General features: G+C 44.9%; 1 long non-coding RNA gene across 1 annotated transcript; it reads left to right on the forward strand.

The window, feature by feature from the left end:
* The first annotated feature begins 57,171 nt into the window (after nucleotides 1-57,171).
* On the forward strand, nucleotides 57,172-57,869 carry LOC143441218 (uncharacterized). The gene is made up of 2 exons (XR_013108446.1): nucleotides 57,172-57,384; nucleotides 57,473-57,869. It is a non-coding gene; the product is annotated as an uncharacterized LOC143441218 (long non-coding RNA).
* The last annotated feature ends 86,310 nt before the right edge of the window (nucleotides 57,870-144,179 follow it).

The following is a 144,179-nucleotide window of genomic DNA, read 5'->3' on the forward strand; positions in this document are numbered from 1 at the left end:
AGGGTAGCTCGGTGTTAGGTTTGTAAATATATCCCAGAAAACGGAAAAGCTATAAACATCCACATAAAGAATGAGGAGCCGGATTAAGAAGTGAGCGTTTATATTTTTACTAGGTTTTACTTTTAACATAAAACATCTTGAAAAAAGTTTTATGATTTAGCATTTATGAATGACTAGATTTTAAGAGAATTGTAATATTTTTTTAGGGTATTTCAGCGCCATGAGTTATTTCTTATAGATTCAGATAATGACATTATAAATCTTTCTGTGGAGACAATCACTAAGGCAGAAATGGCCTAGTCCCCATTGGCTTTCGGGTTCAGCTCCCTGACATATTACAAGCAGGCTTACTGTGGTCATTAAAACCCAATCCGGGATTTATTGCACCTCTTTAAAGTCTCAGTACTTTGAGAAGTATCGAACAGGAAGGAATACAAAGTGAAGTTCCAAAGGGGGGCTGCCAGGCAACCACAGAAGAAGCAGAACTAATTTCTCCACCCAAGACCACTGCAAGTATCATCAGAGTACCTGAAACTGGAGCTGGAGGGTTTTTAACAGGGGCGAAGTTACGCTGGCTCAGGCATTCCACAGGGCCAAGATCCAAGTGGGCATAGCAAGTTAAAGGGAGACTGGCATGAGACACCCCACCAAAGGCAAGGTGTGTTTGAAAGCTTTCCTGGGGAGTGGTCCACACTGGAGCGGCGTTCTCATCTTCTGTTTCAGCAGTACACCCATATTCTTTATTCAGAGGGCTTTATGCTTTGTGTGGATACCAACAAGAGTTTTCTCCGGGGAAGAGAGTATTGCCTGCCCTGTCATTTTCTTTGATCGATCCCTCTGTTCTTCAAATGGTATCTGCCATGTTTTTAAAGAAAAAGATAGCTTAGCCATATTCACGTGTTGACTTAGCACAAAGGCATTAAACGAGAGAAGGGACCGGGTGCTAACCCATCACCAAGGAGGGTAATTGTGTCACAGGCAGGCCAATGACAGCCCTTCCTGGAGGAGGAGTGTGGCTTTCACCCCTGACCAGGAACATAGAGTGGAGTCTAGGACCACACCACGCAATCTTTCTTTGTCATGTTGTTTATTGAACAGAGCAGAGCTCACCCCGCCCATCTGCCCAACGAGAATACAAACAAGGTTCAAAAATGCTTTTAGCACCTTGCACAAGGAACAAGATGAAAGTTTGGGGGCTGTTTCCTTCACTGTTTGAAGTTTCCTTCACGTAATAGCCCAGCAGCTTGTTCCTTATGCCTAAAAAGCATTTTTGTTTTTTTTACTATAAACAAATAGAACCTAGCAGAATTATCACATTGTTCTGTTTTTCTAAAGCACTTTGTTCTCCGTGCCTGGTTCCTGAGTACATGGCTTTTAGAGTGAATGGGGCCGTTGCACGAGTCCTTCTGTGGCTACACATTCAGGTCTCCAGCACACTTCAGTATGGTTACATTGTTACTTTATAAAGGTCAACAGGCATTCTGATAAATGCCACACAGAAGATGGTTTAGGCTTTTGGGTCTGCATGATGTCTCTTGAAACATGTTAAAGCCCCAGAGCAGCTATAGATGATGTGTAAACAAATATGTATGGAGGTGGACTAATAAAACTTTATTGATAAAGGATTATTGGTCACAGTTTACCAATCTCTTCTTTTTAAGAGAACTGAATGTTTGGAATTTTGGTATACACCCTTCTTCCCTTTCTTCCTCCCTTCTTTTCTTTATTTTTCTCAGTGTTCTAGATTTTTTTGGTCTCTTTCTAGTAGAATTTGAGATTTGTGAGAAATGTAATCTATACAGTGATGTCCCACTGGGAATAGCTGGTGTAGCCTGCTAGTGTATCTAGCATGCAGAAACAACTCAATTAATGCTCTGTCTGTAGTTACTATTTTGAATAACTAAAAAAGCCCCTGGTTTCTAAGGAAACTTTGAGAAATACCATCAAGCAATTTAATTTAAAAAGTAAAGAACCAACAGTCACGTGTACTGGTCTGGCTGGAGATGTTCCTCACAGTCTCAGGATTTGAAGAACTGGTCCCCAGTTGGTGGTACTGTTTGTGATGTTTAGTTAAGGGTGGCTTTGCTGGGGGAAGTGTGTCACTGGAGTTGGGCTTTCGTCCTGCATCTGCTGCTGGTTGCCAGGCCCCTTCTCTACCATCATGGACTCTTACTCCTCTGGAAGCATAAGCTCCAGACGCCTCTTCCTTCCATAGGGCGGCTGCTCTAACCATGGTGCTTTGTTACAGTGACAGAGACGTAACTAATACATCAAGTGCAACCTCTAGAAGTCTAGACGTGAAAGATGGCTGAGACAGGAGGATCGAGAATTTGAGGCCAGCCTGAGCTACATAGCCAAACGCTGTCTGGGAAAATATAAAACAAATAAAGAAATAAAACATTTTGTGGATTATTTTGAATATATGTGGATTTTGATGGCTTGGTTTCTGGGGAGCGGATGTACCCCTTTATAAATTAATATCCAGGATAGGAAAACAGCCAAATGGAGGCTACTAATGACTTAGACACATGGGAATGGTAAGGCCTTCCCTGAGGCAGGCTCAGGAAATGACAGAGTACAGAAGTTAATACAAGGTTGACCCTTAGCTAAAACCAGAATGTGGAGAAAGTACCTAAAGCAGCTTCCTTATCCCAGGTGACAGCAACCTGAGACTGCTCCTGCAGAGACCTGCTACTGAGATCAGCTGACCCATATAAATGAAGGAGCTGGCTTCTCACTGTCCCCACAGAGCATACAACCCACTTGGTACCAGGGTGTGTGTGTGTGTGTGTGTGTGTGTGTGTGTGTGTGTCTGTCTGTCTGTCTGTCTGTCTGTCTTTCTGTCTGCCTGTCAGTTTTTCACTCCCCATCACCCTGTCCGGTCGGTCCCAAAGCCACAGAGGTCACAGGCAAGGGAGGCCAGAAGAACAGGGACTGACTCTGTGGAAGTGACATCAGGCAGACCTAGGATGCCCGATGTGAAGTGCACAAAGAATTACAGGGAGTTTACTTGTATTGGGCAGGGGTAAATCAGGCAAATTGGGTCCTAGAAGAAAGGACTTGTCCCTGGCTTCCCAAAGAGGGGTTATAAACTAAGTATCTCAGATAAAATTTAAGAAAGGGTGTGAAGGCAGGGCACACGGGTGCACACGCACGCACACACATGCTCACACACATATACACACACGGACACACATATAGATATACACACACACTTTGGGGTTGTAGTGGATGATCTGAGGTTACCTAGATCACCATCCTATTCATAAGAAAAAGCATAATTCCTCTGCTTCAGAATCTGTTCTTAGGGCTCAGTGCTCTGGGCACTGAAGAATCTGAGAGATGAAAGTCTGAGTTAGAATTGCATCCAAGGTGGGGGGGGGGGAGATACATGCCCTTCTGTGACACTTTGTGAGACTCACACAAAACATGTCAGCTTGAGCAGGCTGGTCTGACACTGATCCTGGAGCCCTGAGTGTGAGGCTGCATTGGTGAAAACTAATCCAGAAGCTACTACCCGAGGTCCTTTCAAACACGGAAAACGTGTGTTAGCAACAAATCCTTTGCAAGCAGCCTTCGAAGAGATGCAGTGTGTGTGTGTGTGTGTGTGTGTGTGTGTGTGTGTGTGTGTGTGTGTGTTGAGGAAAGGAGGCTCCTGGTTCTGGAGTTTTCTGGTTTTGTTGGGTTTTGTGTTTGGTTTTTGGTTTTCGGTTTTTGTTTTGACTGGTTGGTTTTTGTTTTGTTTGGTTGGTTTTTGTTTTGTTTTGCTTTGTTTTGTTTGTTTGCTTGCTTGTTTGTTTTTAGCAGGATGATCCAGATAAGCCAGGCCAGGGACTGCACTGCTTTTCTTTCTCCTCTCAGTTGGGATTCCGAGGCCATGCAGAGTCACTGCTGTCCTAAGAGTCATGCTGCATTGGGGACAATTAAGAAACCAAATTGGGGGGGGGGGTGTGGAGAGAGAGAGATGTCCTCCAGTGAGCATCTATGACCTGGGTGAGCACAGCCATGTCAAGAACCCCAGTGCTTCACACCCACGGGAATGAATGCCAAGCCCTTTCCCAGGTCAGACTCAGGGTATGGCAAATCTTAACCCCATGCAAACAGCTACATTTACAGGAAGGCTGCTGTTCCCTAAGGGTCCTCTGGAGTCAAGCTTCACCAGTGAGTTCTCTTGGCACACTGTACTTCAAGTTCCCCCCTCCACCGTGCACCGGAAACCCAAGGAGAAGAGCACACAGTAAGGGCCTCAAATGCATCCTGATGGGAGGAGAAATCGTTCTTAAACTGAGTGGAATTTTAAACTCTCAAAACAGGAAACAAAGCCATACCCTAGGACTAACCTCATCAGGCATTAAGGTCCGAATTGCGGACTGACCAGCAGGCTATAACCATGAATAGCATTGTATTGACTAAGCCTGTAAGTATCCAGAGCATCCTTCAGGGCCTAATACATCACAGCTTAGAGTTTGGCTAAGATGAGATACATTCTAGTTCTAAGGCCAGGGGTATTTGAATGAATTTTATTAAGAAAGGATGCCGTTAGAGTGATTTGAAATCTGCCTCTACTGTGCTTGACTGACACGGGATTGAGAGGCTTGAACCGATGCTGCAACCTCCACAGCTTTGGATCTGACCTCTTCCACTCTGGGGCTACAACACATACCACCCCATCAGCTTCTCTACATGGGTTCCGGGGACCAAACTCAAGCCTTTGTGCTTACACAAAGGGAAGCACTTTATTGCCTGTGTCACCTTCCTGGCCCTACATGGTGATCTTTTTCTGTCACCTCTTAGCAGAATTGAGGCAGGGGGTATTCATGCCACTCTCTGAAATGTGACTCTGAATGAGGTTCTCAGGATAGCAACCATCGCCCTCTCCCTGTGATTGCTTGAGACATGAACTGCTGACTGACGGTTTAGAACTGTTTCTGACACTGAAGAGAAGGCATCTTCTTCCCCTGGGGTTGATGAGCTTCATTGGTGATCTTGTCGGGGAGGGGTGTGATGGTTAGAATTAATTATCAACGTGACAGAATCTGGAATCACCTTGGAGACAGTGGTCTAAGCATGCCTACTCTGGATTATCTTTGTATTAGTTGATGTGGGAAGACTCTTCTAAACGGTGGGCAGGACTCTTCCCTGGGCAGGATTTTCTCAACTGTAGAGTGTAGAGAGAGTGAGCTAAGAACCACGATGCGAGCATTCATCTCTCTCTGCTTCCTGGTTGAGGACACTGTATGACCAGCTGCTTCAAGCTCTTTCGGCCTTGAGCTCACCACCGTGACAGATAGTACTCCTGAACTGTGAGCTAAAATAAAACCTTTCTCTCATAAGTTGCTTTTGCCAAATACCTTATCACATCTATAGGAAAAGACACAGAGACAAGGGGTATGGATTATCATGGTAAAGGACACAAGAGTGCTCAGATACTGCAGGGAATGGGAGCCTCTCAAGATGTCCTCCAAGGAATGAGGACAACTGAGATTTTGGAACAAATGTACCCCTAGTCTGAGACAAAAAAAGTGGGGGAGAAAATGACACAAGTAGTTGGCAGTGGAATTAGCAGATCACAGCGTAGCTTCTGGCTAAAGTTTTAAGATCTAGGGTTTTGTTCCTGTTTGTCTGGTTGGTTGATACTCTTTTTGCATGCACAAGAGAATAATATATATTCTTGTGAAGACATTTTATCTGGTCAATGCTTGAGTATTTAGAAAGAGTCATTGCCATCAAAGTTGTTTAAAATATGTTTACAATGTGTCTACCATTGTTCTTTCGTGTCCAGCATACATTTGTAATGATATTCCAGTATGCGATAGGTACGTGTGATACTCTACCCCCACTTGATTGACAAGAGGGAGGTAGCAAGGCCAAATTAGATCACGAGGTCTTCCAAAGCCTGGGAACACAGGGCAAGATGCTGGGCATCTCCTCTGGATGCTTCCTCTCATCTCACCTGCGCCATCTTTCCTCTGCCCTCTCTACCTGATAGATATTTCCTCCTGGGACCCACCTACTCTGTCTTTAGAATATTAAAGACTCAGGGCTCCTCCCTTCACCATGTCTCAGACCAGAAAAGCTTCCTAGTGTGGGTTTTCTCTAAGCACTCAACAGTCCCCATTCCTTGAAGGACATCTTGACGCTGTCCCACCCCCTGCATCAGTACCTGGTCATTACATGCAGGAGAAGATGTAGGAGAAGCCTGAAATGAAGTAGAGTGTAGGGAGAGCAACATGGAGCTGAGACCTGGACCATGCTTTGTGTGTGTGTGTGTGTGTGTGTGTGTGTGTGTTGTATGTGTGTGTGAGTATGTGTATGTGGGCGAATGTGTGTACAAGTACATACATGCCTCTCTCAGTGTGTTTGTGTGCATGTGTCTGTGTATGTGTTGTATGTGTGGAAAAGCCAGAGGTCAACCTCAGGTATTATTCTTCATGCTGGCCACTTTATTTATGAGACAGAGTTTCTCACTAGGACCTGGGTCTCCCTGGGTAGGACAGACCGGCTGATCAGTGAGTCCCAGGGATCAGAGGTCTCTGATTCTACAGGGTTAGGTTATGCCCAGCTTTTCTACATGAACTTTGGAGATTGAACATGGGTTCTAGTGCTTGTGAGGAAGGCACTTTATCCACGGAGTTAGCTCTGCAGCTTCGTGATCCTCGAGTTTAGTAGGACTCTTGCTTTTTGTTGAGTTAAAAGATTCTAAGGCACCGGACCAGTGCTCAGTGTCTCTACTCCATGGGTCATGTTTCCAAGGCTGTCGTCTTATGCCTTTATTGCATAGATACTGCAATTGATAATACTGCACAAGAACACAGCCTCTCTGCTCTCCTGGAGCTTACCATCTTGGTGGGGATGCCTACCAAAACCCGATCAGGAATAATCAGTCAATGAGATGACGTGGCCATGACCCTGAAGGAGATGAACAGGATGCTGAGAAAATCTAGGGACAGAACAGAAGGGAGTGGTTAGGGAAGCGGCGTAGTGGAATTGGACTCTCCATAGGCAAAGAAATGTGTTGTAGGAATCCAATACCCACGTGAAACACAACTACTCAAGTGACAGCCAGAGAAAGCTACAGTCCCCAAACATTTATGCCACAGCTGGCACAGCTGTGACTTGCTTAGAGACAGAGCAGCAAGAGGACTGAAAACATCCCAGTAGCTTCATGCTGACAGAACGTGTGTGTGTGTGTATGTGTGTATGTGCATGCACATACATGTTCATGTATGTGTGCACACATGTATAGATGTGTAACTGTGTGTATGCACACACGTGTTCGCACATGCACACATGCACAGAGACAGTTTTGTTTTCCCTGGTCCTCACTCTCCCAATGTCTTCAGACAGCTGTCTCACCTGAATGCCATTCACTAAATGAGGCAGCAGCTTTGGATTCAGGGAAACAAAGGGGATGGTTGTCATAGTAACAGAGGCCACCAGGAACCATGGCAAGCATCTTCTCTTGTTCTCCTGAATTCCTCTCTCTGGGGAAGGCTCTGAGATCCCCTCAGCCATAGGAGGATCCTGCCAGTGGTAGTGCCCTGTGAGGGGCATTTGTCACGCTCTGAGCTCCTTTACCCATCCTCCTACAGCTCAGGAAAGCTACTCCCATCCTTGGTCACTGAGGACAGAAGTCATCTATGAGACAGGTTCACAGCTCCAGACCAGACACTCCTTTGGAAATATTTTGCCTCTCTTCCTTGCCTGTTAGTCCCTTGACAATCTCGGGAATATAAAACATGCATCAGGATGCAGTTGAAACACAGTGCTTGACTCTGTTTACCAGGAAAATTTGTAGTGTTCCCTGCACGCTGTCATAGGAACCTGAAATTATACTGAGTACTTGCTCTTCCCTCTCTTAGGAAGAGTGATATTTTTTTTGAAATATTCATCATGTTCTGATCAATTTGAACAGATCAGGGTATCTGTAAAAAGACAATGCTTGACAGCAAATGAATTGAAGCTCTTTTAATTGGAATGAAGTTCCCTTGTGAGAATTTAATTTTTTTATTGACATTTCCAGGAATCCATCCCAGATAATTCGAGACTTCCTTATGAAATGACAGCCTCTCCTATCTTTTCATACTTAGAAATGATTCCTATTTTGGGGTGGTATGAAAGCATTTCTTAACTTATACCGTTCCAGCCATCTTGACTGCTGTTCTGGAGTCGTGTGCTCTCTGACCCGTTGTTATTTATTTTCTCAATCGTGTTTGGGACAGAAGAAAGGGGTTTCAGTTGAGTAAAGAATCCAGAGGCCTTGAAACTGGGTTCTGATCCTAGTCACACCCACTCCTGTTTCTCATTGTCTGGGTCGCATCTTAGGCCACCAGGGTCCTTAATGAACCAGTGGCCTCAATCTATAAGTGGAGACTATTTCTCACTATTATGGTGGTGTATGAGTCAGGGAATCCAAAGAGCATACCTCTGACCAGGCATTACCCATTCTGCAATGATGGTGGGCAGGAGCCCATCTTACCCGCCCCGCGGGGTTAAAGACTCCTGGAGAGCAGCGGCCAGTAACTCTTTATTTTTTTTCTCTCCACTCCTGAGCACATGACAACACCAGACGCAGCTGACATTAAAAAGAATCTTTCACAAAATTACATTAACTTCATTAGTTTAAGCGATTTCTTTCTTCTTGGGCAATGAAATCTTAGGACGCTCTATCTAAGGATGCTGGCTCACTGCAGCTCGAAACTTGAAGGGCCCACGTTGATGGGATGGCTCAGCAGGCGAAAGCTCTTGCCACACGGAGCCTGTCTGCCTGAACCCACCCCTGCAATGGACTCCAGAAGGCCATCCTCTGACCTCCACAGGCTGTTGTGCTACAGAGAGAGAGAGAGAGAGAGAGAGAGAGAGAGAGAGAGAGAGAGAGAGAGAGAGAGAGAGAGAGAGAGAGAGAGAGAAGCCATAATAACCAAAGCAGGGAACCTCGGGGTTTGGATGGGTTTGTGGAAGCCAAGCTCCACCCTCCCTCTGAGCTCCCCTTAAGAAGATGCTGAGATGCTGTACACCTTTCACTCCCACTAGCACCTGAGCTGGGAACCTGAGAACTTTCTGGGCTGCACGAGCTCTCTTCAGTCTCCATCTCACTCCTACCTTGCTCTGAGGCTGAAGGGCTGATTCCCTAGCGTTCCTCAGTGTGGATGCAAAGGGAAACAAATGCATCTGTAAGCAAAGTGGGGGGTGGGGCGAGTGTGTGTTTGTGTAAGGTGGCTGTGGTTTGAACACTTAGTCCCCAACCGCTGGAGCTGTTTTAGAAGGTTGTAGAACCTGGAGGAGGAGGAGAAGGAAGAGGAGGAGGGGGGAGGAGGAGGGGAAGAGAGGGAGGGGAGGGAGAGGGGGAGGGAGGAGGAAGGGGAGAAGGGGAGGATAATGGGGAGGGTAGTGAGAGGGGAGAGGGAGGACAAAGGAGAGAAGGGAGAGGAGGATGCAGAGGGGGATGGGGGAAGGGAGAGGAGGAGGGGGAGGAGGGGGAAGGAGGGAGGAGGAGCCTATCCAGAGGAAGTAGGTTTCTGGGGGCAGGTCTTGAGAATTTGTCGATGTGCCTCACTTCCTGTCTGCTCTGCTTTCCATCTGCTGTCTGCTACCTGAATTGCAGGTTCTGTGCTACCAGGCAGATTCCTTCCCCACCAAGGTCCCTTAGACTGTGAGGCGGTGTAAACGTCCGTCCCTGCCTTTAAGAGGCTTCATGTCAGAGTGTTGGTCACAGTAATGGAAAAAAAAAAAACTAACTAAGGTAGAGCTGGGGAGAAATCCTCAATACAGCACCTCAGCCTCTGCAAATGTTACAAATTGTTAAGTAACTAGTTGGAAGACCTGAAACATTATCAGTTTCCCATCAACACTGACTGCTGGTAGGAACTGTGGTCCCCAGGGAAACGAGAAACTTAATCAATGGCACTGTATTATCTTGTGGAAGCAGAGCTGGCTCTTGTACACAGTGACATGGTCTGGTATAGATGCTGTCTATTTCTCTGAGTGCTGCTCCAAGCCCCTGGAACTTTGAGATTGTCCCCTCTGCATTGGAGTGTTTGCAGGCTTGTGATACTGTCATAGTAAATGAAAATTTCTTTTTTTGTGGGAAGGGAGTGAACTATGTGGGTAGATTTTAATGGGGGGTGAGTGAACCAGACAGGAGATCTCTCTCTCTATATATATATATATATATGTGTGTGTATATATATATATATATATATATATATATATATATATATACACAAATTTGGTTATGTGCAACAATGATAATTTTTTGTTATAATTACAAATAAATAAGCAGGCCATTTATGTGAAGGTAAAACTATGTTAGCCAACATTTATAGGATCAGTAAGTTGACCTAGCTATTCCTTGGGTTTTCAAGACTAATGCAGAAGTCACAGTCTGAGGCATAGTGTTCAGTAAGTTTTGGGAGAAATGGACATCTGTATATGGGTAGCACAACATCCAAGCACAGAACAGAAAGCTGGTACCTACAGGCCAACTGAAGCCTTCAAATGAGTTGAGGGTGGGATCTGTGAAAGAGAAAGGGTCAGATCGTTTTTACCAGGTTGTTTGAAGGGAAAAAGAAAAAAAATACACCCTAGAGCTTGTGGCTCTCAGAGACTTAGCATCTGGTAACTCTTTTCTAATTAGATAATAACTCTGTTCTGATGCTTTCATCTTTGTTTTGACATTCGTAGAAACAGAACTGTAAGATGCCCTCTTCCAGAGTTTGAACCTTCGGCCAAACAAACACAGTGTTTTCAAATGCACTTGCACTGGTTTGCACATGTTTGTATCATTTTTCATTGCTGAGTACTATTCCCCTTTATGAACAAACCCCTGATACCTACTAGCAATGATGAGAACCTGGGTTCTTTCCACTTCTTTTTCCTTTGTGTGAATAAAGCTCCCAGGAATCTTCTTGTACAGTGACTTTCTAAATATGTTTTAATTTCTTCTGGATAAAGATTATAAGATATGGGGTTGCTGAATCACAAGATAGGTGGGGTTTTAGGTTCTAAGAAACTTCTGGATGGATGTCTGTAGTGAAGACATGGTATGTTGACATGTCAGGTTAAGTGTGAAGAATCACTCAGTGGAGAGTCTTAGTAGTGCTGTCTGTCCCAACCTTAATTCCCACAGATCTACACAGCACTTCTCTTCATATGGTTTGAACTAGTTAGCCTGATTCCCCGCTTCCTTTGCATGTAGACATTTTCAAATCTTCAGCATTCCCAGCCTGGATATCTAAAACTCCCAGAGCTCCCACACCAGAAAGCGAGTAATCAACAGGACACCAGCTCTTGGCACTGCTACATTGTAAGACTTTGTTTCCACCCCAAATGACTAATAATACTGTATTAAACTGCCATCTAGATATTATGTATGCAGGGGGCAAGTGAGAAATGTGAATGGATTGTTTAAAAGTGGGCACCATCTTTATTATGTCGACACACATAAAGTCTGAACTCAAACATTGTTGACTACATGCATTTAGGGTAAGGGATGCCCAGACAACATCCATGTTCTAGAAGCACAGAGACTGTTGTGCCCAGGGATTAAGGAGTTGCCCGTGTTATATAGCTGGTTACAGACCCTGTGTGTGTTCCATGCTGAGTTCACACTTCCTGAGAAGATGTAGACAGGTCAATCAACCCAAAGTGGGCAGTGACAACAGACCAAAGAAATGATTCTGCCTAAGTCTGGTTTAGTGAACTAGAGGGTGTTTTGGGGTTGCCTACAGGAGTATGGGCAACTTTAACGCAGTGGATCACCAAAAGCCCAGCCTAGCATGATCGATGGCTCACAAAACTCGCATTCCCAGAGGCTCTCGTCCAAGTTGCAGGCAGCTCTGTTGAAGAGTCTCCTCCAGCCAGGAATGGTTCACTGCTGATATATCCTCATGGGGTTTGCATGGGCGTCTTGTAATTTTCTGAATTTTCTAAGTCTATACGTCATGAGTTTCTTTCCTCCCTCTTGGAGAGAACGTGTCAATTCGTGGGACTTGGCCCCACAACTGTTAACACTGGTGTGGCCAAGCCTATAGGTGTATTAGTTTACACGCCTGTTTTCTGTGCTGTTGGGTGTTTATCCATGTTTATCAGTGGTTTTGAAGCTGCAGTCAGTGGAGGAAAAAAAAGGACTCCTTGGATCCGAGATAGCGATGTCTTCAGAAAGCTCTCAGATTTTACCTTCTGTGTATTTTCTTTACACAAAATGGAACACTCTCCTTGTGGTTCCTGTGAAGAAACTCGACTGAGGATTTGCTTATCTATGTGGGGGAGAACTGACCAATAGTATAGATCAAAGCCCAGAGAAGCCTGCAGTCATATGCTAAATAAAAACGCACTGATGGACAAACAGAGTCAGAAGGCTTCTTTCTGCAGTTAATGTTTCTATGCTTTGCTGGGTGTTTTCTCCTGGCACCACGGGGTCAAGTGTGCCTTCTTTCTATCTTAGGATGCCAGTGACTCAGTCACAGCTGAATTTATGAAAAGAAGTACGCAGCATTGAAGAGATGTATGTCCCAAAGATTGCTTTATGGATTGCTCATCTAATATGCAAATTTAACCGGGTATCTTGCATTCCTATTGGTTCTAGCTGCCTATCCCGAGAGGGTCGGCCTCCGCTTGACTTGCAGGAGACAATCCAGGTGAGGCAGCTTTGCTAACTCATTTTCCTGGGAAAGAACCATTTCTCCTTTTATATAAATAATGTAGAATTTTAGCGATAAAGTATGTGAGGGATGGAGAAGGTGAAACGGAGACTCTACCATCTAAAGCACTTTCTCCCTGGCCCAAGTTCATTAGCAAAATCTAGTGACTTAAATTACCCAGCTAACCTCTTCCGCCGCTGTTAGATTATAAATCAAGTAGGTGGCTAGCACTGAAGGAGCTGTAGGGCTTTGGGAAAGGTTCTCATCAAGCTAAGAGGGGCAGAAAATTTCCTATTACCATGTCGTGCATAAATGGAAATGCTCAAAGCCCCACTTACAGCGCATTACCTCCGTGCAATTCACTTGCTAAAATCAAAGAAACAAAATGGGAACAAATTCACCACTTTGCATAATGGAGGAACACACAAAAAAGAAAAAAAAAAAAATAGTAAGGACTCTGTTCAAACAAAGACCACAGGTAACCAGGTAACCAGAGGCAGACAGTATCATTCCAACAAGGAGCTGAAGTACCGAAGGTGCTTTGCTGTCTGTCTTTCTTCCTTTATTTTTGTCTGTCTCCATGACTTTTTATTTTGTGTGAAATTTTGAGAGATGAATTCTATTTTCTGTTAATTCAATGGTTGTCACGCCGCATTTCGTCATGTGCCTCGGATCATCACGATGAGATGTTAGGTTTAAATGACGTGTTATTGCATATCTCTTAATAATGTGGTGTGCTCAATCCTGTCTGGATGGCCCAGGTAGCCAGACCAGCGAGGCGCCTGGAATCTGCAAACTGCAGTGGAATGACCCAAGTTTAATTGCAAACAACTTATAATTGTGAGCCGAGTATTTACTGGAGCTTCATGGTGGAAAGCACTGATTTAATATGCTGCTGGGATAGAAGTTGCTTGCATTTCTTTTTTCAATAAAACAGTTGGGTGAATGAAGAGCAGGGACTTTGAGATTTGTATGTAGCATCTTCTACTCCTAGAAACCTCATCCTTACCCACACTGTAGTAAGCTGTTGTATGTGCAGTCTCTTTGTAAGTTCTACAAGAGGTAAGGCAAGGTCAGTGGGACAAGGGGCAAGGGACCATGGGTGAGAGAAAAGCCTCTGAGGAAACTAGATTTGGCAAACTATTGAGACATTAATCTGAGAGCACTGTGGGGAAGAGATTGAAACTGTCCCATACTTGAAAGATGGTAAAAATCACATGCCTGAGGAGGGTGCACCAGAAGTATTTCCACCCAAAGCAGGTTCATCTTTCTGAGGGATTATTTCTTTTAGGTGTGTTTTTTTCCTAAGCAGACAAAACAAAGAATTGCTATTTATTTAAAATATTCTTTTAAGAATTTATTACCATTAATTATTATTATTAGTGTGTGTGTGTGTGTGTGTGTGTGTGTGTGTGTTTGTGCACACATATACAGGAGTGTCTCACCATTCAGCATTCACAGTGCATGCAGGAAGTCAGAAGACATCTTGGAGGAGCCAGTTCTCTCCTCCCTCATGGGCATCTCAGGTCCCAGGGATGGAACTCAGGTCTTCAGACTTGGCCGCAAGTGATCCATCTCATAAGCCAAGTACATTCGTTTTAGGAGCTAAGAGATGTTCACAGCATCCCTAGACTGTGTACTAATTGCTTACAGTGGGTCCTCAGAAACTGAATGCCCCTCAGAGTCTCTGCCTGCTTCCTTCTCTCCAGAGACAGCACAGCATCTTGTGTGGTTTCCATGCTTATCCACGCCCAGAATGGAGCAAATTGGGTTTGTATGGGGACCTTCCCTGAGGTGGGTTGACTCTGTCAGACCACATTCACTTTCCAGTCAGCTGGGTGTGAATGCAGATCGGCCACCTGAGGTGCAGTCCCATTTGCGGGTATAGATCTCTGCTTGAGGGTTCTGAAGAAACTGTCTTTGCAGCTCCCCCACCCCTGCTCTGCTCCCTGAGTCCCTATGGCTCCCTGGTTCCCTGCATTCATCTTGATCTTTGTGTTCCCAACACCAAGGTAGGTCATTTCAGGTGACTTAGAAGCGAGATACCATCAGGAAGAATTTGGAAATAAAGTCTTTGTCGTGTCACATTAAGGCAGCCCTATCAAGTGGCAGTTTATCAAGAGCCACCTCACAAGGTTTTAATGAGCACGCTGCCTGTTCTTGTACAATACTAATTAATCCCATTTTTTCACACTGCTGTGACTGCTCAAGAAACCCACATTGTTTTATACGCGGTAGCAAAGCGACTCTTACTGATTAAATCTCCTTGCCTGCGATGGAGCTTGACAACTGAATTATACCTTGCTCAAAATAATAATGGGTATCAGCTAATAAATACGGTTTAACACACACAAAACTATGCAGCCAAAATCACACCACAAAATAGTGGTTTGACTTATAGGCTCAGCAGTGTTTCATTAAACATCTGTATTATAATTCACCGGTTTCCCAACTGATGTAATAACCTAATTGATGAGAACAAAGACAAGCTTTATTTATCCACCCAATTGCTTGCATCTTGACTCACGCTTTTCTCCCCCCTGGGTGTTATTGTGAAAATAAATATGCAGTATTCTTTTTATAGAAGTCTAATTTAGGTCCCCCTTCTCCCTCTATTGAGAAGTCAGCACCACTGCCACCATGTGTATTTGACAAGTTCCAGATCTTTTGTCACGGGGGTATTTGGATTGGATGGGTGGGGCTATGGCTAACAGAGATTCTGGGATTTCTGATGGAACTGGGGGATGGTTCACCTCTTCCCCAAGGAGGAAATTGTTTTCTAATATAACCCCCCCCATCTCTTTTGATGTTCTAAGTCAATTCCAACAGAGCTGATATGACAATACACCCCTCCCAAATGACATATGTACCCTCAGATTCATCAGGTCTCCACCTAAGTGGTACCACAAATGTTGTGTAGAAGTACAAAGGAAAGAGAAAGCACACCCAGTATCTCCATCTCTTTCTTTGCATAAGGTGGGTGTTTTGTAGGTATGGCGGTGTGCACCTTCAATCCCACACTTGAAAGGCTGAGGCAGGAGGATTATCCCAGTTTGAGACTATAAAACACACCACAACAGCCGGAGCTATACAGTAAGACCTCTCAACAAACAATTAAACAGGTGTATGTTTACTGGAGATTGAAGTAAAAAGTGGTGAAACTTGTTGACCCTGTTGCTTGGACTTGTGTGCCTGTTGACACAAGATGTTTAATAAATAGATCTTCAAAGACAATTTTTGAATCTTACGACTCGACAGTAGCTCTTCTTTGAGGTGAAAGTTCCTGGCTTTGTCTTGACTTTCCTGCTCTCATAAATAACTCACTAGATGACCTGTTCATGTAATTGCCTGTTTCACTCCTGGTTTCTGCCTCTACCCTTCAGCCTAAAATCTAAGCAAGGACAAGCACTTTATTGAGAACATAGTTTGTCTCAAGAACTCTTCTAAGCCTTGAGGAGACCACACATAGCCAAGGAGGAAAGATACACTCTCTAGAGAGCTTCCTCTGTGATGGGGGAGGCAGAAGGAATCACATTAGGAAGCAAATGGCAGTGTCACAGGGGGGAAACCCAAGCATCAGCAGAGCTATCTCTCCTGTGTGGTTATTCACTGTGCATTCACAGGAGACCAGTGAAGTCAATGCAATGCTCCAGTATTGGCTATGAACCTGCTTTGAACATCACTTCTTCCCTTGCCCTGCCTTCCCAACTCCTTTACACATGTGTCGTGCTCCTCTCAGTGGTCATCTGCCTCTTTCCCCTGATCATGGTAACGTTTCTGAGTGGAGAGCCAGCTGATCTTGTTTGGAGAACTGAATGGTTTTTATACCATCTGCATTTCTTGGCTCCTGCACAAACCTTGGCTCCTTCCACACGTCTGTGAGTTAGCAATACAGCAAGATGGCGAACCGAACCGCTGCGTAAGTCACTCAAGTATTTTTCCAGCCTAAGCTCTCATATCAACCTCTTGGTAAAAATCTGGCAAAGCCAACTCTTACCTTCCTTCATTTCTGATGAGTCCAGTGTGACAAAGATCCCACACTGAGCTCTCATTCATGTTGCAGAGTCCCTTTGACTCTGTTCATCCTTCCTTCTTAATTTTGTTTGTCACACAGTCTTGCTGCCCCATCTCCTCATGGGCATTATCACTTTCTTTCTATGATAGTTTGGAGAAGAATTGGCCCCCTAGGCTTACATGTTTGAATACTTGGTCACCAGTTGGTAGAACTGTTTGGGAAGGATGAGGAGGTGTGGCCTTGTTAGAGGAGGTGTGTCACTGGGGGCAGGTTTGAGATTTCAAAAGTCCATGCTATTCCCCTTCTTCCCTCCCTCCCTTTTTCCCGTTTCTTCCTCTCTCCTACCCTCTACCCCACTCCTTCTCTTGTAAATCAAATGTGAGCTCTTAGCCATTAGTCATGTCATGCTTGACTGACTGCTGCCATGTTCCCCACCATGATGGGCGTGGATTCTACCATCCTCTGTAACTATGAGCCCTAAATTAAATGGTTTTTTTTATAAGTTGCCTTGGTCACGGTGTCTCTTCACAGTAATAGAGAAGTAACTAAGACACTTCCTATTCCTCCAACATTTAAGTTGGCCAAGAGTTCACAATGCCATGCCATGTTTTAGAAGCACTTCAGACCCTCTTGTCCTGCCCCCTTTTTCTCCATGATTTTCTATAAGTAAAGCACTACTCAGTACATCTTTCTCCAGTACAGGAGCTTTGGGCACCATTGATCATTACAATAAGACAAACATAACTAATTTATATTTGAAGTTTGCCTGTTCTATACATGCATGTGCCATGGCATTCTCATCACCCTCTCTCATTTCCTCTTCTCTTGCACTCACTCTCTCCTACCTCCAAATCAGTGTTCTACTTCCGTGTCTTCTGGTACAGGTCTGGCTCAGGGTCGCCATCACTTTGGTGCATTCAGGAGGGGAGCAGTCGCATCACATTCAGGAATCAACATTTCTCAGCACTCCTCCCTGTCACTGGGCTCTTACTGTCTTTCTGCCCCACTTCTGTGATGTTCCTGGGGGCTTGGAAGAAGTAGTACAGATGTCCTTCTTAGGGCTGAGCACTCAACAGCCACTTTCCCCAACACTTCTATCTAGTAAGAGTCTCTGAATATCACCAAGTTTCTTTAGGGCACAAAGAAAGAAGGGCCTTCAGAATACAAGACGACTGTATGGGAGTCAAAAGTCTAGATTGCATTGCAGAGGAGAGCTCCCTTGGTTCTGACAGCAAGGATGAATCCATTCCATTCAATGATGAAACAAGAACCCTTAACCACCACTGTCTAGATTCCACAAATAATGTTTTTGCCACAGGTGTTCCTGTGTTTTGTGTGTCTGGAGCTTTCTTTCAAAGGCGTTACAGGGTGATTTTCATCCACATGACACAGCCATTGAGCAGGATTACAGGCACCGTTTGTGAGATGCTCAAATCAGAGCAACTGGCATTCCAGCCCCTTAAACATTTATTGTTTGTGTTAGGAACTTTTGACCACTGTGTTCTATGTCTTTATAAAACGTGCAATGAATTGTTCTTAGCCACAGTAACTTACTGTGAAAGAGAATTGCAGAATCTATTCTTCCTATTTAACTGCATTTGATCATCTGCTACAAATTAAAACTAGGACAACTCCCAAGAGACCATGTTCTGAAAGGCTTGACCATAGTCACAGGCCTCTGGCATCTGTATGAGACAGGGTTCAGTAGAGTGCAGTTAGATAATTAGGGGTGTGCCCTTGAAAGAGATAGTGGGACCTAGCCCCTCCCTCTTTTTTTTTCCTGCTTTCTTGTACTCATAAGGTGAATGGCTGACTAGCCAGGTTCCTTAAAGTAGCAGAATCATAGAATGAATATATGCTAAAAATGGGAATATTAGACAGGCTTACAGCATACTGTCCAGGTAGGCCAACAATGGCTCTTTCACAACAGGAAAAAAAAAAAAAAAAAGGTCTGGTGTCTCAGCACCCCAAATCTTATACTAGGGTCCAAGAGGACTCCTGGGGAGCTGCTGGCCTTCGTTCTACTTTGGAATCCCAAAGAAATTGTATTTAGTACTGGCTGCATCGACAGAATAGATGGACTTGCTAGCAAGAGCAGAAGAAAGTAGGCAAAACCCAAACTTTTCTTCCTCCATTTCTCCGCTGTCCTTTTATGTGGGCTGCCACCAGAAGGTGTGACCTGAGCTGCCACCGGAAGGTGTGACCTGAGCTGCCACCAGAAGGTGTGACCTGGATTTGAGATGGACCTTTTGCTTCAGATAATCTGATTAAGAACTTCCTTCGAGGGTGTGCCCAACATCTTGGTTTCTAGTTGATTCCAGATGCAGTCAAACTGACAATCCAGATTAGCTATCACAGCAGTTGACGCTTTTGTGACTCCCCAGACCACCATGGCCAGCTCACCACAATAGAAAACTTGGGCCTGGCAGTGGTGGCGCACACCTTTAATCCCAGCACTTGGGAGGCCGAGGCAGGCAGATTTCTGAGTTCGAGGCCAGCCTGGTCTACAGCGTGAGTTCCAGGACAGCCAGGGCTACAGAGCAAAACCCTGTCTCAAAAAAAAAAAAAAAAAAAAAAGAAAAGAAAAGAAAACTTTGAAATGGCAAGTGAAGATAGCCTGCCCTTTTCCCATGAATGTTAACGGCATCAAATTCAGTAAGCAAAAATGTAACAACCAAATCTGAGTCTGTCCTCAACAAATGAGGCCTTGATGTCAAGAGTACACATGGAATAAAGCTTTAGACTTCCATACATGGCTGTGTTTCAACAATCATGAAAGATAATTCACCTATTCATTGAGTGATATAATAAGGTAATTGGTGAGACTAAAGGTGAGGTTTTTTTTTTAAAAAAACTCATTTGATCATCTACTTTTCTACACATTTATGGAAGAAATTAATCCGTACTCACATCTAGGATTTATATTTAGAGAATGGATTGACTCCTGCGAAGGAATCTGAAGTGGCCGCTAAAGACATGAACGACAACTGAATCGTGAAGTAATGGAGATGTGGGGTCATTTTGTCCAGCCCTCTGCCTCCAAGGAGTGCCATTTGTCTTTGATCGCTCAAGACTGGAGAACTGCACTCATTAATCTGAAAATACATATATTATATTTCTGTTGCCGTGAACCCTGGAAAAGAAGAGTGTGTTCACCTAAATTTGCACTTAACCAAGTCAAAAAACGTTAGAGAAATATGTGACAACATTTGATGAACTTCGGGGAGGCTGCCGTGAGCCCCCCTTTTCCCCATGGATATTCTTCTCATTTTTCAATTTAGGTATTCGAGTTATCTGCGCACTTAAGAAATCAGACTGAGAAGTCTTAAAGGCAGCAGAGCTTTTTGCACCACCCCCCAAGGCAGTCGGACCTGTTCAAAACTGCTTCGAAATGTTAAAGAACTACCTCGAGATCACCCAAGTCACTCGTTTGAATTATTACAGGCTTTCATCGCACAATGTCACACTGGTGTTAAGGGAAGAAAGTACTGTTTCATTGTTCAGAGTTTCTTCCTTGAGTTTCGTTCATTGATTATAATTAGGATGTGTGAAGTGATGCGTTTCTACATAATGGCAAGACAAGAAGCTGATTTATTGTTTGGGAAGATTTTTTTTGCAGAGAAAAAAGACATAGACAACAGGTTGCTGAGTCTCAGGATGTAATCTAGTAGATGCTCGGGGGATGTGGGCCTTTTGCTCTGACAACACGTTGGCTGCCTCCTGAATGATGGGTTGGTTGAGGTGTGCTAAATCTCAGAAGTGCATGCAGAAGGCTTCACGCTTACACGTGCTTTTCTGGCTTAAGCACCAGGGGCGGTTTTAGAATTTGTGAATTGTGAGAGGGCCGAATCAAGGTCTGGGGAGGCAAGTGACCAAGATGCTAAACCCACCGTCTCGGTTTCACGTAAATATATCGCCGTGATTATTTTTCTATCTTAGGAAGTATTGTCTGCTGAGTACCTGCATAGACGGTGGGGGACAGCCCAGCCAGTATGAATTTCCCTACTTTTCCTTATCAAGACTGACTGGCTTTTAGTTCATAGGTGAGTGTCCATGTTCTGATCGGAGAATACAACTGGGAATCCTGGATAGAATGGAGGGACCAGGAAGAATGCACGTCCCAGGCTCAGCGGAAACCTTTGTATGTCATCAAAGCAGGTCTGATGATATCTTCCACCGACCTCCTCTGTATACACTTGAAAAGATTACAAAGGGCTCCAACCATTAGCTGGAGAGATGGCTCAGAAGTTAGGAATCTCTGCTGCTATTCCAGAGGATCTGAGTTCAGTTGCCAGCATCAACATCAAGTGGCTTAAGACTGCCTCTAAGTAACCCCAGGCGACCTATGCCATCCTATGGCCTCCACAGACACCTGCCCTTATACACACAGAGCTCCATACAGGAACACACACACACACACACACACACACACACACACAACTAAAAAACAAAATAGACCTCTTCTTTGGTCAAGATTTTTTTTTTTTTTTTTTTTTTTAGTTTTTTGGTTTTATGAGATTCCTATATGTACAAGTGAAAGCAGGTGTCTCTGTCTATCTGGGGGTCCTATGTGTTTTCTTCTGTTTGTTTTGTCTTATCCTGGTTTGCTTGGTTTTGGTTTTTTTTCTTAACTTATTTTAGTATTATTCTTTAAATGTCCATTTGTTTTCTAACAAGAGACAGAAAGGGTGTGAATTCTGATGGGAGGGGAGGTGGGGGAAGATCTCAGAGGAGTTGGGGGAGGGGAAACTAATCAGAATATATTGTATGAAAAAATTATTTCTAATAAAGAAAAACAGAAAAAAAAAACCGACCTCCATTTGTGTTCGGCAACAAGATAAAAACAATGACATTTGGTTTCATCATCAAGTAGACTTGCCCTTGCTTGGTGACCTGTGACCCCGGTGGGGGGCATTTGCTGAACTTCCCTTGGTATTCTGTCCCTACTAACATCCATCTCATAACACGTTAATCATGAAGTCTTATTCCAAACCACACCACAGAAGATAACATTCTCTTCTCTGTGCCCAGGGCTGCAGTCAGCACTCACCTTCAGTGGACTGCAGCTTCCCTTCCCTCTTGGCAATCTACCTGAGGCACAGAACAGGGAAACAGATGATGTCTTACCATCTCTTATCCAAATCAAAGATAAGGTAGGCCAGTTTTGGATTCAGCACACTCTTAACAGCTTTCTTTTTCAGGTACAGTAAAGTCCAACCCCCTGTCTGTGACATCCAAGGCCCCACGATGTCTCCATTCTGCCTCTTGTCTCTCATTCTCTAATTCCCTTGATTCATCTGCACCAGCTAAACTGGTTTATTCCTGTCCGTCCAACACCCAAGCTCTTCTTGCTTTGGAGACGTTACATGTGTTAGACACTTTGATTAAACTGTCTTTCCAGCTGCTTCTCCACACTTGCTTTGAGCCTCTTTGGAGACCTATTTTCTGTTCTATCAATACAGAATCCCTCTCCTCCTAGACTCCCATCCCATGCATCTGACCACATTCTCCAGACCTTAGCCATCAAAAGCCTGGATCTCTTGTTTTCCTGCAAATCTTCTCTTCCCCCCAGGGTTGGGGAGACATCTGTTACATGCTAGGAGCTCTAGCAAGAAGGAAATGTGTATCTAGTAACTGCCATCCTGGGTCTATTCTGGGGCATAGTGGTCTAGTTATGGATAGGAGAAAGTGTCTCTTTGTAAGACTCATATGTGAGATGGCCTGTCCTTAGTGGATGAGGCTGTTTTAGAGGGTTTTGGAATGTTTAGGAGGTAGGATCCAGCTGGAGAGAGTAGTCATTAAAAGCAAGTCCCTGGCGAGTAGGATCCTTGACAGTCTCCCAACTTCATCTCTCTTTGCTGTCCATCATTGGAGAATTTCCTCCTCTTGCCATCTGCCCCTGCCACCTGCCTCTGCCACCTGCCACCTGCCCCTGCCACCTGCCCCTGCCACCTGCCTCTGCCACCTGCTCCACCACCTGCACCTGCCACCTGCTTTACCATGGTACTTCCTTTGCCTAATGGACTAGCACTGTCCACTGCAGATGGAGGAACCATACCATTGGATTGTGGAACTGTCACGTTGTCACCAGGGGATGGTGCATGGGAGACCAGATGAAATCCACTTAGCACGAAGAACATCTTCAGTCCACACAAGCTGTTCTGCAAGTCTCTGAAATTAACTGGTAACATTTTCTCAAGTTAAAAATCTGCATGTTCCTTCTGCTCTGATGTGCCCATGTAGTCTAATGTCATTTGCACAACACATCTGGGGTTGATCCAGTCAGATGCAGGAGAAAGGGGACTCTGGGTCAATTATATTATTTAATGATTCTTTCTTGAGGTAAGTAAGGTGGAAAGCCAAAGTGGAAAAGAGATTTAAAATAGAGGTCATGGCAAGGTGTCAATGCAGGTGTCATGGCAGGTGTCAATGCAGGTGTCATGGCAGGTGTCAATGCAGGTGTCATGGCAGGTGTCAATGCAGGTGTCATGGCAGGTGTCAATGCAGGTGTCATGGTAGGTGTCATAGCAGGTGTCATGGCAGCTGTCGTGGCAGATACCTTTAATCACAGCAGAAGGAGGTGTATCTCTGCTAGTTCCAGGACAGTTAAGGCTACATAATGAGATCCCTTCTCAAAATAAAAATACAAATCAGGGTTAGGTAAAACCAACAATGGCTTCTGCGTAAGTACTCATGCAATGCCTGCAGCCACACCGGCCCATTGTATACATCCCTTAATGATTGACATTGTCTCTAGCTTTTAGAGAGCACTAGAGTTCACAACATAATTTGAAGTTCCCATCAGTCCTTTGTACATTATCTCTTAGCTAGGATGTGAGTGGGGAGCTGGTCTTGGCTGATGCTGTGTCTGCTCAGACAGCACCTATCCTGAACCTGGCCCACTGAGAAGACAAATAACCAATACAGAGGGACTGCTTCAGAGCCAGTAACTGTGGCATCAATTTTCAGTAAAATGGAAGCCCAAAGATAGACGTTCAGGCCCAACTGCCAAGAAGATTTTGGAGTCTTTCAAGGAAGGATTGAGCATTCAGAAACTTAATGACCTATGGCTATGTATTTATGAATTCACTTTGAACTTAGAGTGCTCTGCACACCCTGTGCTTCAGCCACACAACAACTTGGTGAGCAACCATTGTGATCTCATGATCAGATGAAGATAGCCAGGGCTGCAAAAGTTACGTTTCCTGCCTGAGTCAACACAGTTTTTGGCACGAGACACTGGTGATCTAAATCCAGCCTTGAGGAGAAGAAGCCTTGCCCTGAAAAGTGCTCACCCGAGAGAAGAGGACTGTGCAGAGAGATTGAGAAAGCATTGCAGGTTGTGCGTGTGTTTGTGTGTGTGTGTGTGGTGTGCGTATGCGTGTGTGTGTGTGTGGTGTCTGTGGTGTGTGTGTGTATATGTGTGTGTGTGTATGTATATGTGTGGTGTGTGTGCATGTGTGTGTGGTGTGGTGTGTGTGTGTGTGTGTACATGATTAAGGGTCTAGATCTGTACATTATGGAGGACTCTGTAGAGTCCTAAGCAGCAGAGATTTAGATGATGTAGACTTGAGAGTGCGGGATGCCTGGCACTGGACATTTGCTCTCATTGTTCATTCACCCCTTACTTCCTGTTTATCTTAAACTAGTAGTAGGTTTGCTCTCTTGAGAACCACAATCTTTTTTCTGGGAGCCATTGGCCTGGCCAATCAGAGCCCTCAACCTTCTAAGATATGGTTATGAGTTGACAGAGGCCTTAACTCAATCAACCTAAAGCATATAGAAATTGAACAGTATGGGGCACAGGTTTAGAGAGACTGGCAGCCACTTTGGCATCATGAAGAACCTGGGAGTTATGCCAGCCTGGAGACTAGGGGTAAGGGGTGGGTGACGGATGGCAGGAATAGCATCCTGGGTACATTTTTCCAAGTTCACGGTAAACCCAAATCGAACTGGGTCCTGCCTGTAAACTTTTCAGTTTCGTCACTCAATCGTGGCTCATTAACAATCGGCCAGTCCAAATGAAAGCTTCCTGTTGCCGGGTACAGAAAAGCAATCCTGGTGCAGGAAATTACAGTTTTGAAAATTATTCACTTGGGACAAACCTCGTCAAATAGTGACTTCCATGTTTAACTAAAACAAGCTGGGTGTATGTATCAGGAGGAACAGGGGAATGACAGAATAGTAAAACCCTGTCCTCGAGGGCCTTCGTCCAGTGTTCTGAGCTTATGACTCTTGTACTTTGTCATCAGTTGATACGGTTCTTGTCGGTCAGGTCTTTGTTGACTATTGTTTGTACGTTAAGATCTCATTGTACTCCAACAGACGGAGCTGTATGATTTGGGCAACATTACTCCCCTTCTCTAAGCTATGATTCATTCATCTGTAAAAGAACTGTGACCCCTGTATCAATGGACAGTTGTATTTTGAGTCCCATTTTGTCTTTTGCAGTTGTAAGAAGAAAGGCAATCAGCTATGTGATTGGAGAGCAGACATACACAGGCCCTAAATTGAAACCACCCATGTCTACCAAGGTCTTCTCGGATGGAATCTGCAAGTCATTTCCAAGGCTCACCATTGGATGGGACAGTCAGACAAAGCATCACTTGACCTTTCCTTCCCAGCAGCCCACGGGGCTGCAACTCAAAGTAACAAGGGTGTGGCTTTACCTTGTTGCTTCCTGCCACCCGTATGGTCTACTCTCTCTTATGAGCTGTAACAAACCTATCTTACAATCAAAGAACGCCGGAGTGACTATGCCTAAATCATCACCCTTGAAAAGAAAGGGGGAAAAAAAGGAGGAGAACCCCGCCCCCTTTCCCACTAAGGCATGTTGGAGAATTTGGAAACTTCCACTCTTCTTCCAGGACCCCATTAGATGGAGCCTATTAGATGGTTACATGGTCACACCAAGGCCCAAGGAACCCTGGGAGGTGTAGTTTTTACTTAATGACCTGTGCTGTTGAAGAAGGGGAGGTATCCTGTTGTATCTATGATCCCATATGTGAAGGAAGCTACTGAATGTTCCTATTCATTTGCTCCCAAACTCTTGGTTTTGGGTTTCCGCAGTGCCTTGGGCAGCCAAATGGGTGCTCTTCCATCTGGCCTCTCTGAAATTCCTCTCAGCAACGGGCACTTCAAACACAGAGACAGTGTCTCCTCTGTGGGTTGTGGCAGAACTTCTAGTGTGATCACACACTCTTGGGGCCAAAGTCCTTCCCCAGCGGAAGGCTACCTCTGCAACTCAGGGGCCCACTCCCGATTTATGTTCGCTTCTGCCTTGTTTCATAATTTTTTTTTTTTTTAAGGAAACTCTTTTCCTCTCATGCAGGAAAATCTAATTATGCAGTGACAGCAGTTGGCTGACTTGGGCACAACAGAACATGTCAATTTTCAGTTGCTTACACGGGCTCGCAGAAACTGTTAGGGATTGTTTTGAAGTCTGGCATACACTTCAGTCATGTTAATGCCTACAACTGTGCCAAACTTGATGAAGTTTGGCTCCTTCATACTCCAGGGAAGGTGGGGGATTGGGAAAGGCAAGCTTTTTTTTTTTTTTTTTTTTTTTTTTCCTGGCAGTGACATCATCTCCCCCTCCCCCACCACGCACAGTGTCCTCAAAGAAGCCAAGAAAATAACTTTGTATTCACAAGACTGTGTGACAAAATGACTTCAAGAGACCAGAGCCACACTGCAAAACGACTGAGGAAATACAGATGGCATAATACTTCCCCCCCTCTCCTTCCAACAGATTTGTACCAGATGTGTGAATATTGATAATTTCTCTGGGGCTCATCTCAAGGCACAATATAGATTTCTGTTTGATGGGGAGGATGAGAGAGGGCAGATCGGTCCCAGGGATGGTATTTACGGGAAATGTTTGCCTCTCCTCTCAAATCTGTCAAAGCAAAGCCAGAAACCCCAAATTTCCAAATGAGCCTCTGATTCACCCTTTGTTCTGGACCTAGTTTTTATCTCCCCAGTAATTGACAGACTAGAAAATTCATCAGGAAGGCACGTGGTGTGATTCCGAAAATGGCTCCTCTCCAGTGACAGAAGGAACCTGGCCGTCAGCTTGGAGAAGGAAGGATGGAGACTCGTAGGAAGGCATCTCAGAGGTGTGCTCCATGTATTCTCTTTGTACACTTAATAAAAGTTCTTAAAAAATGAACATTTCTGGTTTCAAGGGAATGCATCAAATAGTAAACCTACTATTTCCAAAGGATTATGGATTTCTTCCTTCCCTCCCTCCCTCCCTCCCTCCCTCCCTCCCTCCCTCTCTCCTTTTCTCCTTCTCTCCCTCTCCCCTCCCTCCCTCCATCTCTCCTTTTCTCCTTCTCTCCTTTTCCTTTCTCTTTCTTCTCTGTCTCTCCATCTCTCTCCCTTGCTCTCTGAGACAGGGTCTTACCTACCCTAGGCCCTAAGCCCATCTCTGCTCCCTCAGCAGCTGAGAAGAGTTGTGAACTCACTGGTCTTTTGTTTCATTCACCCAGGCTACCTACTGTGTCTGCACTCATTTTTAACACGTGATTCCTGAAAACTAGGAAATCTCAGTGAAGTTCAGTTCCTTAATTCAACTTTCATGTTTTTTAACATCAGAGGGAATCATTGAAAAGAGTTAAAAAGAAACAGGAAGACTTAACATTTCTTGAGAGGTTCAGCTTTGATCAAATAATTATGTTTGAAGTCAACTTTAAAACCAGTATAAAATGTTTATACCTGGCTTCCTGCATGAAATATTTCAAATGGTTTTTAATAGAGGGAGACATACTATGCAGGGGACATAGAAGTGGAGAAAAAAGAGGGGTGGGTGGGGAAAATGTACAACCTGGATAAAACAATGACGGATGGGTTTGGAGGTGTTTCTCAGTGGGTAGAGCTCACTTAGCATGCAGGAAGCCCTGGTTTTGAGCTTCAGTGTGGCATGGACTAGTAACGGAGGTGACATGTATGATCCCAGCACTGGGAGGTGGAGGCCCAAGGATCAGAAGTTCAAAGTCTTTCTTGGATTCATAGTGAGTTTTAAACCAGCTTAGGCTATATGAGACCTTGTTTTAAAAAAGAAAGGCAAGAAGGGAGGAAAAGGAAGAAAGGAAGGAAGGAAGGAAGGAAGGAAGGAAGGAAGGAAGGAAGGAGAGAGGAAGGAAGGAAGGAAAAAAGAACTGGGCGTACCTGTTTGTTGTAGGTGAAAGGTAAACTTGTTTTTGAGTTCTGTGACAGCCACAGTAAAAGTGGAGACCCAATCCCTTATGTCAGAAAACAGTAAACAAAGGTTGCTGAGCTTCTATGGGAGATACCGTTTATTCCTAACTTTAGAGTATAATTTTGACTTTCACTAAAGGTGGTATTTCCCATGAAAACATCTGGAAATGGCTGGAGATGTGTCTGGTTGTGAAAGTGACAAGAATGGACAGGTTACTGGTACCCAGAGGCCTGGCATGCTGCTCAGCTCCCCACTGAACATGAGATGGCCCCTCACAACATCTAAACATTGTGTCCGAATGTCAGTCAGGGTTATCCAACCCATGCATGTTTCATGTGGCAGTTCTGTTATAGCCCAGGCTATGCCCCGCCCCCTAAGTATAAAGCTTTACAGTGAAGTGAGTTCATGTGTGTTCTCATGCCTCCACATACCCACTGTATTAACCTTTCCAGTCTGAGCTTCCTGGTGACAAGTATGTAAATCCTACAGGATTAGCAGGCACCATGTTGTATGAACATGTTGCATAGTTCTCGGCACAAACTACAAGTTCCATTAAGAGTCTTCCACAGGGGAGAGAGTAACACTGAGAGAGGGTGTGCTTGTGATTGGAGGGGGCTGTAGGGCACAACTTTGTTGTAAGATTTTAACCTATAGTAAATATGTAAGAAAATCCAGAAAAAGAGATAGATAGATGGATGAGTGGATGGATGGATGGGTGGATATGAATGGATAAGAAGATGGGTAGATTGATGGATGGCTGGACAGATAGATGAGTGGGTAGTTAAATGGATGTATAGATGACTAGATGGATGGATGGACAAGACAGATGGATAAATAAACAGGTAGGTAGATGGATTAGTTGGTGGGTAGATACATACATACATACATACATACATACATACATACATACATACATTATAGACAAATGATGGACAGACAAACTGGCAAACTGACCTTCCATTAGTAGCAGCAATGTGGCAGCTTGAACTGAGGCTCTCAGAGAGGATGTCAGAGCACTTCACACACAGTAGTTGGATGAGCCCTGCACCATGTTCTCCAGCTGTCAGACAAGCAGATGACAGAAAGATGACTGGAACACTTACCTCCCTGATGCCTTGTCAGTGGTCCAGGTGTTCCTACCATCTCCGAGAGATTTACTGTCTAATGAGCCGCTCGGAGCCATGGCATCCTCTGTCTTTGGGAGAGACGCTCAGTGCATGGTCACAGCCTGCACTCAACATTTAAGGGATGTCCCAAAACAACAAGAGCAAGCAAGCAGCAAGCAAGCAAACACAACTGGTGTCCCGAGGGCTTAGGAAAAAACAGTGTTTGGCTGTAATCTAGGTGTGGATGGCTCTCTGCGTGGAGTGTTGTCACGAGCTGAGATCAGTATGTGATAATGGCTTAACTGGGTGGATATGCAATTTCAGACATGCCAAGCAGGCCGGTGCGGCTTTCATGGTCAGCGCCAAGCTGGCTTTACTTGAGAAAACAGCACAGTATCCCAGAGCTGCCCTAGGGCTCCGCCAGTCCACATTCAGATGCTGTGGTTTTCAACTAGAAAATGAGAAAAGAGACATGGCAGAAGAGACACATGACCCTGGATGTGACCATGTTGTGTCTGCTTAGATGTCACTGATCAGTCGTCTCCTGGCTTTTCCTGGATGCATAGCTTGGGAGGTGAGTTCTACTGGCCAGGTGCCACGGCATGGAGGGGAAGGGTACTGTTGCATGCCAACACTGGTGTGGCCTTGTAAAACACCTTCTGCGGAGAGTACTACTGTCCTGAAAGCAGAGATAAAAATACCCTTGAGACCATCTGCAAGATCTAGCTTAGACCCCTTCCTCTTCACCAGTAGGAAAAAATGGAAAAAAGGAAAGAAAAAAAAAAAGGCGGAGAAGCGACAAGCCTGATAGACTGGTAACACTCTAAAAAGGCCATTATTCAAATATTTATGGATCCTTGTAGCTAATGGATTCAAATTTACAATGCTGCAGTTGTCAACAAGATAATTTTGCAAAAAAAAAAAAAGAAAAAAAAAAAAAAAAAAAAAAAGAAACCATTAAAGCCTGAGCAGTTCGGTCCTTTCTAACCCCGAGGCCTCTCTTTTTCCCAGTAAATGAGCAGCTGTTCTCAGTGAAAATGGAACGCCTGCTCTCAGGGTGTTCTGCGGAGAGCCCTGCAGTGTGGCATGCCAGGCCCTAAGCCGAGCTACCCACGATGATCTGGAGGCATCTGTTTTATCAAAAGAAGAAAGGAAGGTGCCTTGGCAGTGCTGCAGATACCTTGAACAAGATGTGTTTTTAATCAAACTTAGGATTTTAAATTCTAGGCAGCCAGGTATGGTGGCTCACACTAATAACCCCCAGCAATTCAGGAGGCTGAGGCAAGAGGATTGCTCTGTGTGTTGGAATCCAATCTGGGAGAGTGTGAGAGAGAGTCAGTTTCAAATAGTAAGAAGGAAGCAAGGAAAATATCAGATCATAAGCCACCATGCATGACATATGACGCCTCAGGACCCTGGGACTGCCTGGGTGATAGTGCTACCCTCTTTTAAAATGGGGGTTCACAGCATCATGTGTGGTGATGGTTATGAAACTGCCAGTAAAATTAAACAATATTTGTGGAAAAATACTTTGTAGAGTGTAGTAAAGCATGCAGGGTTGCTAACATTTTATAGCTGACTTAAATTAAATCTATACAATCAATAAAATTCAATAAGATGGTCTTTGTAAACATGCTATTTGGGGGCAAAAAAAAGGGCAATAAGTGGGAGAGACTCTATAGTGTGATATTCTGGTGGTTTCCAGAAACAAGGAAAACAATGGAGAAGAGCTTGTTAGGAGAATACACAATAAAACCTGTAAACCTGTATGCTGTTTATTTCAGGGTCTTTAGAAATGTTCCACTAGAGTATTCTGGAGACATGGCATCGGATTACCATCCCTAGAAGAACAAATGGCTCAGCACCCTGCAACACTGTGGATGAAGCCCATGTGGAGAGTTCCCTCCTTCTATAGACGCCCATGAGTGAACCCGGATGACTGGACACTTGGCTCGGATTCTGTGTTTCCTGACTGCAGTTTCATATCCTAAATATCTCATGAGTCAAAGGCTTGGTGGAAGCTCTGGGGAGCTGGGGCTTAGTGGAAATTAGGAAGCTGGGTCGCTGCGTTCGGTTCTTGGAGGAGATCTTGAGGTCCTCCCTGCCTCTGCTCCATGGCTGCAGGGTTTTCTTCCATTACCCTCCTCACCCTTATGTTCTGCCCAACTCAGGTCCCAAAGCAGTGGGACTGAGCGATGCTTCTAAAAACAATGAGTCAAAGCAACTCTTGCCTCCTTTGGGTTAATTTTCTCAGGTCTTCTCACACAGTTATGGAAGCTCTTGATAATCATAGGATGCCAGATAAATTACTTTCCCTCCTTCCACATTCAGTGCCAAACCCAAGACAACAACCGTCCCCCCAAACAAACAACAAGGATCACAATCACCCTGTCTACAGGTGCAAGAGTGAAACGTGAGCCACAGTGCTTGAGCAGAGAGAGGCACATGTGAACTCCGCCCTTCCCAACACAGATGCCAGAAATCCCCCAAGCTTACTTCCCAGGCAGCCTTAAGTCAGATGTCGCAAGCCCCACGGAAACGAACAGTCCCAAGAATCAACACCAAGGCTGGGGTGTGTGCCAGTCCCATCTTCCTGTCCTGTCAACTACGGCCTTGAGGCCTCCTTGTTCTCCTGTTCTCTGACTCTAGCCCTAAGACCACGTGATGGCATGTGACACTCACCCGATGGATGGACCCGAGGTGGACTGGAAGCATGTATCCAGTCTAGGTATCTGTGCGGCTTTCGCACGCGATTGGCATTGTGATGGAAAGCAGAAGTATCCACCTCACCAGATGAACTTGAATCTGAGGATTACTAACCACATATACGTGATAACACTCACCTGTGTAGAGCACTCTGGTCTCGCCTCCAGTGAACTGATTTAAGGAAAATGAGATTTGAACCATGGATCAAGCTGAAATACATAAAACTAAAGTTTGGGGGTGGGGTAGAGTTTGTCCTCTCTTTCCTCCTTTTTATTTTGCTTTATTTACCTTATTTGTGTTTTAAGTACACATTTTGGACTTCCTTTGTGGTTTTTAAGAAGCATTTTTTTTTTTTTTTTTTTTTTTTTTTGTGATATGTGAACATCTTAGTTCTTCATAAGAGGAGGAGAACTTTCTGTGTCACCAGTTGGGAAATAGAGAGAATGCAAAAGTCGTCCGGGAGCACACTGAGCTGTTTAACACCGATATTTGTTATGACTTAAAACATTTTCTTCCTCATAAACTTTTCTTGTGTTAAAATATTTTATTTTCTATTTTGTTTTGTATTTCCATGTGTGGGTATGTGTACATGAGTACAGTACCTATGGAGGCCAGAAGAGGGCAGTGGATCTCGCAAAGCTGAGGCAGCTTTGGGTCATCTAATGTGGGTGCTGGAAAGTGAACTCCTGTCTTCTGCAAGAGCACTGAGTGTGAGCTAACCACTGAACCATCTCTTCAGCCCCTAAGTTTGGAATGAACTGTACATGGGTTTTTAAATTTTTTTTTTTTTTTTTTAGGAAATCAGTAAATATATTGCTCGGTGAATGACAAGTGACCTTTTGGGATCCAGTCCCCTAAGATGGTTTTAAGTCTGTTGGTTTTTAGTGTATGTCTCAAGTTTATCTCCAACTCCAAGGCAGGCAGTCTAAAAGAATCAATGGCAAACTGAACTGTACTGAATTTTAATATCAAAGTTGGGCCGATGTAAAAGTGATTGCAAGGAGGCAAGAGGAGATGATTGGGTCTGATTAGAGAGTGGGTCCACATCTGACATGTGGAAAACCCATTGTGTGAGTTCAGAGAGAAGGGATGATATAGAGAGAAGTTTGCATAGGGAGGTAATGAATAAGTAATGGCCACCAAGGGCTTCGATGGTTTCATATTTAAAGAGATATTTATGAACTATTGCGGGGCTGGGAGAGCCTCGCCTCTTCTTTCTTCCCTCTCATTACAGCCGAAGGGGAGAAACGAGTTCTGAAGAAAACTGCAGACAAGCTTAGAACCAGACCCGACCTGTTCATTAAAAGTCAATGTGAGAGTGAGCACAAGTTTTTATTGGAAAGTTCATTTTGATTCCTCCCTTCCATAACAGCTTCGGACAAGTTTCCCAAATGTGCTTGGCTTAAATGTGTTGTGGGGCATGCATTGCAGGAGCCTTTGAGAGGGATGCTGGGTTAGGCTTTTAGGTGAGATGCCCTTCTACTGACAGGCCAAATACTTCTCTCCTCCCTCCCTCCACTCAGGGCTGAGTTGAGTGCTGCAAAGACCGGGGGTGGAGTCCCTGTAAACCTCCACTGTGGTGTGTATGTTTTGTCTCCAGTTATCGTGACACTAAGACCATTCTGGAGATGGCCACTGTGCACCACATGACCCCACTGCCCCTGTATTCCCGGCATCACCCGAGGCAGCTCAGACAGCAAGCCACAAACATAAGGAGACCGGCAGTGTGAAGGCAGGCATAAATGTGTGTGCGACAGTGTGTACATGGGATGCAGCTGGGTAGCATGATTCTAAGAGCGTAAACATGCCAATGAGAGCTGGGGAGATGGCTCAGTGGGTAGCATGACTTCTGTCCTGGCATGAGGACCGGGTCCTCAGCACTCACAGAAACATTAGGTTACCCCGGGTCTGGGGGAGCAGAGGCAAGCTGATTTCTGAAGCTCACTGGCCACACAACTTGCTGAATTCCTAAGCTTCAGGCTCAGTGAGAGACTCTGTCTCAAAAACATAAGGTGCAGTAGCATGGTTGAGGAGGATTCTTGATGTCAGCCTCTGATCTGCACAAATGTACATAGCACACACACACACACACACACACACACACACACACACACACACAGGTTAGAGCGTGCTCACACTATCACAGTTCTTCTCTGTACCAGTGCTTTCATAAGGTACACACAATCCACACCCAATCTCGGCCTCAGTTCCCTTAGAATGTAAACAGAAATGTCCTCCCTACTAAGCTACTGTCAGTGTGGAGCGAGACAGGATATGTAAGTAATGTAGAACATGCCCAGCTTGCATTTAGCATTCATTAAATATTATCTATTTATCATAGTTGGCTTCATATAAATGTCCATCAATACCAATAACCGTTTATGGGTGTGCATTCCAATTCCCAAAGAAGCTGATTGCTTATCATTATATGTATTGATCCCCACATCCTCCCACTTTGCTTTGGACCCATTTTGTAGAATGAGAGTTATTTTGTTCATTTCCTTAACATGTCACTCAGAATCCATGATGGGAAGGCGTGGGGAATTCAGGATGCAGATGGCTCTTGGTTAGAGCTGACCATCCTTCCTTGCTCCTATAAGTGTGGAAGAGTTTTCTCAGGGCAGGTGTGAGCATCCATCTCTGCCCCAGCCCATGGCAGGGGACACATTTGTAATTCTTCTTCCTGGGCGCTGGAAGACACTTGTATTTCATGATCGGTTATCTGTAGACAGGTGTCTTAGAAAAGTGTCCTGGCTTGGGATTGTCCATTCCATCATGCTGTCTGGAAGAGTACACAATGAGCGTGTCCAAGGGACACACACGCTTTCCTTTAAGTAAATCAGGCTTTCTTTGAAAGGTGCTCTCAGTTTCCCCCATGACAGCCGTGACTCCCAAAAGACACAGAGTCCTCAGAGATAAGTGACTTCATTCAGTGATAAATGGGCTTCTGAGCAACTTCTGGGCCACCCATGGGTGAGGAGTCTCTGAGTTGTAATTTAGCAGAGTAGAGATGATCAGATCCCTTCTCACCACCACGCTGGGAGTAACCTGAGGACCAGGGAGGACATGGGGGAGGCTGAGCATTATCCTTCCAGGGACACTTAAGACAAAATGGTTTCGTCTAGAATAAATGCTGATGATAAAGTAGGACTTGAATCTCTAAAGATGCTTCCAAGCCAAATCGGCTTCTACTGCGGTTTCATGATACAGTCTCATGGCTTCAGACTTCTTCATCCAACACAGGCAATTATCCTAAAAGTCTCACTTTCAGCCTGAAGACATCGTACTCTGGAGAAAGCCCCCACTATGGGTGTTAGGCCTCCGATTTAGACAGAAATCCCAACAGTCATCTTAGGAGGATATGGGGAAATTTTTACTCAGCCCTTACACTGTGAGAAGATGCAGGCTGACTTAGTGACAAGGATGGGTGTTCAGCAAACATACATAATAACATGATTTTGGGATGACTTTTCTCTAAGCTTGAAACAGAATGAGGCCAAGGATGAAGTCAACTCAGGGACATTCGATCATGAATCGAAAATAAGGGGTGGCGATAGGAGGATAACGACATGTATCAATGATATGAGAGCAAGTATTGATCACCTACTGTGTGCTAGTACTGTACTCAGTGCTTACACAGCTGATCTTGCTTCATTATCACAAGACTGCCTGGCAGAATCCACACAGGATGATGAGCAGAGCTCAAAGTTCAAAGGTGCTTCAGTCTGTTCCAACATTCATCTCACAACAACTTCATCCTGGGCAATATGTGCCCCCTCTCTGCCTCGGTGTTTACTCTTGAAGGGGCGTCTGCACACCACTGAGTGCTTCTGAGCCTAGTGCATGAAGCGTGTGTGTAAAGTACGTATGTTGGTTTATAATCCGTTCTCAATGAACACTGAAATAAAACTATCACAGATGAAGATCGTTGATCTGAGGGTGATGCAGGAACTTTTTCTAAGACCAGTGGTGGAAGCAGGATGTGATCCCTGCTCTTCATTGCTAACACCTCTCTGTTTAACCCTGTACAATCCAGAACCCAGAGCTCAGTGTGGCGGTGTGGGGTGCATTGGTCCAGTTTCTATTGCTATAATATGATACCTGAGGCTGGACATGTATAAAGAGGTGTCTTTTCACTTGAGAGGCTGACAGTCTAACCAGAATGCTGCTGGCCCTGTAGAGGATCTATTGGCTACATATCATCAGAGGAGATGGCATAGTGGCAGGTGCTTGTGTGACTTTATTTTTTTTCAAACCTTATTTTTAATGATGGTTCTTAAATGCTTTAACCTCCCCTTTAGCCCACCACCCACCAGAGGCAGTGGAAAAGAAAGGATACAGGGAGGTGGGCCTGTTTAGAAAGGTTCTTTGGAGCAACTCCCATCCATGTCGTCTGGAAATCACAGTTCACAGGTCAGCAATGACAGCTCGATCCACTCTCAGACACGTCACAGATACCCTAGCAGTCCAGTTAGGAAGAGTAGGGACAGCAAACATGAATCAGCAGCAGTGACATGATCTAGCAGAGACAGCCAGGCCTCAGCCTCTGCATGAGTCAGCAGGAGGGACCAGAAGGAACGCCAGAAGAAGTTCTCAGCTGTGCCTTTCTCTCTGTAGCGAAGACCAACAAGCATTGCCCAGCTAACTCTATAAGCAAGCCTAGCTCAGCCTCCACCACTGTTCACTGAGTTCTTTCTATACTCCCTCCAAACATCATGTGTCCTCTACGGGTCTTGCCTCAGCACATGAATCTGACTTAGCAAAACTCCATGTGAGTCTATCTTAGCTGACGTCACTCTGTCAATCAGCCCGCGTCCAATAAATCGGCAACAAGCTGCAGCATGCCACCAGAAGTTTCTTGGTGAATTTCTCTCTATGGAGTCCTAACAAATGGAGCTCAACTACACAATGTAAGGCGGACCAACATGTGTGTTGTTAGCAAAGAATCCTTCATCACGTGTCCCTTCACGCGCTTGCTTTAGCAGAACATCCCCTCTCCTGTGTCTGCTTCTGCTAAATGTTCCTTCAGGAGTCTGCCTTAGTCTTTCACCTGCGTCTGCTTCAGTGAAACGTTCCTTCACGTGTTTGCCTTAAGCAAAACACCATGCAACACAACTGCCTTTTCAAAGAACTCTTGAGTTTTCATTTCAAGCTTATATGGAAGGAAGTGATCACTTGGGAAGACAGGAAGGGGAGGAGACCAGAATTAGTCTTTTATAACTCACTCTTATGAGTATTAATTAACCCCAGGGAAACTTCAATACATTATGAAGTTGGGAAAGCCAATGAGATCTCTCTCTCTCTCTCTCTCTCTCTCTCTCTGTCTCTCTCTCTGTCTCTCTCTCTGTCTCTCTCTCTGTCTCTCTGTCTCTGTCTCTCTCTCTCTGTCTCTCTCTCTCTTTCTCTCTCTCCAACTTTTCCAAGTTGTGCTACCTTTTCACAGGGACATCATTCTGGCTGTGGAGCTTCTAAAACACAGGTCTTTGAGACTGTCCATACCACAGCAGAAGGTATGGTGCTGTGTTCACTTTGGTAATTCCAGAGTGACCGGTCATTCTAACATATATCCACCAGTGAGTTCATGGCTGGAGGAAAAGCCCGTAACAGAGAGAACACACCGTCACAGGTTCATCTGGAGCTCTGAGCCCTGCATTGTCCTTGCTGGTCTTACAACACAGTCTTTTGTTTTCAAACAGCAGAGACAGGTCAATTTGCATAGTCTAAAAGGCACTGCTGGTATAATGTTATTGTGCAACTTGGAAAAAAAATAACTACGTGTTTTCCATTAGTTCCAATTAATCATTTGAAGACTCACAAACACTCAGGAATTAAAAACCCCAGCATTTGTTTTTGTAAGCTCCCCTGACCCCACCCCTACCAGACCCTAGGCACACAGGAACTGCCTCTGAGCTTCAGAGACTGCCTCTGTCATAGGGTCACCCTTGCGTCAAAAGCTACTTGCAGAGAGAAAAGGCAGGGTGGGGAGCCCAGTGGCTGAGCTCAGATCCTTGTGTTTCCTTCTACCTTTTTTATGTGGTATCCGTGCGAGGAACCGATCCCACAACCTCAGTGGCCTTTGTCCACTGTTTCAGGGATGCATTAGGCTACTTAAGATCCTAGCTTCCACCAGACAGGACCTGAGCTCGAGTCCCACAGTTCAAGGTCTTCCAACAATGATTTCTACAATCTGCCCTTCATGTTGGAATGGCAGGACCCGAGATCTCTTGGGCTGCAGCTGTATGCTGTACTCTGTGGAGTGGTACCTCCCATAAGCCTTTAGGGGTTTATATTAACTCTGCAGCATCATCCAGTTTCCCTTTGGAGAGCTCCTGCCTGGGCTATGTAGAGATGTCAGACAGGAAGCCCTCAGTCAAGCAGAAAACGTTGAGAATGGGCCTCAAAGGAAAGGGGCCGGGGAACTTCCCTTGCAATAAGCTTCTTGTCTATTTTTGTCCAGGACTGCACACCAGTGACAAACTGTGCAGGAGGTGATCCCTTAAGCTCCCATGTGCTCCTAATTTGAATAAAGAAGTACCAGCTCGATTTTCTCTGTATGGCCAATCAGCACCCCCTGGTACATTTCTGTCCCACCTGGCCCTTTTGGTACAAGTGACTTTCTTTACTCAACTCTGACCAACACAACCCCAGCGCTCAACCCTGGGGTTCCCAGTTTGAGCAAGTGATGCTGTTTTAAAGATTATTTTCCTCTGGTTACTTCTTGATATAACCCAAAATCCTCTTCCCAGCTCCCAACATGCATTGGGGGTGTCTCCACCATTGCTCTGTGAGCATTGGAGTACAGCTTGTTCTTTGCGGTGTGGGTATCATGCGATGCTTATGGAATCCCACAGAAAACCAAACATTCATTTTCCCTCTGTGGCTTCATAGGAGAGACACAGCCCGTAGCTTCTCCTACAAACACAAAGGTATCAATCCAAGGTCAGTCTTTTACAAACCTGCTCATATTTTCTCCACAAAAAGTCAAGATCCGGAGTTCAACAAATGAGACAGTCTTGGACACCTGTGAGCACAGAAATCAGAACCACATGGCCACCCGGAAGGCACCTGTCAAGCTGAGCGACCCTTGGCTGACAGCATGACAAAGTAGCTTCACTTTAGGTCTCAGGAGACCACATTTAAGAAGCTCACTGCTGATGAAGGAAAATGGGAGTTTACCTTACAGTGGTTGTGAAATCTTGGAATATTTAAGTAGTCTTCATAGTGGCCTCTGCTTTCATGTTACTGCAAGGTATTGAACAAAGAAATAGATACAGACCCTGTCACAGCCAATGGTATGAAATGGACGGGAAGCCATGGCAGGGATAGGGAGCAGTGGAAAGCATTCAAGACAGGCCCCTCACGCGGGTGCTGAAGGTGAAGAGGGTGAGGTAATAAGTTCTGAAAAGTCCTTTGCTCCAAGGGACCCTTGGTCATGTCTGCAGACACTGTGTGTGAGTGCTGCATTCAGGGGCGTATGCAGATTGCAGATGTGGGCGCAGAGGTCAGAGGTCAATGTTGGGTGCTTTCCTCCGTTGCCCTTCATTATTTTGAGGCAGGGTCTCTCACTGAACGTGGAACCCACGGCTTTGGCTAGGCTGGCTGATGGGCAAGCCCTTGGGACCCTTCTGTCTCCACCTGTATTAGTAACTTTCCCGCCATGATAAGATGCCACGACCAGAGCAGTTTAGTGAAGAAAGGGCTTATTATGGGGCCTTAATATTCCAAACGGGTAAGAGTCTATCATGTCAGGGGAGGCGTGGTCATAGTGGGAGGGGCAGGACACTACCTGATTATATTTTCGTACACACACGGGGGTCGGGGGGGAGAGGGAGGGAGAGGTGTAGGGTGAAGCTTTACAACCCACCCATGACCCAGGGATCATCCTTCCTCCAGTACAGCTACACTCCGAAAGGTTCCATAACCTGAAACAGCATACCAGCTATGTTCAAATACACCAGCCTGTGAGGATATTTCACATTCAAACTATCGCACAGTCCCTTCCAGTGCTGCAGTTACAGATGCCACAGTGTGTGACTGCGTCTGAGCTCAGGTCCCCATGCTCATGTAGCAAATACTTTACCCACTAACCCATCCCCTTAGCTTTTAGAGACACTTTTGTTAATCTCACTGAAGGGGTGATGGGTGCTCCTGAAGTCTAGAGGTGAAGTCCAAGAATGCTACTGAACACGCTAGCTCTCTGGTGTATAGAATGGCTCCCACCACTGAGAACTATCCAGGCTCATCTGCCAGTAGTATCGTGGCTGAGAAGCCCCGAGGTGGGCTAAGAGCTGGCAGGAGGAGGTCTACACATAGCAAAAACCATAACCAAGGAATAACCGGTGTCTTGTCTTATGGAACACCTCAGCTTGTTCACCTCAGCTTGTCAGTCTACCGAGTCACAGGAGAACAAGAGGGGTGTCCCAGGGCTCTGGCTCTGCAGCATAGCTGTGACCTCACAAAGATGTAGAATTCCAGAGCATTCTGAGTTTTCCATGAAAGCTGCACCCCGAAATCGTGGTCTCTCAGCCAATCCTTGAATCGAAATTGTCAACATGCTCTGGGTAAGGAAGGAAAAGTATCTCAGGAGAGACGCTGGTCTGCAGAACTCAGGTGTGCAGAAGCAGAGCTGAAGACAGACTCATGAAGACCAGTACCCTCCTCTGTACAGGGAAGTTTCTAGACAGCCTGTTCCTATAGTTTTCAATTTCACAGCCTGTGACTGCATAGGAGAAGAGCTGGGACACCCTGATTTGCTGGGTGCAGACATGCTGCTGTTCTTCAGTGGGGGATTTCTCTCCCCATTCCCAGGTGTCTTTAGTCCCATCCTCCTCTTCCATGGTCCACTTCCAAGCCCATCATCCCCGAGCCGCAGTGCAACAAGAAGGCAGGCAAGAAGGAGACAAAAACCTTCCTCCATGCCAGTTGATATGTGAGTTTGCTTAGCATTGTGAATATTATTAAGTGTTTGAATTTCTTCCTATGTCTTTTTCACCAAGATGACTGTCTTTCTGTTTCCTTGACAGCCTCAGCAGGACCAAATTGACAGCCCTTTAAAGGCGGCTGACGACAAGCGGCATTAATTAAGTCATTGCCGGACTGTAATTGTGTTAAGAAGTAAAAAATCTAATATGAGAAAAGGTTAGCGAGTCCTCTCTCGTGTCAGATTTTCTACTCCCTATGAATATTAATGTCCTTAATGAAGACAGTCTTTGCCTCATCAAATCCAGGCGCCGCATTCAGGTGCCAAATCCCCGAGCCATTGATTTGTTTTTAAAGAACAAATATGTCAGGAGAGAGTGACTGTCCTGTTTCTTATCCACATCATAGAGGGAGCTTTTGTGTTATCGGGAAGGGTTTATAGATTTTGTGTGCGTGCAGGAGCTCTCACGGAGGGGAGGGTGCTCAGCGTGCCCGGGCGAGGTAAATGAGTTACAGTAATTTAATATCAGTGTTGTGTTTGATCGTATTAGCTACTTTTCTGTGTGTGCGAGCAATATTCATCTATTAGTGGGGTTACGATCAGCAGTTTTAATGATAAAATAGGAATTCTCTTTAGGAAAAGGGAGGCTGCAGAGGAAGCCCTGACGTGAGATGGGGCAGGGGGACGAGCTGGTTCTCCATCACTCAGGATGCTTTTGCCTCTGACCTGAGAGATAATGGCAGTGCTGGGGAAAGATGCTTCTTTAGCAGGGTGGGGCCCTGCAGAATCGGCTAGTCTGACTGCGGGCTTGTCCAAGCTCTCTCTCATTCATTATTTACTCATATAGAATCTAATCAAAGAGGAAAATCTCACCTCACCTCCAACATTCAGCCATCAGGGGAGCATCTTTCCACCCTTTTGAAAAGAATGCATTACTTCTCATGGAGGGATGGGGCACGCCTATACCAAGAGCTCTTGGGAGATGGAGACTGGAGGGTCAGTTCAAGAACAGCTTCGACTTAGCAGAGTGCAATGATAACATACCTATTATCAACCCAGCACTTGGGAGATGGAAGCCAGACGGCCAGGGATTCAAGTCTAGCTGGGGCTACAGGGAAACAAACCAAACTGACTAAGTAAATATAAAATATATGTTTCTTGAATTCTTCTCTAGTATATCTGGCCTCTCACCATGGCAGCAGAGAGTCAGTTCATTTTTCTGAGACTCTGATGATGAAGTACTAGATTACATTATGCCCTGGTTGACTGAAACATGTTGATGTTAAAATTGACTTGGGTGGGAACTGGAGAAGAAACTTCTAGAGGGTAACACAATACTGAGAAGTGCTGCTTATGTGCACAGATCCAGGTTGGGGCAGTAGTTCTCTGATGGTCAAGGGTTCAAGGTACCTTCCAGTCTTCCATCCATCACCTCTTGTGTGATTCTTGAACTCATTGGTCAAGACGGCTGTTGGAACTCCAGCCATCACACTGACACCTCAGAACAGCAAGTGTGTAGCTTCATATCTCACAAGGGAGCCAGCAATGTGTATTAGAATCTTACAAGTGCTAGGCAATTCATTATTATTCTTCAAAAACTACAGTTAGTTCAACACAGATGTTTATGTTTTTATTGTTTGAGGATTTCATATGTGCATATAACATGTTTTGATCAAATATAACCCCATTTTCTCCCCTTAAAAAAATAAGCTTTATATTCTTATAGGATATATCACTGTCTATTAGTCTTCTATTAACATATGAAAAATGAAGACTAAATCAGTAGCTTAAAACAGTGGAAATGTCATAACTCACAGTTCCTGTTGGCCAGGAACCAGGACACGGTTTAACTGGACTCTATGATCAGCATCTTTGGGAGTGTCAATCAGGTATTGATAGAAGCTAGAACTTTCATGTCATCTCTGGTCCTTTGGTGGTTGGCATAGCTCATTTCCTGTGGGTATGAGCAGCACTTCCTATGTCTTGCATCATGTCTACAGAAACCACTCACAGCATCCAGAGATCACTCATAGCATTGCCTGGAACCCTAAAGACAGTACATGATGTTGTGGGCTACTAGGCCAGCAAGGACTCAATTTTCCAATGCTTCACCTTCACAGAACCTCCTCTGATGAGGTCAGGCCCACCTAGCTAATTAACTGAGTCAGCTCTTTGCTTGCTACTTAAAGAAGTGGTTTTGTATAATGCTCAGAAGGTGGGGTATCCAACACTAGAGGGTGGACGATAATCTTCGAGGCAGATGAGAAAGTAAAGATATCCAGAAAAGCATCTCCATAGCTATAAGAAGATTGCCATCCTCATGACTAACCCCCATGCTGATTTTCTATATGAGGTCATGACTTTCATTGTCACTGTACCTTGAGTGGTAACCGTGGCCATTGCTTTTATGCAGTGCCCTTTAGTTCAGGGTCTATCCAACATAAAGCTTTCATGACTTTGCGAGGTGTTTGTTGAGGGTTTACATATGTTGAGAGTTATGTAGTGGAGGCTGTGGTGGAACCAGGAAGAAAGAGGCTAGAAGCAGACAGCCACCACGGCTCTGCACCTTACCTCACCTCAGTCAACTGACCTGTTAACTGGGCATAGCCATAGCAGATCTTGGCTCTTAGACACTTTGGGTGTTCAGTGCTTGTTAGCATTAGTTTCTCTTACAAAACATTTGTATTCATATTGCCTTATTTTAATTGTAGAAGTAAGGGTCAGAGTTTAGAGGGTTTGGGGGCACATTGTCACATAGGTCCATCAAGCTGTGAGGGACCTTAGACGGTGACTCGTGGTGGATGCTGATGGCTCGCTTCTGCCACGAGGCAGATTTCTCCCATCCTAACACACACCCAGGCGTTGGGGGTGGGGGTTTGCACATTTGATTAGTTCCCCACAAACACAGTGCAGTCTGAAAAGCTGTTTCTTCAGAGGAGGAATCAAGTTGGCTCCAGATCCCCTCTCTGATGCCAGACCGTGGGAAGTGAGAGAGGATGTCAGCACTGGCAGTTGACAAACAGAGAGACGGTTCCAGAATGAAGAGAATTGGCCCAGATAGTATCTATCCTTTGCAAGTGTTGGTCTTTGCTCTAGGTGAAAAATGAAGGTTGAAGTAACATGCAAATCTTTACAAGGTATCCTGGATCCTTGGGAGGGGTATCACCACATGGAAGCATCAAGTCTAGCACCTAGAAGAAAAAGTTTGAGAATGATATCTGCAAACTAAGTACTCTGAAAAGAATGGAAATGAACAATCGGAATATTAAGAGCTGGGCGGGTGACCCCATTGGACAGAGATCTTGCACACAAAGATGAGGACCTGGATTCAGGTCCTCAGAGCCCACATGAAGCTGGATATTGCATCACACACTGCCAGTTCCATCACATCTGTAGTAGGATGAAAGAGAGCGAGAGAGAGAGAGAGAGAGAGAGAGAGAGAGAGAGAGAGAGAGAGAGAGAGAGAGAGAAGAATCCCCTGGAAACTTAGACCAGCTAGCTTGGTATCTTGGTGGCAAAGACTAGACCCTGTCTCAAACTGGGTGAAAGGTTGGAGTGACACCCAAGGTTGTCCTCTGTCTTCCACATATGTGGTGTGACAAACACACACACACATGTCTGCACTCACACACACAAACACACAGGCACATGTACGCATGCACACATGTCTTTACTCATCCACAAGAATACAAACACACATACAAGACCATGTGCACATGCACACGTGTGTCCACAACATAAAAAAATACACAAACATACACACATGCACATGCACACATACATGCTTTCTCACACAGAGATACACAGAAAGATAAAAAAATTTAAAGAATCTTGGTTAAGTTCCCTTTGACCTCAGCCTATTATTTTTTCCATTTCTCTAAGGAAAACAGTTAAAATCTTAAAATGTGGCTTTCTGAATATTTGTGTGTGTGTGTGTGTGTGTGTGTGTGTGGAACTAGAGATTGAACCCACAGCCTTAGGTGTGTAAGACAAGCACACTGCACTATACTCCTGAAAGTGCCAGAACACTTTTTGTAATGACATAAATTACATCTATGCTCTACTCCCTGAGAAAATACATGTAATTGTTTTGTTATTTGTACATGAATGGATAGAACTGCTTGGTGTTCTGTTTGGTTTTTATCTAGAGGTGGCCTTGAGTTGAACGTAATGTGTAACTTGATTCTCCCCTTCGGCCATGTTTTTGAGGCCCCGATGGCGAGGTACATTCCTTTAAAACTCCTGACAGTCCTGCTCATGCTGAGCTGTGCGATTACATCATTTCCAACTTTTTGGTGCCTGAAATGATGCCATCATGAGCATCTACATAGATTAAAAAATGGTGGCAGCCTGGCTTCTTTGCCACTCCACGCTGGCCCTTCTGGTCAAGGTCTTGTTTCTTGTTTCTAAGAGTGTCCTGATTCTTTTTGTTTTCCAAGTAGGTCTGTTGATAGACGATTCATCCCTCTATGAAGTGTGATGTCCAATGTCAGTCATCTGCTGGGTACTAGGGGTGCTAAATCAAATCAAATAAGACATTCATTCCTGTGTACAATCAGACCTTGCTCCAACCTATCTAAGCCCTGGTGGGAAACTGCCTCTTCCCCCAGGAAGATATGTTGAAGCTTCCAGGAGATTCTGGGAACTAAAGAAATAGGAAACATCTGGGCTTTTATTATTACTCAGTAAGAAGCTGCCACCTGCCCCCAGGGCATCCATGGGTATGTGGGAGCAACACACACCTGCCCTCAGCTAGGAAGGCAACCATGGAGGTCTCTGGGAGCCAGGCATCCTACCCAGCTCTGGGTAAAGGAGTGGAAGAGTTGGGGACATTATGCTCTGGGTGTGACATAGGCCTTGCACCTTTGTACTCTCAGGACTGTGATTATCCATAAGTGATCAGAAGAAGACTGTGTCCCTGGTGATCTGCCAGGGAACATGAGGATTTACATGTAATCTGCAGTCATTAAGGAGAAGAGATTCATGAGGTCCAGCCCCGCTGAGGTTGTGTAAACGGGTTAAAGGATACTGGGAAACAGGGGAAATTTTTCTTCAATGGTGTATTCATTCCTAAGCATCCATGATTCTGTGGGGGACTCGTCACCTATGCTCCTGTGACCCGCCCCCAATCCTGTTCATGACCCCTCACAATGTTCCTATGACTAACCCTAGTTGAATTCGCTACATTTATCAGGTTGGATGTGGATGGAATTGTTTCTTTGGTCTTTTTGGGGTGCTACCTGGGGTGAGCAGACATTTGTTCATCTCTCAGGAAGAGTTTACACAATAGTGGGGAAGTTGAACATCTACCGGGGCAGGAGGAGACTCTGGCTACGGAAGGGCAGCATGAAGGATGCTGGCGGTGGGGGGAAGAAGTGGGTATTTATCACTGTCAGTGTCCTGCCTGTAATGCTGCACCATGGCTTTGCAAGATGTTTCCTCCTCTGAGAGAAACTGGGTCAAGGGCATGTATCATTAGCAATTATATGTGAGTCCAAACAAAAGGTTTGGTTAGTAAATGTAAAATGGGAGTGTGGAAGATTCTGCTCTCTGGTCTTTGTTCATTGTCCATTTTCTTTCCTCACAAAGGCATTAGGGAAAGGCTTACTGCACCCGTGCATGGAGGCTCCTAAAATATGCACCTTTACTCTTTGCTCTTAATGGTCTCTTACGGAGACATCAACCTCAAGACAAACAGACAAACAAAACATCCTCTCAGCTAGAACCAGGTGTTTGGAAGCTCTCCACTTCATCACCCCAGTCAACTGATGTGTCAATTACCAAGAAATAGCAGTGTTTATAAACTACATTAGGACTTGTGTGAAGGCCGGCTCTGGATAACTGATCTCTGCTCTGGCTAGGTGCTGACCCTCTAGTCCAGTGGCTCTCAACTCTCCTGTGGCTGAGACCCTTTAATTCAGTTCCTCAAGTTGTGGTGACCTCCTAACCATACAAGTAGTTTCTACTTCATAACTGTATTTTGCTACTGTCAGGAATCACAATGTAAATATTTTTTTCTTTGACCTGACCTGGTACTGTTCAGTTCAAGGTCGTTCCCTGGCTTCCCTGTTGCTCTTTCTACCCCCATCACTGTCAGTCCAGGCTGGAAAGCCACTCATGCAGGGGCTGCACAGGTGATTCTGGTGCATGATGTACCCGTGTACTGGAAGAAGAACCACCAGATGCCATTTCTGGCCCACCCCACTTTCATGTCTTCCTCCTTCAGATCTGACTCTGCAGCTCTAGGGTTTTTTCCCATAGCTCCAAAGACACACTTCTATGAAGGCCTGCTGATGCCTCTCCCATGAGTGAATGATTTTTCCAATGGTTTTGGACTCGCATTGTCAGGACGGATGCATTGCAGACCGATGTTCCCCAAACTCACTTAGGTGACAGTTGGTGACAGAGTTGCTTCTAAAACAAAACAAAAACAAACCAAAAAAAATTGTATTTTCAATGAAACAACAAAAAGCAGGGATATATTACACATGATCTATAAATCAAACAGACCCTATTCAAAGGATGGCCTTTAACTAGATATGATATTTAAAATGACTTCTCAATGAATACATGCTTATCATTGGTGGTGGTTACATTTTTAAATTATATGCCATAAAACGAAACAATAATATATATAAATTATGTGTTTATATAATTTTTGAGACAGTTCCATGTGGTCCAGGTTGACTTAGAATTCCCAGTGATCCAGCCTCAGAGTGCTGGGATTATAGGTGTGTATCTATGCTAGGATCTCTATTTTGATTTTTAGATGATTTTTCTTTGCAAAATTACATTCTTATATCTTCCAGAACTCATGATATAGAGGCAGTAAATCAGTAGATCAAGATCAGTTGCTTTGTGCTTCACAGTGAGTTAGAAGCCAGCCTGGGTATAACCCACTTATGCATAAATATGAATATATCCACATACGTGAAGCATAGACATATGACACAAATAAGTGTCCTTCGTTTGTATTTTACTTTTCTATTTGAGTGATCAACAGGATGACCTTGAACTACTGACTTTACTGTCTTTACATCCTGATTCTGTGATAACAGGAATGCTAGTTTGCAAAGGAAACAAAAGGAAAGTTTGGCTTTCCTATGATGATGTAATCTTCTCTTTTTCCCAACAACTTCAGCACATACCTGTGGTTGAAAACATTACCAAATGTATTGGAGATGGCTATGTATGTGCATTATGTGTGTGCAGAACCTGTGGAGGCCAGGAAGGGGTGTCAGAGTCCCTAGAACTGGAGTTATAGACAGCTGTGAGTACCATGTGGTTCTGGGAACTGACCTCGCAGCCAGTGAGGGCACTTTTTCACGGGACCATCTCTCTAGCCTGGTTCCTTATATTTTCTAGGTCACATAGATTTGTTTCACTTCATGCATTTTGGGGGCGGGGATGTCACCAAGTCTGAGGTGTTGTATGTGCGAGTGAGAAAACCCAGCAGAAAGAAGAACTTTACATAAGATTCACCAGGCAAACTGCTGGGAAATAATGCATTTTGTGCAAGACTATTCGAAAGTGCAAAGAGATTTGGCTGGGCTGAAGAGAGAGGATGAGAGTGGGGATAACATCATAGAAGATGCTGTGATCACATAGCTGCCTGCACATCCCAGGCAGGTAGCCAGATGTGGGAGGGTTAGACCTGAGCATCAAACTGAGAACACACCCTTCACCTTGCTCCAAGGCACTGCTGTCCCTTAAAGAAATGGGTCTAGTGGTAATGTCAAATCTGTCAGGGTTTGAAAAGAAGCCAGCCAAACATTTCCATGGAAAACATTTCCTCTATTTTAAAATATTGATCACTCAAACAGAAGACTCAAATGTGAACCAAGGACACTTACTTGCGTTATACGTCTGTGGTTTACCTATGTGGATGTATTCATGTATGTATGCATAAGTGTGCAAATACATTGGTAGGTTGCTGTTTTATAACCCAGGAGCCCTTGTTTGTTCGGAAATTTTTTTTTTTGCTGAAGTTGTATAGTTATACAACAAGAAATGTTATGCTACAATGTCAAAAACTCTGCTGAGTCAGACATGGTTGTTCATATCTTAGTCCCAGTTCACAGGAGTCTGAAGCAGGAGGAGCAAGTGAGTGTTCAAGGCTGGCCTGTACCACACAGTTCTAGGATAACCTAGGTCAGCCTCAAAAAAAAAAAAAAAAAAAAAAAAAAAAAAGAAAGAAAAAAAGAAAGAAAGAAGAGAATCCCCCAAAACAAAATAGCAAGTGATTTGGGGGATATAGAGCACACGAATGAGCATTGTATATTTAGATTTAATACCCAATTAGGCCTATCTAAATGATAATGGTATAATGTTTTTCTTCCCAAGAGTTTGCATCGATACCATTTTACTTTTATTAGGATTGACCCATGTGAGTAATAGCCACTCTGGCGTTTCTTGTTCCTCCCTTATTATGAGCTCCTCTGTCTTCTCAGTAAAAAAGGCTACCTGCACATCTCTGTGCTCTGGATGCTGAATCTAAAAGAAGCAGGGGATTTGGGCAGGCATGGCAGGCACAGTTCCGCCTACATCAACAACAGAGAGAGAATTCATGGGCTTCTTGTCACCTGTGATGGATGAGCAATGTGAGGATAACCACCCTCGGATGGCATTCATGCCCAGCAGGGTATTTATTCAGACACTAAGCATGGTAGAAGCTGAAGCCCAAAGATAGAACACAGCTCTGGACTTGCAATGTTACAGAAGTTTTCCTAATAGTGGGAAGACTCATTTTTCATATTGTTATCAGGCATAATCCACACATGATGTCTGCAAATCTCATCCCACTGGAGGTAAAGGTGCACACAGGATAATGGTTCTCAGTCTTCCTAATGCCACAACCCTTTAATACAGCTCCTCATGCTGTGGTGACCCCCAACCATACATAAAATTATGTTGTTGCTACTTCATAACTGTAATTTTGTTACTGTCATGAATCATAACGTAAATATCTAATATACAGGATATCTGGTATATGAACCCTGTGAGAGGGTTGTTCAATCCCCAAAAGGGTCACAACCCACAGGCTGAGAACCACTGCCATAATATGGCATGAACTAAAGAACTGGCTGGTTCATATCACTGACCTCGGAGCATAAATTTGCAAACGCTTTTGCAGACAACTTAGGTTCTCCTAGGAGGAGGAAGTATTTTATAGAGCATGTAGTATTTCTTAGCTGAATGGGGTCTTGACTACTCTTCCACCTTAGGGAACACTGGGAACATGGAGAGATAGTTTTAACCATCAAATCCAGAGGAGGAATGCTCCTGGCAGGTAGTGGGTATAGTGTAGACTGGTTTCATTTGTATTGCCTTGATAAAGCTTCCTGACAGAGAGCAATGTAGGGAAGAAAGGAGTTCATTTTTAAACTTATAATTCCAGGTCTGTCAGTGTGGGGAACTCAAGACAAGAACTTCAAACAACTGGTTACATTTCACCCACAGTCAAGAGCAGAAAGAGATGGATGTATGCACACTTGCTTGCTAGCTTTCCTGTGCTCAGACCAATGCCGACAATCTCACCCAGTTCAGGTCGCTTTGCCTAGGGAATGGTGCCGCCCACAGAAAATTCAATCTTCCCACATCAGTTATGTGAGTTAAGATGATCCCTGATAGACATACTCACAGGTCCAATAATCCCTCCCTGAGACTCTGCCCTGGTGAGCAAAGGTCTGATAAGTTCACAATTACAGCTAACCATCACAAGATACTACTGAATATCAGGAAGCATAGGGCAGTTACCACTATGAAGACTCCTCTGGCCCCCAAAGGTTTTGATGCTAAGGTTAAGAGCCCTTGGTTAATGAGATATTGAAGGCTGTTGCTGGGGAAGAGGGCTATGCCCTCTATTAGACCATCTCCACAGCCTCAACTGGGCTTCAGTTCCCCTAGTTCAAGCTTTGACACATTGGTTAACAGGATCCAGAAACACAGTGCAGTTCACAGCATAGAACCAGCCTGGACCTTAGTACCTTGCGGATAACTCATGTGGTGGGACAGAGAGTAGCACTTCTCTGGGTAGCCATGATGTGACACAGGCTGCCCCGGGCATGTGGGAATCCATGGTGCATCTGTATGTTTGGAAACTTCATTCCAAGAGATTTCATTTCTACAAGGGAAATCCCATCTGTACGGGCTCACATCCCACAGATTCCCTCACCTGCTTAGTGCCCACCATGCCATAAATAACGAGAGCTACAGGAAACAAAAAGGGACAAGAAGGGTCCTCCCCGGCAGGGTTTCATGGCCTAAAGCTGGCATGGCCAACGCTTTTCTGAAAGAGCCTTACCTGGCAGTGAATAATTCAGCCTAATGGGGTCCACTGTCTCTGTCTTAATTGCTCAACTTTGCTAAAGTAGGTAACACCATTTTAGGCAATATGCAAATGGATTGTCAGTGTTGTATTCTAATAAAACTTTATTTACAAAAGCAGGGTACTGGCAAGATTTTCGCCATGTGCTAGAATCTCCTGATCAGTGCTTTTGATGAATGAGACAGACATCATTAAGATGATTTCCTGATGGATTGTCTTTGCCCCATCTGTCTGGTGTCCCAGTCTCTTGGCTCTGGCTGTGATAATTCCTTTGCTATGGCAGACACCAGTGAAAATGTCACCTTTGCAGAATCCCCTACCTAACTATTGCTTCAGTATAACATCTCCTCTACTTTTCCATCACAAGACCCTGCGTTATGGGATTCATGTGCATCGCAAAGTGTCTTATCATCAATTTGTTTTCTTTTTTATTCTTTGTACAAAAAGAAGAGCCTTGTCTGCTTCCAGACCCATGTCTTCTTCTCACAGTGCCTGGCATACAACAGGACACACACACACACACACACACACACACACACATACTCAAGAAGATGCATACATATACACACACACATGGACACACACATACTCATGGACATTCATATCACATGCACATTCATATATGGACACAGGCACACAGAGACACATAGGGACACATGTACATATGGATACACCCATAAACACAAGGATACAAGCAGATACACACACACACACACACACACACACACACACACACACACACGTGAACAAAGTAAACTTATAAGCATGGACTTAATAGTTGTCCAGGGAAGAGAGGTTAAAAATGAGACTTACATTTGTCCTGGGGGAAAGGATCAAATTCTGTACTTGTTTCCCTTAAATGATCATTGAAAGAGCAGCTAATTCTAGCAGCCAGCATTAACCGATGACTCTCATGTGCCAGGCAATGGTCTAGGCATTTACACATATTAGCATTTTTATGAGGTAAGAATTGATATTATCATTCATTGTGTAACTGAGAAAAGAACCCGGAGATTAGAAACTTGCTTCTAATAACTAGTGAGGCTCAGACTGGAAACCAGGGAGGCTGCTTCAAACAGGAGGAAATGTGCTGCCTCCCCGGTCTCTCCCACTCATCAAAATAATAAAGACACAAACATTTACAATCACGGCTTGGGGAGACGGCTCAGGAGACCTGACTGCTTGCTGCATTAGAACCTGAGTTTAGATTCTCAGCAGCCTCATAAAAAACCATGTGTGGCCCCAGGTGCCTGTAACCCAGAGCTGGGTACGTGGGGAGGTGGGTGGGTGGGATGCGAGTATGGCCAGGGCTTGCTGGTTGCCAGCCTAGCTCTGGGTTTAGTGATAAAGCCAGATAGTAAATATCCCCAGTGGCCTCTGGGTATGCATATATCTATGCACATGTGTACATGCCTCCTCAAATCTACACCAAACACACACCTCAACACCCCATCCCCCATATACACATGTCTACAACAAACACATACCTATACCTACACACCTACAACACACACCCACACACCTACAACCTCCCACCCCTCACCTATATGCACACTTACAACAAACACATACCTACACACCGACACATTTATAGCACACACATACAACACACACATCTCCAACACACACAACACACACACAACACACACTCTACACACCTACAACAAAGACTGACACATACCTATAACAGACACACTCCAAATACAACAAACACACACCCACACATTTATAACACACACTCACGTACCACAAACATTCTCACACCCATGACAACCCCCATACCTACAACACACAGATACCCATATCAAAACCACACCCATACACTGACACCAAACACACACACACACACACACACACACACACACACACACGAGATCAAATGCTAAAACTGCCCATCTTAGCAAGGCTTACTTTGTTGGCCATCTGTGTGTTAGTTACTTTCTGTTGCTGTGATGAACAATGTTATCAGAAGCAACTCATGAAGGAGAGTTTAGATCAGGAGGCTGAGAAATCAAATCTTTAACCATAAACACAAAGCAGAGAGAGTGAAGTGGAAGTGGGGTGAAGCCATAAACTCTCAAAGCTCGCCACTAGTGACATACTTTCTCCAGCAAGGCCACACCTCTTAACCTTCCCAGACAGTGCCACCAGTTAGGGGACCAAGTGTTCAAATACCTGAGCCTATTATGGGTTTTTCTCATTTAAACCACGACACCCTGATTTAGCATGGTAGAGAGAACTGGCAGTGATAACCATCTTACCCAGCATGCACTTGTGCAATAGTTACTCCTCTGTTTCTAAGAAGAAAACAGATTGGCTAGAAGGGCTGAGGGAGAAGGGGCAGGCAGTAGAAGAGAGATGGGCAGAGACAAAGACAGACATAGACATGGACAGACAGACAGAAATGACAGAGGACAGAAATGTCAGAGACAGACGGAGACCGAGAGCTTGGGTAAGAACAAGGCTGCCAGGATTGATCGAGAAGCCAGAGAGAAGAGCCAGTTCTGTGGGTAAATGTCTCCAACTCTGTAAATGTCACTTTTAAGATACAAGGGAGATCAGAGAAAACGTTTTCGGGAAATAGAGCAACTTTTAGATTATTGCTGTTTTTCACAGACTGCTCCAAGCAGGCATTTTTTCCTTCTAAGAATTACCTAGTGGCTAGTGAAGCTCCCGACCCTCCAGTGACACCTCACAGTGGAACTCCCAGGCTAGGGACATAATACTTGGTCACAGACCTTGACCTACAGCTCCAAAGCCCGTTAAGTAAGTAGCTGACACCCCAACAGTCTGGCTACGATGAGGTGGAATTATGAGAAAATGCTCATGCTGAAAAGAGAACCCAACATTCCTTTTGTTCATTCATTATTACTAGAAGTAATTTCTTGTGAATGTAGCAGACAGAGGAAATAAGAGAACGGATCTAGGGCCAGGCTGCTCTGGGAGGGTGTGTTGGTTGCATCTATGTGGGATACCATGTTTACTTAGGCTGCACACAACTCTGGTCCAGGGACTGTTGAACTTGGACTCCACATGGCTGTGGTCCATCCTGCCTGACTGCGAGGTCTTTTCTGGTTTTGTTTTTTTTTTTTCTTTTTTTCTTTTCTTTTCTTTTTTTTTTTTTTTTTTTACATGTCATCTTTTATTATTAAACAATTGGGAAATATTTTTTTTCTGTCCTATAAGCCAGGATCTCATTTTTATTTTTCCTTGAGAGCATGGGTCCCTGTTTATCTTCCCAACTTTAACCCTCTGTTTTTGTTTGTTTGTTTGTTTGTTTTGTTTCTCTTTTAGCTCTTGATCATCTGTTTTCTTGAGTAATGGAATCCCTCCTGCAGATTCTGTTTCTGTTCCTGGAGACTCTTTCTTCCTGCCCCAACCCAGTTTGCCCCAGCCCATCCTTTCAGCACCAGCCTAGAGGCAGGTTGCCCTTAGGTATACTAAGATGCACCTCATTCTATACTATGAGGCACCATTTCTGTATAAACCCTATCAGCTTAAGGCATAATATGTTGCTAGAATCACAGTAGCTTTACGTTGGCACCTGTTTTCCTTCCCTCTTCCTGTTGCTGTGATAAAGCACCATCTTAAAGGAGAAAGGACATGACTCACAATTCCAGGTTACAATCCAGCATAGCATCTCAGGAGGAAGTCAAGAAAGCAGGAGGGCGAAGCCTCTGGGCACACCGCGTCCACATTCAAGAGCAGAGAGAAATGAATAAATACATGCCAGTGTTCAGCTCATGTTCTTTACTCTCCTGTAAAGAATCCTTTAATCCCCTTCCTAGGGAGTGACACCACCCACACTGGGCTGAGTCCTCCCATTTCAGTTGCCGTAAGTAAGACAAATCCCCAGGGTCATGCCCACAGGCCAACCTGATTTAGACAATCCCTTGAGGTGGAAACTTCTAGTTTCTTTGGAAAGTTAGTTATGTGACATGATGTTTTCCTGAAGCAGACACAGGTGAAAGGATGCTTTGATATAGCAGACACGTGAAAGGACACTTGATGAAGGAGCACAAATATGACCCCACAGACAGTGGGAGACAAGCACTGGGCATTGGTTTGGTTTGCTCCACCCCACTATTCTTCCCTACGGACTCACATAGCATTGTTGAGCTCAACTTGTGGAAATGTTACCATCAAGAGAAACTTTCCCAAGAACACTGATCGTGAGGTTCCCGCGGCAGCTTGCTGCTTCTGCTGCCTCGCCTAAGGCCGGTTGGTGAGCCTGGTGGTTTCTTCAGGATTGATCTACAGCTGCCTGGTGTCTGCCTGCCTAGAGCACTGGTCTGCAGCTGCTGAGTCGTATTTGGTGTTTGCTACAGAACTGAACTGATGCAAAAGAAGACTGAGCTCGCCCCCAAAGAACTATTGCTGAACAGATCCACTTCCCCCACATCCTAATAACTTTTCTCTTCCGCTTCCCCTGTGGGGTGGTAGGCTAGAGGAGAGGCTGAACCCCTATTAAAAGTAGGTTGCCAAAACTGTATACCTATGATCTCTCGTTGAGATTCCCTTTCCAGATCATCCTAAATTGTGTCAAGTGACACTTAAAATTTAGAACCACAATGCCATTACTCAAGGCTTATGACCACATGCAATTTGGAAATCAATGAAAAAAAAATGTGTTTGTCTTAGTGAGGGATTTTTTTTTTAAAAAACTGTTAAATGTACTATGAAAACCAAGGAGAGGCCATTTAAATAAAATGTTTTCTAAGTGTATCTGACTGGAAGGACTCACCAGATCTGAGTCGTATTGTAGCAATGCTGCTGTCTGTATGAAAGGACAGGCTAGTGGTTAGTGTTTGTGCCCTGGTGGAAAGACAGGGGAGTATTGCTCTGTTTTAAAAAGAGAAGCCCAAGCTTTCCCACAAACCACGTTTTGGGAACTGTACTTCCTCCATTGCAGTACCCAGCAACTTACAATGACGCAGCCACCCTGGATACAACCCGGACATCACTGCCCTGCATCAGAGGACTGGGTTTCTATTTCCATTTCCACCCTGAGGTCACCGTGGGAGAAAGAAAGGACAGCGAGTTTAGGAATATTTAAGACTTCAAATCAGTATTTTGAATAACACCACAGCAGGGAGTGCGGGAGAAGAGAAGACAGATTCAGATCTGGAAAAATAATCAGATTTTGATATACAGCCTTTAAAACTGGACACTCAAGGAAAAAAAAAAAAAAGCTTTCAAGGATTCAATTCCAGAAGGAGAAGAATGAGAAGATGAAACCAAGAGCTTGTGTTGAAATGAGCCTTAATAGAAAATAAAAACACATTCTGAGTGGCTCATCTCTGAAACTCAAGAGAATATAGGCTCGGCAGCTAGGGCCTGGCCAGGGCCCCAGTGAATGCTATTTCTTTTTATTTAATGACTTTTGGGTATGACTCATGAATTCAATGATAAACAGGACAGTGTTGTAACATCAGGTATTTTTAACAGAAAAGAAGGGAGAGTATGCAGGGTTATAAAAAGGACATGAATTTCATAATAAAATAGCATGAGGGTCTGTGGAGGGAGTCGGTATCTCCATGGAATGCGAAGCTAAATAGATTACCATATGCTTCCTTCAGGAGAATTTGAAAAATGAAGACCAAATGTATTTTATAGAGTGAAGCTCGTCGTGGTGCAGATAGCCACTGACTTGAAGCTGCAGCTAAAATAAATATGGTACCTTCTGAGTGCTATTCACAGACACTGGTGACCTATCAATCTTCCTATCTCGGGGCAAAGCGAACCAGAGGATGACAGCCCTCTCCCAGAAGAGTGGTTGATATACGTTAAGTGGCCGTGTCTCTGCTCCTGATTATTAATTGTGGCTAATATAGAGAAAGAAGGTGTCCCTAGACTCTGCAGATGCTTCCTGGAGCACCCGGGTCTGCAGGCCTAGTGAACAGAATGAGAATTTCCAGACTTGGTGTCTGGCTTCACTGCCAAACCCTGCGGCCAACCATACCCGTGCTTCAGAAGGTGCAGTTATCAAGCACCTGACGAGATGCAGCTTAGAACTGCAAAGATTTATTCTGGCTCTTGGTTTGAGAGGGTACAGACTACCATGGCGGAGGAGGCAATGGCTCCTTCTTACAGAGTGGCTGCTTCTTACAGCTCAGCTCTGAACACGGAGAAAGGGCGGAGCTGAGGTCAAGTGACCCACCTGCTCCAGATGGGCCACGCCTCCTCCACAGCCTCCCCAAACAGCAACACCAGCTGGGAATCCAAGGTTCAAATACGCGAGCCTGTAGAGAGTTAGACCTTAACAACAGCTCTGGAGGGATTCTGTCAGTGTGTTGTCATGGTTACCTGCCTAGACAACATCTACACGGTGAAATGTTTTAAGTCCAATTGGTTAAGATGTTGTCTCCAAGGGCTCCAACTCCCCCTCCATCACCCTTCACCCTTCCTTTGGAATTAGGTGCTGTTTGAATGACTCCTGGCGTTTTGAAATCCAGTTTATGGAAAGGTGAGTCGAGGGTGAGTGGAGATGGGGGTTAATATGATGAATTGATGTGGTCCTCTGTCATTGACACTTACGGTTAAGGTCCTGTTAGCATCTAGGTATAAGAGTGATGTCTGGGAAGATGCTACTCCCGCTGTGCAGATGAAGCATTGCTATGGTGGGCAGGCTCAGGGTGGATGTCAGCACTACAAAATGAATAAAACTGGAGATGCCCGAAGGCCATCAGAGAAGAACTGTAGCCGGGCCTGCGAGATTCTGGAAGTTTACCTGGCCCCAGGAAGAAAAAGGAAGACTTGCTTCTCTTAAGCACCCAGAAAAATTGTGCATTCAACTCTCAACAGTGTACTTGCTCGTATGCATTATAAATATACCACGTATCATTTTTTCTCTTTTCATGGGATTTTTTTTAAAGTCGCAATTCTGCTGTTTGAATATCTTGCTAATCCGTCACTGAATTATGTAATAAAATACATGAAGGTAACATAAAACTTGCAATATGTTTTTAAGTGTGTTGGTGACAAGTGGGTGGCTGGGAGCCTTAATTCAAAGAATGGCTAAGGTCAATGACCATATGAGGAGGCTTGAAGCTGCCCCTAAATTCTATAGCCCATGCACGATACTTGATAGAGTACGTCCTACAAATATTCTGAAATGTAAATGCTGGAATCAATAATGCATTTTAGATATTATATGAGTATTTGCAAATTGTCAATAGTTTTAAAAAGTTTTGATCAATCACAGTAGGAGAAAGACTATTTTATTTTCTATCTTTCTAAAGAATGTAGTTTTGAAAATAAATTCCTATCATAGGGTGATCAAAGAGTATGAAACAAAAATATTTTAGAGGTGTCAGACAGTTAATAAAATATGAAGTTATGTTTCTGGATTTTCTGATGTTCATGGTTTGTTAGGTTTTTTTTTTAACTAATGATTTGTCTTGACTTAATTTTTAGTTCTGAATATTCACTTTCTTAGCAAACTTTATGTCTGTACTCCGGGTTTTCTACTTAAAGGGTGACTCCTAATTTAAAGAATTATAATATCAAGGAGACAGGAATGTTAGCCTGGAGTTTGGAGACATTGAGGGCTTCATCCATCTTGGCTTCTGTTTTCTTACCTGGAAGAAATAGGGAGGGCTAGCAAATGGTTCAGCAGGGTGAAGGTGAATGTTCCCCATACTGATGAGCTGAGACCATCTCTAGACCAAACATGGAAGAAGGAGAAAAAAAACATTCCTAGGGGTTGTCCTCTGATCTCCACCTGTGCACTACAGCCCATGTGTGCCCATCCACAAGCCCATGTACACACACACACACACACATACACACACACACAAATGAAGAAGATTTTGTTTTTTAAGAAGGTAGGTGACTATGCCGACAGAGTGGCTGCAGAATGGATATTTGGAAGATAAAGTGTCACATCTGAGTTTGCATGACAGAACTGTGAACCAGCTTTGTGCAATACCCCTGTAGGAAGGCTGGGAACAGGATTGTGGGTGCAGGATTTCTGCACGGTTTCATCTGATTCCTCAGCCTGACTATGGAACTCCCTGTCCCCTGTGTGAATCCTGAAAGAGAGCACCACAGGGTCATATGTGTAGAATCTCAGGAAGATAAAGTGGAAAAAACTTGAGGAGAATTACTTGTTAATAGCTTGCAAGTTCTCCATTTCTGTTCCTTCCTCATTCTGCTCCACTCTGCATGTTTTAAAGGCTGAAGGGACATCTTTCTGCTTCTCTAGCCTCTACAAAGCTCTTCTATGTATGGCCTTGGTCTTTATGTCCATGCTAAGTGCAGAGACAGTTTCCAGGCATTGGCCTAGTCAACATCCTGAGCCAGGTTAAGCATAATACCATGGTATCTGCCATCATAGAACATTCCAAAGACTTTGTGGGAGGTAGTCTGGTGGGGTGTGCATATGTATAAGTTTTCCCATGTGTGTGGGCATATAGCCATATGTGCATATGCAACTGTAAAAGAAGGCTTCAAGGCTGGCCCTGGTTCAAGGCCACCCTGAGCAATTTCATGGTATCCTGTCTCAAGATAATTTTTAGAATGGAAAGTGTTAACTTAATGGTGGAGACCCCTGGGTCATCAGAGTATGCCAGGTACACGTGTACAGACTCTCTGTATGGTGCTTCTTACATGGCTTTGTCCTGCATGGGTGCCCTAAGTAGCTCATGGCGGGTTGGGTCACCTAGGAGCAACTGGGTTCACTGACTGCTCCTGGAAGGAAACTGAGATAGGACCTCCCCACCCTCATCACAGTGGAGGACAGTGGGACATTTCCGCTGTTCATGATCCACAGGCAACACATAGGAAGAAGTCTCCCTTCAATGGACTCCCTTGAGGAAAAAATTCAGGAAGTGAACCAAAGGGCTAGTTCCATTTTCAAGGGACCTTATGGAAGGTCCCCTCATACCTTCCTCGTGTCCCATGGGCTCCTCTGTTATGGAGCGTGAACGGAGGTGTGGTTGAGACCATTGGTTTTTCTCAGGTTGACATCCTGGTTCATGCTCGGTGGAGCTACACTGTGAGAAAATGATTTCCCTTGAGCATGCTGTAGCTCCCTAGCCTATAAAACGAAATGACTTTTTACTTGTGTTCTTGAGCTTAGCATCTGACAATATTTAACTAGAACATAGCAAACATTCATGGAGTCTTAGGGAAGGGTTATCTCTGATTCATTTTATACCTACAGTCTTCAAATTCACTCACTTATACATGTTTCCTGAGTTCTTATCATGTCCAAATATCTTCTGTAATCCCACTTCTAATGATACTTATTATTTTACTGAACGTATCTTAATCTGTCCTATGAATGATATAAAAAAATTTGTTATACAAAGGAAGTTTTCCCAACATCTACTCCTTTGTTGCTCTGTGAATTACATTTTAGAGTTTTTTTGATGCTGGGTATGGTGACACATTCTTATAATCTCAGCACCAGGTAGGCTGAAGCAGGAGGATTCAGAGTCCTCATTTTAGACAGAAAAGACTGAGCTGTTTAAGTGGACCTGTCTTCAAAGCAAGCAAGCAAGCATGCAAACAAACAATAAATGAGTAAGTGAAGAGATATTAGGTTCTGTATTTCCTAAAGTCACCTTAAGTCACACCAGTGGCCCGGGCACCATACTTTAAGAATTGTCATGGAAACAGCTATTTTTATATTTACTTTCCATGATTTTATTATTCACTCACTAACTTACTGATCCCTCTAGATATTCAATTACTAAGTCACTACTGAATGAAATTGTTTATCAACAGCCATTATCTAGGGTGCTAGGGCTCTGTGCTGTGTGACGAAGGGATGTGAATACCAGCCAGCTAAGTCCTCGCCCTTGGGAGCCCGAGGAGGGAGCCAGCCATGCACACAGGCAATTAATACTCGCTTAGAAAGACCTAAGAGACCACAGACTAGGGCCCAGGAAGCCAGAGGCAGAGAACAGGCTGCCTTTGCCCGGGGGGAGTCAGTGAGATCCCTGTCAGGTGATTCTCAGAGGACCATACACTCAGCCCTCCCTCTGGGTGGCTCATGATGTAATCATGGTCGGTTGTTGCCAATTCATGTGAACGTCATCAGGAGAGAGATCGTTGCTGAGTGAGATGATAGAGGAAGGCAGCTCACGAGGAAGAATTCTGGCCAAGGTGGATGCTTCAGACAGCCTCGGTTCAACACACACCTGTTGAGTATGTTCCGTGGGCTTGGCCTTGAGAAGTTGGCTCTGAAGAATGACCTCTATTGGGAAGGTCAGATGTTGTGATAGATGCAACCCCACAAGAAATAACTGACTAAGAATTGTAATTGCTCTGAAGGTATATAGTGTCATAGAAGCACAAAATTCTAAGTAGACCAGAGAGTGATGTGTTTCACTTTTAATAGGAAGAACAACAGTGTCAACCCGGACCCCTCAGAGCTCCCAGAAACTAAGCCAAAAATCAAGGAACATACATGGGCTGGTTCGTGGCCCCCAGCATATGTGTAGCAGAGGACTTCCTTGTATGGCCTCAGTGGGAGAGGATGTGCTTACTCCTGTGGAATCCTGATGCCCCAGAGAAGAAGGATGTTGGTGGAGGTGAAGTAGGGGCAGGTGTGTGGATGGGAGAGCACCATATTAAAGGGGATAGGGCAAAGAACTTGGGGATGGGGGACCAGGAAGGGGAGCAACTTTTTGAATGTAAATAAATAAAACAATTTAGTAAAAATATAATTAATTCTTTGAGAATGTCATACAATGTGTTTGGATCATAGTCACCTTATCTCTTCACCATTTCCCCCCAAAGGCCCTCCCCCACACCTCTGTGCCTTCTCCTTTCCCCTTCTTTGAAAAAAAAAGCCATTGACTCTGATTTGTGCTGTTCATATACATCTGAGTGTGGGGTTATGCACTGGAGCATGGTTGATCTCTCAGGAGATAGACCCTTAAATAAAACTGATTCTCTTTCTCCCATAAGCCATCAGCTGCCCGTTTCTCCTTAGTTATGGGTGGGGGGCTAATAAATCCGCCCCCTCCTCCAGGTGAACGTGTTGAGCAGCTTGGTTTTGTGTAGGCAAACCCAACTGTTGTGAGCTCATGAATGACACAGTCCGTTATGTCCAGAAGATGGCTGTTTTGCTCTAGTCCTCTCTGACTGACCTCTGGCCCTTACGATACAAAAAATGAAAATTAATGGAGCAGCCAAAAGAGAAGACATTTCTAGGGTGTGGGGTTGGGAGTGGCATTGTGTGGGAAAAGCTTTGTTGGAGGTATAGACATCTTAGCATGGTGAAGAGCTTAAGATGGCCTAGATATTCATATGTCCTTGTAGGTCACAGTCTCCCCTCTCTGATGGATTAGTAAAGGATTGTGTTGGTTAGTCTTGAGTGCCAATTTGATTGAATTGGAAAGCATTCAGATTTAGGAAGCACAATTCTAGGTGTACTTCATTGTTATCCGAAAATAATGCCAGAGAAGATTACCTAAAGGGAGGCAGCAACCTTGGGTATGGGTGGCATCATCCCCTAGGCTCCAGACCCAGATGGAATGGAAGGGAGAAGGGATACAGTCAGAGAGACACACCCACCCGACACACACACTCTCTCTCTCTCTCTCTCTCTCTCTCTCTCTCTCTCTCTCTCTCTCTCTCCCTCTCTCTCTGCTTTCTGGTCACCATGATATGTCTTGTTCTCCCCCCGCATACCCTTTCCACCATGGACTGATTCCCCACAAATCGTTAGCCAATATAAGTCTCTTCTTCAAGCTTTTTGTTCTCAGACATTTGCAAAGTGATGGAGCAATCTAACACAAAATGTCTAGGTACGGAGATGAGAGACAGCATCAAGGACATATGATGTTGGGGACCATGCTGGGTATGGGAAGAAAGCAGTCTTCATCTGTATTCTAAATATACCATAGGAAATGTGAAACTTTTTCAGCTGAGGAATTTCCCAGCTAAATTTGCCCCTTGGAGACCCTCACTCCCAGTTCAGCGTGGAGAATGGATTGGCAAGACCATGAGTTTAGCTTAGTGCTTGAATCAAGGGTAGGGAGGGTGCAAAAGAAGGCTGGTGGAAAGAAGGAAGCAGAGGGAAGAGGCAGAGTGGTGTCTCCAAAGAATCAACTGCACACTATCCTCTGAGACCAACTAGAGTGAGGTCACCGTGGGAGCCATAGCCACCGTGGCAGTCAAAGTTCCCTCAGAATCTGTGCTCTGGGAGGAGCTTCACTTTGCTCTCAAAACTCTGTACTTCTGCATTCTAAATAGAGAGCCTACCACTGCGTGGGCATAAGGCGAGAGCAAAAAGCACATGGAAATTCTGTCAGATAGTAGGTGCTCAACCAAGTGGAGACCAGACATAGGGTGAGGTGCTTTGTCTGTGTGCTCTAGGGAAACACTTTTCCCATCAGCTTTACAATGTCTTCTAGAGAGGCAACCTTACTGTAAAAACACTCATATACTCTGCTCGTCCTCATAAGTGGCATTATTCACAGATGTGTCAAGCCATAAAATAGGAGATTTGGAGGCAATCACAGCTGTGAATGATTAATATTTTCATCCCAGGATGCCAAGGAGCTACGAAGGTGGAGTTAATTGTTACATGCCTGAGTCTCGTGCTGTGGACTTCTCCCCACTGATTGGCTGAGGAGACTAGAAGTCTCCACTGGGAGCATGCGCTGGTTCTCAGGTGGTTCTTGTTTCTACGAACTGCCTCCTCCTTTTGCTGGAGGAAGGAAACAAACAATATTCTCACACTCAGCCTCAATGATGGGCTTCTGCAGACAGGGAGGGAGAGGGAGTATTGTATTTACTAGGATGGCACTGGCCTCTGTCCAGGCTCAGAGAACTCCTTTTTCTCTCTTCATTTCTGTTTGGAAATGCACCATACTTGTCTACAAACGCTATCAGCTTTCAAGTGATTTTTCATTGCCACTAAAATTTAAACTTCTCAGCATTTCCTCTCTGTTATGATGAAGGGAGTATTTCTATGCATATTGGTTTTTCCTTTTCCTCCTCGTCCTCCTCCTGGTCCTCCTCCGGGTCTTCCTCCTCTTTCTCTCCCCCCCTTCCTGGTCCTCCTCCTCCTGGTCCTTCTCTTTCTCTTCCTCCCTCTCCTTCTACTTCTCTTGACGCCCCTCCTCCTCCTCTTGCTCTGCTTTGATGTCTATTTGGAGGGTATTTGTTGATCTACGATCTAAAACCCCCTTTTAGAATACCTCGAATTTAAAGATAAGAAATTAGAGCAATCAACAGAAGACAAAGGCCAGGAGCCGTGTCTTCGTCTCTTAGAGAATCTGTTATTTTGAAAGCTTCATGTTTTCCTAAAATCTCCCCAAATCTCTCTATTCATGGGGTTTTGCTAGGATCCATCTCTGTTGAAAAATCTAGTTTAAGCTGCCTAGCAGTCTGAGAAAAGGAAGATCTATTAATTTAATCATTTGTATGAATCACGTCTAAATGATCTCAGCAGAGAAAATGTGTAAGCCATTTAAATCCCATCACTACATATTATATAATAATTACTGCTAATTCCAGTTTGGATGGGCCACAATTTGGCTTTCCATCCTCCCTGCTTTCTGAATACAGAGAATTGGGATGACCTCACCGGATTTAGCCTGTCCAGCCTTTAGGCATTCTTTGGCCTTCCTCATTATGAACTTAATAGCCACATTCCGCTTCGAGGGTCCAGTCAACTCGGAGTCTGTTCCGTGCTGGTAAATTAGCATTCATTTTGTGATTTCCGAGTTCAAGCTCCCCACAGAACAGAGCCCGGTGTTAATCACTACTGTCTTCCTCCCTTTGACTCTGATCTGTCACTACCATGCGGCTTGTCCCATACCTAATTTTTTTGCCCTTACCAGCCGACTGGCACCTCCGCATCCCACAGAGTCAGAATTGGCAACTTTTGACAGATCTGTAATCATGCTGTACTCATCAACGGCGTGCCCGTTAGTCATTTCATTTCCACATTCTAACAGTTAATATGCCTTAATTTCTCTCACTTTGTGAATATTTAATTCCTCCCTTTTCAACATCATTTTTAGGTTGTGTGAATCATTTTCAAAGCCTTTGCTCTTCTCTCCGCACTATCATCTGCATATTTTATGAAATGGCGCGGTTAAGTCTCCGAGGGCTCTTGAGAAAGATGGAGCTGGCAACCTGCTCGTTAGCTGTGTACCTGGGTCTGTGTGAGTCCCAGATAATGGCCGGCTCCCATTTGGATTCGAATTAGGATTCACTGACAAATAACAGCCAGGATATCTCCTGGGGATGTCCGCTTGCTTGTCGGTGCCTTCTCCTTCTCTCAGAGAGTTCTAGAAAACTGGTTGGTGTGGGGGATCGGGAAGAGCTGCGTTAAGGGTCTCACATCCTGGCACCGGAGGTAGTCCCTAGCTTTTGAGGTGGAGACAACCAAGCTTTAGCACGTTAACACCTGGGAAGGAGGCAAAATTCCCCGAAAGGACACACGCTGAAGGTCGGGGATTTGACCTGTAGCTTTTACACATGCCAGAAGTTGGTTTTCTATAGAGACCAGTGACCAGCTGTCCCTACCTGGCTAAGACTAGTGTTTCCCATGGTAAGGGACTTAGAGTCAGAAAGGTCCAAGATGATGCGGTCACTGCGCCGTGGCTCACATAGGATGATGCCCTTCCTGTATTGGGGTCACTTAGGGGCCTTGCAAAGGCTCCCAGCCTCCAAGGCAGACGGACAAGTCTTTGAACTGTGAAATGAGGCAAGCCACTTTTTCATCTTTACTGTGAAGGCTTTGAGGAGAGCCGGTAGCCCACGCGCCCACGCGCTGAACGTGGTGAGTGCTGTAGCTGCATTCATGACTTACCGTCTGCATGTAAAATCCAGAGATGCCATATAAAATCCAAGGCTCCCACTTCTAAAAACACAGAAGACACAGCTCCACCAGGTCTCTGTTCTTTGAGGAATGGATGGAGCAGGTGGAGCCACATAGCACCTGTTGATGGGGCATCTGCTGGATCTCTTCATTTTGTCTAGCTGGATCCATCCCTACTGTGTGCCTCTCTGGTCTCAGTTTACATCTTCTTTGTACTCCTGAATTTAAAGTTAAGAGTGCTGGGCACATGGTGTACCTACCATGCCTCTGCTCCATCGCTTCCTCACTGTCTGCCATTGGACAAGGAGAGCAACCACACTGGGTCACTACTTTCTTATGATGTTGTGCTTTAAATCTGAAATACTCTGCCCAGGATCATGTGCACAAGACTTGATTGGAAGCCTGGGTCACCACTCTGAGGTAACCGGACTCTTAAAAGGTTAGGCCTAATGGATGTTGACAGTCATTGGAAGAGATTTGAGACCTTGGCTTCTTCCCATCCATTTCTTTGCAAACCCCAAGATGAGTAGCTTTGTCCCATTGTGGATGCCCTCAGAACACAGTGACAATGGGTTGAGATTTTTGAGCATGAGCCAAAACGGATCTTCCCATCTTATCAAAGTTTCGTTTTGTTTGTTGTTGTTGTTTGTTTGTTTGTTTGTTTTTGCTTTGTCTCATGCATTTTGTTGCAGCTGTGGAAAGCTGACTCACACACCTAATAGATAAATGACGCTCCTATAATGTCAAAATAAATACAGAATTGAGTAAGATATGTACACTGAGAAAATGCATATGAATAAATTCGTATATAGTATATACAAATTGTTGGTTAAAAAAATGGTTTTTTACCATGTTAGGCGTGTTGCTAGTTTCACAGTAAAATAAAACTTAGAAATGTCCAATGGCTGTCTTAACATATAAGTATTAACCACACAAATAAGAACAATGAAAGAAGATTACTATTAGAATTTTGAAAATGTGATGGAAAGTAGGAGGATGCTTCACCGCAATATTACTTTCTCTGCAAGCATGAGGACCCCAGTGTGAATCTCCAGAACCAGTGTTGAAAGATAGGTGAACATGCCTGTTACCCCAACTCTGGCTGGGAAAGATTGATCCTGAGAGCTCACCAATCAGTGACTGTACAACACAATGAGAGCCCTTGCCTCAAGGCAACATAGAGGAGAGCGATTATAGGGAGACACCCAAAGCCCTGCTCTGTCCTCTGCATGCATGTCCTGTACTGTGATGCATTCACCACACATACACCCCCCCCACACACACACACACCACAGAGGTTATAATGTCTTTGGAAAGCAATACCGAGCATGTTCGCAAAGCAATCCCAATAATCCCACTCATGCAATTAATGATGCCCTGGACCCTGCTGCAGATCATAGCATTCCATTCTGGATGGTTAATCATCCTCCTGGGGCTCCTCTCTGCACCAGTAAATCCCCTGGGGCCTTCCAGCATCCAGCAAGCCTGTACTTTTCATGCAGAGTGAACTTTGCGGATAGACTCTGTTTCCTAAAGATTTTCTCCAACGGAAACAGTTGTATCCCATAGTCCCCTCATGTCAGCAGGGATTTCCCTGGCGGGCAGCAATGATGTAACACTAATACCCTGGATTTACACACAGGCCTCTCTCCCAACAGCCCCAGGATACTACCTAATATTTAGTTTTAAATGCTTTTCCACTTTCAATGGAGTCTGTGGTTGCCACTGCCTGGCCATAGCTGTGCTTAGGAGTGACTTGGAAGCTCTATGGTTGGATAAAATATATTTTGGGAACCAGACATTGTGTCACATGCGTGTGAGTTCAGTTCTCAGGATGCTGAGACAGGATGCCATCTTGGATGCAATCTTGGATTACATAGAGTGTTCTAGGCCAGCCTGGGCTGCAAAGTCTGTCTCAAACACAATAAGTATTTTTGATTCTAACTCATCTGGATCTAGCTTTTAGTCTATGGTCAGCCTCCTGGGTTGTACAAATTGCCCAGTTTTGAAGAGCATGTAATGAAGCTGTCTACAAAGTTGTTAGAAGGGTACAAAATCTCCTGGGAACGGCAGGCCCCAAAGCATCCATAATGGCTTTTTAAATGGCTCTACCACTCAAAAGGCAAAGAGAGGGTGAAGAGGGCTGGGAGGGGTGTCAGTTAGAAAAGCAGTTGCTGTGCAAGCCCAGGTTCCCAAGTTCAGGTCCAAGCATCCACATGAAAACCATGCGTCGTGAGGGACCTGTAATCTCGATGTCCTCTCCGTGTCAATCAAGGAGGCCATCAGATATTAGAGCTCTGAGGATGGCTAAGAGCAGGCTGAGCAATAGGAAGAACCCACTGGCCTACAGGTTACTCTCAGAATCCTAATTCTGTATCTTTTTTTATTTCTCCCCTCCTTCCCCGACTCACCGTCCACCTTCCACCTTTCAGTTTAACTCCTGAGAAATTAAGACGCATGCTCAACGCTTATGCCTTAGGCTTCCTGGAAGCAATGCTGACCCAACATTTCCGTATCACATAGATGCTAGATGCTGGGACTTATGGTTGTAGATATTGGGAGGCCCATGTCTTGGGGTTGGCACATTTGTGGTACTTGGGGTGGCTGGGGTGTCTCCGTTCTCTCAAAAGGAGTTCACAGAAGCCTCAGGTCCACCCTAATCTCACTCCTGCCTCCTTTGCTGACTTACTATTGGAAGCAACTCTTCTACAAGTTCTCAACTTGGGCCTCCTGGGCTTATAAAACCTCTGTGGGAAGGGAGAGTGAAGCCTGGGATGGTGTGGCTACAGCACTGTCCTAACAGATTTCTTCAGCAACCAATCACTGCACCCCAATGTTGACACACCCAAGTGAAAAGAATGTTGATGGTCCACCTGTGAGTGCTGACCACAGTCAAGGGATGGAGAGAAACAGTAAAGATGAGAAAGAGGAATCAGGTCCCATTTTAAGTGGGTGTGGCAGGCAGGTGAGGATATGCTAGAATGGAGGGGAGGGCTGGGCAGGATACATTAGAAAGTGCCGTTCAGGGACATTTACTAACCCATCCCCAGATTACAGGACTACCCAGGTGTGGCAGGGCTCCCAGAAGTCAGTCTGAGGAGCTCACTTCTCAAAACACACTCCAACTTTGCAGCTGAACCTAGGGAATGGCGTGTTCAACCCACGCAAACAGAAGAGTTTTATGAACAAAGGTTTTTTTCCACTTTCACAAGATTCAAAGCAACCTCAGGTCTGAATTAAAAGAGATTTGCAGTTTTGTTTACACAGAATATTCCTGACAGATGTGTGAGGACATCAGGGTCCCCTAGGAATATTGGTTTTGAGAGAGAGTTCTTCCTATTCCTTCTACAGGTGGGTTTTTTGTTGTGTGCTGGTGAGTTGTGGAAAAAGGACTACCTCTGCCTTAGCCACCAGGTCTGAACATTTCAGATGACAGTAAGCTCTATTTTATGGCATTTTATCACTCCAGACATAAAAATAATCTATGTCAGTGTCCTTCGAAAGTTTCTCTGAGACACCATACACATGAATTATAATAACATGAATTTTTTTAGTTTTGCAAAACAGATCATCCAATCTTACAAACAAAAGGTGAAACAGGATCTGGGGAGATGTCCCAGTACCTGTTGCGCAAGCACAAAGTCCTGAATTCAGACCCCAGCACCCAGGTAAAAAGGGAATGGCTGCAGGCATTTGTAACACCAGCATTGTCAGGGGCAGAAACAGGAGGGTCTACAGGGCTGGCTAGGTGGCAGCCTAGTTCTAGGTTCACTGAGAGACCCTGTCTCAAAAGAACAATACAGACAGTGATAAAGACACTCACTTTCTTTCTCTGTTCTTTACATATACATGTAAGGGTGTACTCATCCACAAAAGGGTGAGAATGTACCACACATACACACACACACACACTAGAGAGAGAGAGAGAGACAGAGAGAGAGAGAGAGAGAGAGAGAGAGAGAGCAAGAATCCTGCAGAGAGTGTTCTGAACAACATCTCTGAGGAAGGATCATCATCTTGAGGATCTTAAATCCTTCAAATAAGGAAGGTCTCAGGCCTCTGCTGCACAGCGATCCCACAATGCACTGGGCCACCCTGTCTAAAGAGTCCTCTTAATTTCACCCCAGAGCTCATCTGCTGAGTGCAGTCGTGATATCCTTGAGAGGTGGCAGCCCTCCCCAATCTTCGTCAATTAAACAAGCTATTGTTTCTGATTAAGATATCACATCCCAGAGAATAATAGCAATTAGAGCTGGAACAGGGACCCCATGGGTCGCGCAGTCCACTTCCCCGCCAGCTCTCAAGAATGTTTTACATTACACTGTAGTTTTATGTGGTTTTCCTGATTTGGTTTTTAAAATCCCAGTACCTGTCAGTGCTAATTACATTCTGGCTGGACATCTCCACCATGACTTGATGAACTTAGCATGGCTGATTTTCTCCGGGCTGACAATGAGCGGCTGCTGCTTGGTCATCACAGAACACTGGACAGTTGCCGGGAATGCTTCTGGAGTAAAGAAAGCAGTGTGGTGATTTGGGGAATTAGAGGGGCGTGTTTTATGTTGGAAAATGCTTTTGTCAGTTGCTGGGTTTCAAAATGCTGGTAACATAGTAGGTCTTTTGTTTTCATTTGGCTAACTTTTTTTTTTTTTTTTTTTTTAAAGTAAGCGTAGTCCTGTGAGTAAGTATTGTTTGGGGGAGTCCAGGCAGTGTCTAGTTAGAAGATGCTCTGATTTCCGACTTCTCTCGGAACCACTTCCTCCACAGCATGTGAGGCTGGAGGGGTCTTTGTAGGGGAAACAAATGACCCCTGAGAGTGTACTGAGGGATAGAGATAATAGTACCGTGATGCATTGCTGGGTCTTGCTGTTCACTTCAGTCCATTCTCAAGGATGGCTATGTGACAAATAAAGAAACAGAGAGAGAAACAAAGAAACAAAGTCACCATGCCAGTGTCACAGTGGTAAATAGTCTAATTTTAACAAACATTTTATGGATCAAATTTGGCCTATTTAGTATGTTAAAAATAATATTTATTAAAGAACTGATATGTTATTGATTTTATCTAGGAATATTTAATATTACACAAATATAAATATTATCTTCTGTGTAATAATTTTACAAGTCATAAGCAGCCAGTGGATTGGAGTTATTAAATAAGATAGGCAGCATGCTAATAAAATAAAAGCTTATTTTAAAACTAAATATCAAATAATCTGAAATGTTTTTGTTTTGTTATTTCCTTTTTAATGCTGTTGGCTCCATTTTGGCGCATTCTTTTAAAAATACTTGAGACCCCTTTCCCCTTTGTAGGCTGTGGTCCGATTCCACATTGATGTTCCTGTTACTGTGTTTGGAGAGGAGTCTTCACAGGCTTTCTCCCTATGGGGCTCCTCACATCTGAAGAAAACAAAAATTATCATCATGTTTGATTTTTTTTAAATTATATAGTGTAACTCTGTCTCAGAGTGATCTAGGAAACAAATACATTTTATACAATATTACTATCATATTGCTTCAAAAATCACACATAATATACATGCTGGAATAATATAATAGGAAAATAATAGGGACCTCTACTCTCAGTCTGCAGCCTGTAGCCCAGCTCCAACAAGTTTCCAGGAACTCCTTTTTGTATCTATTTTGAGAGGGATACTTTAATATTTCAAGTAATACAAGTTTTCTCTATAGCAAAGAGATGACAGAACACATTTTGCGCTGAGTCATGTTTTATTTTTTTAAGCACAGAATGACATTAATGGACAAGTGTAATATACACCACACATTGTATCTTCTTAGAGCCTCTTTATACATTAATTCATTTGATATGGCTGACTACCCTGTGAAACAAACATATGCATGATGTTCTTTCTCAAACAAGGAAGTTCGGGAGCTTAAATGTGTTGCTGGAGACATGAACAAGGCTGAGACTTATGCCTCAGACACTTTCTGAAATATTAGAAATGACAACAAACATTGATGCTTTTTACATGTGCGCAATAGCTCACCTCTTACTGAATTAGTCTCCTAACTTGGACATTTGGACCATTTCTCCTCCCTACCATACTTAAACACTGCTACAATGGCCATGCTTGGCTTCACACACTGCTTTTTCCAACACTTAGAAACAGAACAACTTGGTTCATTTATACTTTCAGAACTAGAAGAAAACATGCTGGTAGGGGTTGCTAGAATTTTCCTCTCATTCAAGAAACCCTTTGAGTGGGGCCTGGGTCTCCCCAAATTCTCCAGCTGAAAGTTGGGGGCTCTGAGCACAGCACCTCCTCTCTTGTGTGGAGATCAGTTACACCACACTGATAAATTCTTACTCTGATGGCTCCTGGGTCTGAGAACAGAGGGATTTCGACACCAGGGCATTCTATGCTCTTCTGCACCACTGTGCGCAAAAGCGTGACTTTCTTTCAGCAAGCAGAGGGGTTACCCTTCAGCCTTACTCCTTGAACTTACTCCTTGGTGGTTAAACTAATGGTTTTCCCCGAGGAAGAGTTAATTCCTCAATAAGCCGTAATCGTGGCCTGTGACACTTTTGGTTGTAGTGATGGAGTGGCGGGCCTAGTGCTACGGGAGCCAAGAGGAGGAGGCCAACTTCCTCACGATGTACACAGCACCTCTGCCTTTCCAAGAAAAGATTACCCAGTGCAAGATGCCAGTAGGTTCAGGGCTGAGGAAGGCTCCAACTCAATTATCACACTCTCTTTGCTATGGTTATTAGTCTGCCCATGGCCAATCACAGACGCACCTGCCTTTGGCTTCCCTAAGGTTCCCACAGAGGTTCGTACGGATCCTGTGGAGGATGGGGCATGGTGGACCACAGTCATCCATAACTCCAGTTGCAGGGGATCCAGTACCCTCTTTTGACCTCAGTGGGAACAGGCACACACACTGCACATATATATATATACATACATACATACATACATACATACATACATACATACATACAGGCAAAATGCTTATGGGCATAAAATAAAATGTGTAAATCTGAAAGAATAAAGTATCTACAGGAGATGACAAAATGAAGCCGATAAGAAGACTTTAAACTAGTGAAAATTTCAGAAGAGACTGGATCAGGAGCTGGGGATACAGCTCAGCTGGTGGAGGGGTTTCCAGAGAAGCATAGACACCGAAGCTCAATCCCAAGAACACAGTTAAAAGTCAGCTGTGCTGCTGAAAACGTTCAACCCCAGCTTGGGGAATGTCAGAGCCAGGCAGTTCCCTGGGCCTCACTCCCCAGCTAGTCTAGCCTAAATGGTGACCCCTATGCTAGTGAGAGATCTTGCTTCAAAAGACAAGGTGGAGGGCTTCTGGTGAATGACGCTCAAGACTGTTCTCCTGTTCTCTGGTACACACACACACACACACACACACACACACACACACACACACTGAATGGGAAGTTCTTTGAAGCTCATTCTTTCCCATCACATCTCCTCTTTGACACAAGACGATCATCAGGCACTCTCTGTAGTCTCTTCAGGATAACTTATCTCCAGGCCTCTGCTGCCTTCTGTTTGTAACCTTCCTTGCTGGCCCTTCCTGCTTCTTACCTGTTGGTTCTCAGGCATGACTGCAATGCTGTTCACTCGGGTCACACCCCAGATCAATGGAAACCATGAAGTGAAGGTGTGCCTACCAGGGAGTTTTTCACAAGTTCTCTAGCTTACAGCAATTCAGATTTCTAAAATGTCAAGTCTAAACTTTTCTTCCCTGTGATGGTTTGTATATGTTCCACCAAGGGAGTGGCACTATTAGAAGGTGTGGCCCTGTGGGAATGGGTGTGGCTTTGTTGGAGTGGGTGTGTCACTGTGGGTGTGGGCTTTAAGACCCTCATCCTAACTGCCTGGAAGCCAGTCTTCTGCTAGCAGCCTTCAGATGAAGATGTAGAACTCTTAGTTCCTCCTGTACCATGCCTGCCTGGATGCTGCCATGCTCACCATGATGATAATGGACTAAAAGTCTAACTCTGTAAGCCAGCCCCAATTAAATGCTGTCCTTTATAAGACTTGACTTGGTCATGGTGTCTGTTCACAGCAGTAAAACCCTAAGACATTCTCCATGTTTAAAACTGCCCCTTTCAAAGCCTACAGCCTTTAGTGAGCACGAGGGATCTGGAGGACGTAGTGCATTTTAAACTTAGAACTGTGGACCTTCTCCTTTGCAGAGCTTTCCCAGAATTTCCTAACCAGCATCCTTAAGAAGATTCTCCATCTCTGCTGCTCAGACACTCTTGCTCACTGTTGATTGGCCCATGCTCATCCACCGCTCCTGCCCTGTGCTCTGGAATTCATTTCCTTCCACCTTTAATCATTGCAGACTTTACATCTCATGGTCCAGCTCACATCTCCTTTCCCGGTGCTCGCCCAAATCCAGCTGGCCTTTCTCTACTTCTCATAGTGAGTACGTCAGCCCAGATCCCACTGTGGAGAGAATCTTGTTGAATCAAAGTAGACCTAGTTTTCTTACAAATAATTGTTTTAAAACTCAAGGCTCTTTTACTACCACGGATGGCTGAAATATTTTGGTTTTATCCTTCTGATTACTCCCAGGTTAAATCTCAGAATATTTAGGTAAGCGTCCATCCTTCCCTAACCTGATGACCCCCCAGGGAATTAGAATATGATGAGAAGGTCATGCAAGAGCAAGAGAGAAATTTCTAGAGCTCCTACCCATCATCCTTCACTGCAGGGAGGCGATTCCCTCCAGGGCTTGAAGGCCATGGTTTTCAATCTCTGTCCATATATTGCCTCACTAAACTCTCTATGTTTCTTATGCCTCTGTGAATATTCATATCCTTTGGGAACCCAAGAACAGTTTGTCACATTGGGACAATGAAATGTCTGTGGCACTGCCTGTTCTCTAGGGCTCTTTGTATAGGGATGTCCCCCCAGTGCTTACCAGGACTTCTCAGAAGCTCTTTTGAGGGTACCATCTTGCTGCTGTGTCACACTGGGTCTGAGAGACAGCAGGAAGTGGGTTATCCGTCCTCTTGACAGGGACTTTCCTGAGCTTACTTGGTGACATCTCTCCCACCCAGCTTCTCTTACCCAAGGTTGCTCCACTCAAGGGACAAAGGGTAAAGTTGTTTCTTGGATAGTTGCCCAATGCTTTGGTTTTGTTCAAAACTTTCCTCATCATTTGGATGACTTAAAAAAAAACTCCTTCCTGGATGGGAATAAGGCTACACATTTACCCCCTATCTGTCTGTCTGTCCGTCCATCTATCTATCTATCTATCTATCTATCTATCTATCTATCCATCCTATCTATCCATCCATCCATCCATCCACCCATCTATCATCTATTCTATCTATCCATCCATCCATCCATCCATCCATCCATCCATCTATCATCTGTCTGTCCATTTAGTCTATCTATCTATCTATCTATCTATCTATCTATCTATCTATCTATCTATCTATCTAGGTTAATTTATAAACTACAGTAGTCCTCCAAGCTTTAACATTGGTTGTTAGCATCCTAATAACTCTGTCGTATTTCAGACAGTCAAACATTTTCATTTTCAGCAATCTGTTTTATGCCGTCCACAAATTACAAATAGGGTTTTGTTTTGTTGGTGTTAGCATGTATCTGCCTCTCCCTGGAGGATGTTTGTGGATGTTACAGACACATGGTAACAGGCAGCAGTCCCATCTATGTTACAGCATGGCAGCACCTGAGACGCATGATAACATTTATCATCCTGAGTCTTCATTGTCACCTTACCTGTGAGCACGGAACCTCTCTGTCATCATCTCAGGAGAGACCCTTCTGGCGACATTCGTAAGTGCTCAATTTATCAATAAACAAATACTTATTGAGTGCCACTTTGTGTAAGACACTGGGCTGGTTAGTGGGGAATGCATTGATCAATCTAGAGCCAAGACTTTGATGGAGCTTGTGTCTAGCCAGAAAGAGGGTGGGTGTTAACTCAGGGGGATGAAGTCAGCAGTTACCGACTCGGCTGTTTGTCCTTTGTGCTTTCTACTTTCGAAGGCATGCGACCCGGGTCTCTGGTTTATCTTCTGAAGAAGAATGCCCTTGAACATAAATAAGTAAATGTTAAGTAAGAATGGTATTTGAGTAGAGTGAGAAAGAGGCTTGCTCTGTGAGGGAATAGTAGAAAACTCAGGAGGGGGTAGGGCCAGGACTGCAGCTTGTGCAAAACGCAAAGTGAAGGTCCACTTGGCTTGAGGACAGAGAGTAGAGCGAGCTAGGGAGAGAAACGTCTGAATGACGAGCTGGTGAGTGGACAGGAAGCAGACCAGGCATTTTCATGTTTATTAAATAAATCCATGAATAAATGGGCTCGGAGAAAGCCGAGACGTTGACTTCTGCTCTGAGTTAAGCCCCACAGTTGCCTAGAATCTGTGGCTGTATTTGGAATACTGACGAATTCAATTCTGCACGCGGCATTCACCCACCAGAGACAAGGCTGGAGGAAGATGGGAGTAGGGGGAGGTATCCAGCCTCTCTGGTGGAAAACACAGTTGACTACGCCTCCCCTATAATTGAACCCTCATAGCTTCACTGCCTTCGCCCACTCTCTACCCATCAGTGCCTTCCAGAAGAGCAGCGATGCTTGCTGGGGGTGCAGGCCGGCATTCCCACAGCCTGTGTCTAGTACCAAAGCACAGCAAGAGAATTGCTGAAGGACCGTGCTGACTGCACGCCTGGCCAGGAGGACTTTGGCAAACCCTTAGACTCATCTTATCAGGGAGAGTTTCTTCAGAAGGGCAGTCCCGGGTGTGCTTTCCCCTTCCTGATGCTGAATCAAGAAAGCATGAATGACTTAACCCAGGACTCACAGGTACCAAGCAAGAAGGTCAACCCAGGGCCGCTGCTCTGAGTCAGTAAGCCAGAGGTTCGAGGAGAGTCCTGGGCTGTGCACTGTGGGTTTGGCTGGTGGCAGCCATCCAATTGGCTTGAGGAAGCTGCCCTCCCCTGCCCCCCACCCCCGTTCTTCCATCCCTCTAATAAAAGTCAGATGGGGGAACTGATCAGATTGCTCTCTTGGCCCGGAACCCCTCTAAATCAAACAGAGGTCTATTTTGGCTCTCTGTGTTAAGCAGACCCAGAGACCTGACATTTTGTGTTTATTTGAAATGATAAGCTTAATCACGAGCGAAATGTTAAGAGATGATAGAACTGGCCACAGTAAGGTCACATCATGTCCCTGCCAAACACAGTACAGCCTCTCGCCCCCGTCAGGTTGCCAAGCCCTGCCACAGGGGGCCTGGAGGCTCTGGCAAATGGGGACCAGAGTCTGTCTATGTGATAATTAGTCCACGGTGCTCGGCAGACACTGCCAAATCTGCCATATGGTAGTTTTATGACCTGGACTGCTGTTATCTCTAGAGAAAGCTAACATGGTAATCTCATTTTCTCGTTATCTGTGACGAGAACTTGAACCTTCCACGGGGCAAACAGGCAAGCGGGTGAGCAAGCTGAAGAGTCCAGAGCCGGGAGACAGCACTGCTGAACTGCATGCTTTCCTGCTAACAGTGGTTGCCCACAAAAGTGCCCCAGGGTCTCTCTGAAGCCTAAGGTGTGCTGTTCACAGACTCTGTTAGCAGACTAGAACCCCTGACATGGGAAGTGTTACAGCCAGGATCCTATTTGTCTTAGTGTTGTTTGCTTTAGAAACAGATAGGGCAAGGGTTATTGTTTTAAATAATTTATTTTATTGCTTTTATTTATGTGTAGTTATGCATGTCTCAGTGTATATATGCACATAACACACACTGGATGTCCGTGGAGGCCAAGGGTATCAGAGACCCTTCCTGTTTGAGTCACAAGTGGTTGTAGGCCACCTGATGTGAGAAGACCTGGGGGGGGGGGGTGACATTTCAGTTCTCTAGAAAAATAGAATAGGCTCTTTACAGCTTGGCCACCCCTTCAGGCTCTGGCCCAGGATCTTCTATCAAAGCTTTCTACAAAGTCCCCTGCAGGATTCCCAGAAGGATCATAGACAGTGAATTTCCAAAAGCATTGTATTGAGTGGGAAAGCTTCGACATAATCCCCACGACTATCACTAAGACTGAGACCCACCATGGAGGAGAAAGGCTGTGTGTGACCCCTAAGTCCATGTACTGTGTCCTTGCCTGCACATTTCATCTCCTGCTAAATGAGGGACACTGTAGAAGAGGAGACTGCCATGACTGTGATGGCCATAGGCTCCCAGGTATGAGATGGAGCCTACAGTCCCAGACACTCTTGAAGTTAATTTCTCTTGCGAGATTTGGGGTGGAGATTGCCCACTGCCCTTTTCCTCATGTTTACTCTTCCTTTTCTTCTTCTTTCAGGACAATGATGAGGCCAGCTAAAGGTAGCACTTGGCAGCCATGTGTTAAGATGCCCGTGATTGTTGGAGTGTCGAGAAAGAGAAACTCAACAGTGGACTGACTTTTGCTTTGCTTTGCTTTTTGCTTCGCACTGCTCCTGCCTCCATTTCTTATTTATGTTTCTGGAATGCCGATACAATGGTTGGTGTTCAAGGAGCCATTGTAGACTTCCAGAGAGAACTTGAAGCTGGAAATCTGGGGGTAAGCATGTAAGAACAGAAGTAAGCAATCTAGTGTTTCTGCAGAGAGACGGAACCATCTCTTCCACTGACCCCTAAATGTCTACTGGCAGGCTCCGGGGAAATCCTCTCTCATGCCATTGTTTGTGTCCTTACTTACATATATATCTGTATTTTATTGGTAGTCGATTCAAGTTCTTATGTCAAATGATAGGAGTAAGCTATTTCAATTTAAGATTATGTTCTCTATCTCAATGCCTTTTTGAGTTCCGAGAGGCTGCCCAGAAACCAGCTGAGGGGTCTTTGTTGTAGTATTCTGTTTGTTGCAGGGCTCCGTGATGAAGCATCCGATGTCTCTGTGGAATGCCTGGATCTCTGTCTCTTTCTCACTCTGTGTGTGTATATAAAGGTTATCTGTTAATATATCTGTTAACATATCAATCTACATGGATCTACATTTGTGTGCATACATTCTTAACATTTTATATCATCATCACACAATACATATATATCCTAAGTGTATATATATATACATATATATGTATATATGTATATATATATACACACAAATATATATGTATATGCTTAAATCGAAGTCAAAGTGTTATGCAAGGTACATGACATATTTTAAAGGCATGATGCCACAAGCTTTGATTCACACACACACCTGGTGTGAATTGACCCAAGCTCAGTCAAGTAGATAGAAGGACATCAGGTGCAGGATGGTGGGCTAAGAGTGTTGTTCAGGGAGCCTTGCAGACATGTGCAGGCTGGCCAGTTCTTGAGGACAGAGTCCTGTCCCGGTGCCAAGAGATGGGCTTGGCACAGGAACAAGGTCAGAGTGTCCGCATTCACAGGAGTTCCCGGGCAGAGCCACAGCCTTCCCCTCATCCATCTTGAGCACGGTCACTCTTATCACTTGACCACGTCAGGCTGTTTTCTACAGAGTTAGCCTAATTGGGTGAACCAGATCACATGACCTTCCATAAATCACCCTCATCATCCCTTGCTATTTTGAAAGCCGATGAAACGGCTGGTTCTTGGCTCCTTCCTTTGTATGCAAATGATGAATTATAGATAGAAGGAAGGGGAAGGTTGTCTCTGGCTTGCTGGCTTGCAGCGGAGTGGATGAGAGGAAGCTCGCTGCTGCTCTTGAGTATTTATTGTGACATTGCTGAGAAAAATTTAAACCCCAAAGACTCTGGTTCTCTTGGGACATTGTTAGCCTTCTGCAGGAATTATTAAAATGTACAGAACTGTGGAAAGCCGTGCTTTATAATAATTAATCAGGGTCTGTTGATTAATAAAGCCCATATTCTAGTCTCGATGATTCAGGGGATCATCCGAAGGACGGTTTTCTTGTCACTTTGATTAAGAAACCCGACTTCGCGGTGGAGAGGAGAGGAAAGACAGTTGTGCTTCCTCCGTCCCCCCATAAAATAAATATTGAATGAGAATATTAACTCCTTAACCTTGGCAACAATTTGTAATTTTCATAAGGGGGAAAAACTCGCGTATTCAGCAAATAAATCGCTGTGGGGATTTCAGGAAAACAAATTGGAGAGTATGAAGAATGCTGCCATATGAATTCTGTCACTTTTATGGGCCAGAGTGATTAATTTGTTTGTTTGGGTCCCTCAATTAAGGCCACAAACAGAGTGAGGTGTCGGGAGCAAGTTAGCAGTGTCATCTGGCACTGAACAGTCAACTGCAGGGGAAAGGGAGAGGCCATATAGGGGATGTGAGTAGCTGCCCCCATCCTTGAGCCTTAATACCACACCAGGTTCACCCTACCTGAGGCAAGCTTCTGACTTCCCTCTATTACCAGTTTTAAGCTTGTTTTAACTGCTAACCCCTTTCACTGCCCAGCTACACTGGAGAAGCATGGGTTAGAGTTACCAGCCCAGCCAGAGATGTTCCTGGGCTAGCTAATTATTTTGAACTCAATTTGTTGAGAAGTAGAGAGAAGAGAAATAACCCCATGAACTATTTACCTTGCTAGTAAGATGGCTTTCTTTGTCTGTGAAAATAATAATAATAATAATAATAATAATAATAATAATAATAATAACAACAATAACAAAAGGAAGCCAAAGAATTAGAGTCTACCATGAAACCCTTGTGGTTTTAATTTTACAGTCACCTGGGGCCCTGCAATGTATTTCTGCCCTCCTTTGACCTTCCACACTGCAACCCAGAGGATACCGTCTATGGAAATATCTGCCAGTGTGTGTGTATATTAAGCTTGCTGTTTCCCAGTCCAGCTCGGCTTAACACTTCCTGCCCTGGGACCCTGGATAACCTGTGTTTTGTTTGTAAGTTTTACTTGTTCTTGCAGGCGTTCTCCCCCCCCCCCCCCGCCCCAGGGGATTGCAGATTTAATGCTCATTTTGAATTTTACTGTAACATTGACTTTTTGAAGGCAAAGCATGCACTGGTGTGTTAGTGGCATGCTAAGGAGAAAGGTAATGCAAACAGATGTGTTTCATATTTCTCTCGGAAGAAAATGAACAAAGAACAGACGGAGGAAATGACCTCTCAACTGGGTAGGAAAATCTAGACTTTTCTGCAGTTCCTTGCTATCATAGTTATCATTGCCTCTTTCCAGCAAGATGGCCTCCATCAATGTCCCTTATATCTTGAAATCTGACTTCTGGTTTGAAAAGGCTTCTGGTCGTACCTGCTCCTTAGGCTCCATGTTATTGCGAAAGGCATCACGTATAAGGTATTGCTCCTAGCGCTTGGCATGGATTTAAGTATTTAAAACATGTTGGAAAATGTTGATGATGGTGATGAAGGGATCGTGGTGATGCAGAAGGAAAGAAGACAGTAAGACAAGTGGCCAGTGAGAGAGTCAGCATCCAGGACAACAGGAGGAGTGTGAAGAATAGAGGCAGGAAACAGGCTCCGAGTCACAGGAGGCAGAAGAAAGTAGGGGGTGGAAACGCGTCTCTAGATGGACCACGACAGAGCCAGAGGAGGGCCAGCCCTGTACCTCAGGCTTCTTCTTCAGTTACACATCGTTCCGGTGAATGCAGAATAGAACACTGTTGGGGAGCACGTGAAAAGCAAGGAACGAACATAGGATGTTAAGGCTGACAGAAGTGCCGATCGGCGGGGGGGGGGGGGGGGGGGGGGGGGGGAGAGGACCTCTGACGTCACTCTCATATCAGAGGATGCATAGCTATGAGCCGGATCCATCTAGCTTTCTGGGAAGGGTCTTGGAGACCAACCATTGGGCAAACCGATTCCATGATGATATCAAAGGCTTGATTTTGACTTAAGGAGAAGAAGCAAAGGGTAAAGATCCAAGAAGTTGATGTCCAAAGAGAGCCATCTCATGGGCGTACACGGCCGGTGCTCAATCAGTGGCTCTCCAGTGGTCTAGGCTGAGTCGCTAATGAACTCCTGCACCGCTCAGATTATAGGTCCCTGCTGTGATGCCTGGCTTTTACTTTGGTCCTGAGGATCTGAATTGGGTCTTCATGCTTGCATACCAAACACTATCAACTGAGTCATCCACCCCAACCCCAGTCCCATAAAGGTTATTTTTGAAGGTTAAAAATCGTATTTCTGCCGGGCAGTGGTGGTACACGCCTTTAATCCCAGCACTTGGGAGGCAGAGGCAGGCGGATTTCTGAGTTTGAGGCCAGCCTAGTCTACAGAGTAAGTTCCAGGACAGCCAGGGCTATACAGAGAAACCCTGTCTCGACCTCCCCCCCCCCCAAATCATATTTCTTTTTAGAAAGCCATGAATACGTGGTGGAATTCTACATTACAATACGCACTGTTGTTCACTTTTATTTAGTTTGTAGGTCTGGGAGTCAGACCCCATGCCTCATGCATAAGAGGTAAGTGCTCTGGCACTGAGGAAAAACCCCAGTTCCACTGTTGTCTGTTTAGCCCATGGGAAAAGACGTCCCTCTTCAGAAAAGGGGTCTGGGTGTCCGCATGTGAAGTCAGCTGAAGGCAAATTCCCTTTTTGACACAGAAAGCTTTGCTTTGGGGAGAGCAACACCCAAAACAGAGGTCCCCATCACCCTGAAACTGTTCTTGGTTATATACCAGACACCTCCGATGTCCTCTTCCATCCCCTGGTCCTCTTCTTTAGAGGCAACTGACTTAAGTTCCCTGTAGAAATGGCCCTTCCCTTTTGTCCTTCATGGAGTTGTTTTGACGACCTGGTAAGATGGCTAATGTAAACTGCCTTAAACGGCATAGAGCTCAGGATTACATTAGAAATGCTAATTTTTCAGAGTTCTCCTTTCTTTCTTAACAACATAGTTCAAGTGATGCTTAAAATAATGGATTTACCATTGTTAAATTATCCTTTAATTGTTATAAAATTTAGAGTATTGTCATTTTTGATCAATATATAAAGCTTTGGTTAATATCCTTGCATGGATGTGTGTGCTGCTCTGGATAAATTACCAGAAGTGAATGATTTATTATTTTTGTTGTATATTTGGAGGATGTGAATGATTTTAAGCCTCGTTATCTCAAACTTGCTTTCAGATAAAAAAATAAACCACTTTATACTTTCAATTATCATATAAGATAACAGCTTTCAGTGGTTGTATATGATGCCTTAGTCATTTTAATTTTTTAATAGTTTATTTGCATCCCAAACACTACTCCCTTCTGGTACCCCCTCACAGAGACCATTTCCCCCTCACCTTCTCCTCTGAGAGGGTGGCACCCCTAAGGATACCTCACCCTGGTGCATTAAGTCTTTGCCAAGGTAGGTGCATCCTCTCCCACTGAGGCTAGACAAGGCAGCTCTGTTGAGGAACCGATACCACAGTCAGGCTACAGCTTCAGGGACAGCCTCCACTCTACTATTGGTAGGCTAACATGGAGACTGGACATAGCTCCAGCCTGTGTATCTTCTTTGGTTGGTGGCTCAGTTGCTGAGAGTTCCCAGAGTTCCAGGTTAGTTGACTCTGTTGGTCCTCCTGTGGTGTTCCCATCCCCTTCAGGGCCTTCAATTCTTTGTGCGACTCTTCCATAAGAGTCCCAAACTCCCTCTAATGTTTAGCTGTGGGTATCTGCATCTGTTTCCATCAGCTACTGGCTAGGGCCACTCAGAGGACAGTTATGCTAGGCTTCTGTCTTGAAACAGTATCATTAGTAATGTTAGGGACTGGTGTTTGTCCATGGGGTGGGTTTCAAGTTGGGCCAGTTATTGGTTGGCCCTTCCTTCAGTCTCTGCTCCATCTTTGTCCCATCATTTCTTTTAGTCAGGACAAATTTTGGGTGGAAATTTTGTAGGTGGGTTAGTGTCCTTATCCCTCCACTGGGGATCCTGTCCAGCTATAGGAGGTAGCCTCTTCAGGTTCCATGTCTCTAGTGTTAGTCATCTCAGCTAAGGTCACCCACATTGACTCCTGAAAGCTACCCTTATCCCAGGTCTCTGGGACTTCCTAAAGATTTTCCCCACCCCCAACGTCCAGCGGTTACAAATTTCCATTCATTCTGCTGGCTCTCTAGGTCTCTCTCCTTTCTCTCTGAGGCAAGCTGTTTTGTATTGAAGTGATTTCCTTCTTTTGTGGGCAGAGGACTTTCTCCCCTGGTATCAGTGAGAAGTGTTGTTGCACACTGCCTCATGTTATCTTTAAAGCTATGATGTCTCTGGCCTGCTGCAGTATGGTGCCCAGGTAGGCCTAGAGTCTGAGGGGAAAGCAGGCCTCAAGGAGGTCTCCCTGGCAGCTCTGAGACTCTGAAGGTGAGACCCAGTTTCTGAAGCTGTGCCAGCATGGGGCTAACACCTACAGCATAGGGAGTTCCACAAGCCATGCATACCCACCCAGCCCTGGGCCACTTGTGCTTGTCACCTGAGGTAGTGTGCTTACCTGCATGCCTCGGGTAAATGGACTTGCCTGCATCTTTCCCACAGAGGCTGTGCATGACCCAATAACATGATAATAAATTACCTTCTTGCTGCAATCAACCCAATTATGTCACCATGGTCACAGAGAGACCTCTCATGTTTCCATACACCATCATCCCATCCCTCTCTGTCTACCTTCTGAGTGGAATCCTGACACTTCTTTGTTTAAATGTTGTTACTGAGCTTCGGAATCGTTTTATACGCGTCCTGACCGACTGGACCTTATATGATATTTCCCTCTCCAGAGAAGATCCTCTTCTTCCACTACAGGAGATGAAGTCAAAGACTTTCAGCTGTGATTATGGCTCTTGGGCTACAGTATGATTCCCCCTTCTTCTTGTCCACTCTCCTGTCCTTTCTGCCTATATCACAGGTGACATTTTACGTATAAGTTGCATATGCTGTACAGTTTCCTAAAGACTCACCAAGCATGGTTGACCTTAAACTATAAAAATCCAGGAGACAGCCCAGCAATGCATAGGAAAAGCAACCTAGAGGAAGGTAGGCCCTCACCAGAGGGTGCCTCTCTAGTAAGAGGTAGACTTGGGCTGGTGAGCCAGCACACGCAATTCCAGAGACATAGCTTATACCTTATTTCCGCATTGCTTCAATGTTTCCAAACACTATAAAAACCCTAAGAAAAATGATCACACAGACCAATACGCAAAATTGTCAATTAATTACTACCGACACCTATCCGTTATGGGGCATGGTTGTTTTAAAGTGTCTGTGAGCCTAGCATGTTACACGCCATGGTTCGGTCAAGTTCAGAGTTTTCTGGCGATCTCTGCTATAGCTTATTAAAATGAGACAGTGGGGAAAAGCTGAGGAGGGGGGTCGCTCATTTGTGGTGGGTTTCATTGACTAATGCCGGTGCCAGCGTTGGCTTCTGCTCTGCTCCTGTTTCTCAAAGTGCTAATAGCAAGATTCGGTCCCTACAACCCTATTACTGGTGGCAGTGGGATATAATCAAGTAGAACCTGCAGGATAAGTCAAAAGATTAAATTAAGTTGGGATTTGAATCCCCACTAAACAAGAATCAAACAAAGATTAGATTTCTGGACCCCAGTCTCAGAATGGCTTTCAAGGGCTTCTCTCAAATAACAACAAAAATATATCATTATTCACTCCGACCACGACCATGGGCATGTTAAAGGAAATGCAGACAGAGAGAGATGAGGAAGGCCAAGGACCAGCCCACGGCGGAGCTGAGTTCTGCACCCCCTGAGTGATCTGGATACCCTGAGCTTGTTTGTTTCCTGACCCGCTCAGGAGAAGGCCGTCACTGAAATCACACCCAGTAACAGAGAAATTGGAGAGATCTCCACCACCCTGCCCTTGACCTGTCTGCATTTGAGTTCAGTTATCACAAAGCTTTTGGGGGATTTGGAAAAAAAAAAAACAGTCTGAAAAAAATTAAAGGAAGTGTCCATTTGGGTAAGAGTTGACAGGAAGGATGGCTTGTAGGGATGTTTTTTCTCTTCCTTGGGTTTTCCTTCATCTTTTTGTTTTTGTTGGTGATCTACTGTCCTTAACTCTAATATGTATCATTGTCAAATTAAATGCAATTGATTAGTTTTCCATTGCACCAGCAGGTCTTAATTTGGTGATTTTTCTGAATCTGATTCTCTGAATGCAAAGACTTCCTCTTTAATTCTTTTAAAACATGTATTGCTAAGTCTTTCACAACCTTTCCCCCTTCCCTTTCCTCCCACCTCCACTTGTTTCCCACCCCACTCTACCCTGTGCTCTATCTATTTAATTACCATTGCTGTCTATGTACAGATATAAATGTACAGATGCAACCATCTGAATCCATGGAGGGTTGTTCCTGTGTATGATTTTGGAGCTGACCTCTTGGGATTGGATGATCAATTAGGGATGAGCAACCCTGGGGATGACTGATCTCCCTTTCTCAGCAGTCATTGCTCATTGGTAGCCTTTTATCTAGTGATGGAGCCTTCCCAGATGACCCCCATCCATGTTGCCATCTTAACCCATGTTGTGATTGTTTGGGTCTTCTTTAGGTGATCATATTGTTGAAACTGAAATTTCTTGGGTGCTACTTCCCTGTCATATCTACAAGACACATCTTGTGGCAGACGTCATGGTCTCCTGCTTCTTACAATCTCTCTATGGCCTCTTCTGAGGTGTTTCTTCAGCCTTAGAGATGTTCAGGTTGTGTTGTAAGTGTGCTAGTCGGGGCTGGCCTCCTACACTCAATTCTTCTCTGCGTTTTGGTCAGTTGTGGATTTCAGCAATGGTCTCTGTCTGCTGCAAAAAGAAGCATCTTGGGTAAGGATTGAAGACTTTCAGTATAGTCTCTAGCAACATTTAAATACTTATTCTTACACCCAAAGACTGATTCTTGACAGTAAGTCACAGTCTACATGGTTTCCATGAGAATCACACTTTGTAAAGAAAACAGTCAAAATTGACCATAAAATATGTAAATAGGTTGTTCAGGATGCCTTATTCACAAGAAAAATTGAACAATTTAGATTTTCCATAGTCATGCAATTGAATATTGACGGTGGTTCTTCCAATTGGAAGTGTATTTTGCTTAGGCTTTTCCATTTCACCTGAGGTGCCAGGAAGAGTCACATGCTTCATGGGCATCTATTCATGCCACATCAATGTCTCTGCTCTGGGAATTTTATTCTTATTATGGTCCTAGCCATGGGGCTTAATTATTCCACAGGAACAGGGGAGAATAGCCAATGTACATATTTCTATATAACAATAACTTCAGTGGCAAATAAAATCTGCCAACATCAAAAGTCTGTCCATTCTAGAATGTGTCAGCCAGTAGTAGCTATTATTGAAAGGACACTAAAATGTGCCCCTCACATCTGGATAACAGGTCATGATTCACATCTCCAATGAGGGGACAAGAGATATTATAGAGGGGTGAAAGGAAAGAGACACAGATCAGTCTCCCCCTGCTCATTAGTGGAGATGTTTGTGGTTTATACCCTAATGCCCTGATCTCATGCTTCTAATGCCTACTTAGTACTAAAACCTATTTTATATTAGACCCTTCCCATTCTCTACTCTTATGTCCTATTATTAAGTAAGGAAAAATTCTCCCTTTGTTTAGAAGTTGGCATCCATTTTACTTGTGGGGAGTGTTATGTGGTTTTGTCTGTTCAGTATCATGACTATTCATGCTCTGCATTGTGGTGTCCATCCCTGTGTGTGAGTATTTATGCATTCCTGTGCTGTAGTGTGCACGTGGAGGTCAGAAGACAATCTGGGTTGTCAGTCTGTCCATATCTCTCATCTTGTTTCAGCCAAGATCTCTTGGTTGTTTGATACTGCATCCACCAGACTAGATGGCCTGAAAGTTCTGGGAATGCTCCTGTCTCAGCTCTGTCTCTCTGTGGGAATGCTGGGCTACAGGTGAGCACCACCACAGTGACTGTGGTGTGGATGGTGTGTGTAGGGGTACGAGACCAAGTTCTCAGGCATGTATAGAGGACTTTACCCACTGAGCCATCTGTCCAGTCCTCTGCTCTTCCTTTGTGGTGCCATCACTTCTCATCAATTACGTGGTTAGCAAATATCAGTCAAGTTTTCACACTGCCTCTTGGTATGACAGAGGGATGAGAGCCCAGCAAGACCAAAGGATTCCATCTCACAGAAGGAGCTGGTTCATCTCTGTGATCTTGCTCCCTGTGCTGTTTGCTGTCTGGTCCTATAGTTTCCCCTTTATTGGATACTCGGTTATACATTCTTATTGTAACCTCTCTCTCCCACAGTCTCTTCTTGCTTTGCACGGGCACAATACATCTCTGTCATTACTACCTGAAGCCTTCACCAGCTCACCTGCTAAGACAGACACATGTTGAAGAACAACAAAGATCCTTCCCACTTGGGGACACTTCCCTTCTGCTTCCCAAATTAACAACAATGGTGAAGGTTGGCTTCTGGGTGCTTTTCGTATGCAGTCACTGTGCAAAGTGCCATGTGTGCATTCTTTAGAGATGAGGGAACTGATGAAGGGACTAAGCAGGCTATAAATTGGAGACGGATGGTGTCCACAGAACTCCAAACAAACTGATTCAGGTCCCAGGTGCCTCATCCCCTGAAGAGCTTTAGTTCACTGATGTTTCCAAGTCAAAACAAAGCCTGGTTACAGGAGCAGCCATGGGATACTTGCAACTGGCCAAGCGTTCTGCTATCAAAGTGTTCTTTGAACCCCTAAGCCCATCAGTAGGTACAGATTACATTGTCTGCCAGGAATGCACCTTCCCACTCTTCCTGTCCTCTTAGTGCCCGTCACGACTTTGGCCTCCACTGGGAGAGTCTGTTCAGAGAAAACACTCTGACAAGCTCATCTGATGTGTTCCCCAATTCCAGCCACCGATTATCCCTTAATTTTCCTCCAGGCTCTCGTAAGTGCCAGAAATTATATTCCTATGGTTTCTTATGCATTATGTCACCCTGTTAGAATGCAAATCCCCGTGACCCTCTTGTTCACCTCAGTGTTCCTGCACACGGAACTGTTTCTGACATAGCACAGACGCTCACATTTGCTCAACGCATAAACAGAAGAATGCATTTTTTTTTTTTTTTTACTAGCTTATAACTTGTGCACTCACGGCCTCTGATTGTCGCCTGTGTGACAGTTGCTAGGCGGCTTTTCTGAGTACAGTTCCGTTATTTCAGCTGGAAAATGGCGACTGATACATTTCCTCCGAGGTAGCTTTTAGATTTCCAGGAAGCAGTATGCAAGGACCATTTAAGATGTGTCTAATTGGAGTCAGAGTTCTGCTGGAGGGGAGGGGAGAAGGGAATCCCCCCTTCTGTTTGGTCTTTATACATCAACTATTTAAACAGCCTTCCCTTCCCTCCAGTCTCTGCACAAAAATATAAAATTGTACAGTCATGGATTGCAAAGGAGGATTTAAAAAAATACTAGAAATTTAATAGATTTGGAAAGTGGGAAGAAAATACCAAATTAGATCTTCAGCATCCTGTATTGATGTAAATTTACAATGTTAGGAGTCTTTGGCTCTAAGTTGAATTCCATATCAAACAAACTAAAGCACAAAAATATACTCACTTCACTAAAACAGCCAGGACAGTCTGGCAGGGCCGATCCGTCAGCTCAGAGGCGTTGGCAGCCTGTGCCTCTCTCCATCTCTCAACTCTGCTTCTCTGAGTTGGCATCGCTGACTTCACACCGAGGACGGTCACTTCTCTTCGAAAGCTTCCTCTCTGATTTCAGTTGCTCTGCCTTTCAGCTACAAGTGCCCAAAGTCTGAGAGACCGAGAGCACAGGTTTCTCCTTGTCCCCAGAAAGAGTTTCCAAGCTGTGGCTCGCTGGCCTGGCTTTGGTCCATGATCCTTGGTCATTGAAGCAACCACAGAGAGAGGTGTTCCTGATGGGCCAGGCCTGGAGGATGCCTTGAAGTCTTAAGACAACAGTAGATTCCACCGCTTGGCCTGAAACTGGAGGAGGAACGGCTCCAGAAAGAACTGAGGACCATTATTGTAACCAAAAGGGAAACTTATAAAGGGGCGGCAGGAGCCATTCAACTCTTCCCTTGGCTGAGAGGAGGGGTGGAGAGAAGGCTCAGTTGTTTAAGTCCTTAACACACAAGCTTGAGGACCTGGGCTTGTATCCTCAGCAGCAGTGTAAGATGGGAGTGACAGCCTACGTTCCTGGTGCCAGGGAGGCAAAGACAGGAGCCTGTTTGGAGCCTGATGGCTGACCAGTCTAGTTGAAGCAGTGAGAACCAACTTTAGTGAGAGATACTGTAGTCTATAATGGATTTGAAGAAGACACTGAACAGCAACCTCTGGCCTGTACTTGTAAACATGTGCACATGTACCCCCAAATACATGTATACACGTGCACAAGCACACACACACACACACACACACACACACACACACACACACACACACACATTTGTTTATATTTGAGACAGAAAGAGAGAGAGAGAGAGAGAGAGAGAGAGAGAGAGAGAGAGAGAGAGAGAGAGAATAGATATAGTGCCATGCAATGATGCCACAGCTTGTGGGACATTTCTTGCCTAGGAATAGAGTAATCAGCCTTCTTCATTTTGATTGGTGATGCCTGGAACATTCCAGATACAATGGATGAGTCAGACACCCCACTGAGAAGGTATAGGTGGAGCCATGCCTCATTCTCAGCCACACCTTGATCTCGCTGCTGCCCTTCTGCCTTCTCTGTCCCATTCAACTCCGTCTTCCACCACGGTTCACTGAACACCCCAAAGTCCTCAGCTGAGATGGACAGTCAATATCCACAGACGACATGCTAAGTCCTGATGGCTGGAGAAAGACAATGAGACAGGAAGAGGGTCATGTAAACTCTGAAGCTGTAGGTCCATTGGGAGACTCAAGAACACTGGGAAGGGCCTACTCTTAAGGGGTGGGATTAACAGTCAGAATATCCCCAGAGAAGATAAGTTCTGATGCCCATATTGGAACAGAAGCTAGACAAAGGCTTGAGATCCCTGATTCCAAGTAAATAAAATGTCCATCCATCCATCTATCCATCCATCCATCCATCCATCCATCCATCCATCCAGATAAAAAAGCAGGAGACATGTTTAGCGAGATTCAGAAAGACACCTGCTTCTCCCCAGAAGTGACTGCTCCTGCCTGTCAGCTTCTAATACACTGAAAGACTAGAATAGAAGTGTTTAGCAGTGTGGTCATCACCAGCAGAGGTATGTGTGTGAATACTGAATCTCAGAAGACCGGTTGGCACCTAGTGATAGAAGACTGGCTGGTGTCTATTAATAGCTAAACCACCCCCACCCTAGAAGAGAAGAAATATTTCTGAAAGTTTGGCTCTGCTGACATTTGATGATGAGACTTCACTGAGCACAGCGCTAAACCACTCAAGCTGTAAAGTCCACTGTGGTCCACTATGGCTAAGAGCTCCCTGCTATAGGGGCTTCTCGCCTACAGCAATAAAGGTGACTCTTAAGACAATCCCCAAACATCAGTTCATCCCTCTAAACAAACATATGAACACACTTGCACACACACATGCACACACGTACACACATATGCACGCATACACACACGTGCACACACACATACACACACATACATGCACATACACACACATACATGGAAAGAGAGAGAAAAAGGGAGAGAGAGAGAGAGAGAGAGAGAGAGAGAGAGAGAGAGAGAGAGAGAATATGCACCTGCAGTGTGAACAGCCACTCTAAACACCTTCTATTTCAGAGAAATTATATACAAAGGAAGACCTGTGTCAGGGAAAATCCAACACATTTTGTTTCATAAAAAGAATCGGTGTGGGAGTTTATTGTTTTCTCTCCTGAGGGATAAACATTTTAATTTAATAACATTCAGAAAGTGCCTAAGTGTGCTTGAGGAAAAAAATACGGTGTTCCTAGGAGGGCAGATTCTCTTCTCTTGCTGAATAATCGGAAGGAGGCATTTTAGAGCAGTATTATTCAAAAGTAGTAACCAAAATATCCCATGTGTCAAAATCAATAGCAAATAACTAGGGTATAACATATTCATGTCCCATATGTGACATGTATCATCATGTATCATTTGATCAGTTCCTCAACTCAAGCCTGTGAGGTTGGGGGGTGTCTCTATTTTACAGGTAGGTAAACTAAGGCTAACAGAAGTTAGCCAGCTTGAAAATAAGGGATGGAGATGTCATTCCAGTCCAAGACTGTAGGGCTGACCTTGAAGTCTAGGTTGACATGAATCATTTTAATACCAGGTCTAACAGAGTGGCACAGGTAAGTTGTGTATTTGTACAAAGAGAGAAAGGGAAGAGCCAAAATGGAAAAATAAATGTACGTGTTATTTATTAAAAGAAGCTGCCACAGCTGAGGTAACAGACAGTGGGGTGGCCAAGCCAAGAAAATAAAATTATATGTGTGAAAGAGAGAGAGAAAACATACACACAATGGGACTGCCACATAAATAGAACTTGGTCATTCTTGTGCGTGTGCATTGTGGGGCCTCTGGGAAGGAGGCTGGTTATTCTTGCTCACATAGGAAGCCATGGGGCTTCATTGGCCGTTTCTGCCCCCATCTTCCAGGTTTTGGCTATAGCTAGGGCTATGTTAGTTATTTGTCACTGGGATAATATACTTAGAAGGAGCAACATAAGGGAGGGGGCTTTATTTTGTTCACAAAAGCTTACTCCTCCATGGGAGTCAAGGCACAGCCGAATATGTAGCTTGCAGAGGTAGCTACTCACACTAGGCTGACCCATAAGCAGACAGCTCAGATCGTCAGAGGTCTGGTCCCAGTGATTCCCCCTGCCTTTCATGATTCTTGCCCTGAAGGTGTCATAGTTCCCTCCAAACAGCTCAGGCAGCCTGGCACCCCATGTTCAAGTGCATGAACCTATAGCAGAACTCACACATTAAACCATAGCACCTATGAAGGTGGTTTTCGAGGGCCTTTCTGGTTCAACCAATGCACACAGGCCTTAGTCTGCCGTCATGATAATAGCTAACTCTTAGGGAATGTTTACCCTAATCCAAATACAACAGCTAATTAAACCCCTTAGAGTGTCTCCATAAAGAACACTCTTCACTGTCTCTGTTTTCCTAGAAAAGTAAACTGGACTCAAAGAAGCATAACCTACTTAGGAAATCAGACCCCGGGCACCCAGCCTCAGAGCCCATGACCCAAACCACTGGCCTGTACCTCTAGATCATGGCTTGCAACATTTTTTTTTCTATAAAGGGCCTGATAGTAAAGACTCAGGTTTTGCAGATCTGGAGTGAGTTACAAATTTTAATTTCCACTGTGCAGCTACAGCTACCTAGACTACAAAGAAATGGATGAGCAAGATATACCAATAAAACTTTATTTATAAAAACAGACAGCAGGTCCGAGTTACCACAATTGGTCTAGACTAGTTTATAAAGCATACAATAATTGATCTTTTTGTTTATAGGTAATTATAGACATAAGTGTGTGTGTATGTGTGTGTGTGTGTGTGTGTGTATCTCTGTGTGTACGTGTCTCTGTGTGTGTCTGTATTTTTGTGTGTGTCTGTGTGTCTGTGTGAGTATCTCTGTGTGTACGTGTCTCTGTGTGTGTCTGTATTTTTGTGTGTGTCTGTGTGAGTATCTCTGTGTGTACGTGTCTCTGTGTGTGTCTGTATTTTTGTGTGTGTCTGTGTGAGTATCTCTGTGTGTACGTGTCTCTGTGTGTGTCTGTATTTTTGTGTGTGTCCGTGTGTGTGTGTGTGTGTGTGTGTGTGTGTGTCTGTGTGTGTGTTCGCACCTGTGATGCCACATGTGGAGGTCAGAAGTCAAAGTCATCATCAGGTGTCTTCATCATTCTCTGTCTTACTTTTAACAAGATGGTCTCTCTCAGAGCTTAGAGCTAATCAATAGACTGGCCTGGCCAGCCACTGAGCACTCAGAATCTCTCAGTCATTTCAAGGTGGTGCTCTCTGGGATCCTGACGGTCCTTATCTCATGCAGCAAATACTTTATGAATTGAGCCTTCTCCCTGGCCTAATTCTACACATTGTAATCATCAAATTCCCTGCATGCTTCCTAGCTTTCTGGCATTCCATTTCCTAAGGCGTGTGACACTTCTCTAAGTTACGCTGATGACAACCTCGGCAAATGCCTGCTGAATGTTAGCGACATTTCTGGGTCTAGACACCATCCCCACCCAATCACCATTTTTCTGTTGTCCTCGCCACAACCCTGGAAGCTAGGTATCATCATCCTCCTGGTACAAGTGTTATTGTTGAGATCAGAGAGCTAAAGACATTTTATCATATTGCAACAACGTTGCAAGTTGAGCTGAGACAAAACATCAGTCTTAACACCTGAGATAGGCGGCTTTCTGTAGCTGTAACATAAGCCTCAGTAAATCAATTCACAAAGGGGGAAAAAAGGATTGTTTGGACATTTTAGTTCATGGCTGTCTTCTGGGTTTGGGGCCTGCGATGAGACAAACCTTTATGTTGGGGAACAAATGTCTGAACTAAAACATCTGCCTCATGACCAGAGATGAGAAAAAGAAAGAGGAAAGGTTGGGGTGCCTCTAACTTCCTGGAGGTCTCCGTGGTCCTCCTACCTCTTGACCACAGTGGTGCACTGTAGACAAGCCTGGATCATGTGGTCATCCTGGAAACAGACTGTGCCAGCAGTCTCTCCTTCCTCACTTGCAGTGATTTCTAGACCACAGGCATCTGACTCTGGTGGAGGCGCATTCAAATGTACATTTCACCAAGCATCCTAAATGATTCTCTACTCTCCTCACAAAATCCACTTCTCACTCTTGGTTTGGATATGGCTCAAGAGAACTGGAGAAAATGACTGTTCTGTGTGAAAATACTAATAACAGAAGTCTCTGCTAAGGAATTAATTAATTAACCAATGAGTGAATTATTAATTGTCTCGTGACAAAATACAACAAGAAGCAACTGAAGGGAGAAAGAATGCATTCTTGGTGTACAGTTTCAGAGGGACATAGCCCATCATGCCAGGAAGACACAGCCACAGGCAGGAAAAGCATGGTAGCAGGAGCCAGAAGCTGTCTCATCTCAGGGCATACGTACTCAGGAAGCAGAGAGGGAATAGACAGTGGATCCTGGCCACATAGCCTCCTTTGCTGCCTGCCCCCAGGGACCCACTTCCCCCAGCAAGCCTCCACCTTCTGAAGGCTCAACAGCTCCACCATTTGTAAAACAATTGTTCAAGTAGAGAGTCCACGGGAGCATTTCACATTCAAATCACAGTATGGAGAAACTACTCTTTGGCATCCATTGGGGATCTGAGGTCTTATGTAACTGAGTGTTCAGCCACTGAGCTACATTCCCAGCCCTCTTTCCACTTTTTACTTTAAGAGAACATCTTACTGGTTTGCTATAGTTGGTCCTGAGTTCTCTATTTAGCTCCAGCAGAGCCCGGGGCATTGATCCTCCTGCCTGGGCTTTCTGCCTGATTCTCTGGGCTCACAGATTTACATCACCATTTTATGTGTTAATGTAGTCATGAGCCCTTACTGGTACTTGACCTGACCTAAGGTGTGATCAGCCTAGTTATTCTTTCAAACTTTCAGTTTAGTTGAGGAATTAAGACTCTCATTTTATTAAATCGAAAACAATGTGTATTATTCTGTGGTAAATTGCATTATAATGAAGTATCAACTTGTGTATATTTCCTACATTATGTGGCTTAATAACACAACTGTCTATCTCATCTCTAGAGGCCAGCAGGTCCAGGGTTAACATGCCAGCAGGTCAGACGTCAGGGAAAGTGTCCTTCCCAGTTGACAAAGGGCTGTCTCAACACTGTGTTGTCTCATGGAACACAGGCTAAGATACAACCCTGTGTCTCTTATCAGTGTCTTCACAGGAGCTCCAGCCTTGAAATGCATTTTTTCAAAGGTCTTCCTTCCTGGTAGCATAGTGGGAACCAGGATCTAAATGTTGACTCTTAAGGGCAATGCAACCCTAATGTATACAATGATTTGTTCAAAAAATAATTATTTACTTAGAACCTCTCACCACGGTTCAAAGTGTCTGAGACACAAGAATGAGCAGCACCAGGGCCAGTGGAACTTACTGGTTCATCCAGAGAAACAAGACCATGAGAAAAAAAAAGAGAGAAAGAAAAAAAAAAAAAAAGAACCAGAACAAGACGGTCATTGACAGTGGTGACAGAGATGAGTTGAGGCAGGGTGACATGACTGACATATGGGGTGGAATGCTCTAGAGAGGATAATTAGAAGTCTCTGAGATGGAACCTGAGAGACAAAAGAACAAGGCATGAAAGCTGAGGGTGAAGCAACCCAAGTTGAAAGAACAAAGCAACAAATAAGAGAAAAGCAAATACCCCAGGTTAAATGAGGAGGGAATGTTCTGGAACAGCTCTGGTACGTTGTAGTTTGGAGTTGTAAGAGATGGAAATCAAGAGGTTGACATGATCCCATCCAACTTGGCATTAAGATGCTGAGGAGTTGAGAATATATATATATATATATATATATATATATATATATAATATGTATATAATATATATTATATATATAATAAATATATATCACGATATATATATATATATCATGAAACCAATGACAGAATTGGAAGATTAGCAGGATCTACTGAGTTTTTTGAGATAACCATTTTGGCTGTGAAAAGTCAAGGGACTTTTGATCAAGAAACAAGAATAGGTGTCAAAAAAGCAAATTAGGAAGACAGTTGCCATCGTCCAAGTCAGGAGCTGTGCAAGTTGACAGAGGGAGAGAGAGTGTTGTAGTGATCATTTAAAACCGGCCGCAGGTAAAGCCGGCTGTCTAGGCTGCAGTGTTTCTCCCTAGCTCAGTCGCCATGTTGCGTGGTCAGAAAGCACATGTGCGCCATAGCTAAAGATGGCCAGCCAGAAACACGAGGCCTGCCACCCACGAGATGCTCTGCCAGTCTTCCACACTGTCTCTGTCAGGCTGGACATTGCCCAGACCATCCCGCCAACCACACGAGCTCGGTACAGATGAGACTCTAATGCTTAAAGATTAATCAAAGGCTTACATATTTGGTAATGATCAATAACAAGATGCCCATACAATCAGAAGTGTAACCCAATACCCAGCCTAGATATACTAACTACCTTTGACTGCTACAGACAAGTGAACATCAGCCTCCATGTCCTGTCTCTTGTTCTCTGTCTCTCCCTAGCTCTTCCTCTTCCTCCTCTTCCTCTCTTTACTCCTCCCACCTTAGCTCCTCCTACAAGAGGGGGGTTGTCTTTGTTTGCTTTCTGTTGCTATGATAAACACAGTCCAAAACCAGCTTGGGGAAGAAAGCGTTTATTTCATCTTCCATCTTCTATCATTGAGGAAAGCCAAGGCAGAGCTAAAGCAGAAACCATTGAGCAACCTTGCTTACTGTCTTATTAATAGGTTCACATTCGGTTGCCCTTCTTATATATCCCACACCCGCTAGCCTAGGGAGTGTACTGCCCACAGTGGGTTGGGTCCTCTTTCATCAATTGGCTATCAAGAAAACTTCCTAAAGACCTATCCACAGGCCAATATGACAGAGGCAATTCCCCAGTTGAGATTCCCTCTTCCCAGGTGGCTCTTGCTTGTGTCAAGGTGACACAATAATAAGGGGTGAGTATAGAAGTCGAGAGATAAGAGATACTTTGAGAGAAGTGCGCTGATGAACAGGATACAGAAAGAAGATGCAGAGGGAACTCAGAGACGACCTCCAGCACACTCATTTGACCTGAACAGGATGCGTTGCCAGTGTGGTTGTGTCAGGGTTTTCCTGAGGAACATAACCGACAAAACGACAATGTCATATATTACAGAGGGGACATAAGAGATTGGCTTCCACAACAATGGTTGTGTTGTCCAATGATGGCCATCTGCCCCCATGGAGAGACCAAGAACACAACAGTTGCTCAGTACACAAGGCTGGAAGCCTCAGCAGTCTAGACACAGTGCTGATGGTCTTGAGGATTCCTGGATAATTACAGTTCAGTCGACACTGGAAGACTGAAGAGTCTGGGTTCTGATGCCCATGAAAGATGGCTGCGGCCATAGAAACATACACTTACCAGTAAGACTCAAAGGCAGTCAAGCAAATAATAGTACTTTTTCTCCTAGGATTTCTTTCTATCTGGGAAGCTGCCACCCACTCCAGGGGAGGGTATCCTGCTCAGCTAATCCTTCCTGGAAATGCCCTCACCAACACACTCAGAGACCCATGTGGTGTTAGCCCAGATCCCATCCAATCAAGCTGACTGTTAATGAGGGGTGTCAATAGTGAGAGACTTTGAGGCACGGTTTGGGGAGGGGTAGAAAACTCACGTGATGGGTGAGTTTGTTAAGCTGGAGATGATCCAAGAGGGAAATTAAATGAACGGTGGTAACAAAAAAAAAAAATCAATTGAGAATACAATTTGGAAGTCGCTGACTGTTGGTGCTGGTTAGAGCCATAAACTCAAACTCCCTACAAGAGAGACAGAGGCTGTGAGTGAGCATCCCTCCCTGGGATGGGCCAGCAGACTCAGCTCAGGGCCAGTGCCACCATGAAATTGGTGACAGCCCTCAGAAGCTAAGATGAGAAATAGGAATGCCTAGTCTAGTTTGAAATCAAATTTCCAGTTGTTCCCCATTAAGTCATTGTGTAACTGTTATGTTTTACAAAAATAGAGAAGAATATGTTTTGGTAGAGATGTGGTCAGGTATGGAGGGAGGGGTGCCTCTGAGGGCCCATGCTGAGGCATCCTTTCCCCCTGAGGGACCAGTCATATGATGGTGTAGTATAGAATAGAGTTTATTCAGGGCATGAAAGAGGTTCTGAGAGGGTGGTAGAGACAGAGATAGGCAGAGAGAGAGAGAGAGAGAGAGAGAGAGAGAGAGAGAGAGAGAGAGAGAGAGAGAGAGAAGAGGAGTAGAGGCTGGCCATGAGCATGAGGAGAGAGAGGGAGAGAGGAATGGGGAGAGAGGAATGGAGAGAGAAGAGGAAGGGGCAAGAAGACAGAGCGAGAGCAAGAAGGCAAGAGAGAGGAGGGGGCAAGCAGCCCCTTTTATAGTGAGTCAGGCACACCTGACTGTTGCCAGGTAACTGTGAGGTGGAGCCTAGACAAAATGCTAACAGTAACTTATTCAGTTTTGCTAAATCCATATCTTTGTTTTGATGTAGCTCCCCATATTCTTTAGGATGTAGGTGGAGGGAACTGCACAGCTGGAGTCCACTCTGTAAGCCCTACATTGCCTTCATGGTAGCCACACACATGCGTCCCCTCAGACTTGTCAGCCAGTAAATTCAGCCTTTCCCAAGGAACAAAAGAAAGGGCCAGCCCATTTGCACAAGGAGAATCCTCCCTTAGTGTGCAAAGTGTCCCTAATGAGGACAGCAACCATCTGGCAAACAACTCACTAGATTGAAACAACAACAACAAAGTCAACATAAGCAAAAATATGTAAAGTTGTTGATCGCTGACAGACAGCCTGTTGATGGGCATCTATTTAGCTTTCAAAGCAGTCTGGCAGATAGATTAAAAAAATCCATCAGACCTGTAAAGCCTTAACAGGCCAAATTTCCCCAGGGGGGCCTTTCTATATGGTACTTATCATTTCCAGGGCCGGGATAGCTCTGATGGTTCCAGGTGTCATTACCCTACATAGGACAGCAATACCAATGTGGGAGCCATCCTAAACACCTCACCAGGGGCAGGCACGTGAGGCGCAGGCCACGTGCGCGCGCATGCTAGAGGTTTCCGGCCTGCAACTTCGTGGGTGTGCTAATGGCCATGACTTTATTAGAGTTTTTTGGTAATTATCATCTTGCTGTGGTGAAGTCTCTTCCTGGGAGCCCACAGAGTGGACCACTGAGCGTTTCCGTCATTTCTGAGGCATGTGGGAGCCATCCAGAACATCACCCTGCTTCCTTTAGCCATCCCAGTCCCCAAGAAAGCCAATGCCGTGTGGTTTTTCCTGCCTGGTGAAACTGTTTCCGCATTCCTAACTGGGCCTGTCCTTGGGACGGAACTAAGAGAAAAACCCGAGATGCCTCCAGTTTAGGAGATGAGGAAGTGGGAGGCCAGACAGATGTGGGTTTCTGAAGGAGTGATGGGTTTGTTCAGCACAGCACCTACCTTTCTTGAAGATAAAACAAACAAACAAACAAACAAACAACCCTCTCTGACAAAGCAGCCTTTGGTCATGACCTCAGGAGAATGGAAGTACAGAGTAAAAACAATTTCAATCTGTGAAACTCAGTCAGTGAGAGCTAATATGCCACCCAGAAAGGGCGTTTACTTTTTAGTGGTTACCTTTGCGTGGACTGAACAGAGTATGCGTGCCTGTGTGTATGTGTGCACGTGCTTTGATTTTTCTCCTATTTTAACTGGGTGTGAATGCAGGAAGGCGTATGTCACCCTGATTCCATCACCCTAAGTGTGCTAACTGTCACCAGCATCTTCCTTTCGGGAGTGTGTGAATCCGCTCTCCCCTTATTTCTCACACCGAAGTCCCTCAGTTCCTCCTGTGAGCAAACGCCCACTATCCCCACAGATTTCCCTAATGGAGGAAACAGTAATTAACCCCCCCCCCCCCAGACACTGGCTTGGTGGCCAGCCCCTAATTTGCATCCTTTCTGCAGAGGTTCCAATGTCTTCCGGAATTTATTACAGTACTAAAGTCACCCTTTAAATCATGCCTCACCATATCTGTATGTGGCTAAAAAAAATGTTCACAGCATTGTAATTTTATGTACTAGCAATAAACATGAAAAATGCGTTTTGGGGTTGTTTAACATTAAAAATAATGTTTGGAAAAATAAATTTTAGGAGAAATTTAGGGCTGAGGAAGGGAACCCTATTCAGTCCTGGGGGCTTGGATTCGTAAACCGAACAGCAAGTTGGAGGGAGACCAGAATCGCAGGGGAGATAGGTCAGCACTGGGGCCTTTGGTGTCGGGATTCATATCCCCCTGCCACCAAGAGCTCCTCCTGATTGCTCTCCAAACAGCAGGAGATTTTATTTCTAAAGTTCGCTAGAGACTGCTAGGCAATTGACAAACAGTTCAGAAAAATCACTTTTTTTTTTTTTCAGGAATGGAAATAATGTGGTAGATGAGGCTTTCCCGAGGGACAGCTCGGTCTCAGTCACCAGGACAACAGCTTGTGAACTTACCCTCACCTGGAGAGTTGATCTGGGGTCTGGGGGTCTGGAGTCATGGATGTGATATTTGGCTCTATTCCTGGACACATGACTTGTAAGTAGCACCCCGTGACCTACAAGTACAAACCACCTGGATAGAGCCAATGATAGAGTGAGTTTATTTACTTTGTTTTGAAACTCATACCAGCTGAGCAACCCGGTGGGGGGTGGGGCACTACTCTCTTCCCCTGACTTGTTAGTTTCAGTTTGAGAATATTTAAAGGCCATACATCAAAGTATGCCTACAGGCCATGGCGGTGTGTCAGGCCCTCGTGTAAGCCACATGGACCAGTATTTACTCCTTAGAATGCACATGACAAGCTGGGTGCAATGAGTGGTGTGTGTGTGTGTGTGTGTGTGTGTGTGTGTGGTTGTATGTGTGTGCACGTGTTCACATATGTGTACCAATGGAGACCAAAGACTGTTGTCGTATGTCTTGCTCAATTCTTATCTGCATTTTTTTTTTGAGAAAGGGTCTCTCACCAAACCTAGAGCCCACAAATTTGTCAAAGGTGACTGGCCAGTGAGTCCCAGGGATCCTCCTGTCTCTGTGTCTCCAGCTCTGGGGTTACTTACGTGCACACACGAGCATGTGCACACACACTCACACTCACATACACACTTATCACACATATGAGTAGCCTCATATGGCTGTTGGTTCCCTATCTCCACTTGATATCTTCTGTTACCTCGAAAGCTTAGAAACCAAAGGAGACGATCAGAAGGGTGACCTCAAGGAGCTCCTGAAAGAACAGTGCATAGGGATGGTCTTGCTTTCTTTGATGTATTCTACAGAGCCTCAGAATATTCCAAAAATGCAGTGAAAGGGCATCATGTGTATAAAGGTCACCAAGGGTTAGAATGAAATTCTTGCTGGATGTGGAGCCAAACTGACAAACACTGGACAATGAATTACAAGTGGAAAGCAAGTGAAGCCCAGCCCGTACCCTTTTCTACCCAAGCAGGCTGATGATCTAACGAGGCAGCACTGAAGCCCAAATTAGTGTGTGGCATCGAAGTCCTCCGAGGGGGACCCAGAGCTCTGAATGCTAAATAGCCCCCACCAGACCCTGCTGAAGGCAACCCTGGCACCACACCCTGAGAAAGACTATGGCAAGGCCGGTAGCTTTTGATAAAAACAAATGTGTTTATTCATAATGTTTACGTGTGACTCTACGATATCACATTAGCAGCACCGTGAGGTTGAAAGCATGCTGGCAGGCATATAGAGCTGAATAACATCTTAACGTGGTTTATGTGCCACCATGGGATCTCCTCTGATGCCCTTGGAGGTCAGCGTGCCCCTCTCTGGTGCTTCTCTGGTTTCAGCACCTGTATTATAAAAACGTAGGGCTCGATTGCAGAGGTCTTATAAAAATGGAGACTTTGATTGACTAGATCTGGGGCAAAGTCTGGGTTTATGCTTTTCTAACAAGCTCTGGGTGACTGGGACATCACTGTCCTGGGACCATCACTGCAGGCAGTAGGGACCAACGCTGTGGCTCCTGTGTTACTGACCTCTTTCCCAACACCGATTTCATTTGAGCTGCTCAGGGCCAGGTAGGTGAAGGCTGTGGGCAGAGGTCAAAGATCACTCACCAGCTTCCCCCAAACCTTCCATCCAGAAGACTTGCAGAATTCATTTAGATTTCCTGGATACCCGCCTAAGTGAAAGGCACCCTCGGTGCCTCCCCACCCCCGCCCCTTTACTCCTGTTTCCTCCAGGGGTCTCCTTTGGTTTATTTCTTAAGTTAACAAGACAGGACTCTCTGAAGTCATAAACACTGACATTCCCGGATGCAACAGTGGGCAAGATTATTCTCCCTGATTAAGCCTTTGACAGGCTGCATCTTCTCAGCTAACACCATGCCAGGTTTTATTAGTAAATTGGCCCTAGAAGTTTCTCTTACCTACAGATGTCCTAGCTCAGCAATCCTTCCCCGAGATCAGAATGAGCACATTCAAGAACACTCTGCGTGGAAGTACCAAGAACAATAATTAGACAAATTTGCAAACCGGGCAGGGACGGGAGTGACGATCTCATATGGAGACTGTTAAGTGGCAACAGGAAACTTAAATAATTGACCTTTAAAACCGGCTAAGAAGGCTACGTTGTTTCCGATAACCAGACACTGTTATTAGGTTACAGCGACAAGACCATTAAGATGAAATGGAGGCTCTAGCTGGCTGCTTTAATAGACCTGAGCCACGTTATAATCAATGATTCCATCACTCCATCCTTAAGATGCAGATGACATCAGGACTACAGAACATGCTACCCTTTGGGAATGGCACCCTATGGACCCGAACCTCTGGTAGAGGTGGCCCCAGGACAGATAACAAGCCTCTGGAATCAACAGTAGACATCTTCTGTTTTGCTTTTTAAAGGAAACATGATTTTGCATCTGTTTCTGACGTCACTCATCAATCCTCCTTTTCAGGCAACGAGATACTTCTAGAATACTGGAAAGCACGAGCTGAGGAGAGGACTCGGTCGTAAAGTGCTTGGCGGACAAGTACAAGGACCTGAGTCTGATTCCCAGAACCTACTTTTAAAAGCAGGGCATGGTAGTACCTTCCTGTAATCCCAGTGGTGAAAATATACAGATAGGCAGGTTCCCTGGGGCTGGGTTGGCTAGCCCAACAGGCTAGCAAAACTAGTAAGGTCCTTGAGAAAGCGAGGAATGAAATCTCATCTCAAAATCAAAGTGGGGAGTGAGTGTCAGAGAGAAGCTAGGTTGTTCTCTGTCTTCCACATGTACCTTTGAAAACACACAACACAACCACTAGATCACACAGAGACGATATTGGGAATTGTGCGGCCATATAATGGTTGTGTTGTTAGCATTTAGACATGTATGCATTTCTCAAGCATTTTAAACATGTAAGCATGTCCCTCCTCACTCCAATCTGAAAGGCTTCATTCCACCAAGCATGCTGTCCTTGGAGTCTCCGGAAAATGTAACACGGGCACTTACAAGCAGAAGAAGCTGGTTTGGATGTTGGCGTCCGATAAGAGTCAATCATACTGAGAAAATAATTATTGTCCTCCTCAAAGATGAGATTCAAACCAAGTTTACTTTAAGGAGTTTAGCATAAGAGCGTTGAACAAAACAGTCACTTGCTGTTTTCTCTGAGCGCTGGGTGAGACTTCTCCATGTTGTTTACATACCAACCTATCTCAATTCCCTCTCCAACTAGATTGCTTTGAGAGTCCCATACCAACCAAGAGGGAACTCAATTGGTTACAGAACATTTCCTGTGTTCCTTCTGAGGCATAAATTGAGTTACGTTAGCACGTGTAAGTAAAATGGAATGTTGGAAAAGATATGGACTGGAAGGTTTGGAAAGACAAGAAAGAGACAGAAAGGGAAGTTGGTAATTAAGCAGTGATTGCTGACTGATGACTACAGGGGGAAAAATGGGCTCTAAGGACATAGCTGGGGGCAATATGGAGCTCACAGCTCTCTGGCCTTGCTACTCTTGGTACCACTGGCTGGGGAAGGGACCCTTCTCTCACTATGAACAGAGACTTGGAGAATCCACCTGTGAGTGGAGGAAACAGCAGCAGAAGGAGCTGCCAAACGGTGGAGGAGACAAGTTCTCTACTGAGCACATGGTCCAAGGGAACTCGAAGAGAAGATTGTACACAGTTGTGAGAGAGAGAAGGAGGGGTTTTCAGATCTTTGTTGTATCTCTTCTATATCCAGTTGGCTCTGGAGAAGAAATCAAAAAATAATTTTCACATCTGCTTTGCTTGATCTGAACCAGATTGGCAGTGCTCTATAAACACGACATGGGAGAGTCCACTTAGGTAACTCAAGGGAAGCTTGAGAGACCACACAATGTCATTACACTGTGACACTAGTACTTGGTGAGGATTCTGCAATTGGCACCCAGGGCCACTGATACCTCCAACATGGAGGTTTTCAATTTTTCTTTTATTAACTTGGTGCTACTAAGTGTGGTTTACCACTACCACCACCAACCCCAACAATGACAGTAGCAGCAATCAAAGTCCACAATGACGTAAATCTGGGGGCTGCTGCTTCACGTATCCATATCTCATCCCCCTTTAAAATGAGCACTTCAACAGATCCCAGACAGTGCTGACTTGAACAACCACACTTATGCTTTTATTGTTTAGTGAATCCAGAAGCTCCCAAATGGAAGGGGACATAGAACAGCACCACAGAGGTTGGTGGTGTACCATCTTCTCCTCCTCTTCATCCTCAACCTGGTTCACCATCACATTCTCTCCTTCCTCACACTTTTTCCATCTTCATTTGTCTTCCTCCTCCTCTTCCTGTTTTCCTTCTCTTCTGGTCTTTTCTTCCCCCTCTTCCTGTTTTTCTTCCTCTTCTTGTTTTTCCACCTTTTCTCCTTTTTTCTCCTCTCTCTTCTTCTTTGCCCCTTTCTCCTGCTTTCTTTGCATCAACTCCTTCCTCTTCCCTTCTCCTCTTCTTCCTTCTTCCCCCTCTTTGTTCTCCTCCATCTGTTCTCCCCCCTCCTTCTTCCTTCCTCTACCTAGTCTAGCTGGTTTGGTGGGCTTTGTACTCTGATACCTGAGGCTCACCAGTGTTGATTGGTCTGATAATGTCTGAAGTGAGAATGAATTACTGAACTCAGAGCCTTTATACAGCCAACTCTCTGGGCATCATTATGCTAGTGGTTGTATTTCACGTTGAACTCTGAGAGGCAGTTTGGAAGGAAACATCTAGCCTTATGTTAAAAACACATGAAACAGAATCCCATGTCACACGGTCAGGATTTACAATCTGTGTAAATAAAAACAGGGTTTGTGCCCTGAGCTGGGGTCTTCAGGACATGTCAGAGATGAGGAGAAAGTTGAGGATGGGTAGCCTGCAGGCGGCTTGCTAGTTTCAGATACTTGCTGATCCTGAGTCAAGCTGATGTATTTTTTTCTTCATTTTTCTCTCCATTATCAAACACATTTTTAACTCTATAGACAGAATCACTGTGGGGTTGAGGACAGCCTGGGTTACAGTGTATCCCTGTTTCAAACTAATCTAAAAAGCTAAAGCAAACAAACAGATATGAACACGAGACCCTGTTAGTTACATCTTCCTGTGGCCTTGATTTGAATACTTCTCAGAAGACAACTTGACATAATGTAATGTCTCTCTCTTCCTCTCCAGTTTCACGTGGTGCTGTGGGGATCTTGGAGTGTGATGGGGGCGGGGCGTCGGGATGAAGCTAAGTTTCACATCATGATCCCTCTCGATTTTCCCCAATAATGATGGACAGGCTGGGCAGAATGAGAGTTAATACTCACGGAATGCTCAGTCAGCGCTTCTCTGGGAAAAAAAAAAAAACCTTATTTAATTCTCATAGCAAGCCTCTTAGGAAGCTATTATCAAAATTGCCATTTCATACCTAAGAGAAATGCCGACACAGCCAAGCCAGGCTCGTAAGCTAAAGCCATATCTATGGGTAGCATCACCCCATGATCCACAACCTTCCTGCTTCCCTACCCAGCAGCCTGCCCTGCAGGAAACCTATCTGTGAATGAGGGGGTGGTTAGACAATGGTGATTATGGCTTGCGTTGCTTCTGTTTAAAGCTTTTCAGATTCACATGCGCTATCAGAGTCCATCATCTCAAACACACAAAGCAGACAAAAATTGGACTCAGTAGAAACCCCGAACACTTAAGGATGGAAAACCAGGTGTCTGTCCTGGCTTTGTAGGCAAAATCCAGCAGAGCAGAGACCTCCACCCAGGTGAAGAATTTCCTGCTTCCCCTTTCCTGGCATTGCTTCTTGGGGGTTATCTCTCTCCATATGCTCTATTGCCTTCCTGTGATGAAGGTCTGGGCAATGGGTGAGCAGAATTGAGTCCAAGTCTCTAGTTGGCATCTGTCTGATCAAAGCAAACAGGGCAACATGTAAAGGCTCCAGGCTGTGGAGAGCCTCTTGGCTGTGGAGAGCCTCCCAGGAGTTTCTGAAACTTTCGTCCCTGTCTCTCTCCCCCTGTCACTTAGCACTAGCTCTTATCAGACACCTGCTACAAACAGAGGTGAGAAGCTATATAGCAGCCCAGAGAGAAAGGGGAAAACGCTGACGAGATCAGATCTTACGCCAACTTCTAACTTCTGAAACTCAATTCTCATCATTTCTCGCCACCCATTTTAAACCGCCTCACACAGCAACTTTCCTTAGCTGGAGCTCTCTAGAATACTGTGGTGTAGAAAGCAACACAAGGTCTCTGAGGACACGGAATCAGAGATCCAAGTGTTCCCAAGCCTCCATAGCCAGTGTCCAGACGTGCTACCCAAATGCCCAAGACAAGGGTACTGAAGACTAGCCTTGTACCACAAACTGACATCCTCTTATTCAACCAGTGACTTTGGGCTTCAAGTTGCTCACAGAGTCCAAACACACAAAAGGCCTGTCTGCCTCTAATGCTTGCTTTTCCCTTATGATGGCCAGGCTCCATCTCTACTTGAACTTGCAATGTAGCTGAGCCACCTTCAACTTCAGATCCTCCTGTCTCCACTTCTTGAGTGTTAAAATGACAAGCTGGTGTCACCATGCTTTGTTTCTAAGATGCAAGGGGACCAACCCCAAGGCTTTGTACAAGTTTGGCAACTAAGCCCCAGCTCCAGGCCCTCAGGATGTCTTGAGTGGTCATGGTTGTGGATTCTTTCATATCAGAGTGCTTTCTCCTACTCTGGTGTTATTGACATTTGAGTGTATGTAATTATGGGATGGAGGTGGTTTGAATAGGAATGGCCCCCATGGGCTCATATATTTGAATTCTTGGTCATCAGGGAGAGTTACTACTTCATAGGGGTTAGGAGGTGTGGCCTTGTTGAAGGAGGTGTGGCCTTGTTGAAGGAGGTGTGGCCTTGTTGGAGAAAGTGAGTCATTAGCTCTGGGGTTTCAAATGCTTAAGCCAGTCCCGGTGTCTCTCTCTCTCTCAGTTGCCTGCAGATGTGGATGTAGAACTCTCAGCTCCTTCTTCAGCCCCATGTCTGCCAGCATCCTACCATGCTTCCTGCCTTGATGATAGTGTACTAAACTGCCTATATTATAAGCAAGCCCCAATTAAATGCTTTCTTTTATAAGAGTTGCCATGGTCAAATTCTCTCTTCATAGCAATAGAACATTGACTACAACAGTTGCACAGGGACTTCCAGATCACAAGGGATGTTTAACACTAATGAGACTCCTGGCTTCTCTTCACTAAATGACTGGACTCCCTTACTCCCATCACATGCACAGTTACACACACCCAAACTGCTATAGCAGTGGCCCGTGTTGACTCCAACGGAGTGGGCCATTCATCCCAGAGGCTGAGATCTCCACCCTGCCCAGTTTCCATTCTTTCTCCCTGCTGCTTGCAGCTCTCTGCCCAGCATACCCTGCTTCCGTTATGTGCCACACCGTTCCTCCTACAGGGCCATTGCATTTTTTGTTTCCTTCCTGGGGAGAAAAATCTTAACCTTAGACACCCAGCCGGTTTGCTCTTTCTCAATGGTGGCAAGTTCACATGAAAGTGTGTGTTTCGAGGCAGGCGGATTTCTGAGTTCGAGGCCAGCCTGGTCTACAGAGTGAGTTCCAGAACAGCCAGGGCTACACAGAGAAACCCTGTCTCAAAAAACCAAAAAAAAAAAAAAAAAAAAAAAAAAAAGAAAGTGTTTGTTTCATCCCATGAAGGTATGCTTCAAAATGGTGTCTGATGAGTGGGGCATGTGTACCCAGATACTGTTGGATGACAAATGATGGAAACACATACAGATGGCTTCCATTTAGCTCAAAGGAGCATTAGATGCACACTTACCCATAGACACACAGACACAAGCGCACTCACATATACAACACCTTCACATATACATGCATATACAACACCTATACATATACAACACACACACACACACACAAACACACACACACACATACATACACACACACACACACACACACACACACACACCACATAATGAATCTATTGCTAGTAATAAACAGAAAAATGAGCCAGGAGGACAAACACATAAAGGCTGACCATCTGCTTTGTTGTCCTATCATTTTGCTGTATTTTCTAGACTTTCTTTTATGAAGACAGGTCATCATCATCATCATCATCATCATCATCATCATCATCATCATCAAAGAAAATCAACAAATGCCTCTTTTAAGAGCAGTGTCAGAATCTACACATTTCTCATTCAAAGGCCAACTAAGTGGCACATGGCTAACTCGGGCATGCCCTGGCTGGACAATGGAGATAATATACTTAAATGCTGAGAGAGAACTGAATTAAGTGACCTGGAATGTGTGCATTTATGAGGACCTCGGCAATAGTAGACTATGACACCTCGCTCTTTAATAAGGTAGGAGCTCCAGAGAAATCAACTAACCCAAAGCCACACAGCTAAACAGTGGCAGAGGTGGGATTGTTCAATTATTTTTTCATCAAACATTTATTAAGCTTCTGTGAGCTGCTGGGTGCTGGGGGTGTAGTGGTTGGAAGACAAATATAATCCCTGCTCCTGTGCAAAAAGAGAGGGAACACAGATCTACATGCAGACCCTGGAGATATGCTCCTCCCAGTGTGGAAGGCAGTGTCCACATGCATATTCCAGGATTGCGGGGTGTCCCCTCCATGTGCTACTCTCTGGAATTCACAAAGTATGTAAAACAGCCCATTAATAGTCCTCATATTGATCTGTGTGTCAGCTGGTATTGCTTTGGATATACAGTCATCCCCCACTCTCTGAGTGAGAATTTGTCCTGGGACCCCTCAAGGATGCCAAAAACCTAGGAGGTCTCAAGTCAGCTTGGTGTGACTGCCTATGCCTGCAACTCTGGCACTTGGGGGACCCAGGCAGGAAGAGCATCATGAATTTTGGAGACATCTGAGCTATATAGGGATACTGTCTCAAAAAACCCAAACCCAAAAGAAGCACGCAGAAGTCCTTTCTATGAAAGAGTATGGTGTTGCACTGAAGCTTGCCCAGGGAGACTCTGCAACTTCCTGATTATGAGTGTAGGTGTGTGTGCATAGGTGTGTATTTGCAGGATATGTGTGCATAAGCAGAGTGCTCACAGGGCCAGAAGAGGCCACCAAAGCTACCGAGAGATGAGGCAGCAGGTGGTTGTGAACTGCCTAACATGGGTGCTGGGAACGGAATCAGGGTACCCTGAAGGAGCAGTGTTCTGTTTAGGCTCTGAGCCATCTCTCAAGCCCTCACATTCTTGTGCATTGTAAATCATCTTTAGGTTTGTATCAAACGCTATGTAAATTAGCTATTAATAGTGATTTTGTCATAATGTTTATGGAATAATGAAAAGAGAAAGTCTACATAAGTTCAGTGAAAACATAATTTTTTTTTTTTTTTGTCTGTCAATCTTTTGTTAGGTAAAGCGAGGGATGAAAAATCCATAGGTGTAGAGGTTGGTTGTGTTTGGTGAAACAGATATGGTATTGAACATTAACCACCCTGGTTCTTTTCACTTTTGATGATTTTTATTTTAGTTTTTAATATATCGGGTTTTACTCTGATCAGGAAATAGAGAGCTCAGGCTTCACTTGGGAGTACACTAAAACCCATATAGCTCACTCCTAAAGCTCCAAGCCCGCCAACTAGGCTCTGTTCTAATAGGTTCTGCTATCTCTTGGAACAGCCACCAGCTGGAGGCCGAGTCTTCATGCCCACGAGCCTGTGAGGGCACATATGGTTGGCTACTGGAGACACCAAATTACCCACGTGGCTTGATGCTTTCTCCACCGGGCAGGCTGCTTATGTACGGCGATGCCCATCCTACGGGGCTGCCAGGGGTAAGAGGAGGGGCAGATGCAGAGCAATGCTTCACTTGGTGATGGAGAAACGCTGTGGGGAGATGCCGCATGGAAGACCCGAGCCAAGAACTGGCTGGGCGTTGAAGAAAGTGTGAAACCAGACGAACGCAAACATCTCCCGAAGGACTGTGTCCTAGTTTCACTCCACTGCCTTGTGAAACGCTCTGACCAAACGCACCTTAGGGAGAAACGCGGTTATTTAAGCTTACACTTCCAGTCCACAGTCATCCATCACTGAAGTCAGGGCAGGAACTCAAGGCAGGGACCTGAAGCTAGCTAAGTTTTCTAATGCCGCCCAGGACCACCTTCCTAAGCAATGGCACCGCCCACAGTGGGCTGGGCCCTCCTCCACAGTTAACGTGGGCAGGCAGTCTAATCTGGGAAATCTTTTAATGGAGACTAGACTGCCTTCTCAGGTGACTCCAGACTGTGCCCAGTTGGTGGTGAAAGCTAAGGAACAGTTACTATATGCAATGCCAGACTCCTTTGTACTTTTCTTCTTATTAAACAGCGTGTTGAAAAAAAAACAAAACCCACAGTTCTATTGGGAGACTTTAGAAGCTCCTCGGTTCTAGGCCTGGCTGGGAAGTGTGGAATTCAGTGACAACAGCTTTGCCACCATTGTCTTTTTTTCTTCTATTATCTTATTATGCTTTAAGCTCATTTCAGAGAAGGATAAATCCTGCCTAGATGAGAGAAAAATCATGATAGTGAATTAGCTAGATCGATGGCAAGAATAATCCAGATGAAATTCTTAAATTTGGATTCTTCAGCATGGGCTAAGGTGTCTCTGATTATGCAATTTATTCTCCACCATGAAAGCGGATGTGCTCCGTGAAATACTTCTGCAAGAACCTTTTAGCTAGAAACAATAGGAATTTTAAGACAGATTAAGGTTTAGTGTCGCAGAAGATTATATTGCGAGCAGACTGTCCTCAGAGGGGTCCGTGTAACTGTTGACAAGCTGGAGGAGGGGAGCCGCAAGGATATTTGACATGAAAAATGTGTATTTTCTCTCTGAGTGTTTACTAGCGTTCACAAGTAGCAGGAAATGAGCCGTGAAATGTATTGTCAAACATTCAGTGCTCAAAATATAATACATTACCTGAAGTTGAGCTCTTTGCTTAGGGAGAGAACTTCATTCTCAGTTTGTCCACCGGAAGGATGGATGCACTGACCTTTTATCCCGCCCTTCCCAAGTCATAATGGGCAGAGGCAGCGGAAACTGGCAAATGAATTTCCAAAAGCCATTTACATCATCTCCCTTCCCCCTGAACTCCCTGAGAGACAGAGGCATGGAAAACTCAGAGCTTGCCTCTTCGCAATTAGAGCTGATCACATGACCTGATTTCGCCCAATGAGATCTGGACATTAGCTTGCCCCTCCCAGTGTGATCCTAAACAGAAAATGCCAGGTCATTCTTCTTATTCCTAGGGGCCTGAATTCTCTGGACAGGACTGAAATTAAGCCTTAGAGATTTGCATGAAGGCTGTATTGGAGTTTTCGTTCTCATTGTTGCAATAAAATTCCCACGGAACGGAAAACGGGTTAGGAAAGGAAGGCATTGGTTTGGCTCAGGGTTGGAGGGGACAGTCCCATGGAATCAGGGAGGCATGGCAGCAGGAGTTTGCTCACATCAGGGTGGATCATGAAGCAGAGAGCAAGGCCAGGATATAAGCCCAAGGCTTGCCCCCAAGGCTCGTCCCCAGAGTGAGCCACTTTTTTCCACCTTTAAAGATTCTACAATCTCCCAGGACAGCTACCTCACCTGGGTGGCTGATCCTGAAACTCATGAGCCCCACGTGCATACTTCACTTCCAAATTACAGTCAGTTGTAAACACCAGCTTCTGCTAGTTCCCAGATGCCACACACCCTCCTTTGTGCCTTGTCCAGTCACCTGAAGCTGCCTACGTTCCTGTGGTTAAAAGGCCTGGACCAGTAGTGCCCTCCAAGTCTGTGCATCACTCCTTTTGGATGTCGCTCTTTCCAGAAGTGACATCCACTCTTACCAGGGACCATCTGGTAGTCATGAGGTCTTACGATTTGAATGTGAACTGTCCGCCATAGGACATCTTTGAACATTTGCTCCCTAACTGGCAGCAATGTTTGAGGAAGTTGTAGAAACTTCAGGAGATAGAGCCTTTTTGGAGGCGGTGGGGCACCGGAAGTAGGCCTTCCAGTTTTATACCCAGCCCCATTTGCTGATCCCTCCATGAGTCCTGCGTGTAGGATGTGACATGGCCAGCCACCCTCCTGTTGCTTTCCCTGCCCACTGCTATGTTCCCCAGCCATGATAGACTGGATCCCTCTGGAACCCTAAGCCAAGCCAACCTTTCTTCCTTGAGGGGCTTTGCCACATTTGTGAGGATATTTTATCACAGCAAAGAGAATGTGACTAAGATGGGTCTCAAGTGACACACAGGAAGGGGGATAGCTTTTGGAGGAATTACCATGACTTAACACTTCACATCTGAAAAATGAAGCATTAGGATTCAGGCACAAGCCAGAATAATTCTCCACCAGGTCCAGGTGGACACGTCTGATGTGCAGGGGATTTTCTGGCCGTTGTTTTACCTTTGTGGATCTTTTCCTTTGATCTCCCTATGCTTTCTTTGTAGTCTTTGCTTTTAAGATTTAGCTCTCTCTGGCCATCTCCAAATATGCTCTGTGATCCAGATAATATTTACTAGAAGAACAAAAGGAAGAGACTAAAACTAAAGCACACAAGAATTTTTCTGTTTTGAGTTTGGCTTTTGTGATCCATGTTTGTTTATAGACCCTAACATACTTTTTCTCTGTTCTTTTCTTCCCCGCTTTTTATCCATTTAACCAGGTATTCATAATCAAGGCTTCTAACCATCTATGCATTTGTTTATTCACCTACCTACTCATCTATCCATCCACCCATCCATCTAACTATCCATCTATCCATCCTTCCTTCCATCCTTCCATCCATCCATCTATTCATTTATCTATACATCCATCCACTTATCCATCCATCTACCCATATATCCATCCATCCATTTACCCATCCATCCATCCATCCATCCACCCATCCATCTATCCATCCATCCATCTATTCATTTATCTATACATCCATCCACTTATCCATCCATCCACACATCCATATATTTATGCATCTATCTACCCATCTATCCATCCATCCATCATCCATTTATCTATCCATCCATCTATATATCCAATCATCATCCATCCATCCATCCATCCATCCGTCCAGTTAATTAATATTTATAGGGTACCTGTTTGGCATCAGGTTAAGTTCTTGAGATTTCTGTTACATGGACAGAGCTGCTTCATTCCTTGGCTGAGATTACATCTTAAAGCAGATACAGGAAGAGAGAAAAAGATCCACATCACTCATACTAATTATGACAATTATTTTTAAGAAAGAAAGCTTTGGGGAATAAACAAGGCCACCACTTCCCTTACAGACACGATGATCAAGCTTCCCTTAGGGAAGGTGGCATTTTTTAAAAGTTGGAATAAATAAGGACCCCAAATACTGAGGCTAAAGGGAAGAACAGGGACAGCGAGGCCATGTGAACAAGCATGGTGAACTTGCCTAGCCAGTGCAACCAGAGTGGAACGACAGGCAGAGGGAGGTGACATTAGAGAGACTCCATCAAGGTCTTTTTCTTTTCTTTATTTCTCCATCCATGGAATAGCATCCATTATTATTCTTATTGGACAAAATACATTTCTAGCAAGGACCATGCCAGCAGATAAGCATAGAAACCATAACTGAACCCCTTTAGCTTCTCATCAATTGCTGGGCTACTACGGCAGCCATAATACTTTTTAGACTCAAACTACTGCTGCACATTCTGTCTATAAAACTGTTCTAGGCTTAAACTGATCTGTCTGATCTTGTCACCCACCCCTGCATCCTGGTGCCCAGTCCTGTGTCTGGCAATGAGTTCCTGAGTACCACAACCTTCTCATGAGGTTCAGCAGAGAATCAATTCACAGAGAAAATGTCACTGGTTCTTTGAAAAGAGAGAAAAAGTAGGACACGTGTCCATGACAACAAACAGTATTAACTGCGAGAGCATTTCAAAGCATTAAGCACAGGCAGGGAGATGGCTCTGTCAGAAAAGCACAGCGCATGTGGGAAGACCCAAGTATGTCCACACTGCCCGTGCGTCATAGGTCACTTTCTGTTGTTGTGGCTTGAGGAGGAAAAGGCTTAGCCCATCTTAGAGGTTACAGACTGTCTCTGAAGGAAGCTGAGGCAGGAACTGAAGGCAGGAGCTTGAAGTGGAGCCCATGGAGGAATGCAGCTCACTGCCTTTCTCTCAGTCTTACTTTCAGATGCATCTCTTACACAGCCCAGGAGTACTCACTCAGGGGCGCCACCACCCACCATGGGCTGGTCATCACTGAATACAAGTCCCACAGACTTGCATATAGGCCAAAATTGAAATTCAGTTGACGTTCCCCCTTCACAGGTGATTCACCTTCGTCTGTTTTAAATTAACAAAACCCTAGCCCTCGCAGGTGCCAGTTGGAACTCGTAACTAAGCTTAGCAAATTCCGTGGTTAGATGGAATTGGGTTGGCTACCTAGGAAGAATTGGATTGCTGGGAGAGGATTGGTGTGTATGTGTATCTACCTGTGTATGTGCAAGTGCGTATGTGTGTTCTTGCATGGACACAGGTGTGCACAAGTAGAGGATTGGTGTGTATGTGTATCTACATGTGTATGTGCAAGTGCGTATGTGTGTTCTTGCATGGACACAGGTGTGCACAAGTAGGTGTGCACAAGAGGCTAGAGGTCAACCTTAGGGGTCATACTTCAAGAGCTAGCAGGCCTGTTTTCCAGGTAGGCTCTCTTACTGCCTGGGGTTCTGCTGCCCAGGCTGGTTGCCTTGCAACCACGGGGAAGCCACTGTTTCTAGCACCCTAGCATGGGAGTTATGACCATGCGCTGCCACAGCTTTTTGGTGAAGGGTTGGGGATTTCTAAGGACAGAACCCAGTTCTTTATGCTTAAGAGACAAGCCTTTTACAGGCCGTCTTCCCACTCCCGAGATTTCTAGGTTTTAATAATTATTTATAAACTCTGTATTGAGACATAAAAGGCCTCCCACTGAATCCCTCTTAAAAGCTGAACACACTGCTTCTCTCCCCCTGTTCCTCATCTGTACCATACACACCAACACCATAGAATGCTCTTGAATATATTACATGTGTTTCAGATATGCCTTGCATATCAGATATTTACATTATGATTCATAACAATAGCACAATTACAGCTAAAAAATAGCAACAAAAATAATTTTATGGTTGCAGGTCACCACAACATGAGGAACTGATGATATATATTTTCTTTATGTGTATGCCAGTTACAATCTGTTTTATACATCTTTCTGGTCTGACAAGAGATTTGACTTCTGAATATGGAAATTAGAAAGGGCCATTTTGATTCTGCTGGCAATTTCTGGTCACTATGTATAGCCCACATTGTAAATACTGCAAGTATGTAAATGGTTTGTTAATGGTGGTGTGGATACTGACAGCCTCAACACGCTTCGTGCACACTGACACCCCCATTCATTGAGTCCTTTACCCATCCAATGGACCTTATACCCATCACTTGTCCTCCTGCATCCCTGTTCTGGATGGAGGAGGTTGCAGCGAGGCAGAACAAAACTGTACAGTATCGACCTATACACCCCCTCCTTTTCGCTAGTGAGGCTTGCTCATGCTCCTGACATAACCTCTGGAAACTCCACAGTCAAGTGGTGAGCAGCAAAGATGGAGTGTGGTCAATCCCTCTGCCTCAGGAGATTTTCATGAGTACATGAGCTCATGTGTGTTCAGTCACAATGTTTCTGAGAACCTTACAGTGGAGGTGAATAACAGCCATAATTGTTCTTTCACAGAAGCATAACGAAGATTCAGAGAAGTCGGGTCGTTTTCTGAAAGTCACACAGCTTACAGATTTCAGAGCAGGGGAGAGAAACCGGCTTTTTATGAAAGGTCCTTATGCAAGGTCCTACTCAGCTGGTTCTCTCTACGCCCTTCCAGATGCCTTTTGTTTGAGTAGAATATACATTATATTTGCAAATTCACAGCAAATTTTGTACCCTGATAACATATTCTAAGACCTCAGGCAGTATCATTTCATAATAGATTTTGGCCTCTAGGGATTGTCCCATCCTACCTGCTTCTCAAAATCCAGGAGAGAGGGGGAGATGCAGGCCACCCGTCATCCTTTCTCAGAGAGATGCCTGCCTCAAAAGGAAGTTGCGGATGGAAAACAAACTATCAGCCTGCGTGTGTTCCCAAGCCTACTGACTGACCCCAGGAGGCACTGCTAGGACACAGGGAAGGATGCAGGAAGGATGCTGTGTCCACTGCCCCAGTGCACACCTTTTCCGCAAGGCTACCGGTGTGAGGTGTGGTGCGTTTTTTTGGCTAGCCTTGCTCCCACAGTGTTCACTGCCTCTCTTCCTGCCTAGAGACTAGCACCCAAGTCAGACAATAGACCGAGGCTGGAGTCGAAGAAACCACAGAATGAGAAACAAGAACCAGAAGCCAGTGGCAGCTGAACTCTCTGAGGGCAGAAGTGGCGACCAGTGCAATATTAAACACTCTTTAAAAACCCCATGTCAACTGGATGTCAGGAATAAATTTTAAATCTATCACCCTGCCCAGGGCCGCCAATAGCAAAGAGTCCCTCGGGGCCAAGCGGTTTAGCCCACAGTGTTCCCAGAGCTAAGAAAATTCAAGTGTCGAAATCTATGTCTTCACCTTCCCTAAAAATGGAAGGGTATGTAAGCCGGTTTCTATTTTTGGTCCACACACTGAAGTCAGCTGAATGTGAGCTCCGAGGATCATCATGTAACATCTCTTCCAACAAAATACTCTTCCATTGTTATGGAGTGTATGGGAGTGTAGGGATATTAATAACGTTGAGAACCCCTGTTTGAGAATTATGTCTTCCAAAAGAGATTTTGGAAAATCGGGCTCTAGTATGTGGTGATAGAATTTGTCAAGATGGCTTTCAACAGCAAAACAGACCCGGCTTCTTTGGAGCGTAAATTGAAGGAACACGGGGATGGGCGTTGACTTCTTCCCTAGGCAAGGGTCAGGTAGTGATGGCTTCCTGGCTACTATCTCTAAGGATGTTGGGAATGATCTCTGGATCACTTCTGATCTTTAGTACAGGGAAACGCATGGACATTTCAGTTGCACTCAACAGCCTTAACCCCAGCAGTGTGTAGTTACATGGGGTAGGGACCCCAACTTCCATCTCTTAACCAGCTCTCCTACTGACTCCCTGACATTGATATCCAACTGTTCTGCACCCTTACCTCCTGCACCACCAAGCACCCTGGTCAAGGCTCTCTGTTTCCTTCTTACTGTTCTGTGTTTTTAATCTCTCACCCCTTTAAAGCTTTTATTAGGTGAGTCTCCACCCTGTGTGCACTGTCCCCAGGTGTGGCAATGTGTGCCAGGAAGATGGGACCCATGAGATGCTGCAGCCACCTTCATGGCCGACTCCAGGTCCCCATTTTAGTCCTTCCCAGCCAGGGTGCTGCTGCACAAACCTTAACTTGAAGAGAGCCGTTTGGTGCAGACCCTCCATCTCACTCACAGGCTTGATGTCAAAATCTCTGGCCAGCCTTTCTCTGTCACTTCAGAGCCTGGGGTGTTAGAGGTGCTAAGAAAAAGGAACATTTATTAACTAAAGAACACATGTGCCTAACAGAGCCAAAGAGTCTAAACCAGGACCAGAAATGAATTGGACTCTGCTGGGGTGAAGCCAATGAAAGCAGGTGGAAGGACTTGTCCTCTGTCTGGCTGGAGATCCCGAGTAGGAGATATCCAGGTCAGAGTGAGCATCACGGTGCTAGGCAGAGGTTGTCGGTGATGGTTCCACAAGAAGAGAATTGCCTCTGTGCTCACTGGTTGTCTTAGTCAAGATTTTACTGCTGTGAGCAGACACCATGACCAAGTGAACTCTAATAAGGACACCATTGAATTGGGGCTGGATTACAGGTTCAGAGGTTCAGTCCATTATCTATCGTCAAGGTGGGAACATGGCAGCATCCAGGCAGGCATGGTACAGGAGGAGCTGAGAGTTCTACATCTTCATCTGAAGGCTGCTAGTGGAAGACTGACTTCCAGGCAGCTAGGGTGAGGGTCTTAAAGCCCAAGGCCCCAGTGATACACCTACTCCCACAAGGCCACACCTACTCCAACAAGGCCACACAGACTCCAACAAGGTCACACCTTCTAATAGTGCCACTCCCTGGGTAGAGCATGTACAAACCATCACACTGGTCAAGTCTATTATTGCATATTAAAAAGGAAAAGAAATCAGTATCTTACCAGAAGTCTGGTTGCATTCTGGAAAAGGATAAAATGTGCACAGACATAATAATGGAGACATCAGCCATTGGCATTTGATGATGTCATTATTCTGACTCTCATTATTCATTCTCTTGGCCATGTCTTGATGCTGGTCCATACTCAAGCCTAGCTGTTGGTGTGCAAAAGGTGCACACAGTGAAGTTCTCGGGTTTTCAATGATTCTCACTCTGCTGCTGTCAAGGCCAACCTTGCTCTCGGCTATTTATCACACTGGTTTTGAAGAAGAAGTTGGACTTTTCCTTCCCATAACAAGAAATATAATGATAGGTATTTGCTGACCCTGGCTGGTTTGTACAAAATGTCTAGGATTGGGTCATCTTTGGTTCTTCCCTTCCCTTCCCTTCCCTTCCCTTCCCTTCCCTTCCCTTCCCTTCCCTTCCCTTCCCTCCCTCCCTCCCCTCCCCTCCCCTCCCCAACCATCCCCTCTCCTCCTCTTTTCTTTTCTCCTTGACTCTACTCTTCTTTTCTTTTTTTCTTTTCTTTCTACTTCATGGTTTGCTCGCTTGCTTCTTCATTTGTTTGCTTGTTGACAGGGTCTCATGCAATCCAGCTGGGCTTGAGCTCCATATGTAACCTTGAACTTCTGATCCTCTTGCCGCCACCTCCTGAGGCATGGGGTTACCGGCCTGTGATTCCATATCTGATTTATGCAATACTGGGGATTGATCACATTGCAAGGCAAGCACTGTACCAGCTGTGCCATAGCTATCCTCAGCTCTGGGGTCAGGGTCTTCAAGACAACCTTCTGCTCCTGATCATGATTTTATGATGGAGCTGCCCTCTTGCCAGCCCTCCTTTCAAGGAAGGCAGCAGGGGACGGGTCCTTTTCTAGTTGTGTAAGGAGACACTCAACTCCAGTTCAGTTGGGCAGTCTGCTTTTTTTCCTCTCCTGTTGCCTCTGACAGACTCTGTCGCAAGCATACGTGTCCCTTGGCACACACAAGGACAATTCTGACACTCCCATTGACATTTAGCAAGTGGGTTATACCCTGGAACCTCAGTGCTTTTATTTCCACGGTGGCGTCTCTTATTGTCTTAGATCTCAGGGGGAATGTGTGACTCAGCCTAAAAGCCAAACAAATAGAAGAGAGATAAGAGAGGGGCAGGCAAGCCTGGATCGGCAAGGCAGATTTGACCAACTTTGTGGTGGCTGGCCCCTGTGCCCTATCCCGATGTCATTTCTTATCTTTCTGATAGTTCAATGCCATCTTGTCACACCGGACTGATTGCTGCCCATACTTGCTTGCATCTAAGGTACAGTTTTATATCTGACATTCCAATGACCTGGAACATGCTTCCTGAACTCTGAATTGATTGACACTCCAACATTCATGCTCAACTCAAATATCATTTCCTCTTGGAAGCCCTCCGGGACTGTGCTGTGTGTATTTTCCCACTTCCAATAACTCACTGTTCACCACTTCATCTTTTCAGTGAGCCCTTTCCAATCTAAAACAGTCTTGTTTTTGTTTGTTTGTTTGTCTGTTTTTGTTTTCTTTTGTTTTAGCTCTGCATGCTGTACTTGACTGAGCTGTATGTACTCTAGGACTGAAGGCCTGAGTGCCAGTGTCTGTCTTTGTGCACTTAGCTGAGTTCCTAAAGAGGCAGTGAGTTCGGGAGAAAGGAACGAGGCAGGAGGCACTGGAGGAGCTGGTTTTAGGGCCGGGTTCAGGCAGTTCAGCAGACCCAAGTTTAGCTCTTCAGCATCCACATAAGACTGGGTGTAACAATGCTCACCTTCAACACTAGCTTTGAGGGGGAGGAGGGAAGTGTGGAGCAGGTCCCTGAAGCCTGCTGGGTATGGAGTTTAGCCAATCAGCGAGCTTCAGGATCATTGAGCGACCTCGAGAATAAGGCGAAAGAGCCCTGATGTTGACTTATAGCTTGCACATGCTCTCACATGCTTGCACATACAACTGCCGTGCACACATACACACAAACACAGATACATATAGACAAACAGACACATACGCGCGTGAGCGTGCATACACACACACACACACACACACACACACACACACACCATGCCTTGATTCCAAGGAAGGAGGCTGTCTTGCTGAGGAAAACATCCTTATGAAAACATGTCAGATGCACAAGTCACAACCACGTGGCAGAGGTCATAGGCTGACCCACGACTCTGTGTGTACTAGTGGGGGATGTGCACAATGGAATCTCCCCTGCAGCCGTGGGTAGAACACACCTATTGTGTCAGGTCTTCATGCCACCACCTGAGCTGTTCTTGGCAGCTGTTATCTGCATTCATGACTGTGGACAGAATGACAAAGCCATTTATACGTCAAGAAAAAAAAAATCACCCAGTGATCTTCTGTGTATTGTCTTCTGAGAGAATACTTAGTTCTCAACACCTGCCAAACAAGAGCCACTGCCAAAAAAGACATAGAAATAAAAGGTTTGAAAGAAATCATGGAAAAAGATCGGTGCGAAGCAGCTTCCTGAGTGCCAGCACTGCGCATGCGCACTCAGAGCCACTGTGCACTTTTCTTCCATAAAGACAATGAAGGGACCGAACAAAGCTGCTGGGATTCCGAGCAGCCAATGACAACAACAACAACAATAATAATGGCCGGAAGTGCTAACCCCAGATGATCTCACAGATCTACCTCACCTACTGTGAAGCCTTTAAGCATTATCCACAAGACAAGAGAGGCTGTAATAATGTCGCCACTCAAGAAGTTGTCCCTTCATGCAGCTCTTTGCCTAAAGAATATGTCCTGTGTGTTCCTGCCAACCTGCCAGAGGCAACGAAACCTGTATATCCGCCCCCGTGGGAGCACATGCAGAGATCGCTAGTTATCTCTTTAAGCTTGCAGCCAACGCCTCTACAACCACAAATGGGTTCATGTTAGTACCTTCCTATTTTAAGGTGGTCGGCTGTGTGCGTATGTATGCACACGCAGCGAACTGTAAAGATGGAGCCAAGCAAGACGGCGCCACGTGCCTTTATTTCGTTTGCCTCTGTCAATCTGTTCTCACGACGCCTGTTACAACGAAATGTCGCTCCAAAGCGATCACCGCAAAACATAAAATGGAGACCGCACAGGAGAGGAGCATTTACATTGAAACGGAGAAGAAAATTAAAACCAAATCCAAAGCCTTTCCAGGTCCAGCATGGAAAACTCAAAGGCAAGACCTTCTTAAGATGGTCTGTACAGCAGCACCCTAAAGAGGCCGGGGCAAGAGAAATTACCAGTGACAGCCTAAACTAAGAACTGAGACTTTAAAGAACAGAACGAAAATAAAATAATATAAAGCAAACAAAAAGACTCTTCTGTAGACGGGATTAAGGAAGACAGTGTTTCTCTTCCCCCCCCCACCCCCCCAAAAAAGGTCACAAAAGAAGATCACTAAGAAACAGGTCACCCCAGCAAGCTTGTGAGAGATCTCCTCCTGGAACTGGCAGCAAAGTTGTTCAAAGCAGAGGGCAGAGATGGAAGGGATAGTAAGGGGAGAAGAAAGGTCAGATTAGAATTCTTCACACTCGAGGAAACTTGAGGTCACGGTGGAGCTGAACTCCAGCTACTTCTAAAGCATCCAGCGCCGGAGCAGTAACCCCGCCCCCTTTCAAAGATCTCCAAGGGACAACTTGTAGCCTTGGATGGAAAGGAGGAAATGTTTATTTTACACCTGTAAATTCTTCTGGTAATTTGATGACGTAAGGGAAATCTTCCATACTTCTTTTTACCCTTAAAGGAGAAGAAAAGAAGGAAATCCAATCTGCCGGTAACTTCTGGGATAGGGGCGAGTGATGAAGGAGATGAGGCGAAAGGGTCGGAGACTGCCACCTGTCCTCAAGTTCCATTTTTTTTTTTTTCTTCTCAATAAAAACTCCAGTAAGGTTATATTTTGATACCTGCCACTTGACACTCATCAGGTGACAGGATTGTTAGGCCGATAGGTTCAGCCAGAGATAGGCATCCTGGAGAATGTTCCAGAATGGTAGCGATCTCCCCTATACATTACACTCAAGCTCAGCCTCTTGCCTACCACCGCCATGTCCGTTGCCGCTGGTCTACTTGTGTTATTTCGTGTGGCAAAGTCAATATGAGAATTAATAATAGCTTTCCGATCTACAAATAAAAGCACGCCACTTTAAATTTTTGGCAGTGAGCTGGCATTTTGTCATTTAATCATTGCAGATCATTACACTGCAATACGGAATGTAATGACATGACACTCGTAAATGACAAACACTTGGTCTCTCCTGCTCGGCAAGGAATAATGTAATAGGAAGCAAATTATATCCTTACAGGTTGGCCTTGATTCACTCCCACCATTTAGGATGGAGACACTGAGCAGACGCAAGGTGAACAGGAGGAGACTGTCCCCTACAGATGTCCTGGCAGGGACACAGACAGCAAGGTTGTCTCCATCTACAGGGGACAGAACGTTTCCAATGCTGGGAATAATCTTTCCTATCCAGAGCCCCACAGGAAACAGCTGTGTTTAGGATTCCTTCTTTATTTTAATCCAAATGTCATGAGATGGAGGTAAGGAGGGAAAATATGGTTGCTGACTTTAAAGTGTGTCTCCATGGTTAGTTTTGACAGAGAATGTCTCCCTCTCGTATGGGGAGACAAAACAGTCACGAGGGAGCTTGCTGTTCAAGTCTGTGGATCTGGGTTCGATACCTAGAACCCAAGTTAAAGTAGGGGGTTTGTAACCATAGCCCTGGAGAGTTGGAGGCTGGCTGAACTCTGGGGCTGCCCATTCTGCTAGCCTAGCCAAAGTGTTCAGTTAGCCAAAGTCTCTGTCTCAAAAAAATAAGATGGATGGCCTCTATAGAATGATGTCTGAGGTGTGAACTGTGACCTACACACACACACACACACACACACACACACACATGCACACACATGCACACACACCCGTGCATCAGGGGAGGTAGAGAGGGGAAAGGACTGAAATCTGCCCTTGACTTTCTAATGCTCAGATTTCACTGGGATGCAAAGAGAATAAAGCAATTGTTCGGTAGTGGCCTCCCTACTTCAGTCCTTCTCCATCTGAAGACTCCTCCCTTGAGGCTACAGTCCATGTGCCCTGTGTCTGCTCTGCTCAGGGTACCTGGAGTGCCTCATGCTCACTAAAGACCTCACATACCTAGAGTGAACTCGCTTTCTCTTCATGATCATTCTCAGGATGAAGGGTACTGCCAGCCATCCAATTGCATAAGCTAGAAGCCGCATGGCATGGTCTGACTAATTCTTCTCCCTGATACCTACTCCTCTGGTCCTTTTGGATGTGACAGTTGGCACACTGACTATCGATTCAACAAAGGATTTCAATCCACCAGAAGTGGCAGGCATGGCCACTCAGCCATTCCCACCCTTCTGATCCACCTTCTGTGATGGTTCCTCTTGCTTTTCATCTTGACGGGATGTAGAATCACCATGGAAACGAATCTCTGGGCGTGTCTGTGAGGGATTATCATCTGGATTGGGTTAACTGAGGTGGGAAGACTCATCCTAGATGTGAGCAGAGCGATTTAAGCAGCTGGGGTCCTGGGTTTAATAAAGAGAGCTGAGCTCTGGCTCTCCCTCCCTCTAACACCACAGACAAGTGTGACCAGCTCCCCCATTCCTGTTGCTGTACCTGTGTGACAGAATGTATCCCCCAGAACTGTGAGCCTAAGCAAACATGCTCTTCCTTAAATTGCTTCTTGCCCAGTAGTTTTAATATCATTTTTAGGTATGTGTATGTATATCTGGGTGTGTGCACATGAGGCCTGAAATGTCAGATCCCTCTGGAGCTGCGGTCCCAGGTGGTTGTGAGCTTCCAGATGTGTGCACAGGAGACTGACCTCTGGTCCTCCGGGAGAGCGACTGATGCTCTTAACCGCTTAGCCATCCTTCCAGACTTCTTGCCGGTGTTTCATAATAGCAACAGGAAATCAAACACAGCTTCGAAGCAGCTCTCGGTCCTTTGCTTGCCTCCTTGGATCCATCTAGCCTGAGCCAGAGCCTCCCCCAAAGCCTGTGTTCTTTCTCTACACCGCAGCCAGCTACTTCTGCCAGGTTCCGGCTCTGTCTTCCCCTCCACTGCTTTGAAGCTTCTGTCCCTGTGACGTTCTTTTATGGGGAGGTGTGAGGGATGGGAGAAAAGAGTCTCATGTGAACTCATATGTAAACCAGGCTGGCCTCAGACTCACAGAAATCCATCTACCTCTGCCTGAGTATTGGGATTAAAGGCGTTCAATTCTTAAATCACGTGGCTTAGTGAATATCCTTTGTTTTCTGTTATATGTTATATGTTATATGGACCATTTAGGACAATAGCCATCATCTGGGGGTGACTGTCTTCTGGAGGGTATTTAGCAATGACTAAGGACATGTTTTGGTTGTCATGGGTGTTACAGGTACTTCAGAGGTGAAAGTCAGCTGCTGTTAGCCATCTTTCGGTGCACAAACTAATCCCATGAGACACTTACATGGTCCAGAAAGCCACTGGAACCCAAGATGGGGAGTCAGCAGCTTAGGGGCATTTGGCATCCAGTCAATTGGCTGCTTCTGGGGAGCAGTGAAGCCTCTCCAGGAGAGGAGTTCCCAGCGGGAGTTCTTTACCAGTGTTCTGACCATCCTGGTTAGCAGGTGTACTGATGGGTGAGAGGCAGTTAGAGAAAGGCGGATGGTGGGGAGCAGGAGGGTAGATGTTAGCCTGGCTGCAGGTGCTGTACATCTTCGAATTCTGTCCCCAGTAAGATTTCCAGAGCTGGCTAGATGCAGACAAAAGAGAAGGAGGGAGGCTGAGTGGAAGAGGCCCTCAGCCCTCACTGCAATTTCTCTCTAAGCACCGTCCTGTAAATACCTGTGATAGACTCCAACAGAACTTACTGGAAATTTCCAAAAAAAAAAAAAAAAAAAAAAAAAAAAAAACTTGGAAAATAGACATGTGCGGGTGGTGGCAAGAAATTTACTGAAATGAACTGTCTGTGAACGAAGAATATGTGAGCAAAATAGATGTTTTATCTGTCATTTTATTCATAGAGAGATCCATTAAGCTTCTCCATTTCATGCCGCTCCTGTTTGGGGAAAGCATTTTAAGCTAAATCTTCATTTTCCTTCGGAAAAAAAAAATCAGTATGGAAAATAGGCAACTTGACACCATCCTTTCCTCTCTCTTCGGAAGGAAAAAGTATTTATTTTATTTATTTTTTTTCAAACCTCAGAAACAACTTCTGAAAAACACCCTTGAGTAGTATGAGGAAATGAAGAAGATGGAATTTTAGTTAAAGATTGAGGGATATTTTTGACTCTTCCAGGCTAGAAGAGTTGGTCACTGCCGGGAGCCAAACCCAGGAAATTACCTGCTGTTCTGGGAAACCTAGTCAATACAAGGTTAAGAAAGGATGTTCTCAGGTGTCAGGTCCCAGGAACTTAAAGAAAGTCTGGCATTTCCTGGGAGCCAGTTAGGACAGTGGGATGGTCTAGAGCAATAAGGATATGACAGCAGGATAGTCTTAGTGGGATAGCCCTAAGCAATGACCCTTGCCTAAACTTCCCATTTTTCTGTGTCTTTATAACCTGCTCCCCTCCCCACCCCCCAAATCAAAGTTTCAGAGCTTAATCAGAACTCCAGACTAGTTCTCATTCTTTGTGTCTCTTGTCCCTTCCTTCTTTCACCGCCTCCCCTGGGGTCTCATGGAATCCCCATAGGCCAGGGCAGGTCACTGCACATCTGGATTCATAGCAAGCTGGGAAGCCCTGCAATAGTCCAGTGTGAGTTGATAACTATCACCATTTTACTGAGTGACTTTGATGTGCTTTTGCTGGGCCCAAGGTAAAGGAAGCAACAAATTTGAGTCCTGGACAATCTGTGATATCCAAGATCTTCAGTCTTGTTTTTGAAGTGGGAACATTTACACATAGTTAAATTACAGCACTATTAATTAAATTTTCTATCTCCATGCAATTAAATTACCTCTTTTGGCAGAAATGTGTGCATGTTTAAAATGCAGCCACACATTGATTTTCAGAGGAAAATGCTTTAAAAAAACAAAAAAAAAAAAACAACAAAAAAAAAACTCTGCACACTGTCTCTGGGGTTGCCCACAGGCTTCTAGTGGAGGGTGGGGAGCAGGGGGAGCATTGCAGATTGAACAGGGATATGTGGAAAACCTTACCCACTGGGTCATGAATGTGGGTTCTCTGAGGACTTGCCGTCCCTTTTCCAGTTAGTGAGTGAGCGACTCTGGCCACCCATGAGTAACTGTTATTCTATTCCCACCATGAGAGAGAAACTGTTCTAAGCACTGAGGTTTCTGGGAGCTTGCTTGTCCCAGCTTGTAAGGCTGAATTGCATGTTGTCTTACCACATCTTGTGATGTCAGTGACCTAAACCTGTGTGTGTGTGTGTGTGTGTGTGTGTGTGTGTCGCTGCCAGTGGAGGTGGTATTTACACTATGGAAAGAAGAGGCAAAACATCACAGCCTTTCCTATCTTCTCCCTTTGCTAAGGCATTTTGCACTGTGGATTGTGACTCCCCAAGGTGTCAAGCTGGCTGTGGGGGGAGGGGTAGGAAGAGTTTGATAGCAGTAAAAGCTTTCTGAGTGTGCAGTGACTGAACCTCCTTGAAAAATCAAATGTGCAGAACACATGTGTGTTTCTGGGCCTGCTCACTGCAGTACAAGCCTGTGACTTCACTGTTGTTTTGGTCCTGGAAAAGATTCTAGAGCAACAGGCGCCAGTCTTCCTGATTCTCTTTAACACAGTTCCTCATGTTGTGATGACCCCTAACCATACAATTATTTTTATTGCTAGTCACAACTGTAATTTTGCTACTGTTATGAATCATAATGTAATACCTGTGCTTTCCTATGGCCATAGGGGACTCTTGTGAAAGGGTCATTCAGCCCCAAAGGGATCCTGAACCACAGGCTGAGAACCGCTGTTCTAGAAGCTGGTGATTAAATGCTTCCCATAGCAGCACTGAACAGGATTCCTGTACCTACTAAAATGTGCATTTCAGAGCATCTCTTGGCTGGACAGAGAAATGCCTTATAAACAAACAGGAGATGCTAAGCACTGTGAACACGAATGGATCGTGTCCTGTGACCAGCGAGTGATTCAAGTCAGATATCTTGTGGAGGTGGCAGCCTCAGCCAAGGAGCGTAGAGCCTGAAAGACTTTGCGGCTACTGCAGTGGAGCAGACTGACACACTGACACTGTTATCTTCTCAGAAAGCTTTGTTGCACAGTTCTCAAGAAGTGCAATTTTCCCTTGAAGGAAGTATGGATGTTTAAGGGCTTCTAAGTTTGCATATAGTCTTTCCAATAAATTTCTCAAAGAAAGTATGTGTGGAGCACATTGCACAGAAGGTGTCCTCTGGAGTGTGGCTTTGCTTTGGTCAGACCTGAGTTTGGCTGCTACCTCTGTTGTTTCCCACGTGACTGTCATCACCCATGTAAGCCGCACAACTCTCGTCTTCAGCGGAGTGATAACAGTTGCATCTGTCTCCATGGTTTTTGTTTTTTAGATCAAATGAGCTACCACATGCAAAGTGTGCAGTCACGGTCAGTGCTGTATAGAGAGCTGCAATTCTGTTGTTAGCCACTTTGAGCATTACGGGAAAGATGAGCATGCACACTCAAAAACTCCCCCACCTTCCCAGGTCCTGTCATGAGTCAGGGTATGGGGTCAGTACTCCTGGGTGTAACTACTGTGGGACCCTTTGCACTTGAGCCTCAGCAATGTTCAGTGTCTTTTGTTTCCTTGGATGGTGTGTTAGCTGCTTTTCTGTTGCTATGATAAATACCATGATGAAGATGACTTATAGAACACAGGGGCTGTTCTGGCTTATGACTCCAGAGGGATAGCACCTTCTTGTCAGGGAAAGCATAGTGTTGCAGCAGGAGAAGAACAATGGGTTATTATTTCATTCACACAAAAGAAGGAGAGAGAGAGAGAGAGAGAGAGAGAGAGAGAGAGAGAGAGAGAGAGAGAGACTGACTCAATGGAAGTGGGGCCAGGAATACCTCCTCCAACAAAGATGCACATCCTAAGGGTTCCATGGCCTCCCCGACAGCACCATCAACTGGGGACCAAGGGTCCAAACATGTGAGCCTATGGGGGTCATATCACAGTCAAACCACCTCTGATGAACAGGAAAAGCCCCAAGTCACCTAGAAGAAACTACTTGGCTCACTGAGTCACAGTAGGCAGTGTCATCATCTGACTTCATGTGACATTAAAATGAACTCATAACTGAACTCAACTCATTATCTATCAAATAAATGATATTCTTCTACCCATTGCCATCCATGTGTTTGAAAGGTCCTGGAGTGGCAAAGCGTGTACAGAAATTGGATCACCCTTCATTAGGCAAGTGAATTGTCTCACCTCCTAAAGGATTAGGCATATTTACAGTGATAAATTCTGATTTTTATGCCCCTACACACACACTGTCCGTAGAGATGACGACCCAACACTAAGTAAAGAAGGACATAGTTAACCTGGCGTTGGTCGGTGCCTCAGAAGAGATTGGGACAATGAAGGCTCTGAGCTCTCCAATGTCTCCTTGCAGCATTAGCTCACTGGTCTGCTGTTATGGTAAACACCATGCACAAACCAACTCGCAGGAGGGAAAGTATTACTTGGATCACATTACATTAAATTATATTACATTGAATTTCTACATCACACTCCATCACTGTTGGAAGTCAGGGCTGAAACCCAGAGGCAGGAATTGAAGCAGAGGCTATGGCGGAGGTTTGCTCGCTGGCTTGTTGCCCATGGCTTGCTCAGTTTGCTTTTTTACACAACCTAGGGCCACCAACCCAGGGAAGGCAACATCCACAACGAGCTATCTTCTTCTGCCTCAGTCTTAGTCTTACTCAGGACCATGCCTCAAAGGTAAGCTCATAGGTCAACCTAATGAGGTAACTCATCCATTGGGTTTCCTTCTTCCCAGGTAACTCTAGTTTGTTTCAATGTGACAAAAACTGACCAGCACACCTTTGCAAACCATAGCACCCCAACTCTGGTAACCACAGATCTCAGCTTTTCTTCTGAGGATTAAAATGTATCAGGCTCATTTTGTAGTCTGAGGATCTATCATTTATCTCTAGTCAGATGAGGGAGACAGAGGGAGGGAGGAAGAGAGAGAAAGAGAGAGAGAGAGTGATCATATAATCTTTTTCACATTTATAAACATGGAAACTTATGTGTACTTGTGGGTATTTTAATGGTGTTAAAATTCTCTGCCACAGCCTTAGGACTGATTCTGGTATGGTGGACTGTCTCAGAGAGAACATATGCAAAACACACACACACACACACACACACACACACACACACACACGCATGCTCGCACATGCACCCCTCCCCCAAAACAAACCACTGTTATCCAGCTTTTAAGGTCCTGAGGCCTGAGGTGTGTGTTTATTATTCTTTGTGGTCCCTTGCGCCAAGCAGTCTTCAGTAGCACAGGTCATTAAAGATGGTCCATCGACTATGGCTTGAACATGCTCTGGTCCATCGACTACGGCATGAACATGATGCTGTGGGTAGTTTCAAGACAGGTATACTGTGTCCTAGTTCCTAAATTAGAAACTTGAGGTGACATGTGGTAACAGCCCCTACTCTACATTGTCAGACTTGCTTGTGGTAGACTGAGGCCCTAAGTCCTGTGATCCAGACATTCCCACTGTGCCTCCATGGCTCAGGGTTCAGTGAGAGCTCAGCTCAAGAGCCTCATAAACATATGTCTGAGACTTTGTGCTCTTTGATGCTCACACAAGTATTTGGTTGTCCAAAGGAAATAGACTAGACTAGAAGAAAGGCACCTTCACATGTAAGAGGGTCTTTATCGGTACTTGCTTTCAACAATATGAGTTTTTAGACTTACCCAGGTCTGGTGTCCTCTTTATGGACTGGACTGTTGCCTTCTGAAAATGGCGATCTGGACCACATGGGTGCTTCCTTCAATGGAGTTCATTCCCCTGCTATTCCTAAGATTCCTTAATAATTTGACCACCATTTCAGGGTGCTAAATGCTCTGAACGAAAGTAGTCAATCAAATACATTAGGAACTAAGATGAGCTCAGAATCAGCAGTGTGGACACTGGAGACACCAGCACATTCCATCAATCTAGGTAGTAATTAGGTACCATCAGGTAGTGATGGTGCAGCTTGTATGCAGAGTGATTGGCTGTTCCCTCCCCAAAGTGTAAATAGGTTGGGGGTTGCTGATCACAAAACCAATGCGTGGTCACTGTTTGTAAAACATACAGATGTACCGATGTCTAATATTTTGACTCTTAAATTCCCTTTGCTGGACCATCAGAAAAGAAGAAGCATAAGAAACTCATAGACTCCATCCTTGGCTTTCTATTAGTGTGCACTGGCATAAATAGTGCCTTTTAATGAATGATACATAGTTCGTGCATATGCAAATGTGTGTACAACCATGTGTGTGCACACAAGCACACTTCCATATAAGCACACACAGATATGCATTCATCTTCAGTTGATACTCATATTTTCTCTTCAATTTTTCTGCTACAAACTCAGCCACAGTTCTCATCCTTATATAATATACATCATTATATAATTGCTTGATTACTCCCTTAGGAAAAGCTTTTTGGAATAGAATTCTATTAATGCACACATTTAATATTTAAAGGCTTAACACGCAAAAATGGTTTCCACACAAGAGGCAATATAGAGAAAAGGCATACTGCCTATATGCACAGTGCATATATTTCCTATATGTAAATGAATACAGGAAGCACTCAAAAGGGGTCATTGGAATCAAAGGAGTGATTGTCTGAATATGTGGGACCCTTGTCCTCTTCATTGTAAATTAACTTGAGGTAGGGCTCGTTCATTCAGGCAGGCTTACTAGAAGCATAAGATAAGCTGGCTCTCCATGGTCAAGGCCCACTTCTGTCCAGGGGATACCACTGTCCCCATGCACCCCAGCTGCATCCCCAACAGAAGGATTCACTAGGTACCACGCAGAGTTTGTCTCAGTCCTGAGTGAGCCATGCACCTCTATGTGGTGTGTGGACTTGAAGCTTAGAACAGACTGGCCTTAATTTCTCCAGCCAACATGCCAACGTGGCACAAATAGAGAAGAAAGGCATGATATGGGCCACTCAGTGCTGGACTTCAGGCCACTGAAGTGGCTGGCTACCCAACCACTTCAGACCAAGGAGAGGAGAGGTAGCTATTGCCCCAGGCAGAAGGGAAAGGGACTTCTCCTTTTTTTCCCCTCACCCCTTCCTTCATTCTACATCTTTGCTCTCGGTGATCATAGCACACCTGTAGTCCGGGCTGCATATGGGTTGGTGGATACTGGCCCTTGGAGACATTATTCCGGCTTGGGACCCAGGAGCAGAAAGCATGCTGACCCAGCTTGCTCTTCCTGGACACAGGTTTCTCTCTCTCTCTCTCTCTCTCTCTCTCTCTCTCTCTCTCTCATCCTTAAAGAAGGTACAGCATGCTTTGGATCAGGGCTAGCAGAAAACTGGTAGAAGCACACATATTAACCCCAGCACGTGGTATCTTCAGACAAAGGGGCCCTAGCACATAGGTACTTGCTAATAGCCCACCTCCCCAGATTATTTCCAGGCACTATTTGTCCTCAGCCTTTCGTGGAGGTGGACTATGAATGTCAGTAGTAGACAAAGGATAGAATTTCAGATGGGAGTCAGGATCCTGGTGACTGGACTGGCTGGAGCCTTTGTCTGTCCCTGCTTCCTAAACTGAACACACTCTAGAGTCACTGCCCAGGGAACAGGCACTAGGGGCTTCAGGCCAGCGCCTCCTGGAGGTTTGAGTCTTAGTTTCCTGGTTTGGTTTTGTGGTCTTACTTGGCTGGGGGGGGTGGTGGTTGGGGAGGCACAGACTTGTTTATAGGAGAGTGTTAGTGAACAAATAGCCTGCACTCCTCTGTACAGTGACCGAGGGGCCGCCATGATAATCACTGTTACTCTTCTAACTGTTGGTTAAAAAGTGAAATGATGCCCATGACACTTTGACCCATTCTCTGTGTGTTCATGAGTGCACACGTGTGGGTGTATGTGCACATTCATACAGCCAGATTATGTGGATATGGTTATACATATGTGGGTAAGCATGCTCGTGACGTGTCCGTTCACACAATTGCACAGATATGGGTAAAGCATGTGTGTGAATGTGTGTGATTGTACCACTGTGTGAGTGTGCCTATTCCTACAGTTTCATGTTTGTGGATGCGGGTGCCTGTATGTGAATGTTTTATCTGTTCACATGGTGCCATACACGTGGGTATACATGTTCCCTGCGTTCGGCTGTGTGCCTTATATGTTCATATGTCTGCCTGCGTGTGTGTATGCGTGTGAGGTTGTCCATGTGCGTGCTCCTATGGCTGCATATGCTAACTGGGCAGGAGCTTCCTGATCAGGCCATCGGAGCTGATTGTCAAGCTGCAGAGATCTGCTTGGTTTCACTTCCCCAGTCTAGGGAATCTGAGTTCTATGAATCTGAAGACAAGCACTTTACTGGCTGGGCCATCTCCCTAGCCCTTATTTTTTGAAAACTATTCACCCATCAACATCTGGAGCATAATCCTGCGAGGATGCAGTGAGTGCCCTGAGGTAAGGACCAGCAGGGATGCAGGGAACACCCACTCCATCTTGGGGAAGACCCTTTTTTACTCATCTCTAACATAGCATTTTCTTTGCTCTAGGTGCTATGAGGAGTTACTGTCATGCGTCATGTACTGGCCTTTCGAGAGGAGGTACAGTTCCTCATCTCACACAGGATGGAGAAACCCAAGGAGACAGAATACCATCCCAGGTTCCTCAGCAACCATGTCTGTCATGGAATGACTGTTGGCTCCTGCAAGCCTTGAATTTAAGGTGCTCCTTGCTACCTCTGCCTCCTGTCTCCTGTGTTTGGGCAAAGCCTTGAAGCAGAACACTAAGACTCAGATCATATTTGCTTTGGACTCTTCCTGGTTATCGCTGGATGTGAGCTCGCGACTCACACCGCTCGGCTGCCCAGTGGGGAAGAACAGCGTATCCTGAGCAAGGGAAGGAGCCTATGTTACCTGACTCTGGTTTACTCCCCAGCTCCATGCCCAAGAGAGCTCACCTAGCCCCCTCCCATCAATCTAGCTGAGTTACAAATTTAAACCAAATGACATGCTAGAAGCAATAATTGGCTTAATATTCTCAAGGAGCAGAGACGGTAATTTCCTCGGGGACCACAAAAGCATAATGCAGTTCTGAGGTCCCGGAAAGGGATGGCTAGAATGAGCTCGAAGTCTGTATAGCCATCTGCAAACACAGAGTCGTCGATATCCCTGTGGTAGCACCCACCCTCCCCACGGAAGGATAAGTTCCCACTATTATTTTAGCTGACATCCCCTTTCCAACTTTAGGCAGTGTTCTTTAAACATTTCTAAACTTTTGCAATTCCTCCCTGAAACCGTGCTATGAATTTGCTTGTCACTATAAGCCGTACACAAAGAGAGACACATACAGCAAGCACAAAGATATCAGGAAGTGGTTTTCCTAGCAACAGTAATCATCAGAAAGATCCCAGAACATCCTCTCTATTCATGCAGTATTTCGTGTTTTGAATAGCGCTGACAGGTGAAGTGGATTCACGGTATTTAATACAAAAAAAAAAAAATATTGCTGGGGATTGGTGCTGCACAAAAGCACAAATATCCATACTATTCACAGGCAGCTGAATTCACTGTTTTTATATCTATCTAGATTATTTAGTGAGGGACAATTGCGAGAGCAAATACTCACCTGCTTGCCGAATGGCTAATCCGGGTGTATTATGGAAAGTCTGATTCCCTAGACTTCCTTCGGGCAACTGGGACACCGCTCTAAATCAAATCCGGCCTGCTCCATGCACGACAGCTTTGTGCAGGGTTTGAATGATAAAGAGACGTCCTGCTTGCCAGGTCCCCGGGCAGATGTGTCCAGTTTAAATAAAATGAGTCAGGGCTGCTGGCGAAGTCATCGACCCTCAAGGGGTGCTGTGTGGTTATTGCCTTGAGTCCATCAGGAACTCTCTCCTATTGCTCTTTCTGCTTCTTGTGAGCAGTGGTCCAGAGGAACGTATCCCAGAGGCCTTAAACGAATGAATAAAAATCAAAACAAAAACAGAGGGATCTATGTATGAGAAGGCAGTGCTAAAGAGAAAGAGAGAAACTGAGACAGAGACACTAAGACAGACAGAGAGACAGAAGAGGGGACGGGAGAACAAGTCCAAGGTCCCATGGAAGAATCCAGGAGACTGTAGAAAGTCTAACCTGGTGGTGTCTAATTCCATAAAGAATTAAAGTCTGGGGCCGGTGAGATGGCTCACCCTGTAAAGGCACCTGCTGCCTAAGCTGATTCCTGGGACTCATGGTAGAAGGAAAGAACCAGCAAACTGTCCTTTGACCTTCACATATACACCGTGGCACACATATACCCCACAAATAAATAAATAAATGCAAAACCTCTTGTTATTATTTTTTTAAAAGAGAAATAGAGTACATAAAAACTGTACAGGCACATATTCCATGTGAGCCCACGGGGGTTTGTCATCAACATTTTCTTTTTGTTGTTGTTCTTCAACGCACATTCTATTTACGTAATACTAGAACAAATCTGTGCAGGGTGGAAGAATCCTCAGTCTTGGGCTTGAAAGTGCTGATGAGTGATCATGAGAGAAAGATCTGAGAAGTCTCTCATGGCTGCAAGTACTAAATCCTGATCTTCTGGGTCTTTCCCTTCATGATCACATGGAGAATGAGAAGTGGGTACATTCCAGGGTCACTCCATTTAGGTCTGGGTTTCAAGTCTAGCTGTGCGACTGAGGGCAATTTTTAAAAACGTGCCAGTCATATTTATTCTAGAAGCCAACTGGGCTGACTGATCATGACAAATGCTTTAATACCTCAAAACCATTTAAGGATATCTGCAAGTCATAGAAGGTATCCATCAGAGACATGCAAATGAGGGCTGAGCAGATGACCCAGTGGTTAAATCTCTTGCCCAGCAAGCCAAAATATCAGAGTTCAGAACCCCAGAACTTGCATAAATGCTGGGTGCACATGGCAGCTTCCCTGTGATTACAGACTCAGAAGGCAGAGACAAGAGAGTATTAGCATAGGAAGCTAGTCATACGGCTGAGCTCTGGGTCTCACTGAGAGGCCTTGACTGGAGGAGAATGAGGGAGAGAGTATGTGTGTGCAAGGGAAGAAGAAAAGAATGCAAACCCTGGAAGTGAACACTACAATCGGCTGCATTTTACAGCCCTGTGTTGCACTGAAGCACAGTTGGCACACATGGGCCACAGGAAGTTTCACTCAGTTTGAGGCCATTTAAGATGCATCTACTTGGTCAGTAAACTACTTGCCTTGCAAACATGAGGACCTGAAGTCTATTCCCAGGACCTAAGTAAACAAAAACTGGGTGTGGGAATACATACTGGTAATACCAAGACTGGAGAAGCAGAAACAAGAGGAGCCCTGGCCATCCAGCCTAGCAGGCTTGCAAATCTCTAGGCTGATGAGAGACCCTGGCTCAACAACAAACAAACAAACAAACAAACAAACAAAGCAAAGGTGGACAGACTTTCTGAGGGAAGACACAATAGGTTTCCTCTTCATCCATGCACGTTAATGATCCATGTGCATCTAACGCACATGTGCGCACATACACACACACACACACACACACACACACACACACACACACACACACACACAAATAAAATATGAGGCATGTACTCTAGCATCAAAAGCTTTCAGAAATTCTCAAAGACACATCCAAGAAGATGTGTGGTGGACAGGGGCGGTGCTCTGTGTATAAGACTGAGAGATTAGAAAAATTCAAACACATGTCCACAGAGAAGCGTATAAACACACGTCAGGGTGTTTATACAGTGGTCAGAAGCAGGGATGGTATTGATAAAAATGGCAGCTTCCCTCAGACACAAGACTGAGCCCCTGAAGTAAGAGGGTGCTATGATTCATTTATAACATGCTTATTAAGGATACTATGCAAATGTATCTTGCAGAGAACATATAAAAACACTCCTGGGTGGGTTTAAAATAATGTTCTTCTCAGCTAGCAGATTGTGAGCTAAAAGAGTTAGAAACATGCCACACCCCAGAAGTTCCCCTAGAACTCTCAGTGCACAGAGATTTGAAACTGTACAGGAAATATGATAATTTTTAAACTGTTATTACATTTATTTATTTATTTATTTGTGTGTGTGTCTTTGTGTGTGTGTCTGTGTGTGTATATGGTGTGTATGTGTCTATCTGCTGTACATATGTGTGTGTCTGTGTGGGGTATGTCTGTGTGTATGTGTGTGTATATGGTGTTTACGTGTCTGTCTATCTGTATGTATGTATGTGTGTGTGTGTCTATATGGTATGTATGTATCTACCTGTCTGTGTTGTATGTGCATGTGCACATGTGTTTGTGTGTGTACACACGTGAGTATGTGTGTGTTTGCCTGTGTGTGGTGTGTGTGTTTATGTGTGTATGTGTGTATATATGCATTGAGTGTCTGTCTGTCCATGTATGTATACAGTGTGTGTATGTGTATATATGTTGTGTGTGCATGTGTGTTGTGTGTGTGGAAGAACACACATGTGTTGTCAGACTATTTGGTCCAAGAGCTTTCAGAGATTTTTGTGTCTGCACTTTTCATTTTGTCACAATTCAGGTCTTCTTATTTGCTCTACCCAGGAAGCCTCCCCAACATGACATCTAGATTCTTGGCAATCATGTCACCTTCGGAATGAAGAGCACACCCCTAGTGTATAAGTGGGTGATAGAAAGAGGGGATGGTAGGATTCATGAGATACTTTATCCCCAGCCGACCTGTTAAGTGTGACTGTGCAAACCCTTACCTGTTGGGTAGGTCAGAGGGGACAGAAAAAGGTGAAGGCAAAGTGAGAGAGAAGGCTGAGGTCTCAAGCCAGAGGGGAGTGTCAAGACATGGTACCTCATGAACAAGGAGACAGTGAGTTCCAGTGCAATTAACTATAATCCATGTGATTAATTAGGTTAACCAGGTATAACTAGTAAAACTACAGTAGCCACTATTGACAGAGAGAGACGTTGAGATAAATGAGACATGGCCAGGCCCCCACAAAGTCTCCCTATCAAAGGTGAGTGGATGAGAAAGTAGATAATTGAGTGGACTCTCTAAAACAATCAACTCTCTGGGAAAAACTAGTTTAAAAGCCCCCATTGTGAGAAAGCTCATCAGTGGGAGGGGCCAAGCAAAGGGGATACAGAAAAAATGGCATGGAAGACGCTCAGGACAGAAAACAACCCAATTCAAAGTTCCGAAGCATGTGGGTAAAAAGTCATTCAGTCCAGCAGATGGTGAGACCTCAGTCTTCTCCACATTGTTCTTCAAGAGCTATTCATGTACATTTCCTACATCCCAAGTGCCGGAGAAGCAACAGTTAAAATCAATCGGCGGTGACTCCATCCTCTGTGAGCTCATGGTGGGCTGGACGGTTCTAGCACTGATCTGCCCTCCCTAATCCAGAGCACCAGCAAATGAGATTCAGCAGCCAGCAAGAAACCCGTGACCCACAGTAAAAGTAAATGACTCGTTCCGTTGAGAAACTCTTAGCTGTGTTCAGCATCTCTGGCTGCTTAGGTTCAGCCGTAAATGCAGTAGAATTACTAGTATATGTGACTTTTTGTACAACCTTATAATCTGCAGATTTGTACAGAACATTGAGACCTTTAAAGATACCCTAAGGGGGGTGGAAAGATTGCTCAGTGGTAAAGAGTACTTGGTTTTGCACAGGACCCAGGGTCAATTCCCAGTACCCACATGGTGGCTAAAGATCACCTGTAACTCTAGTTCTAAGGCATCGATGCCCTTTTCTGACCTTCATACCCACCAGGGACCACACATGGTACACATGCATGCAAGCAGGCAAAACACTCATACACATAAAATAATAAATAAATACGTCTTTAAAAAAAGACGTGGTTAGAAGCTGTAAAATACCATGTGTACTTACTACCATCCAGATCTTGTTATTTAATGTTATAAAGGAACTATTTATTGCCAAGTTTCCTTAAAAATATTTTGATAACTGATTATATTTAAATCTAAATTCTCTGTAATCCTATGTATTTTGCACCCTGCGTGAATAATGCTGTTCTGGATGCCTTAGAACGCCACGGGGACCCGTGGAATGAAATTGTTAGGAATCCTTTCATGGCTTAAATAAGTGGAACAGAATCAAATGGCAGAGGTAGCAACGGCAGGGAGGCGAGCCATCCGAAGAGAAACTGGTAAGGCAGGGAAGGGAAGGGGCCCTGCAGAAGGAGGCCTTATGTTATAAAAATGTATAACCTGAAACCATCTAAGAGTATATGCCCCAGAATGCCCCAGAAGAAGCCAATACATGTGTAAGCACAGCACGCCCAGAGATGGGCAGGCCTTAGGATGCCATGGATGGTGGTACAGCAGTAGGGCTTGGGGTGTCCATACTGTGCCGACGGGAGGCAGACACATGTGAGGGGAGGGTAGAGAGGTGGGCAGGAATTTCTTGGTCAGAATTGCAGAAGGTGTGAAGAAGAGACCGGAGTGAGATTCAGGGTTTCAGGTGATGAAGTGTGGACCAAAGCCAGTTTCCCTGGCAGAGAGAGGAAAGATGAGATTGCGCAGGCCTGCAGGGCCCTGGCACCCTAAGACTTGAATAGCCTGTGATCCCAAAGGCATACCCTGTCCTGACATGTTCAGTCCCCCAACCACCTGCCCTTACGGAGCCCACCTGCAACCTTATGTCTCAATAAAGATTCTCTTGACAAGCTGAACCTGTAGAGGGCCTGCACCGAGTGTCCATGGCTCCCAGCTCCCCAGATCCAACTGACCACGAGTAGAAAATACTGTGAAGACTGTAAGATAGACTTTCCTTTCTTGTCATTCTCTCCTAAATAATGGGGTGTAACTGTTTTTGTAGAGTTTATGATGCATTCTGTCTTATAAGTTGGAGGTCATATAAATTATTTGAGAGTGGCTGTTAATTGCATGTAAATGGTACACCCTTTTGTACAAAGGACTTGAGCCTCTAGTGGATTTGAGTATCCTAGGGGTTTGGGGTCTTAGAACAAATCTCCATGAATACTGAAGGATGGGTTGTGTGCACACAGCCTAGATCCTGTTCACAGGTTACCATTATGTATGGTAGTTATGTCTTCTAAAGTGGTCATCAGACGGAATTAGGAGCACTGATGTCAGGGAGAAACAGATGAATAGGTTCGTGGGAGCCCAGAGTCACAACCTTTTACCAACAAGTTGACTCCATGGCCTGGCTCTGTGTGTGTGCATTTATAGATACCTTCTTCAGGATATGTTACCGCTAGGATAGCACTGTACTTAGGAAAACCAACCATGCTGCCCCTCGTGCCTGAACATGCCCGTCACACACAGACCTTTCCACTAAGTAACAAAATCACCAACAGGGAGCACAAAAGCACAAAACCCGGTGGCCTTTAAAACATTGTCAAGGGAACAACTGCTTACAGTGTGAGGCCTGAAGCACAGAACCTGAGTTGTACCTTATCAACCTCAGTCGGAAGCATTTGCTCTCAAAGGGCTGCAAAACCACTCTCTTGTCTGGAGATCTGAAAGGCAGGAATGCTCCACAATGTCACTCAGTTGGTAGAGAGTTTGCCTAAGAGGACCTGGGTTCCAACCCCAGCGTGGTGACACACGTCCATTTTCCCAGGACTTGGGAGATAAAGGTAGGAGGACTTGAAGTTCAGGGTCACCCTGGACTACATAAGGAGTTCAAAGCCAGGCTGGGATACATTAAACCCTGTCTTAAACGTTTAAAAACATAAATAAGTCTGAGTAGGCAAGAAATAGCCAACATGGGCTTTGTGACGGAGGACCGATGAACCATGGTTCCTCTACAAAGACCAGCAAGCCTGAAAAGGCATTGAATGAGACAATAGCCGTTGACTCCTGAGATAGCCTCGGAACAGATTTTCTACTTAAAGCCAATCTGGGGTCTGGGGCTTGTTGCATGGCTACCCTTTATTTTATGGCTAAGATCCACTTTTAAATGAGCACATACTATGTTTGTCTTTCTGGGTCTGAGTGGGTCTTTCCTCACTCAGAATTTTTTTTTAGTTTTGCCCAAATGCCTGCAAATTTCATGATGTCATTGTTTTTAACAGCTGAGTAACATTCCATTGTGTAAATGTCCCATTTTTTTTTCTTTATCCACTCTTTGGTTGAAGAACATCTAGGTCCTGTTTAGTTTCTGGCTATTGTGACTAAAGCTGCTATGAGCACAGTTGAGAAAGTGTCCTTGTGGTACTGTGGAGCATCCTGTGGGTATACCCGGGAGTGGTATAGTGGGGGGTTGAGGTTGGTCGGTTCCCAATTTTCTGAGAAACCTCCATATTGATTTCCGAAGTGGCTTTATGAGTTTGCACTCCCACCAGCAATGGAGGAGTGTTCTCTTTGCTCCACATTCTGAAGATAACCATGCTAAAATTCACAGATACACAAAGTCTGAGTAACAAGGAGGGCTCAAGGCAGGGAATGCACAAATCTCCCTGTGAATGGGAAGTAGAATAGCAATTGTGGGATAGGGGTGTGGGGGTGTGGGTGTGGGTGTGTGAAGGGTGTGGGTGTGGGTGTGTGGAGGGTGTGTGTGTGGGTATGTGTGGGGGGATGTGTGGGTATGTGTGGGTGTGTGGGTGTTTGTGGGGGATGTGTGGGTATGTGTGGGTGGGTGTGTGGTTGTGTGTGTAGGTGGGTGTGGGGGGGGATGTGTGGGTATGTGTGGGTGTGTGTGGGGGTATGTGTATGGGTATGTGGGTGTGTGTGTGTATGGGTGTGTGGTGGGTGTGTGTGTATGTAGGTAGGTGTGTGTGTGTTGTGTGTGGGCACTTGTGTGTGTGGGGGTGGGTATGTATGTGGGGGGTATTGTGGAGTGTGTGTGTGGGGTGTCTGTGTGGGGGATGTGGGTGTAGGGGTGTGTGTGGGGGGTGTATGTGTGTGGGGGGGTTACAGGAACAGGAGGGATCAGGTGGGGAGATGGAGGGAGAGGGTACTGAGACAGACCACTGGAATCAGTGCAAGGAGGAGGGGCAATCTCTAGGGTGAGCTAGAAACCTAGTGCAATGGAAACTCCCAGGGATCTACAAGGCCAGGCCTAGCTAAGACTTCTAGCAGTAGTGGATACAGCACCTGAAATAGCCATCTCCTGTAACCTGGCAAGACTTCCAATGGAGGGACTGGGATGCCAGCCTAACCACAAAACCTTTGATTCACAATTTGTCTTGCCTATAAGATGTGCTGGGTGTAAAGGTAGCACAGAAATTGTGGGAGTGGCCAACAAATGACTGGTCCAGCTTGAGACCCATGCCACAGCAGGAGGCCACTGTTGACACCGCCCAGAAGGTCAGGACCCAGAGGATGGATAGCCTAGAGACCTGTGATAGAAAAGGATTCCTGGTGATATTCTTCTATACTCATAGATTGATACCTAGTCCAGTTGTCATCAAGAGGCTTCACTCAGAAACTGATCAGATGCAGAGCCCCACAGTCAACATTAAGCTCAGGGAATCCTGCAGAAGAGATGAAGGATTGCAGGAGTCATCGGAGACAAGGATGCCACAAGAAAAAGCACAGGATGAACCAACCAGGGCTCCCGGGGGCTCCCAGGGGCTCCCAGAGACTGAACTGACAACCAGGAAGTTTGCGTGGAGACTGACCTAAGCCCTCTGCCTATGTGCTACAGTTGTTTAGCTTGGTCTTCTTGTCAGACTCCTAACAGTGGGAACAAGGGCTGTCTCTGTCTCTGACTCTGACTCTTTTACCTAATTTAGGGACCCTTTCCTCTCACTGGCTTGCCTTGTCCAGCCTTGATATGAGGGAAGGTGCTTAGTCTTACTGCAACTTGATATACTGTGGTTGATTGATAGCCATCACAGACATGCCCTTTGCTGAAGAGAAACCGAGGAGGTGTGGGGGAGGGTATGCAGAGTAGCAGGAAGTATGCAGAGGTGAGGGACTAGGTAAGAAGTGGGAGGGGAAACCTAGTCTGGATATAGAAACAGAAGGAAAAATAATGAATATATTTATATAAAAACAAAAATAAAATGAAAAAAATAAAACGGAAAGGGGAGAATGATGTAATTATAATTTTAATTTCAAAAATATTTTTTAAAAAATCAAAGAGCTAAAAAAAATGATAATCCAGGGACTTCCTATCCAAAATTCCCATGTCAGATCACCTGTGACAATCACCTATACTATACTATAGAGTCTGGTGGAGGAATCACAGAAAAGCCTCACAGAAACACCTATGTGGTATTGATGGCACTGTAGCCTGTCACATTGTCCTATACAATGGACCACCAATTATGATATCCAAGAGAGGCCGAGATGCAGGTTACCAATGTTCATACTATTGGGGGGTGGGGCCGGGAATCCCGTTAGGTGGGCCCTGCGTCATCACTTCTCAATCCCTCTTTTACACAGAACCTCAAAGAGCCCCACACCCCAAACTCTTTTCTCCAAGGTAATCTTTCTCTTCATCCAGTCCTGTCCCTCCAAGGCAGCGGCTGCCACTTCAGTTGGAAACTCTTTTCTCGTATGTGTGGCGTTCCTCTCTTTGGCACCTCATTGCCTTTATCGATGTTCCTTCTGTTTCCTTAGGATGCAAACTGAAGAAGTTCAAGAAAGCAGACGTACTGCAGGATCACCAGGGGATTCTTGTTCAAGCAGAGGAATATCTTGAGTTACAGTAACAAAAAAAAAAAAAAAAAAAAAAAAAAAAAAAAAAACAAACAAAAAACCAAAAAAACCCACCAACCCACTTTACTTTTTGTTAAATCATCGTTCCTAATAAGAACTCTGGAGACGGTTATTTGCTGGGTTGGTTCGAGAAGAGGGTCAGTCGACTCCAGCTCGTGGGTCAAATCCACCCCCTCCCCAAGCCATTTTTTTTTCTTTTACCTGAAAATTAAGTAAGTTTGCTAACAAAACAGCAGCAGAGGTGACCCACAAAGCTTAAATATTTAAGTGTCTCGCGCTTCATGAGACAAGCTCTCTGACCCTTGGTTCAGGATTCGATCGAGTTCCTCAGGATCCCAGCCTCCATCCTTTGCCCTTGGCA

Source organism: Arvicanthis niloticus, chromosome 2 (genome assembly GCF_011762505.2).
Source record: "Arvicanthis niloticus isolate mArvNil1 chromosome 2, mArvNil1.pat.X, whole genome shotgun sequence".
In the NCBI taxonomy this organism is placed as follows: domain Eukaryota; kingdom Metazoa; phylum Chordata; class Mammalia; order Rodentia; family Muridae; genus Arvicanthis; species Arvicanthis niloticus.